General features: G+C 38.9%; 3 protein-coding genes across 3 annotated transcripts; 1 reads left to right on the top strand and 2 right to left on the bottom strand.

The window, feature by feature from the left end:
• Positions 1 to 28807: 28807 nt before the first annotated feature.
• nalf1a (NALCN channel auxiliary factor 1a) lies at positions 28808 to 104781 on the bottom strand. The gene is made up of 3 exons (XM_052547107.1): positions 103610 to 104781; positions 35268 to 35439; positions 28808 to 33370 (listed from the first exon to the last, which is right to left on the bottom strand). Exons 1-3 carry the CDS (start codon positions 104294 to 104296, stop codon positions 33090 to 33092), a joined length of 1140 nt encoding a protein of 379 aa, XP_052403067.1. The 5' UTR covers positions 104297 to 104781; the 3' UTR covers positions 28808 to 33089.
• A 6070-nt stretch (positions 104782 to 110851) lies between these two features.
• On the bottom strand, positions 110852 to 115860 carry lig4 (ligase IV, DNA, ATP-dependent). The gene is made up of 2 exons (XM_052547077.1): positions 115629 to 115860; positions 110852 to 114583 (listed from the first exon to the last, which is right to left on the bottom strand). The coding sequence occupies exon 2, from the start codon at positions 114569 to 114571 to the stop codon at positions 111839 to 111841; it is 2733 nt and encodes a 910-aa protein (XP_052403037.1). The 5' UTR covers positions 114572 to 114583; positions 115629 to 115860; the 3' UTR covers positions 110852 to 111838.
• A 9478-nt stretch (positions 115861 to 125338) lies between these two features.
• LOC127949077 (uncharacterized) lies at positions 125339 to 137604 on the top strand. Its single transcript, XM_052546013.1, is given in 3 exon segments — positions 125339 to 125384; positions 126775 to 126890; positions 136899 to 137604. Coding segments are annotated over 3 exon segments (735 nt in total). The 3' UTR covers positions 137472 to 137604.
• Positions 137605 to 144179: the final 6575 nt, after the last annotated feature.

The raw sequence follows: 144179 nt of genomic DNA, 5'->3' as shown, positions 1-144179 counted from the left end.
CACAGAAGCCGATGCTGCAAGTAGAAAAATGAACTCCCAGAAAACAAACGCGACCTTCCAGAGACGAGTCAGGTTCCCGTTGAGCTTACAGAGTCAGGACTAGTCACCGTTGACCCTCCAGAGTCAGGGCTAGTCACCATTGACCCTCCAGAGTCGAGTCAAGTCACCGTTGACCCTCCAGAGTCGAGTCATGTTCCTGTTGACCCTCCAGAGTCGAGTCAGGTTCCTGTTGACCCTCCACAGTCGAGTCAGGTTCACTTTGACCCTCCACAGTCGAGTCAGGTTCCCGTTGACCTTCCAGAGTCAAGTCAGGTTCCCGTTGACCTTCCCGTTGACCTTCCAGAGTTGAGTCAGGTTCCCGTTGACCTTCCGGAGTCGAGTCAGGTTGACCTTCCAGAGTCAGGGCTAGTCACCGTTGACCCTCCAGAGTCAGGGCTAGTCACCGTTGACCCTCCAGAGTCGAGTCAAGTCACCGTTGACCCTCCAGAGTCGAGTCAGGTTCCCGTTGACCCTCCACAGTCGAGTCAGGTTCCCGTTGACCCTCCACAGTCGAGTCAGGTTCCCGTTGACCTTCCAGAGTCGAGTCAGGTTCCCGTTGACCTTCCAGAGTCGAGTCAGGTTCCCGTTGACCTTCCAGGGTCAAGTCAGGTTCCCGTTGACCTTCCAGAGTCAGGTCTAGTCACCGTTGACCTTCCAGAGTCAGGGCTTGTCACCGTTGACCTTTGTGGGCAAAGTCAAGTCACCGGTGATCTTCATGAACAAATGCAAGTCACCATTGATCTTCATGAGCAGATTCAGGTCACCAATGATCTTCATGAATCCAGTTTAAACACCATGGGATTACCAGAGTCTCTCCACATCTCTGCTGAACTACCAGAGCCTCTCCACGTCTCTGCTGAACTACCAGAGTCTCTCCACGTCTCTACTGAACTACCAGAGCCTCTCCACGTCTCTGCTGAACTACCAGAGCCTCTCCACGTCTCTGCTGAACTACCAGAGTCTCTCCACGTCTCTGCTGAACTACCAGAGCCTTACCACGTCTCTGCTGAACTACCAGAGTCTCTCCACGTCTCTGCTGAACTACCAGAGCCTTACCACGTCTCTGCTGAACTACCAGAGCCTCTCCACATCTCTGCTGAACTACCAGAGCCTTACCACGTCTCTGCTGAACTACCAGAGTCTCTCCACGTCTCTGCTGAACTACCAGAGCCTCTTCACGTCTCGGCTGAACTACCAGAGCCTATCCTCATCTCTACGTTTGACACTGAATTTGGATCTCTCGTCTCCTGCGTTTCTCTGGGTTCCGATCGTAACAGTATGTGGCCTGTGTCTGGCTTTTTGAGATGGTCTGAAGAAGTAAGATTCAGACAAAATGTAAATCGGTGCCAAGGCAGAGAACCAACTAGTATATTATATGAAGTTGGTTTTAGTTTATTCAGCATTAGTTTTATTCCAGAAACTGAAGAATAATTTCCTTGGAAGAAATTTTATTTTGAAACAATCTAAATTGCTATATTTGTAGAAATGTGACTTAATACTTAGGCATCTCCTCCACTGACTTATCTTAAATCAACATGGCTCCTTGTCTCCTCAATGTTATGCATTTTAGCTTAACCTTGGAGTCCACACCCTGGAGAAAAGCAAAAGCAGATATTTTACGCTTCAATAATATTTCATAACATTAGTCTTTTACTGTACCTTTGATCCATTAAATGTGGCTTTAGTAAGCATACCAATTTTCTTTCAAAAACATCAAAACAGTAATAATAACAGTAATAATAACAAAATAAATTTAACCGCAATCTCTTACAATTACTGATAAGAATATGTAGTTAAATTACAGTTGCTTTTGAAAATGTTAATATTCATGTGATGAAAACACTTATACATATTATTTTTTCACTTAGTAATCAAAACTCTTTATTTAGAAATAAATTATTTTTTACTCCCTTGAATTTTTGTTTACATTGTATTTATATTGTACAAAGTGCGTTATAAATAAAGTTGACTTGGCTTATTTGCATATACAGTGTGTATTGTATATGTATATATGTATAGATACACACCCCGAATCTGTGTTTTATGCATATCTATCTATCTGTCTGTCTGTGTGTCAAGTCAGAAAGTCATCTTCATTTCTAAAGTGCTATATATAATATAGATTGTTTTATAGTGTCAATAGTGTCATTCACTCAAGTCAGTTGAGTATTGATTCAGTTCAGTTGCATAACTGTGTAAAATTCTGAAGTCATAAATACCGTATATACAGTGTTTATGTGCACATGCATGTGCAAGTATGTGCAAGTGCTATGACAAACTCCTGTGATCCACTGCACTCTGAACAAGCAATAGACACACGAGAGCAGTGTTTTATAGTTTTCACACCTGTATGTAGTTAATATTTTATGTTTGTGTGTAGAGTTACTATGGAAAAAAAGAAAGAAATGGAGCCATATTTTCAAAACTGTATATATAAGCATAAAAAAACAACTGTAAATGTTAGAAAATGAATAACAGTTGAAAACTTGTATTAGAAATTTAGAAAAGTAATCAAATGTAATTATTACATTACCTTAATAAAGTAATTGAAATAATGACACTGATACATTTTAAATAGAGTAACTTGTAATCTTTAACCCTATTACATTTTCAAAGTAACCTTCCCAACACAGTGTATACTGTATAGGCTATCAGCAAAAGAATGCAAAGTACAGTTGTGCACATCGAAAACCTAAATTGGGCTCAGGTGCAGGACTAAAAAAGCAATAAACCAAAAAAGGATAGATGTCTGCTCACTGAAATTACAGCTCCAGAAAATGTATTATTAAACTGTGCAAAGTTTCGATCAGTCAGGTCTGTCTACAGGTGCCTTTTTTATATTCAGTATATAACCACCCCGAAGACAACAGCAGTCACCGTGGATTCATTCTGTTTTACAGTTTAGTTTTCTTCTCTTGCATCACAGCAGTTAAGTGATAAAGAGGATTAGGACACTGAAAAATGCCATTCATACTGTATATATTTCTATTTCATCAAACATGAAATGACCCCATGGGTGCCGAACTGCTTGGTTCTTTAATGGGATCATTGCAGATTTAAATCTTTTGAGAAAACATTTTCTTATACAGGAGAGGGGCTCTGTTTTCATTAACAGATATTTGGAAGATGGTGTGTAAAGCATGTCAAAGCAACCTAAAAATCCCTAAGGCTACTGTTAGTTTTTCAGGTGTATGACCATAACTGTAGAAGATTAATGATGCGATGCAGTGCTAACATTTGTTCTGCATGTTTAAGTTTATCAAGAGTGAGAGTCATTTACCATGCTTTACACACCTGTCTAAACAAATGTTTGCTCAACAGGTTTTATGTAATGTAGGAAATTTGACAGTTTGATGTGTTTTGTTTTCTTAAAATTTAACGTTTATCATTGAATGTATACTCCCTACTGGTTTTCACCATGTTCAGGGGATTCAACTGACTTGTGAATTTCTGCACAAGAAAGTTGGAAGTCGTTATTCACCACATCATGGTTTAAATGTCTAATTTGTTAAACTGATGGTGTTGCAACCTACCCTGTGGCATTTTACATTGTGTCCAAATTGTGTCAGAACCTTCAACCCGTATGCTTTAATGTATCAAGGAATAACAGTCTTAGCATTAAAAAAATTAGCACATCGCCTTGCTCAGCTAAAATTATACATTAAAAACTTTGAGAATTAACACTTACTAAATTATTTCCTAAAGCTGGGGTTAACTCTTATGCTAAAATAATTGATTCATTTTGTTATAATAATTTTACTTCAAATTTTTCAATATATTAACTGGAGCAGTATCTCAGTCAGTTCCATTTTAATAATTAATTTTTCTGCTTGATTTTGCAGTGATAAACTATGTATTTTTGTGGCAGCTTTACTCAAACCTGTTGCAAGCTTCAACTGGTGTGCTGTAAAGGTAACTGGTCAGCACAAATGTAAACAAGGGAATAAGCCTAATGAAAAAAAAAATTGTCCATGTTTAGTTACATTTTTGTGACTTTTTTCTTATTGGTGGTCCCCCATATTAAACTCAGCTTTTCCTCCCCACACACAGTAATGATATGTAAAAAATCATGCATACAAATTCGATCAATGGATTTTAAATGATCAAACCTTCTTGTGTTCTGAAATTGCCCACTTCTCTGACTTTTACTCACAAATGTTCCTATTATACTAAAGGCATGTGCTGACATCTAGTGGAGAAAAAAATGACAATATGTTTTTCTGTTTTCCATAGAGCACAGTTTTTAGATACTTAAAGGTGACATTTCACATGCTTTATTTTAAAGAAATATTCCAGTCTAATATGTCACCTGCCAGCTCTTACTCACATCACAAAAATTCCTATCATAAAAGTAGTTCATTTGACTATATGTATTCAAAGCAGAACCCTAGCTGTCATGTATAGACTGAAATGTATAATGAATTAAAACTCTTTTGAAGTATTGTCTGAAACTGGATTATGTTTGTTGTTGTTGTTTTTAAGACAAAGCAGTATTTTACAATAATGTATAATTTTACCACAGTGAAACAGCCCTCACTCCTCAAGCTGTGGATGTTTTAGTATCTCCATTTCACTTCATTTTAGTACTGCAGGGGTGCAGAAAGTTCCTGGAGTGCCACAGCCCTGCAGAGTTTAGCTTCAAACCTAATTAAACTAACTTGATTCAGCTAACCAAGTCCTCTATGATTTTGGGCTCTACGATTTTGGGCTGTCACAAATGAAAGATGTCAGAAATTTAGGATGACCATTCATGGAGTGTTTGCAGCTACAACCTACATCTACTGACTAGTCAATAAAAATGCAACATGAAATTACGTATTGATCAACAAAACCAGGTGCTCCTGGTGTGTGTTCACTTTGGATGGGATGAATGCAGAGCACTAATTCCAAGTATGGGTCACCATAATTGGCTACATGTCATGTCACTTTACCTTTCACTTAAAGGGGGGGTGAAATGCTCGTTTCACTCAATATCCTGTTAATCTTGAGTACCTATAGAGTAGTACTGCATCCTTCATAACTCCAAAAAGTCTTTAGTTTTATTATATTCATAAGAGAAAGATAGTCTGTACCGATTTTTCCCGGAAAAAACACGAGCGTCTGGAGGCGTGACGTGTGGGCGGAGCTAAAGAATCACGAGCGCGAGTAGGCTTTTGCGTTGAGAGCATGTGGAAGCTGTGACATTATCGTGAGGGAAAAACCATCATCCAAAACAAACCATGGCTAACAGTCAGATTCAGCCGTTTATTTATGATCCAGAATCAGATCCTGAGGCTGAAACTGAACGAGAGCAGCAGCAGCAACGACTCGCTCCGAGCGGGACTCGGACCCGGGTCTCCGCATGGGAGGCGGACGCACTAATAAGGAGGCAGAGATATTTTCAGCAGTTTTACTCACCGCATGCAGTTCCAACACACGATCGTGACCCTTTTTCATTGGCCTGCATTATCCTTAAGAAATGAACGATGTGCAAATCCGGCGTCAAACTGGGCCTTGTTTGTAAAACAAGCATCTTCGAAATGCAGGGAACAAACAAAAACACTTGCACAACTCCATTGATGCTCTGCAAAAATAAACTCCATCCACTGCCCCCTTAATGCTGTTTCTCTTTTGGTAATCTGTGCAGGGTTGTCTTGCCCTGGCAACCAAAAACACACTCCTTTTGGTGACATTTCGTGACGCTCTCGCTCTGATCAGTGAGTCTGTGCTCAGCCTCTCAGTGCTGTGCTCTACGGGAGCTTGCGCTTTTCTGGCAGACGTGCCCTAGGACCCATATAAGGAAATTCCGCTCCATCTAACGTCACACAGAGCCATACTCGAAAAAAACTTTCCGAAACTTGTGACAAACCGGAAGGAGTATTTTTGGAACAAAAATACTCCTTCAAACGTACAACTTAATTTTTGAAACTTTGTCCATGTTTAGCATGGGAATCCAACTCTTTAACAGTGTAAGAAACTCAGTATGCATGAAATAGCATTTCACCCCCCCCCCCCCCTTTAAATAAGATGAAGGCGAAAAGAAGGAATAATGGTATGTGGAAACCACAATTGCCAAAGCACAAGTTATTTTGTTCTATTTGTTTATAGCCTATTTTATTCTTAAACATAAAAGTGCATGCTCAATGTGTTTATTCTTGTATACTTACTTTCATCATAGCCTACGATTCAATAAGTTTCATCATCTACATACATGTTTGTTTAAAAGTTTATTAAATCAATGCGTCACAAAAGTAATAAAAGGTATGATGTTCCAGGAAAACCATATGGACAAAGGCCTTGAGTTGTCGCTACGGAGCCCCACACATGACATGCAAGAAAAATAATTAAATTGTAAGCACAATTTATTAATTCGTTCCCTCACTGTACTAAAAGGTGCACATGATTTACTATTGCGTTCCCTCGATTTACTAAATCGTGCGCACGATTTAGTAAATCGAGGGAATGAATTAGTAAATTGTGCACACAATTTTTTAATCAAGTGAACAAAATAGTAAATCGAAGGAATGCAATAGTAATTGTGTGCACATTTTAGTACATTGAGGGAATGAATTAGTAAATCGTACACGATATTTAACCTACAATTCTTTCCTGCATGTCATGTGCGGGGCTCCTTAGTCGCTGTACCTGAATATAAGAAATATATTTTTTGACTGATTAAAAATGAAAAATAAATAAATAAATACATGATTGCAACAATATATGGTTTATCTGTGTTATTTAAGTCATCTCAGGTATTTTCAAGTAAATTACATTTACAATGCAATGATAATTAACATAGTATACACCACAGTATAGAATGCTATAGCATAATATATTGATCTCATTCTGAGATAGTAAGAAGCCAAATAAAATTTATAAAGGCTTTTCATTACTAGTTTATTAAGATGTTTGGCCAGAGATACTTTTTCAAATGCATAAGTGTTCCAAACTCACAGGCCTTTCAGAATTGGAGCAGCATGTCTGAGGTAAACTTTGGCCTGGAGTTGAGGTAATCAAATTGGGCTGTGACTGGACAATGAACCATCTACGCTTACAACCTTGCTCTTCTACCAACTCCTGGCTACTTGGATCTCTTCCTCTCATTGACCTCCTCAATACGGTTCTCACAGAAAACTATTGTCGCGTTTCCACCGCAGGAACTTTACCCAGGAACTAGGGACTTTGGCCTGGTACTCGGTGTGTTTCCACCGCAGAAACCAGGAACTAAATAAAGTCCCAGGTAAAAAAAAAATGCCCCTAAGAAAGTCCCTGCTGGCGAGGTAGTACTTTTTCAAAGTCCGGAACTATCGGGCCGGACTTGGGTGCTAAACATCCTGATTGGTTGACTTCAACCCCCATTTATTCAGATCATTTTCAAAATATTACTGTATTGTGTCATGTGTAATTTTAAAAGTATTTCAGGTGAGAATGTAGTTGTTTAAAACTCAAATCTGTGGTTTATTTATAAAGACTGTGCCTATTTCAAAATGTTTTTCACTGATCTCGGAGACGTGAGCTCCACGCGATCAGCGGGAGCTCAGTCCTCATGTATCCGCCAAGAGCAGCCTCACCTCGGCTAGACCTTCTGATGTGTGCCGCTGGCTCTGATGTCTCTTTAGTGGTTAAACATAACATATAATTCGTTTTGGGTAAATCTAACAGGTTATATTTGGTCTGTATGTTAAAATGAAAACATAAAAGGCAAATTTATATAATATTTTGTTTCATTGTAATGGCAATTTGTACATATCCCTGAACTACATTAAGTACATTTCTGCAGCTGTTATTTTGTTTAAATGAAAACGAAAGGAGGCAATGGTATTTGATATGATAATTAGTTTTATTGTTAATATACAGAGAGGAAAATTGCAGTAGCCAAGGCTAGCTGACTGATGTTATCAAGCACGCTGCTGTTTGCAGAATTACCGGATTTGCATCGTAGTGGACATCACACTCCCGAGTCAAATTCACAAAGTCTGAACTACAGAGGATGCACATCCAAAATCAGAATACATTCTATTGAGAAAAGCGCGCAGAACCACGTCACCAGTCTATTTGCCTAATCTTCCCGGTACTTTAGACCACGGTGGAAACGCAGAAAGCAACAGGTCTGGGGGGAAAAAAAAGTTCCTGGAGAAAAAATTCCTGGTACAAATGTTCCGGGTAATTTCGGTGGAACCACGGCATATGAGTTCTAAGTGGATAATCTGATTGGAGGCTTTTGAGATCAGAACCATGTCTGGCCTTAACAATAATATGGCAACAGTTTCTGGAAATTTCAGTTCCTCTCCTAGGTCAATTTGTAGCTCCCAGTCCCATGCAATTGATAGCAGGCCAGAGGAAGTGTCCCTGGCAACCGGTGTTACCTTCTCCCTTGTTTTGACAAAAGTTATGGTCTTTTTCATTGGGTGTAGGTGATTGTGTAACGGGAAGAGAACATTGACTGCTGGACAACCTGTGAGGGTGGGTTAACATCTACCAGGTGTGCATGTGTATCTGCAAGTCTCTTTTACAGGTATATTCATTGTTACTGATGAGCCAGCAGTACAACATGATTAGTAGATCCACTGAATAAAAAGATAGCCATGCATTCCTTTGGGTGTGGGACCATGATAGACGCAGTAGAGAGTCAAGCTTGAATGCCTTGGTGCTGATTGATTAGAGGTACGACTCCACGCAGTGACAGCCATCGTGATTGACTCCGGGCAGCGAGAGGACTGCGTACGAGATCAATCAACGCACTCTATGCATTCATATTAAAGTGGGAAGTGGGAATTCTTATCATTCATAAACAAGTGGGCATTGACATGTATCTATTCAGAACTGATTGCCCTACCCTTGTCTAGCAGGTCGGATCTAGGGTTCCAGTTTCCCCCACTGGCCATTGGGTGCATCCTGAAGATTGATTTGAAGGCGGGACTTGTGTGTCAGTACAGATTGCCTCTATCTAACCTTTAGCGCCTTCTGTGTGCATTACAAGCACAGAGTGGGCGGGGTCGTGAGTGGCTTGACTGACAGTGTTCTATGAAACTCCAGTAAATGCATATAATTGTGATGTTTTGCTTGTTTATACTTCTATTGGCTTAGTGAGACAATGGCTGCTTACCTAGGTTAATTTTGTCAACTGTCTCATCCTCCATAATGGAGTAAATTGTTTTTAAGGCTATGACTGATCAAACTAATGTAGTTATATAATAATTTCTTAATGTGTGGGGTTTATTTTGAAGTGATTACACCTGTACATTGTTAAACCGGCTATTTGCCCTTGCTGTGTAAATCGTACTCGGTTACTAACGTAACCTCGGTTCCCTGAAATACGGGAAGGAGTACTGCGTCGAAGACGCATATGGGAAAAACCCCTTTTTTCTCCTGAACTGAAGCCTTATTCAATCACGCAGTGAAACTGCACAGCCATTGGATCGTGCAGTGTTATTAAAACAAACCAATGGCTTGGCAGTGGTGCTGCATGAACCTATGGCAGCGAAGCCCGCCAAAGCCCGCCAAAATGGGTGGGGAATCTGGCTATATATTAGCCGCTTCGCCACAGGAATTCAGGTTACTTCGACTGAAGCGACGACTGAGTTGTGCAGCCTTTTTAGCATGGCAAGGAACGCAGTACTCGTTCCCGTATTTCAGGGAACGTCTCGGTTACGTACGTAACCCTCGGAACGGAGACGTTATGTCGACCGACAAATGGGGTCTCACTTGGGAGGCCAATCATCTCTGATTTTAAGAGAAAACGCCAATGAAATTGGCAAGTGGATTAACACACCTGAGCCACTCCCTGTGCCAACGGGTATAAATAGGGCGACAGGTGCATCCACTCATTAGGTTTTACGCTGAGGAGCCGAGAACGTGTCCCGGCAACAGCGAATGGTTCAAGGTTGTGGCATGGGGACATAACGTCTCCGTTCCCTCCATCAGGGAACGAGGGTTACGTACGTAACCGAGACGTTCCCTATCTGTCGGTCACTACGAGTTATGTCGACCGACAAATGGGGTCCTATGGAAAACGCCATAGCCTGAACCTCGTCACAACCCTGAGGCGCTGCAATTGTTGACAAGCCTTGGCGTGCCACAAAAGCTACGCTTAAGGTCGTAACCTTCCCAAAGCCCCAGCGCAAATTCACTGACCTTGGTACCGAAGGGGCCAAAGGGTGAGTACATCGCTGCTGGAGAAGGCCATGCTGCTTTTCCGCCCACATAAAGTAAATGGAAGGGATTCCAACCTTCAGTGAAAGATTGCTTCAAATCTTCCCTATTTGTTCTTTCAGCTGGCAAGACAATGGGGAAGCGAGCCTTTAGGAAAAGGTAGCTACGGAGACCACATCCTACCCGTAGGGAGGTGACATGTGGATATACCGATATGGACTGACCCAGGGGGCAGTACTACATATGGAAGGGGTCTCTGAGGCAGGTCCTACCTTGGAGTAGGGATGGAACGGCTGCCAGAAGAGACTGACAGAACGATCTGTCAAGGGAAGACACGGGTTTGCCTAGAGGGAAACCTTACCGTGGAACCCAGCCATATGGACACCTAGCCCAGTACAGGGGCTGACCGGGCTCCGGGCATGCTAACGCCAGTACTGGGCCTGGCGACAGACTGCTCCGCCAAGTCTGACGCCGAGGGTGCTGGAGGATGCTCGACCAGGGTACGCCAACCGGGGAACTTTACTGGGAGAAGAAGGCGCTCACATCCCCGTGTTAGGGGGAATGGCGCAGCAAGCGAGACACCCAGCCAGCCCTTCCCGCCAATTACCTGTTACCTAACACACGGGAAGAAACTGGCTCTACACGGAGGTTGTAAAACCTCGCAAAGGTGTTAGGTGTCGCCCAGCCCGCAGCTCGACAGATGTCTGCCAGAGAGGCGCCGTGTGCCAACGCATAGGAGGAGGCCACACTCCGTGTGGAGTGGGCCCTCACCCCCAGGGGGCACGGCTCGCCTTGGGAATGGTAAGCCAAGGCGATGGCGTCCACTATCCAGTGGGCCAACCTCTGCTTAGAGAGAGCCTTCTCCTTCTGCTGACCTCCAAAGCAGACCAGGAGCTGCTCAGAGCTTCTGAAGCTCTGGGTGCGGTCCACGTATATGCGAAGCGCTCTTACGGGACACAGCAACGACAAGGCTGGATCTGCCTCCTCCAGGGGCAGCGCTTGCAGGTTCACCACCTGGTCTCGGAAGGGAGTGGTGGGAACCTTGGGCACGTATCCAGGCCGGGGTCTCAGGACAACGTGAGAGTAGGCCGGCCCGAACACAAGGCACTCTTCACTTACCGAAAATGCTTGGAGGTCCCCGACCCTCTTGATGGAAGTGAGCGCGATCAGGAGCGCTGTCTTGACAGACAGGAACTTCAGCTCAACCGAATCCAGCAGCTCAAAGGGACCCCTCTGAAGTCCCGCCAGGGCAATAGAGAGGTCCCAGGAGGGAATCAGGGGTGTCCTAGGAGGATGTAACCTTCTGGCACCCCTCAGGAACCTAACGATCAGGTCATGCCTCCCCAGGGACCGGCCGTCCACTGCATCGTGATGGGCTGCAATGGCAGCCACATACACCTTCAGGGTGGAGGGTGACGGCCCACGCTCCAGCCTACCTTGCAGGAAAGAAAGCACGACTCTGACCGGGCATCTCCGGGGGTCTTCTCGGTGAGAAGAACACCAATTCGTGAACAGACTCCACTTCAGAGCATAGGCCTGCCTCATAGAAGGGGCTCTAGCCTGAGTGATAGCGTCTACCACCGCTGGGGGCAGATCACTTAGGTCTGCCGCATCCCGTCTAGAAGCCACACGTGGAGGTTCCAGAGATCTGGACGCGGGTGCCAAATGGTGCCAAGCCCCTGAGAGAGAAGGGATGCGCCAGGGAGGGGCTGTCACGAGGAGCATGAGTTCCGAAAACCAGGTCCGGGTGGGCCAGTAAGGCGCAACCAACAGGACCTGTTCCTCGTCCTCCCTGACCTTGCACAGAGTCTGTGCGAGCAGGCTCACTGGGGGAAACGCATACTTGCGTAAAGCCCGAGGCCAGCTGTGTGCCAGTGCATCTGTGCCCAGGGGGGCCTGGGACAGGGAATAGTACAGCTGGCAGTGAGAGGACTCGTGGGAAGCAAACAGGTCTACCTGGGCTTCCCCGAATCGACTCCAGATCAGCTGGACCGTCTGGGGATGGAGTCGCCATTCCCCGGGGAAAGTGAGCTGTCGTGAGAGCGCGTCGGCTGCACGATTGAGCTCCCCCGGGATGTGGACACCGCACAGCGACTTGAGCCACGTCTGACTCCAGAGGAGGAGATGGCGGGCGAGTTGAGACATGCGACGTGATCGTAGACCGCCCTGTCGGTTGATGTACGAAACAGCCGCAGTGTTGTCCGTGCAGACCAACACGTGATTGTCCAGCACTAGCGGACGAAACCGTCGCAAAGCTAGATGCACTGCCAGCAACTCCATGCAGTTGATGTGCCAAAGCAGTCAAGGTCCTGTCCAGGACCCTGAAGCTGCCTGCCCGTTGCATGTCGCGCCCCAGCCCGAGTTGGAGGCATCTGTTGTGACAACAACGTGCCGGGACACTTGTTCTAAGGGCCCGTAGAAAAGCAAGGTCCGACCAGGGACTGAATAGGCGGCGACACATCAGTGTGATGGTGACACGATGTGTACCGCGGCGCCATGCCCATCTCGGGACTCGGGAGTGTAACCAGTGCTGAAGTGGTCTCATATGAAGCAACCCGAGCGGCGTGACTGCGGCTGCGGATGCCATATGCCCCAGGAGCCTCTGAAAGTGTTTCAGTGGTACCACTGTCCTGCCTCTGAAGGAACTCAGGCAGTTCAGCACTGACTGGGCACGCTCGCTGGTGAGACGTGCCGTCATACTCACCGAGTCTAACTTCATACCGAGATAAGAGATTCTCTGCACAGGGGAGAGCTTGCTCTTCTCCCGGTTGACCTGAAGCCCCAACTGACTGAGGTGCCGAAGCACGAAGTCCCTGTGATCGCACAACTCTTCTCGGGACCGGGCCATAATGAGCCAGTCGTCGAGATAGTTGAGGATCCTGATGCCCACTTTCCAGAGTGGGGCAAGGGCGCCCTCCGCGACCTTCGTGAAGACACGGGGGGACAGGGAGAGCCCGAAGGGGAGGACCTTGTACTGGCATGCCTGACCCTCGAAAGCAAAGCGCAGGAACGGTCTGTGACGAGGGAGGATAGAGACATAAAAGTACGCGTCTTTCAGGTCGATCGCTGCAAACCAGTCCTGGGGCTGGACGCATTTGATAATGCGATTCTGCGTCAACATCCTGAACGGGAGCTTGTGTAGGGCCCGATTCAAGACTCGCAGATCCAGGATAGGTCGAAGGCCACCGCTTTTCTTGGGCACGATGAAGTAAGGGTTGTAACCCTGTCCTCATCTCGGCTGGAGGGACCGGCTCGATTGCATCCTTCGCCAGCAGGACAGCAATCTCCACGCACAAGACAGGGGCGTCCTGGACTGCTACCGAAGTCTCGAGCACGCCATTGAACTTGGGGGGTCGCCGGGCGAACTGAATCGCATAGCCGAGTCGGACCGTCCGGATGAGCCAGCGTGACGGGTTGGGCAGCGCAAGCCACGCTCCCAGATACCGTACAAGTGGCACCAAAGGGACAGTCGACATACCCGCAGTGGTGCAGCGATGGGGAGTCGTGCCGGAAGGCCCAGAAGGCACTGCGTCCTGGGTCATCGCAACCACACTCCCCGTGTTCCCGGAGGAACTGGCCAGAGACGCGTGGAGAGGCGTTGCGTCTCCGAACCGCGACCTCTTGGCCGCTGGCGAAAGGGGGCGTCGTGGGTGAGAGTGAGGAAGCTGTGCGTCGCTCATTGTCAGCCCACGAGCCTTGCAACTCGGAGGAATGAGAAATTGCTCTTTCAATGAAAATGTGGGTGCCACTGGCCGTTCGACCAGCGGCGGAACAGAACCAGAAGATTCTCCACCCGGCCCTCCCCCGGGGGAAGGAGTGGCGTTGTCTTCGCCATCTCCTGAAGAGCAGTTCTCCGCATCTCCGAGTTGCCCGTGTCAGGGCCGCTTAGTCGACTTCCTCGAGGACTTTGCAGCCGGGAGTGACACGGGGGGCGCCGCTCTCCTGCGCGGGGCTCGACGCGCCGGCCTCGAAGAACTCTCAGCATGGGGCGGAGCTGGTGTGGAGGACGCAGGGGGGCGCCCTCGGCGACGAGCAGGCTGAGGCACTGCCTGCGACGGAATGGTGGCAACCGGAGGATCACGTCGTGGCAAGATGCGCTGTATGGCCTCAGTCTGCTGTTGTTCTGTCAGGAATTACTGGGCACAGCCCCTGACAGCGTCGCCACACAGGACAGCCTGGGACATGGGAGCATCGAGAAAATGCACTTTGTCAATGTCTCTTATACAGACCAGGCTGAACCTGAAACGGCACTACTGGACCACCAGAGTGGACATCGCCTACCCGAGGGACTGCGTTGTGACTTCCGTCACCCTGAAGGGGGAGGTCAGTCGCCATGCGCAGCTCCTGCATCAACCTCGGGTTGGTCCTACCCTCGTGCATTTGTTAAAGCCTTGGCTTGTTGGGATTGCAGGATAGCCATGGCATGCAAAGCAGAGACAGCTTGGCCCGCAGCACTGTAAGCCTTGGTAGCGAGCGCGGCCGACAGCTTACAGGCCTTGGGTGAGAGGCGCGGACTATCCCTCCCAGTGGCGGCGTTTTGCAGACACAAGTGCACCGCAATCGCACTCTCCTGCTGGGGAATGTCAACACACCCCTAGCTGCCCCGCCATCGAGGGTAGTGAGGACGGAGGAACGGAATGAGCTGCTTCCGGCCGTAAAAGGGGCCATCCACGACTACATCACTTCCCCATGCACATCCGGGAAGAAAGGAACCACAGTAAAACGCGGTTGTGAGTCGTGCTCCACACCGAGAACCAATCAAACAGCCATGAGCACTCAGGGCTGGGCGGTGCATTCACCTCCATCCTGATGCTCACAGCTGCCCGGGCAAGCACGGCTGTCAACTCTGGGTCCAATTCGGCAGTGGCGACAACACCCGAGGGGGGCAGCCCCGCCGAATCTTCATCCACAGAGGTCAACAGCCCATCCCCGATGCTGCAATCGACATTTGATCACCGGCGGCAAACTGAATGACCCGTTGGGACTGCCATAAGACAGCCCAGCAAAATCACCCAGCAGCCGCACAGGACAAACACTGCGGAAGGGGTAAGAGGTCCGTGGGGCGTGGCCCGGCGGAGAAGCTCTCACTGTCACCTTCAAATCTCCCAGAGCACTAGCCGGCGGTCCTCTGCTCGAGACAGAGAAACCAGAACGGGTAGTGACAGAGGGGTCTGCTCCCTTCCCTTTAAGAAAGGGGAGACGCGATCACAGCGTTGCCATGGTCACACACGCAGTGCGTGCATGAACCATCCACGAACGCGCCTTCAGCGTGCTGAATGCCCAGACATGGAAGAGAGCGAACGTGGCCGTTGTCAGAGAACAGGAAACGACCGCATCCAGAAGGACACGGACGAAACGGCGTCTTGAAAAAGACGCGAATCGTCCGCGATTTTCTCTTTTAGGAAATCTGCTCTCTTAGTTGAAGCGCCCAGGGGAATCGCTGAAAGGGACACCGCTGTTTGCGCCGTACCGCCAACCAGAACAGCTTCCCGACACAGCAGATGAATGGCTTTGTGGAGTATAACAGCTTTCATACAACCACTCGGCTCCGAAGCAAAAATCTAATGAGTGGATGCACCTGTCGCCCTATTTATACCCGTTGGCACGGGTAGTGGCTCAGGTGTGTTAATCCACTTGCCAATTTCATTGGCGTTTTCTCTTAAAATCAGAGATGATTGGCCTCCCAAGTGAGACCCCATTTGTCGGTCGACATAACTCGTAGTGACCGACAGATAGGGAACTGAGGTTACGTTAGTAACCGAGTACGTTCCCTTTCAATACTTCACTCGTACTGCGTCGAAGATGAAGACACTGCTCTCGTCGAATGGGTTCTTACTCCAATTGGGCTTTGCAGGCCCAGAGAAGAGTAGGCTAGCTGGATTGCATCAACAATCCACCTTGAAAGTCTTTGCGTAGAGATCGGTAACCCTCTGGTGCGGTTTCCAAAGCACATGAAGAGCTGTTCTGATCGCCTTATTGGCGCAGAACGCTCTATGTAGACTTTTATAGCCCTCATTGGGCAAAGTAGATTCAGCCCTGGATTCTCCTCTGTGTTTTGTAACGCAGAGAGGGTGACCACTTGTGCTCTAAAGGGTGTGGAGAGCACCTTTGGCACATAGCCATGCCTCGGTTTCAGGACGACCCTCGAGTCGTTAGGCCCGAATTCTAGGCAATTAGGGCTTATCGAGAGTGCTTGCAAATCGCCCACACGCTTAACAGACGCTAGTGCCAACAGCAGAGCGGTCTCTAGCGACAGGGCTTTAAGGCCTATGGACTGTAGCGGTTCAACGGGGGCCCCCTTCAGGGCTCTCAGCACCGTGGGCAGGTCTCAAGAAGGGATGGTGGGAGGGCAAGGCGGATGAAGCCGTCTGGCACCTCTCATAAATCGTACGACTAAGTCGTTTCTGCCCACCGACTGGCATGCTATAAGGGCGTGTGACGACGCTATACTTGCTACATAGACCTTGAGCGTGGAGGGGGATCGTCCCTTCTCCAAGAGCTCTTGCAAAAATGACAGTATCACTGATACTGAGGTCACAAGAGGTCGGGTTTTCACCATGGTCTGAGCACCATGTGGAGAACACAGACCATTTGGAGGCATAGAGGCGTCATGTAGATGGAGCTCTAGCCTGTGAAATTGTGTCTAGCACACGCTCAGGGTGTCCCGCGGGCTCCCGTCGAGCGACCAAAGGTGCAGAGACCACTTCTCTGGGTGTGGATGCCAAATCGTCCCGTCCACCTGAGAAAGGAGGTGCCGTCTCAGGGGAACGGGCCATGGGGTCGCAGTCAGCATCTGCGACAGGTCGGCTATCCAGTGCTGATTTTCCCAGAATGGGGCTACAAGCAGAACCCTGCATCTCTGGTCCCTGACCCGACTGATTACTTGGGGAATCAGGGGAACCGGAGGAAAAGCATAAAGAAGATGGTTGGGCCAGTCCTGGGACAATTCGTCCTCTATCTTGGAAAAATATATTGGGCAATGAGAGTTGTCTTTTGAGGCAAAGAGGTCTATTTCCGCTCTGCCAAAGACCTCCCATATCTTCTGAACCATCTGCGGGTGGAGTCTCCACTCTTCTGAGGAGACTCCGCTTCTTGACAGCATATCCGCACCCTTGTTCAGCTTGCCCGGAAGATGCACTGCTCTCAAGGACCCCAAATTGCTTTGGGTCCATTCCAGCAGTCGCGACGTTAGTCTGAAGAGACGCGTCGATGACAGCCCACCTTGGTGATTTATGTAAGTAATGTTAATGATAAATCCCCTGCTATGTTTGTACTGGCTACTGTATACAGGCCACCAGGGCACCATACAGACTTTATTAAAGAGTTTGGTGATTTTACATCCGAGTTAGTTCTGGCTGCAGATAAAGTCTTAATAGTTGGTGATTTTAATATCCATGTCGATAATGAAAAAGATGCATTGGGATCAGCATTTATAGACATTCTGAGCTCTATTGGTGTTAGACAACATGTTTCAGGACCTACTCATTGTCGAAATCATACTCTAGATTTAATACTGTCACATGGAATTGATGTTGATAGTGTTGAAATTATTCAGCCAAGTGATGATATCTCAGATCATTATTTAGTTCTGTGTAAACTTCATATAGCCAAAATTGTAAATTCTACTTCTTGTTACAAGTATCGAAGAACCATCACTTCTACCACAAAAGACTGCTTTTAAGTTATCTTCCTGATGTATCCGAATTCCTTAGCATATCCAAAACCTCAGAACAACTTGATGATGTAACAGAAACTATGGACTCTCTCTTTTCTAGCACTTTAAATACAGTTGCTCCTTTACGCTTAAGGAAGGTTAAGGAAAACAGTTTGACACCATGGTATAATGAGCATACTCGCACCCTAAAGAGAGCAGCCCGAAAAATGGAGCGCAGCTGGAGGAAAACAAAACTAGAGGTATTTCGTATTGCTTGGCGGGAAAGTAGCATATCCTATAGAAAAGCATTAAAAATTGCTAGATCTGATTACTTTTCTTCTCTTTTAGAAGAAAACAAACATAACCCCAGGTATTTATTCAATACAGTGGCTAAATTAACGAAAAATAAAGCCTCAACAAGTGTTGACATTTCCCAACACCACAACAGTAATGACTTTATGAACTACTTTACTTCTAAAATCGATATTATTAGAGATAAAATTGCAACCATTCAGCCGTCAGCTACCGTATCACATCAGACAGTGCACTATAGACCCCCTGAGGAACAGTTCCACTCATTCTCTACTATAGGAGAGGAAGAATTGTATAAACTTGTTAAATCATCTAAACCAACAACATGTATGTTAGACCCTATACCATCTAAGCTCTTAAAATAGGTGCTTCCAGAAGTCATAGGTCCTCTTCTGACTATTATTAATTCATTCCTCATTGTCATTAGGATATGTCCCCAAAACCTTCAAACTGGCTGTTATTAAGCCTCTCATAAAAAAGCCACAACTTGACCCCAGAGAACTTGTTAATTATAGACCAATCTCGAATCTCCCTTTTCTGTCCAAGATACTAGAAAAGGTGGTATCCTCACAATTATATTCCTTCTTAGAGAATAATGGTATATGTGAGGATTTCCAGTCAGGATTTAGACCGTATCATAGTACTGAGACTGCTCTCCTTAGAGTTACAAATGATCTGCTCTTATCATCTGATCGTGGGTGTATCTCTCTATTAGTTTTATTGGATCTTAGTGCTGCGTTTGACACAATTGACCACAACATTCTTTTGCATAGACTTGAACACTTTGTTGGCATCAGTGGAAGTGCATTAGCATGGTTTAAATCGTACTTATATGACCGCCATCAGTTCGTAGCAGTGAATGAAGATGTATCATATCGATCACAAGTGCAGTATGGAGTACCTCAAGGCTCAGTACTAGGGCCGCTACTCTTCACGCTTTATATGTTACCCTTGGGAGATATCATCAGGAAACATGGTGTTAGCTTTCACTGTTATGTTGATGATACGCAGCTCTATATTTCCTCGCAGCCTGGTGAAACACACCAATTTGAAAAACTAATGGAATGCATAGTCGATATAAAAAATTGGATGACGAGTAATTTCTTACTGCTAAATTCAGAAAAAACAGAGGTGTTAATCATAGGGCCTAAAAACTCTGCTTGTAATAACCTAGAACACTGTCTAAGACTTGATGGTTGCTCTGTCAATTCTTCGTCATCAGTTAGGAACCTAGGTGTGCTATTTGATCGCAATCTTTCCTTAGAAAGCCACGTTTCTAGCATTTGTAAAACTGCATTTTTCCATCTCAAAAATATATCTAAATTACGGCCTATGCTCTCAATGTAAAATGCAGAAATGTTAATCCATGCATTTATGACTTCAAGGTTAGACTATTGTAATGCTTTATTGGGTGGTTGTTCTGCACGCTTGGTAAACAAACTACAGCTAGTCCAAAATGCAGCAGCAAGAGTTCTTACTAGAACCAGGAAGTATGACCATATTAGCCCGGTCCTGTCCACACTGCACTGGCTCCCTATCAAACATCGTATAGATTTTAAAATATTGCTTATTACTTATAAAGCCCTGAATGGTTTAGCACCTCAGTATTTGAATGAGCTCCTTGTACATTATACTCCTCTACGTCCGCTACGTTCTCAAAACTCAGGCAATTTGATAATACCTAGAATATCAAAATCAACTGCGGCCGGCAGATCCTTTTCCTATTTGGCGCCTAAACTCTGGAATAACCTACCTAACATTGTTCGGGAGGCAGACACACTCTTGCATTTTAAATCTAGATTAAAGACCCATCTCTTTAACCTGGCATACACATAACATACTAATATGCTTTTAATATCCAAATCCGTTAAAGGATTTTTAGGCTGCATTAATTAGGTAAACCGGAACCGGAAACACTTCACATAACACCGTACTTTCTACATCATTAGAAGAATGGCATCTACGCTAATATTTGTCTGTTTCTCTCTTGTTCCGAGGTCACCGTGGCCACGAGATCCAGTCTGTGTCCAGATCAGAGGGTCACTGCAGTCACCTGGATCCAGTACGTATCCAGACCAGATGGTGGATCAGCACCTAGAAAGGACCTCTACTGCCCTGAAAGACAGCGGAGACCAGGACAACTAGAGCCCCAGATACAGATCCCCTGTAAAGACCTTGTCTCAGAGGAGCACCAGGACAAGACCACAGGAATCAGATGATTCTTCTGCACAATCTGACTTTGCTGCAGCCTGGAATTGAACTACTGGTTTCGTCTGGTCAGAGGAGAACTGACCCCCAACTGAGCCTGGTTTCTCCCAAGGTTTTTTTCTCCATTCTGTCACCGATGGAGTTTCGGTTCCTTGCCGCTGTCGCCTCTGGCTTGCTTAGTTGGGGTCACTTCATCTACAGCGATATCATTGACTTGATTGCAAATAAAAACAGACACTATTTCAACTGAACAGAGATGACATAACTGAATTCAATGATGAACTGCCTTTAACTATCATTTTGCATTATTGAGACACTGTTTTCCAAATGAATGTTGTTCAGTGCTTTGACGCAATGTATTTTGTTTAAAGCACTATATAAATAAAGGTGATTGATTGATAAGAGACCACCGTCATGCTGTCTGATCTGACCAGCACGTGGTGGCTCTTTAGGTCTGACAGGAAGTTCTGGCAGGCTCGTTGAACTGCAATCATCTCGAGGCAGTTGATGTGAAGCCTGCTCTCCTCCTTTCGACCATTGGCCGAAAGCGGGTTTCCCTTCGCACAGCGCGCCCATATGCAGCAGCCCAAGCTCCAGCACCGGGGATGCCGCCGCCATATGACCCAGCAGCATCTGGAATGTCTTTAGGGGTCGAGAAGCACATACTTTGAAAGAGGCCGCAAGTCGCTGTAGAGCCGCAGCGCGCTCCTTCACCATTGTTGCCCTCATCGTCATTGAGTCTAAAACTGTTCCCAGAAACAATATCCATCAGCCGGGGAGACAGTTAGCTCTTGACAAAATTCACCCTGAGCCCCAGGCACTCCAGATGGCTGAGGAGCACAGTTCTGTAACCCAATGCCTCCCCCTCAGACTGAGCTAGAACTATCCAGTCGTCGAGGTAATTGAGAATGCGGATTCCCTTCTGCCTGAGAGGGGAAAGAGCTGCATCCATGCACTTTGTAAACGTGCGAGGCGCCAGAGACAGCCCAAGGGGAGGACCATGTATTGGTAAGCCACGCCCTCGAAGGCAAAGCAAATCTCAAGAACGGCCTGTGACGGGGGGCTATCTGGATGTGAAAGTAAGCGTCTTTCAGATCCAGCGAAAAGAACCAATCCCCTGAGTGTATTTGCGAGAGGATTTGTTTCAATGTGATCATTCTGATGTGCCGTCTCATGAGGGCACGGTTCAGATGTCTTAAATCGAGGATGAGGTGCAGCCCGCCATCCTTCTTGGGAACTAGGAAGTAACGGCTGTAAAACCCTGAGTCGCAGTGTGCTGGTGGAACGATTTCTATAGCTCCCTTCACCAGCAGATTTTCCACTTCGGCACAAAGAACGTGAGCGTTCTCGTTGTGCACCGAAGTGGTGACCGCCCCGCGAAAGCGTGGTGGCCGTCGTGCGAACTGAAGGGAATAGCCGTGTTTCATTATTCCCATGACCCAATCTGATACCCCGGGAATGGCTTGCCATTGTGAGGCCCGGATGGACAGAGGTTGTATTAACTCGAGTGATTGACCGCCGTGGGGGGACATAGCACTCGTGAGTGTTGTGTGAGGAAAACTGCTCTTTTTGTGAAGGAGTGTGTTTTTTATTTTTTGCACTATAACAGCGCTTTGCTGTCTGGGTGCTAACAAGGGCCCATTGTTTGCAGCAAGAACAACTTCGTTGACATCTGGAGATGGACGGTAGAACACACAGGGCAGTTTGGGGGGTGGTCTGGCTGTGGTGAGACTTAGCCCCCTCCTCTTTCTTTCCTGTCGATCAGGATGACGGCGGCGGCGCAGGATCCAGCACTATCTTGGGCCAGGGTCCCATGCGCTAAGGGAACTGATACCGTCTGGTGGTCGAGCGAGAACGGTGTCGAGGCTCGGGTTTCACCGGCTGGGCTGCGGTGGTAGCAGCAGGCACTTGCTTAGGAGGCTGACGAGTCGGCACCTGTCTGGGGCGACTGGCAGCAGCAGATGAAGCGCACTTCGGCAGGAAGTGTTGCATTGTCTGGGACGACTTCTGCGCCTCTGTGAAACGCTCGGCGAATCCCTCTATCACCGGACCAAAGAGGCCGCTGGGGGAGATCGGTGCGTCTAGGAACTGGGCTCTGTCAGCATCCTTGATCTCCGTGAGGTTAAGCCATAAGTGGCGCTCCAGGACGACCAGGTTAGCCATCGAGCGCCCAATGGCCTGGGCAGTGCTCTTGGTAGCACTCAACACCAAGTCTGTTGCACTTCTCAGCTCCCTGAGTGGGTCGACATCTGGGCCAGACTCGTCGGTGGCGGCGAGAAGTTTGGCCTGGAAGACTTGCAGCACTGCCATGGCCACGAGCACTGACGTCATACGGCAGGGTTTGGACAGATGGTTGGCCTTGGCTTTCCATCCAATAGCTGCTGGTGGGCAGAGATGCACGGCCACAGACTCGTCCAGCGGCGGCAATCGCTCGTATCCTCTTTCTTCAGCGCCGTCAATTGAGGTGAGGGCGGATGAAGACGAAGTACGCAAGCGCGATGAGTAGGGGGCGCGCCAAGATTTTGTGAGCTCATCATGGACCTCCGGGAAGAACGGGGCGGTTCGCTGACGAGGGGCTTGTTTAGCGCCCCGGCAGAAACCATTCATCCAGACGGCTATGGGCTGGTTCCTCTGGAGGAGACCAATCCAGACCCAGCTCATCCACTGCCCTGGAGAGAACGCGGATAAGCTCGGCGTCCATCCCGAGTTTCGAGCGGCTGGGTTCAGATAACATAGAGGGGGCGGGGTCCGGCGAGCCCGACAGCTCCTCAGCATCTGAAGCAGCTAGAGACATGCTGTCCTCTAGCAGTTCCTCCTCAGTCCCTCCAAACAAAACCAGATCACTCTGGTGCTGTGTGCTGTGTCAGCGTGGGGTTTCCCCAAGCACGCGACACACTCGCTGTCCCCGTCATCAGCGTGCAGAGGGGCTCTGCACGAGCTGCAATGACGAGACGGCATTTGCAACAACGCCGTAGAAAAAGGCTCTTTTAGAGAAATTTGCTCTTTCAATATATCTCACCGGATGGCGTCAGGGGAGCGATGTATCTGCAGTGGGGACCGGCAGTCGCGTGCCAGTGTGAGGCGTGTCAACGGCGAGCAGTTCAGCGGAGATCAGCGAAGCGATGTGACGTCGTCGCTGAAGGAGAAATAATCTGAATTCCTGTGGCGAAGCGGCCAATATATAGCCAGATTCCCGGCCCATTTCGGCGGACTTTGGCGGGCTTCGCTGCCATAGGTTCGTGCAGCACCGCTGCCAAGCCATTGGTTTGTTTTAATAACACTGCACGATCCAATGGCTGTGCATTTTCACTGCGTGATTGAATAAGGCTTCAGTTCAGGAGAAAAAAGGGGTTTTTCCCATATGCGTCTTCGACGCAGTACGAGTGAAGTATTGAAAGGGAACTCACGTGTGATTGTGTGCTTTTCGATATATGACTTTATTGGGGTGAATCGGGTAATAGCCTCTTCTCATTCGCTGTCCAGTCAGGGGGCACCAGATTTTTACACTCTTCCTTGCCCTTGAATTGAAGAAGTTAGTCACATTTAATGTTTTCACTTGATGCATACAATTACGTATAGTTTTTTTTTTTTAATTGTTGTATTAATAAATTGTGTATTTAAAAAAAAAATGTGTGTCTGTTTTTTGTGTATAACAAGGGTAAAAGTCCTGCGTGTTACTGAGCAATACCGTTTTTACATGTAGCAGATCTGACCCGAATCAGTCAAATTAAAGAGTCGATTAGGACTGTGGTTGAAACACGAGCCGAATTCCTCAGAAAGGCAACAGGAGGTCCTAAAACATTCTGTGCCACAATCCCAAGCAAGATAAACAACCAACCAACTCTTTCACAGAACAGCTTTCAACATTAACACCAATAGTAAACAATTATTGAAAATTTCAATTTGGAGAGGAGATTGTCAAATTTGGGACAAGTAATTGAGATGAAACGCCAGACATCACATGTAAACCCATGAGAGTTATATACAATATCCTTAAACACTTCCCCCACCTAGCAGAACCAGACTGAAATTCCTAAAGGGTGCCTTTTAACCTCTGGTCTCCACAAAACATCCCTACAGTATGTCAGATAATGGCACAGAAACTTTCTTTTCTACATATATATGGACCAAAATGAACTCAAAAAGACTTAAATGAATATCAGTCCATCGCTTCACTCCATATTCATTTATATGTAACCCACACATTTGACTATAATGTTTATAATCACTTATTGTGTATGTCTTTTAATAACTATGGGATAGCTTAAGGATTCATAATCATGTTTGGTATGTTTGTGATTGAATCTGCTTGCTTGAAACAGTCCTGACCATCAGTTATTTGTCAAATGTATCATATTGATGTTATAGGAATCATGTCCAAAATTATATCCTTCAAGAGCGGGAAAATTCGGACCACATGCTTGATAAGATAACATATGATTTATGACAACCCCGAGCCAAGACAATATCTGATTGGTCAAGACAACATTTGAGGTGTGGCCAACAGGACAGTTTAAATACTTAGCACACCATAAAATATTGCTTTTAGTATGCTTTTAGCTTGCGTTTAGCTTTTGATATCAGTCATGTCTGCTTTAGCTTTTAGTTTTTAGCTATGCTCTTAGCTTTTAGCTTTGCTACTAGCCATGCTTTTAGTCATTACTTTTAGCCTTCTTTGAGCACGGTTCCAGTGTCATTCGGCCTGCATGCCTGCTGCTATTTAGCCACGATGAGAAGAAACACCACCTAGTCTCGTCAAATTTCTTTTCTTTTCCATTTGAGAGTTTCTTGTTCTGAGTTAAGTTTTGTAACGCCGGTCTCCGAGTCTGACCTCGACTGCCCATTCAACTTTAACCAGCACACAACTCTGCATCGTCAGCCAACGCCCAAACACTGGCTTTCCAAGACGTCACTTCAGCGACTACTGAACTTCCGGCCAATCAGCGACATCAGGAAACCCCCTTTCAACGACAACAAAGGGGACTCCCTTTACACAGGAGACGCAAATAACTTTACCTCCAGACTGTGACCTTTACTGGTGTATCTAATATAATTTTAACCTCATTAAGGAACTCAGTGCAAGGGCTAATTAAGTGATTGATGGTTGTTCGTGTCTATGCAATTTTACGTAGTGCTGTAAACTTGGGATTCCACAGTTCCATTCTCTTAAACTCATTCTTCCCTAACTTTCGATCTTCCTGCAACTTGTGTGAATTATATAAATTGCTTTTATATGTCTTAGATTTATCTAATAAAGCCTTATTCATATTGAAAAGAGAAGTATCTGGTGTTTTTGTGCTTACAAGTTGATGTCTTAAACTGCTGATCTTGTTACTGTGCTAATTGATAGTGTTTTCACTATACTTTGGATATTAATGTCCAGCGCAGATTTGATGTTAAACGGCTTGTTCAGTAAATTGCAGGGTGTCTTAGTGATCAGCCCTGAAACAGTGATTCTGTTCAAATTCCCTTTAAAATCTTAAATGATTCCCTTTGAGCTAAATTGACCTGTTTCCCTTACATACACTTGCAGTGGGTGATCCCACTAGAGATGGTGTCTGCGATGGACTTCAGAACTTTCTCATGATGCCAACGATAGCTCCCCTCACAGGGCTCTTTGACATTTGGATAGGATCTGTTACAGAGTCCCTCTCATCAGGCACAGAGGGAAAGCTGGTGACTCTGTCTTCCCTCAGCAGAAAAAGTTGGAAAAGCATTATAGTATGTGTAGACAGTGTGGATTAAGCATTTTATTTAGTGGAGTTTAGATTTCCAGAGCTAGCCCAAGTGACTTTGCACTGTACTACTTGTTCCCATCTTGTCCAGGCTGCCAGTTGCCACATCTGAACCATCTTGCTGGCCTGCACGTCCTCCAGGGATGCTTGTAACTAATCCTGGAGTTGCAACCCTTCTCCTCCAGAATAAATCTCTCAGATGATAGTCTAAAGATGATGGCAATCATTGTCTGGAGGTTACTGTTCAGCTTCACTATTGGCAGTTGCTTCCAAAATAGCATCGGTATATTCAATCAAATTGGAGCCATATACACCTTGTATGTTTGGGGCCACTTGACCCATCAATGTTCTAATGTTCTGTAAAGGTCTGGGACACAGAGCCATTGATCACTGACAAGCTACACAATATCGCGTTCATAATCGCAGATGAATCGTCAGTGATCTATGGCTCTGTGTATTAAATGTTGCTCCATTTGAAAGAAGGTGATGAAGATTTACTGCTAATCACAGTACTGGCTTTACTGACAAGATGCGCATGGTAATGGCATGCGATTTATCATGCAGCACTAGTGGTAACCATGATAAATACATCCTAATTCATGCTATTAAATGTTGAACATGCCAAAATACACTAACACTATAGTAAAAACATGTGAAGAGTTTGGTTACAAAACGCTATAAATCCATTTGAGTAAAAATGTGATAAATTTGATAAATTGGATTAAAAATGGTGTTTTCTTTACCAAGAAAGTGGCAAGATGAAAAGCACTAGTTTCTGTTTCAAACTTTCACACTGAATTTTTAGGTTATAATAACATTAAAAATTCAAATCCAGATTTTGATTTTCAAAGATTTAATATAACATTTTATAACCCCCCCCCCCCAAAAAAAACAATAAATCCATTGAATCAATATGAAAGTTATTTTTCCCAACATAGTGTGACAGGGTGAAGAAGTACATGACACGAGGATCAAGGTGAGTTCCCTGAAGGGTGGATTTTTATTGACAACTGTGAAGGGGGAATAGCCAACCTGAGGGGTTTCCGGTGCTCAGTGCTCGGCCTTCTTCTCGCCTTCTCTCTCTCTCGGTGCGCAGTGCTGTGTGTGTCCGTGAAGTCCATGTCTGGGGAGGGCTGGCGGTCACACGCTGCTGTCTTTTGGAGACATCTCATACCGTTGTGTTCGTCGGCGCAGCTTCTAAAGCCCGTACTTAAAGGGCTGCAGGTGTGACCGCTCAGCCCTTAATGAGCAGGTGCAGGTGTGTCTGCTCCATTTCCAGGGCAATGCTGATGAGAGCTTGGGATACGCATCACAATAGTAAGTTTATCCCCAAATGACAGACTCTGAACTTTCTCAGTATTAATCTAATATACAGGCACTGGACTAAAAATACATTCATCAGTCATCGCTTCCAATGAATTCAGCAGGTCATCTTGTTATTGCTATAAATTAATTACAGTAATAAAATAAAATTTCATCATGAACAAGAACATGAACAACATCACATTAGACCACAGGAATTCTAAAATGACTACCAAACTTCCAAAAGTGCATTCATCTTTGCCATTTTACATTCATTTAGTTGACTAGTGCTATGTACTGTTTTAACAAATCATAAATGGCATAAATAAAATAAAAACCCTGACAAGCTATGCAATAATTGAGTTCATCTTCAAATGTGTCTAATCTAATGAGTGCAATATAGCATAGCATTGACAGTAATCCACGGCTCTGTGTATTAAATGCATTCATCATCTGAAAGCACATGGAGATTTACCGGTACTATTAATCACAGAACTGGCTTTACTGAAGAGATGTGCATGACAATTGCATGCCATTTATCGTGCAGCCCTTGTTTGTTGATCACAAAGTACAAAGTAGATGAGGAAAACTAGGATGCCGGGTGTATTCAAAGCGTCGCCATTAACTATCTAGAGTGTATGGTGCTCTGTGATTGTTTGTTACTGTTTAGAGTACGTGGAATGGTGGTCTGTGATTGGTTGAGCAGATACTGTATATCGCATTCTGCAAAGAAGGGTGAATGGCCGTTTATCACGGTTTGGAAAAAAAAGGAAGAAAACATGACCCAATAACTGACGAATATCACATTTTGCATAAAATAAAAAATTGACTTTTCAGTACCGACCAGATAAAATACGGATTTTGGCGGAAACTCCATTTTATTTTATTTTTTAAATGGCATTTATCACAATTTTGAACCAAACTCTTCATGTAAACCATGGTAGTAACATTCTCACAGATACTAGCAACAGCTAAAACATGTTAGCTATGTTATCAACATGTTTCTAGACAATTCATACCAATTCCACATCTGTATTCAATCTGAAAGTCAAAAAAGCATATACAGGCAACACAAAATTAATGTAAATGACAATGTTGGCCTACTTTGAGGTATTATGAAGCAACATGATCGGACTGTGCAAGAAATATTATTAACTGGAATCCACTGCCTTACGGAAACAGTCCTGAGTATGTTAACAAGAGTATGTGTGGCTAATTTTCAGCAAATTTCTGGAACTGCCAATTTTCATTTTTGGGTGAACTATGCCTTTAAGGCAGTGAGCTAGAATCCTAGATAAGTTGATTATACAAAACGAATTTAGTGATGTTACACCAAAGCATTTGCATACTTTCTCTTTTTAGTTGCAGATCATCTTAAAAAAAACACACAGACAGCAGTTTTATAATAGTTTATATCTCTATTTATTTTCCCTTAGAACAGAACTTTAATAAATTTAGCTGTATTTTCATCTTAACTTCAAAAAAGGTCATGACCAGTGAGACTGATTTATAAATATTAATCAAAGTCTTTGTGTAAAAAAAATAAAAGAAAATTGTTGAACTAAAGCATCTATTGTATGACAATATGACACGGTAATAATAACTGTTATTTCTATATACTGTATGTCTGTCCATTTATATGCTTGTAAAGCGCAGGTTCCAGTTGCAACCTTTCCAGAGGAGGAGAGCATTCACTGTGAAAATCATACTTTTTGACAAGTAGTCAACAGTGATTAAAATCTTGATAAACATGACAAACAAAAGTGTCTGAACAACAGAAACAACAAAAGCACAGGAAAAACCTCAAAGAGGACAGGCTATATTCAAATAAATCTTACAATTTATATAATAATTACCAGATTTCGACAAAGATGGGATGAGGATCAATTATGTGACTTATGACACTATGGAATTAAATCCATGGGAACAAGAGAGATATCTGGGAAATACTGACAGATTCTGGAAGATAAACGGGATCTTATACAGTGAGGCCAGATTCATTGTTAGATTATATATGAGCAGTCTTTGACTTTACAATGGAAATACAGTATAGTAACAGAGAATTAATTTAGGATAACTAAAAAAGGAAATCTCTGATCCTAAAGTCAGCATGAAACAGGTTGGTAATTAACTAATGCCCTAAAGCATCAGATGGACTACAATATGTTCTATGCAGCTCTTCCAAGTTGGACATTCATACATTTTCATAGTCTCTTCACAATCTGTGTTCATTCATAGTCTGATATCTTCAATTAAATATCCTATGTAAAGACAAAACACAATAAATACAGCAACATTGAGACTGAAAATGGCTCAATTTGTTAGTATTTTATTGTAACTTATTTGATATCAATCCAATCTCTGTTTTATATGATTTTTTTGAATAGCCAAACTCATATCTTCTATCGTAGTAGACCCCGTTTCAGTCATAACTCTGTTGCTGTGTGTTGCCTTTCCATAACAGTGTAAAGAATACGAGTTAGTGTTGCCTTCACCTAGTGTAATAGATATTTGTGTTGCGTTAATATTATACTGGGAAAGTCTAGATGTGTCACAATCTCTAGCTGTAGTGCCTGCGAGTTCTGCTAGAGGGCACCCCATCCTGTACCTTTGACCATACGCCCTGGACTCCATATCCCATAATTCTTTGCCCGGACTTATCATCAATTGCAATAATCTGTCTCTCCTCACCTCACTATTCTCACACCATAGGAATAGCACACACACAAGCTCATATCCCTGGTGATTGAATGTTTGAATGTTTTCCAAATTGGTCTAGGACAGAGTCCAATGCAGGCTTTATTCAATAAGGCATAGTCATACAGGCAGGTTCCAGTAGCAGCAAACAGTTATACCCAAGGCAGAGGAAAAAGAGTAATCCAGATAACGGGCAATGGTGAAGGCAAACAGCAAACAATCAGAATCAAAGAAACAGTCCAGGGTCAAAAACACTAAGGCAAGATAAAACTAGAAACGTGTAAAACAGGGAACACACAGGAAACTCGGAAAACATTCGATCACCAGCGATGTGAGCTCTTGTGTGTTTTTCTTATGGTGTGAGACTGACGAGGTGACGAATCCGGGTGAAGGATTATGAAAAATGGAGTCTGGGTTGTATAGTAAAAGGTACAGGATGGGCTGCCCTCTAGCAGATCTCACAAGCACTCCAGCTACAGATCGTGACAAGATGAGCCTTTAAAATCGATGGTGCTCATGTTTTCATCACTCAGCTGAATAGTGTGATTAAATAAAGAAATAAAAATAAAGAATATAAGGAAAGAAAAATGTTATGCAAGACTTTGGCATGCTGTTCTTTGTTCGTTAAATATATATCTATTACAAGAAATGAAGGCACAATGTTTCCAATGTTTTCCATTACAATTTAACAAAGTCATCTGAGAAAATGGACATCCTTTAAGTTAGCACTGTACAGAATTTGATGGTGAAAAATTAAGAAATGAAGACAGTGAAAACACTAATGGACAAAATGATGTGGAATAAACAGACACATGTTCTCAAAAACAACTTAAAATCACTGACAGAAGTTTTAGCATAAAACCAAGAACATTTAATCACTTGCACAGTTAAATTTACTCTAAAGCAGAGACCTACAGAATGTATGTTTTTGGACAATGGCTCAAAAACAAAGAACCAGGAGACCTGTACATAAAATAGTGCTTGTGTGTTGCTTTGCATTAATTAACAAGACATCTCTGTGTTACTTTAGAGAATCTGCAATTTTTAGTTTCCTGTTTTGTGAAGTGTAAATATTTTAAATGAATTAGTGTAATTATTTTTATTACAGTCGATGAAAAGTATATAGATTATCTATAAAAAGTATTCCAAAAGGGGCATTTACTGGTAGTTTCCCCTAAGAAGTATACACCTGGGCCATTGTCAGCAGTCACTCTGTGCATCTCTGCTCTTAAGTAATTTGAATTTAACTTTACAAGAATTCATTAAGCATTAGTGAATTTACTCTATAAACACAACAAGAAAATAATGACCAAAGGAAAGTGTTGAATGCACAGGTGTATACAAGGATAGTCAGAAAATAAGGTCCTGACAAAGGCAAAACAACACATAATCCCGATTAGCCATTACACTCAGACACTGAAGACAACAACCACACTGAAGGAGAAATGTAGAATAAGCCCTTAACTCCTTCTCCACACACTACTATTTGCTAAGCCCTTTACACAATAGATAGTTATTTCTGACAGGGAAATGATGGTAAAATTACAGTGTAATTGTGTATGATTATGATGGAGCAGCACATTCTGTTCAGCTATTTCAATTCCATTCACTCATGACCTGTTGTAGTTAACCTTAGTTAAACCAGCTTCACATACAAGTGTTTTAAATGTATGCATTCAAATTTTCATGCAATGAGTAAAGATATAAACATTGTTGATGCTAAGAATTACATGAGGACCCCATTCTGAAAAACGGATGCTTTCACGGAACATCTAAGATGCAATTAATGCAGAAAGGCTGAAGGGTTTAGCACATTATTAAAAGAATAAAGTGCATAATAAACTAGTGTCATTTATGAAAATACTTATCATCCTCCCCCTTTACAGTTGTGTGCCAAATCCCTGTTCATTAGATTATTTTGACCTGTTGTAGACTATATTTGTATTTAAATGAGTACCAACACAAATGGGGTCTTTAAACTCTGGAGTCTACACACTATACACTCTCAGAAAAGTAAAAAAAAAAGGTACAAAAGCTGTCACTATTACCGTAACCCTTCAAAAGGTACACCTTTGTACCTTATTTACCCCTAATAGGTTAATAGAAGTATCTTAAAGATACATATAAGTACTTCACTTTATGAAAGGGTACAGTGACAGCTTGTACAACATGTGATAATGTACTTTTGTTGTTGTTGTTTTCTGAGGGTGTATAAATCATAGTAAGTCGTGTACATGAAATGGAGATGAAGATCTTGGAATAAACAGAACTATCTCATAGTGGTTAATTCAAACTGCAGCAAACTCATACAGCTCATACAGCCAGGGGAATAATCATCATTCTCTAATATAATGCAAGGTGGTTGTATCTGTTTCTTAGAAGGTGGAGTAGAAAAACTGAATTCACTAACTGATGCCAACTGCTGCTTCGATTTTGAGGCTTTGAGTGCATCTAATTTAAAAACATCCTATTCAAAATTTATGAAGAGAGACTTGAATATGTAGCCTGTATCCTGTCTGAATGCTGTTAATGACTTTGTGGCGTGACACTCGTTCTCAAAATACTGGCACGCAACATATAAAGAGAGAATTTGACAGGACCATGGAACCTCAAGTCACTTTCCAGGTTGCTCTGAAACCACTGAACAGAAGTCGAAACCATCTTGAAGTGAAAATAACAGCTGAAACTAAAAGGGAAAAGTTAGATAATCTCCTAGTGCAAAGTGAAATGACATTTTGCTTGTGTGTGTCAATGTGTGTTCCAGAAGAGAGTGAGAAGTCTCCATGGGGGCATGTTCTGACTCCTCATATTATGCTTATCTTTTGTCCTGTGTCCTGTTCACTGTTTTCCCCAAACCCCACAAGGTGCTGATGACAAGTGTGGTTAAGTGTTCTCTGGTTGAGACTGTTAGCCTCACTTATAGCTGGTCAGTACACACAACTGACAAGCTCAAAGCTAGATGTGTTGGAGCATGCGGATATGCTAGAGTTGTCCAGCCCAGCATCATCCAATCACTCTTCTCTGGTGGCGTTGTCGTCCAGTGGAAATATGGCGGTCAGACAGGTCGAGTTCTGATTGGCCGTCATGGCAGCCACAGTGTGGAGAAGAACTAGGACCAGCAAGCAAAGTTTCAGCCGGCCCTGCCCGAGCCGCGGAGCCCCCGAGGAGGTCACGGATGTGTGCTGGCAGGAAGGGTGAGTTCTTTTTAAAGTGCCACGGGAGCGGTTGTTGGATTTCTGGTCCCACCGCACATCACAGCACTCTGACTCTTGGTTGATGTCTGGCTTGAACCCTGGGGTATATGCAAAAACACACATCAGTGTTTATAAAAAACAGTCTGTAAAGATTTTCTCGAAGTTATGAACCATTGTTCAAAGTTATCTGGTCTTTAATAACATGCCCAAAATGTTGGGACAAAATGATTATTTATACATCACTTTTGGATTTTTTTTTTTTCTGAAATATTTTTATTTGGATGTTAGTCTTACATTTTATTAAATGGTTTCAAGAAGTTCAAAGAACATACAAAAGTAATGTTCCCTCATTCAACATTCTCTTATTGTTTTTGCTAATCTTCTTAAAAACAAGGAAAAAAAGGATGTTTTAGAATATTAAATAAATTGGACATACATATTTTCGTTAGCTGGTGTTGCCCTAAACTTATAACTTTAAACACAAAGATATTTGTATAAACTGAATATTCACTAAATCTTATGATTAAAATTATTTGCATTAAAAAGTCTGTCCATTAAAATGCTTATTAAAGGCATTGTGTTTGGTTTGTGCAAGTTTTTTTTTTTTTTTTTTTTTTCATGTGAAGTGTTTGTATATGCTCTGAAAAGCATTTGGTTGTTTCATCATGAATTAAAGAAAAGTATAAGCCTGCAGTGTTAAATACAAAGATGCTTCTGTGTGCTTATTAATTGCGTTTCATGGCACTGACATTCCTGTGGCATCATATGCAAATTAAAGCTGAATATAAGCAGAAATAAATAGTCAGCTCATAAGTAATTAGAGTTGATGAAATAAGTTCCAAATAAGTAATTTTAAGGCCAAGATGCTCACACTTGAGAAAAAGCTAGTGAGTGAAGTACATCAACTATTTGCATGCTTTTGTCTTTGGTTCAACCTCAAAATTCAACTTCAAAAATTATTTCACTGCTAATATTGTTGGCACCTCTATGATGAATAGCTTTTCCTCATTTAAAAACAATCTGCTAAGTGATGTAAATAATGTTGATTATTATTAATATTATTATTATCTTTAAACTATTAATTGATTACAATATTATTATTGATTAGTGATGAGTATAAGAGAGAGGTGATGTACATGAAGTGCTCACCAGATTTTTATGCAGCATACAGAAATGTGACACATGTAATATTGCCCTATTGCATGAGAATTTAGTGATATTGCCTATAAATGTTGTTATTAGTGATGTTGCTTATAAGGCCATATATAATTTTTATAGAGGCTATGCATTCTCTAGTTGAATATATGTATTTATAACATCAAAAATCATAGGTAAAATTGTTTGATAATAATATACTGTATATGATGATTGTTTATACATAGCAACCATATGTCAACAATATCAACATGTATTGACGGGTTTTAGGATGGTTATATTTAGGACGGTTTCAGCAATTGTCCAACAGATGTCACTAAAAAGCTGTATGATAATCCAAATAGCATGTTTCATTTCAGTATTTTCAGTGTATTCACGTTAAAGAAGTGCTAAAAAATTATAATGATAAATGAACAAGCTCTGCACTATGAAAAAATAACATGATTTTTTTATTTTATTATAAAAATCAAACTTTGTTTCCTGCTGATTTTGCTGCTTTTGATCTCTATGATGTGCTTAATGTGTTACTTTTTTGAGGTTCTGATACAATTAATTATAACTGGTCTCCTACTGCAGTACATGTGATCTGATAAAAAGCTATCTACAGTATGAGCATACTGTACTTTATTTTAATATTAAAGACTTTAGATTGTTTTAATGGTTACATTTTGACTGTTCATTGCTTTACTACTAACATTAGAATTTTGCTTGACACAAAACATGAAATTACCAGCACTTAAATGACGATTAACATATATTACAGTGCAAAATGTACAAAAGATCTTACAAACTACAATTCAGTTCTGGCAATACGAAGTTCGCAAATATTTTTGTACCAACCTGCACATATAAAACTGGGAGTTCCACCATGTATAAGGTCATCATTGTCAGGCAATATGAACGGACACCTCTGCTGAACCTCAAGACAGTATTGTTCACAGGGAATCTTATGACTGCAGCCTGAATGAGGACTCTGGAAATACTGAGCGCAGAGCCAGGGCTTGTAGACAGTCTGCAGAGAAAGCAAGAAAGAAACAGACAAATAAATAAATGCAAAGCTATCATGTTCCTTGAAAAGACTTAAAATAGATGCAAAATAGAGTTTTACGAGACTGCCATGGTTCTTTTTGAAGCTTAAAACCTCAGTCCCCATTGAAAAGAGCAATAAACTCTTGAGTGACTGACTTCACTGTCACTACAGTGCCATAACAAGTGTCATTTTTTTTTTGTTTCATATACCATTCAGTGACATGTTATAGCAAAGGAGTTTAAACCAATATCACTATAATTCAATTGTGCAGTACACAAAAAGACCAGCAGATGGGAGATTTGCACAGCTTTCCACTTCGGACCCGTTTGCTAGATTCATTTAACTGTCTCACAATTGCTCAGTTGCCTGTGCCGCCTCAGTGACATACACAGAGGCCCAACCAGGTCACGCAGACCTCATAAAACACTGTTGCTTTATTATTGCACCTTTCATCGTCTAACCAAATACGCCTACTGCAACATCACTGTGACAAAATGATAGTATAGTATATCACACTATATATGAAGTGAATTAGCAGCAGAAGAGTGCAGTGGGCAGTGCAAGGGGTGGGCAGAGCACTCCATGGGCTATAAGAATAGACTTTGCTCATTTATTTTGCCCTACATAGCACACAGCACAGCCTGCTGTTGAGGAAAGAGAAGATGCCAGAGCATCCACGTGTTATGTGTGTGTGTGTGTGTGTGTGTGTGTGTGTGTGTGTGTGTGTGTGAACTGGCATATGTGGTTTATAAGGACAAAATGTCAGGTTACTCACCAGCATTATGAGGACACTTGGGTTTATGAGGACATATCAGTGTCCTCATAAAACAAAGGCAATATATGATTATTTTATGCATAAAAAAAGGCCTGTATGAAGATTTCAAAGAATTTTAGAATTGACCTCATAAACCATAATGTGGATGTGTATATATTACAACTATGACCTTATATACCATGTTGTGTATGTGTAAAGAGTCCTCTTAAACCAGATAATGATTTGAATAAAGTGTGTGTAGATACAGACATTGTAATAACATTTCAAGCTATTACAATTTGTAAAGTAAGATCATCTAATTTTTCTATTGGACAGTGTGAGATTAGGGGTGGGAATCTATGGGTATCTCATTAATACCATTTGATTGAGATTCAGAGGCCCACAATTCGATTCAATTATGATTACTGATGCATCAATGCATCACAATGTTGTCATACAATCTTGTACATCTATTAGGGGTGGGAATCTTCAGGCACTTCATGATCAGATCCTATTCCAATTATGGGAGTCACAATCCAATTCCAAAATGATTCTTCATCTACATTTTTTCTCCAATTAATTCTTCTGCTGTGCAAATACATATATACAACTTTACATCTTAAAAAAACTGCAGTTATATGCTTTTTGTTTATAGTTGAAATCTCTGTATGTCAGTACTGGCATCTTAAAAACAGGGGTGTGAATCTTCACTGGTTTCACAATTTACTTAAATTACAATTATCATTATCAAACTCAATATCACGAAGCGTCACATTCTCAGTTTTCAATATTACATGGCTACATTTTCATTTACATTTTTTATCAAATTTATTTGGTTCAAAATCAACTTTATTATTATTATTAATATTTTTAAACAATAACTTATTTAAAATAAGTGTTTTTTAAGTGTCCAAAGTCAAAAGGGTACAGACAATAGTTAAGGATTTTTCTTTTTTTCCTCAGCATTATTGCCGTTTGATTATTACTGATGAGATCATAGAAAGTGGCCGCTTTAATAGGTTGTATTAACGCACAGATCTATTTTGATATCAGATGTTTTGTCCTGCTCTGAAAACATAATTGACTGTGTGTACATCAATTTCATATAAAAGTATTTGAAAATGCAAGTGCATTTAACCGCAGCAGAAACTGAGGTTCAGGATAACAAACACAAAGCGCATGTGAAAGTCTGTCAGTACATGAGTCTTGTGCCTTTAATAGTACTGCATTCCAAATGGCATAAATGAAAGCATATCTAAAGTAAAACAGGGCGGATGGAAGCACAGACTGTCAAGCAATGTGCCCTGTTTTGAGATCCACACATACTTAAGCAAAAAGGTGCTTCTGGGCTGTAAAAATCAACTCAGATTTGGCCTCTTAATATGCTAACTCAAGGTAGGACTATTTTTTGAATGCCAGGGGGACCAAAGATGTTAAAATTAGTTTTACGTTAGCTGGTCATGCTTCAACTCAAATATGTGACCTTTTTTAATAATGGGTTTTAATCATTTTTACTAATTATTCATTTCAAATACAGTTTCTGAATAATATTTACATAATTATGTATACTCGTTGTATTATTTTATAATAATTTCTAGGTAACACTTTATAAGAACTGCATGCTTTTAATCATTAGTTAAGCATTAGGAAACAGTTAATTCATCATTTATAAAGCATTAATAGACATTTATAAATATTTTATACAGTAAATACAGATATAAATGCTTTATACCTGATTTAAAAGCATATCTATAATGTATTTAATAATTGTTTTTTCATACTTTATTAATGATCAATGTATCATTTCTAAATTAAGTATAGCATTATTTACACACCAGTTATTAAGGAGTTGTCAATGGTTCATAAGATCACTTAGAAATTGTAAATAAATGATTAATAAACTATTTAAACGTGCATTCATACATCTTTTTATTCAGACATATAGTAATAGTTACTTATAGTGTTAATAAATGGTTTATTAACATGTATTTCTACTGTAATTCAGGGTTAATTCATGTAGTTATAAAACATATGTAGTTGTTAGTTAACTATTTTTGTGAGCTCATCTAAAGTGAGGACTATTTTTGCCTTGTAAAGCTTTTACAAATGAGATTTAAAGGCTGTTAATATTTCTATGTTCTGTATCACTGTGTGGTGTTTGTTTCCGTTTTTTGTTTAGAAGATAACTGAGCCTTTAAATATCCTTAATAAATGCTTTAAAAGGCATAACTAGACTCACTTTAGATGAGCTCACATAAATAGTTAACTGACCACTACTAAATGCTTTATAACTACCTGAATTTACTACATTTCTTGTGATCTTATGAATCACTGGCAACTCCTAAATAACTGGTTTGTAAATAATGGTATACTTAATTGAGAAATGATAAATTGATCATGAATAAAGTATGAAAATACAATTATTAAACACATTATAGATATGCTTTTAAATCAAGAATAAAGCATTTATATCTGTATTTATAAACTGCTTATTACTGTCTATTAATGCTTTATAAATTATGAATTATCTGTTTACTAATGCTTAATTAATGATTAATAGTGTGCAGTTATTATAAAGTGTTACCAATTTCTATACCATATTTTAATGGATACCAATTTACTTTTGACGTGTTGCAAGCCATGTGGAAACATCAACCACAAAGATCAAACTGAAATTGACAGCTTATTAATACAATATTGAACCAATAAAATTTAAAGGACTCGGGGCTCAGTTCTTGGACCACTTCTCTGTCTACATGGCATCATTAGGTTCTGTCATTCAGAAACATGGCTTTTCATACCACTGCTATGCTGATGACACTCAACTCTACCTCTCATTCCATCCTGATGATCCTATGATAGCTGCTCACATCTCAGCTTGTCCCATCGTTTCATCACAATTTCACCATCAAGCCAGGCACATCAACCATAACTCCTTCAAAAACAGACAGAAACCTTGGAGTTATGATTGATGATCATGCGAAAGTTTGGGAACCCCTTGCAGAATCTGTGAAAATGTGAATAATTTTAACAAAATAAAAGAGATAATACTAAATGCATGTTATTTTTTATTTAGTACTGTCCTGAGTAAGATATTGTATATAAAGGATGTTTACATTTAGTCCACAATGCTAAAAAAATATTGCTGAAATTATTAAAATGACCACACTCAAAAGTTTGGGAACCCTTGGTTCTTAATACTGTGTGTGGTTACCTGATGATACATGACTGTCTTTCTGTTTTGTGATGGTTGTGCATGATTCCCTTGTTTGTTCTGAACAATTAAACTGAGAACTGTTCTTCGGAAAAATCTTTAAGTCCTGCAGATTCTTCAGTTTGCCAGCATCTTTGCATATTTGAACCCTTTCCAGCAGTGACTGTATGATTTTGAGATACATCTTTTCACACTGAGGACAATTGAGGCACTCAAACACAACTATTAAAAAAGGTACAAACATTCACTGATGCTCCAGAAGGAAACAAGATACAATAAGAGAGGGGTTGAAAACTGAACACGATGAAGATGTCCACATTTTTCTTATTTTGTTGAAATTTTTTTTTTTTCCATTTAGTTCTGCCCTTCATAAGCAACAGAAGATACTTGTATATTTCCTGGAACACAAATTAAGTACAATTTATCTTGATCTTTAAATTCCATCGTGTTTCCTTCTGGAACATCAGGGAATGTTTGTACCTTTTTTAATAGTTCAGTAATGTTTTTGTGTTGTGGACTAAATGTAAACATCTTTTATGTACAATATCTTACTCAGAACAGTACCGAATAAAAAATACGATTGTAACAGAGTACAAACTTCATAATCTCGGGAAGAAGGAGGCGGGAACCGGCGGACATTTAAATGAAGACTTTAATAATAAAATAAACAAAAAACAGCACGAAAGACCCTCGCAGACGGCTGCCACGCACAAACAAAATCATCGCTCTCTATATCATATATGTGTATAAACAATCATGGTGTACAGGGACGCAGGACTTGTGAATGTAGTTCTATAGCCGACAGATCATCGCTCTCTATATCGTACGCGTGTATAAACAATCATGGTGTACAGGGACGCTGTACTTGTGAATGTAGTTCTATAGCCAACAGTTCATTGCTCTCTATATCGTAAATGTGTATAAACAATCATGGTGTACAGGGATGCAAGACTTGTGAATGTAGTTTTATAGCAGACAGTTCATCGATCTCTATATCGTAAATGTTTATAAACAATCATGGTGTACAGGGACGCAAGACTTGTGAATGTAGTTCTATAGCCGACAGATCATCGCTCTCTATATCGTAAATGTGTATAAACAATCATGGTGTACAGGGACGCAAGACTTGTGAATGTAGTTCTATAGCCGACAGATCATCGCTCTCTATATCGTAAATGTGCATAAACAATCATGGTGTACAGGGACGCAAGACTTGTGAATCTAGTTCTATAGCTGACAGTTCATCGATCTCTATATCGTATATATGTGTATAAACAATCATGGTGTACAGGGACGCAAGACTTGTGAATGTAGTTCTAAAGCCGACAGTTCATCGCTCTCTATATCGTAAATGTGTATAAACAATCATGGTGTACAGGGACGCAGGACTTGTGAATGTAGTTCTATAGCCGACAGATCATCGCTCTCTATATCGTAAATGTGTATAAACAATCATGGTGTACAGGGACGCTGTACTTGTGAATGTAGTTCTATAGCCGACAGATCATCGCTCTCTATATCGTAAATGTGTATAAACAATCATGGTGTACAGGGACGCAAGACTTGTGAATGTAGTTCTATAGCCGACAGATCATCGCTCTCTATATCGTAAATGTGTATAAACAATCACGGTGTACAGGGACGCTGTACTTGTGAATGTAGTTCTATAGCCGACAGATCATCGCTCTCTATATCGTAAATGTGTATAAACAATCATGGTGTACAGGGACGCAAGACTTGTGAATGTAGTTCTATAGCCAACAGTTCATCGCTCTCTATATCGTAATTGTGTATAAACAATCATGGTGTACAGTGACGCAGGACTTGTCAATGTAGTTCTATAGCCAACAGTTCATTGCTCTCTATATCGTAAATGTGTATAAACAATCATGGTGTACAGGGACGCAAGACTTGTGAATGTAGTTCTATAGCCGACAGATCATCGCTCTCTATATCGTAAATGTGTATAAAAAATCATGGTGTACAGGGACGCAGGACTTGTGAATGTAGTTCTAAAGCCGACAGTTCATCGCTCTCTATATCGTAAATGTGTATAAACAATCATGGTGTACAGGGACACAAGACTTGTGAATGTAGTTCTATAGCAGACAGATCATCGCTCTCTATATCGTAAAAGTGTATAAACAATCATGGTGTACAGTGACGCTGGACTTGTGAATGTAGTTCTATAGCTGACAGTTCACCTCTCTCTATATCGAAATGTGTATAAACAATCATGGTGTACAGGGACGCTGTACTTGTGAATGTAGTTCTGTAGCCAACAGTTAATCGCTCTCTATATCTTAAATGTGTATAAACAATCATGGTGTACAGGGACGCTGTACTTGTGAATGTAGTTCTATAGCCGACAGATCATTGCTCTCTATATTGTAAATGTCTATAAAAAATCATGGTGTACAGGGACGCAGGACTTGTGAATGTTGATCTATAACCGACAGTTCAATGTTCTCTATATCGTAAATGTATATAAACAATCATGTGTTCAAACAATCATGGTGTACAGGGACACAGGACTTGTGAATGTAGTTCTAAAGCCGAGAGATCATTGCTCTCTATATCGTAAATGTGTATAAACAATCATGGTTTATAGGGGTGCAGGATTTGTGAATGTAGTTCTATAGCGGACAGATCAGCGATCTCTATATCATAAATGTGTTTAAACAATCATGGTGTACAGGGACGCAGGATTTGTGAATGTGGTTCTATAGCCGACAGTTCATCGCTGACTATATCATAAATGTGAATAAACAATCATGGTGTACAGGGACGCTGGACTTGTGAATGTAGTTCTATAGCCGACAGATAATCGCTCTCTATATTGTAAATGTGTATAAACAATCATGGTGTACAGGGACGCAGGACTTGTGAATATAGTTCTATAGCCGACAGATCATCGCTCTCTAAATCGTAAATGTGTATAAACAATCATGGTGTACAGGGACGCTGGACTTGTGAATATAGTTCTATAGCCGACAGATCATTGCTCTCTATATCGTAAATGTGTATAAACAATCATGGTGTACAGGGACGCTGTACTTGTGAATGTATTTCTATAGCCGACAGTTCTTCGCTCTTTATATCGTAAATGTGAATAAACAATCATGGTGTACAGGGACGCAGGACTTGTGAATGTAGTTCTATAGCCGACAGATCATCGCTCTCTAAATCGTAAATGTGTATAAACAATCATGGTGTACAGGGACGCAGGACTTGTGAATGTAGTTCTATAGCAGACAGATCATCGCTCTCTAAATCGTAAATGTGTATAAACAATCATGGTGTACAGGGACGCAGGACTTGTGAATATAGTTCTATAGCCGACAGATCATTGCTCTCTATATCGTAAATGTGTATAAACAATCATGGTGTACAGGGACGCTGTACTTGTGAATGTAGTTCTATAGCCGACAGTTCTTCGCTCTTTATATCGTAAATGTGCATAAACAATCATGGTGTACAGGGACGCAGGACTTGTGAATGTAGTTCTATAGCCGACAGATCATTGCTCTCTAAATCGTAAATGTGTATAAACAATCATGGTGTACAGGGACGCAGGACTTGTGAATATAGTTCTATAGCCGACAGATCATTGCTCTCTATATCGTAAATGTGTATAAACAATCATGGTGTACAGGGACGCTGTACTTGTGAATGTAGTTCTATAGCCGACAGTTCTTCGCTCTTTATATCGTAAATGTGCATAAACAATCATGGTGTACAGGGACGCAGGACTTGTGAATGTAGTTCTATAGCCGACAGATCATTGCTCTCTATATCGTAAATGTGTATAAACAATCATGGTGTACAGGGACGCAGGACTTGTGAATGTAGTTCTATAGTTGACAGTTTATCGCTCTCTATTTCATAAATGTGTGTAAACAATCATGGTGTACAGGGACGCTGTACTTGTGAATGTAGTTCTATAGCCGACAGATCATTGCTCTCTATATCGTAAATGTGTATAAACAATCATGGTGTACAGGGACGCTGTACTTGTGAATGTAGTTTTATAGCCGACAGTTCTTCGCTCTCTATATCATAAATGTGAATAAACAATCATGGTGTACAGGGACGCAGGACTTGTGAATGTAGTTCTATAGCCGACAGATCATTGCTCTCTATATCGTAAATGTGTATAAACAATCATGGTGTACAGGGACGCAGGACTTGTGAATATAGTTCTATAGCCGACAGATAATCGCTCTCTATATCGTAAATGTGTATAAACAATCATGGTGTACAGGGACGCAGGACTTGTGAATGTAGTTCTATAGCCGACAGATCATCGCTCTCTATATCGTAAATGTGTATAAACAATCATGGTGTACAGGGACGCAAGACTTGTGAATGTAGTTCTATAGCCGACAGTTCTTCGCTCTTTATATCGTAAATGTTTATAAACAATCATGGTGTACAGGGACGCTGGACTTGTCAATGTAGTTCTATAGCCACCTTTCATCGCTCTCTATATCGTAAATGTTTATAAACAATCATGGTTTATAGGGACGCAGGACTTGTGAATGTAGTTCTATAGCGGACAGATCATCGCTCTCTATATCGTAAATGAGTATAAACAATCATGGTGTACAGGGACGCTGTACTTGTGAATGTAGTTCTATAGCAGACAGATCATCGCTCTCTATATCGTAAATGTGTATAAACAATCATGGTGTACAGGGACGCTGTACTTGTGAATGTAGTTCTATAGCGGACAGATCATCGCTCTCTATATCGTACGCGTGTATAAACAATCATGGTGTACAGGGACGCTGTACTTGTGAATGTAGTTCTATAGCAGACAGATCATCGCTCTCTATATTGTAAATGTGTATAAACAATCATGGTGTACAGGGACGCTGTACTTGTCAATGTAGTTCTATAGCCGACAGATCATTGCTCTCTATATCGTAAATGTGTATAAACAATCATGGTGTACAGGGACGCAGGACTTGTGAATGTAGTTTTATAGCCGACAGTTCTTCGCTCTCTATATCATAAATGTGAATAAACAATCATGGTGTACAGGGACGCAGGACTTGTGAATGTAGTTCTATAGCCGACAGATCATTGCTCTCTATATCGTAAATGTGTATAAACAATCATGGTGTACAGGGACGCTGTACTTGTGAATGTAGTTCTATAGCCGACAGTTCTTCGCTCTTTATATCGTAAATGTGCATAAACAATCATGGTGTACAGGGACGCAGGACTTGTGAATGTAGTTCTATAGCCGACAGATCATTGCTCTCTATATCGTAAATGTGTATAAACAATCATGGTGTACAGGGACGCAGGACTTGTGAATGTAGTTCTATAGCCAACAGATCATCGCTCTCTATATCGTAAATGTGTATAAACAATCATGGTGTACAGGGACGCAGGACTTGTGAATGTAGTTCTATAGTTGACAGTTTATCGCTCTCTATTTCATAAATGTGTGTAAACAATCATGGTGTACAGGGACGCTGGACTTGTGAATGTAGTTCTATAGCCGACAGTTCTTCGCTCTCTATATCGTAAATGTGCATAAACAATCACGGTGTACAGGGACGCAGGACTTGTGAATGTAGTTCTATAGCCGACAGATCATTGCTCTCTATATCGTAAATGTGTATAAACAATCATGGTGTACAGGGACGCAGGACTTGTGAATGTAGTTCTATAGCCGACAGATCATTGCTCTCTATATCATAAATGTGTATAAAAAATCATGGTGTACAGGGACGCTGGACTTGTGAATGTAGTTCTATAGCTGGCAGTTCATCGATCTCTATATGGTAAATGTGCATAAACAATCATGGTGTACAGGGACGCTGTACTTGTGAATGTAGTTCTATAGCCGACAGTTCTTCGCTCTTTATATCGTAAATGTGTATAAACAATCATGGTGTACAGGGACGCAGGACTTGTGAATGTAGTTCTATAGCCGACAGATCATTGCTCTCTATATCATAAATGTGTATAAAAAATCATGGTGTACAGGGACGCTGGACTTGTGAATGTAGTTCTATAGCTGGCAGTTCATCGATCTCTATATCATAAATGTTTATAAACAATCATGGTTTATAGGGACGCAGGACTTGTGAATGTAGTTCTATAGCGGACAGATCATCGCTCTCTATATCGTACGCGTGTATAAACAATCATGGTGTACAGGGACGCTGTACTTGTGAATGTAGTTCTATAGCTGACAGTTCATCGCTCTCTATATCGTAAATGTGTGTAAACAATCATTGTGGTTTATGGGGACGCAGGACTTGTGAATGTAGTTCTATAGCCGACAGATCATCGCTCTCTATATCGTAAATGTGTATAAACAATCATGGTGTACAGGGACGCTATACTTGTGAATGTAGTTCTATAGCTGACAGATCATTGCTCTCTATATCGAAATGTGTATAAAAAATCATGGTGTACAGGGACGCAAGACTTGTGAATGTAATTCTATAGCAGACAGATCATCGCTCTCTATATTGTAAATGTGTATAAACAATCATGGTGTACAGGGACGCTGTACTTGTGAATGTAGTTTTATAGCCGACAGTTCATCGCTCTCTATATCGTAAATGTGTATAAACAATCATGGTGTACAGGGACGCTGTACTTGTGAATGTAGTTTTATAGCCGACAGTTCATCGCTCACTATATCGTACGCGTGTATAAACAATCATGGTGTACAGGGACGCTGTACTTGTGAATGTAGTTTTATAGCCGACAGTTCATCGCTCTCTATATCGTAAATGTGTATAAACAATCATGGTGTACAAGGACGCTGTACTTGTGAATGTAGTTTTATAGCCGACAGTTCATCGCTCACTATATCGTAAATGTGTATAAACAATCATGGTGTACAGGGACGCAGGACTTGTGAATGTAGTTCTATAGCCGACAGATAATCGCTCTCTATATCGTAAATGTGTATAAACAATCATGGTGTACAGGGACGCAGGACTTGTGAATGTAGTTTTATAGCCGACAGTTCATCGCTCTCTATATCGTAAATGTGTATAAACAATCATGGTGTACAGGGACGCAGGACTTGTGAATGTAGTTCTATAGCCGACAGATAATCGCTCTCTATATCGTAAATGTGTATAAACAATCATGGTGTACAGGGACGCAGGACTTGTGAATGTAGTTCTATAGCCGACAGTTCTTCGCTCTCTATATCGTAAATGTGCATAAACAATCATGGTGTACAGGGACGCAGGACTTGTGAATGTAGTTTTATAGCGGACAGATCATCGCTCTCTATATCATAAATGTATATAAACAATCATGGTGTACAGGGACGCTGGACTTGTGAATGTAGTTCTATAGCCGACAATTCATCACTCTCCATGTATGTAAATGTGTATAAACAATCATGGTGTACAGGGACGCAGGACTTGTGAATGTAGTTTTATAGCCGACAGTTCATCGCTCTCTAAATTGTAAATGTGTATAAACAATCATGGTGTACAGGGACGCTGGACTTGTGAATGTAGTTCTATAGTCGACAGTTCATCACTCACTATGTCGTATATGTACAATCACGGTTTTAAGGGGGCGCAGGACTTGTGAATGTAGTTCTATAGCCAAAAGTTCATCACTCTCCATATCATATATGTCGTATATATATGTTGTACATATTACATATATGTGCATATACAATTATTGAATAAACATTTAATTTGACTTCCCATGCACCTTGTAATAAGTGATTAACTATTGGCTACTTTACTGCAGTTATGTTATTAACCAGTTTCCATCTTTGGACCATTTAGCATATGCCCTGTGACACTGTTAATGGTTCACACTTCAACCCACCAATATTCAAACCAAAACTACGCTTTTGCAATTGAGGGGGCAACAAATTCCCCCTAACCCTTTTCCCCAACAAAGCCCTGCTCCTTAGGGAAGTACCAACACTTTATTTTTTCCACTTCAAGCAATGGTAGTAATTGTAGTAATACTACTACTACTTATAATAATAATAATTATGCTAAGTAATACCAATAAGTATTAATATTCAATAATTATGTCAGTTTGTTTGTCAGCTGAATCATGGCATGGGATGACTTAGGGCTGTGAATCATTCTAATTTACATTCTAATTTATTGAGAAGTACATGTATTTGCTTCTTTTTCATTGTGCATTTACTTATACTTGTACTTTCAATACTTAAGTACGTTGAAGATAAAAAAAATCCTTTTGAACTTAAGTACAATAAATATGACAAACTTTAAGACTTTTTACTCAAGTTTTATTGTTTGTTTGGCTGAGAGGAAATGGAGATCGACTAACCCTCCTATACAATAGTTATGTTAGCGCTTGAATTTATTTTTTGGTATTCATTTTATGTACATCGACAATATTGTGAAGAAATTTTGTTTTGATAAAATATTGTGTGATTCTTCCCATTGAGCAACCCTAATTCTTTAATGTAAGAATTAAGCAACTTAGTGACTTTGTTCCTTACCAAGATGCCAAAATTATACAAATGTTTGTGTTCTTTATGAGTATTAGCTCTCCAATACTCATAAAGAACACAAACAATTGTATAATTTTGGCATCTGGGTAAGGAACAAAGTAAGGAACAAATATATAAGCCATTTACTATATATTAATATATTAATATAATCACTTGAAAAATTACTTTATAATTAAAGAGGAGATAATGGACTTCGTCCATTTGTCACTGACTGGATTGTGATTTTGTAGTCGTTTATGAACGATCACACCGCGGTTATTATTGAGTCTCTTTCTCTGGAAACACAGCCATCAGTTGATAAGTCTATAAACACAGCTAAGCTAGTATTTCAGTAATCTCAAGTGACGGAAAAGTTAATTTATAATCTAGTAACATTATGGATGTTTAGCAAGAATAATATCATTAGCAGTCTTTTATGTTTTGTTTTAGAATGTACGTTAGTTTTCATCAAAGCTCACTAAATTGGTTAAGTACAGGTTAAGTACAGTTCGGAGAACGTTAACTAATTGCAGTTTGAGAACATTAAAAAAATGTTTTGTTAAGCATCATGTAACTTTCAATGTTCATATTCAAGATTTTTTTCATTTAGTGACGAATTCTCCAAATTCTTATTAACAGATAAATTCATGGAAACAAATGATGCAGTTAACCATATCGGGATCACTGCAAACAAAGGTATACGCTGAATTTGTACGATCATTTAGAATAAATGGTTTAAATTTAAGTAAAACAGTAATATCACAATGCAACTAATTTACATATTTTTATATTTTTATTTTACATATTTTATTTGTATCTCAGGCCAAACTATGTAAAAAAAGCCATAGGCAAAGCAGGAAGTGGAAGCAGTTTTCAGGCAATTTAAAACATATATAATCAAGGGGCATCTTACCTCTCTAAAGGAATGCCATTCTTGCAAAAAATAATCAAAATATCAGGGACTTTGTCCGAAACAAAGGAGTGTGTTTAAAGCAAATAATAAAAAAATAAAAAAAATGCATTGCAGGACTTCTGATCTATTCAGAAAAAACTTTGAAAGGAAAAAGAACTGACAATGAATATTGCTAATTAGAATAAATTGATTTGAATTTAAAGTTTTTAAAAATTTTATACAAAATGTCTGTGATATAGAGACACTATACCCAGTGTAGATGGAGGACCAAATCTGCAGAAATGATGAATAAATAAACAATAAACAAATAAATGTAATAGGAAATTAAAGGAATAAATGACTTGACAAAACAGAAGTCGTTTTCAATGATAATTTAATCCTGAATTAATTTTTGTATTATTTTATTTCCTTTATTATTATCTGAGGCTTCACATAGCTATATATTCCTTTTAGATAGTCATTGCATCGCTACAGTGAATCATTGGTTAAGAGGCCACACATAGAAGCATCAATTGTCAGATCTAACTAAGGAATAGTGATCAGAGTTTGCTATGAGATGTCAAGTCAGCTGGAGAGTTCCAAGTTCGCACACTCAAATTGTGATTTTATTACGATTTCTATTAATCACACAGCCCTATGTGTTTGGAAAGTGGTCATTAAAAAATAATTTGACATGAGAGTTAATGAGAGTTATAATAACTCTCCAATGATTTGCCTCATTCCATAGCAACTCCCAATTCCAGTTGCTTAGTCAGTAAAGATCCGCTGGAGCTTTGTAAGGACCACCTCTCTCATTTCCATGTTTCACACAGAAAAGTAAAAATAAATGAAATGAAATTATTTGCAAGTAAGCAATTAGCCAAAAATACTACTGTATATAAGATTTTAGATATTCCTTGAAATAAAGACAATAAATATGTTGTCTGATGTGTTTTTGGATTTGGATCTTGAATTGGATCTGTTGCATAGATTTAGAAAAATCACAACATGATGGCAGGAAAAATTAAAAAGATCTCATAAAGATGACATTTACAATTTTATTAGAATATCACTTTTAAATGTTAAAAACTATTTCAACATTAAATGTATTATTAATATTCATTCAGTATTAACTTGATCATTTATGTCCTCGTAGACCAGCAAGTGGTTAAATGTGTGTATTATAGACCTCATAACCCATGATGTCCCCTTAAACCATGATTGTATTTTGACCTTATAAACCTGTGAAATTTCTGTAGCAAGTCTTCTTGATGATGTACATTATATGCTAAATATAAAGTCAGATGTATCTTATTAATCAATAAATTAATCATTTTGCATAACTGAATTGATACCCTGATGTTGGGAAAGGCTTGTCCTTGTAAACCATGATAAATGCTAACTGTCCTCATAAGTACTATATGCCAGTCTGTGTGTGTGTGTGTGTGTGTGTGTGTGTGTGTGTTGAAAAAGAGAACAGGAGGCATAGAAAACCAGGTCGTCATTAGCACTGTCTGGCTGTCAGAGAATCCAGTACTGCAGTCTGATTTGTGAAGGCTGGTTTCTAAGAGGATTTTCTTTTCCCCTCTCTATCTCTTTTCTTAAAACGTCTTTAAAAACAAGACTGTCTGTAACAGAATAACAGGAAATGACACACCATTGGGGTCTTCCGACCCCCATTTCACCCATCACATACCAGATGGAAGTGAAAAACAAATGTTTGGTTTACTGTAAATTTAGAGCAGTCACATCATAAATTTGCACTTACTGTATGTTTTTAGGGAGAAAGCTTCCTGTGACATGGGCGTAACTCAGCATATGAGCCAAACATTAAAAATAATACATTAAAAAGGTTTAACATTTCAGGTAAAGAGTTTTTCATATCTTCTGAGGCCATATGATAGCTTTTTGTTTTTTTCATAACTGATGAACATGACAGTTACTGATCTAAACTGAATCAACACTGAAATGCATTGATTTGAATGACACTACTGAATTTCATAATAGATTAAATTGACAAAGTTATTGAACTGATCTGAATCCACGCTGATCTGAACTATGCTGAATGACACTAATGACTTCTGTAGAGCTGGGGGGGGGGTTGTTTTTTGGCACTAAAGCCTTCTTTGTTATTGTTATTGCAAGAGTGACATGCCCCCCCCAAAGCTGGAGGCCAACTTCTACATGTGATGTTTCTACTGGATATTAGACTAATTTTTTATTTATATATTTTATTTATAATACTTACCTCATCTCTTGACATTAGATAAAGAAAAAATATATTTTTCATCAGAATCCTATTTTCTTGATGTTTTGAACAAGGGAATGCGTGGTCGTATGGAGATCGGAGGAACTGCAGTCACTCACAGCCCCGTTTTTTTATTTTTGTCAGAAATTAAATATACCACTTTACCCTGACTAGAGACTACTGCATTAAAAAGAGCAACAATTCAATTATTTAAATTAAAAACCATCAACACAAAATTTCTGCAAATGTGAGATAAAAGTTCTAGGGCTATGAAAAATTAGTGAATCCTCCCACATCATCAGGTCAAAAGGTTAAAGCGTGCAATACCATCAGGCACTTAGATGGTAAAGAGCGCTATCCACCGTAATGCCTCAAGGGATTTCTTATGACCATATGGCCATGAGCCAAGGTTAAGAGTTATGCAGTCATTATCAGGAAAGGCATGGTCATGCAAGTGAATAGCATCATTGAAGAATTTGAATAGAAAACTGAATGCCATGAAAGAGAAAGTTGCTAATTTTTAATTTTTACATCAAGGAATTTCTGTAAAGCTTTAACAAGCATGATGGAAATTTGCAAATTTTACCCATATAAAATTGACCGAAAAATGGAACTATTTTGTATGAATTAGTGTCACACTACCTGTACAAAACTTGTAGTATATGACATTGACCTTATAGACCTGGCAAGTACTGTATTACTCATTGACTAACAGAAAGACATAAATTCGATATGCAAAGAAAAAAAAATGATGTGCAGTGCTATTTAGAACTGAGCATTAGCTGTCAAAACCATGGTTTCAATATTCAATATTCTATTTAAATTATACAGTTTTCAAGAATTGTCACAAAATTCTAGTACAGTGAAAAAACATCAAGAGGTAAAAAAGAGCATATGTCATTTACAAAGCATGAACACTGAAAATGCAATCAGATGTCAGTTGAAAGTTTTAAATTTTTCTTTTTAAGGATGAAGTAAAGTCAAGTCAAGTCAAGTCTGCTTTATTGTCAATTCTTCCACATGTACAGTACATACATATAGAGAATCGAAATTGCGTTACGTTCAGACCGCGGTGCATGCAGATACCATTAACATTAAAGCCCAAAAATCTAGATCAAATATAAAATTTAGATACAACTATACAATAAGGGAATGTAAAAAAAGACATACAATGAAATTAAAAATAAAGTTAAATAAAGCAGCGCAAAGCAAATGGCAGACAGAGTGCAAATCATTAAAGTGAACAACAGTGCAGATAAATGTTTCTAGTGCAAAAAAAGCTTATTAAGTCTGATTAAAGTGACAAAGGGCTCAAGAGCAGTTATTTTATTTAACTGACTGATGAGGTAGTGGAATGACGTCAGTTCCATGCTGAATGAGGTAGTGAGCAGACCAATGCTGCACAAAGTGACTGGTGCATGCCATCACATATTAGTGGGGGGGGGGGGGATGTGGGATCTGGGAGGGGGGTTCATAGTTCAGTGGTGCCTGGAGCAGAAGAGGGACGGGGGGCAAGTTCGGGAGGGAGTTCAGCTTCCTGAAAGCCTGATGAATGAAGCTGTCCTTCAGTCTGCTGGTCCTGGCCTGGAGACTCCGCAGTCTCCTCCCTGATGACAGAAGGCTGAAGAAGCTGTGTTATGGGTGTGTGGGATCACCTGCGATGCAGAGTGCTTTGCGAGTGAGACGTGTTCCGTAATGTGCTGGAGGGAGGGGAGAGAGACACCAATGATCTTCTCAGCTGCTCTCACTATGCGTTGCAGAGTCTTTCGGCAGGGCGCGTTGCAGGCGCCATACCACACAGTGATGCAGCTCGTCAGGATGCTCTCGATTGTGCCTCTGTAGAAGGTGTACATGATTGGGGCTGGGGCTCTGGCTCTCCTCAGTTTGCGGAGGAAGTACAGACACTGCTGGGTTTTCAGTCCAGTAGTGGTCCTCTGTGATGTGCACACCCAGGAACTTCTGCTCACTCTTTCCACAGTCGCACCGTTGATGGTCAGAGGAACTGCACCACCCAGCCAGGTGGCTCATCTCACTCCTGTAGTTTGTCTCATCTTTGTTGCTAATGAGACCCACCACAGTCGTGTCATCTGCAAACTTAATGAAGAGGTTGGAGTTGTGTGATGGTGTGCAGTCATGGGTCAGCGACAGAGGAGGGGGCTCAGCAGACATCCTTGGGGGGCCCCAGTGTTCAGTGTGATGGTGCTGGATGTGTTGCTGCCGACCCGAACTGCCTGAGGTCCTCCTGTCAGAAAGTCCAACAGCCAGTTGCATAGTGAAGTGTTGAGCCCCAGCTGGATCGGTTTGTAAATGAGATGTTGAGGGATGATTGTGTTGAATGCTGAACTGAAGTCTATGAACAGCATTCTGACATATGAGTGCTTTTTGTCCAGGGTGTCCCCAAAAGGAGGTTTTTGGAGATTAATTTAGATTAAATAAGTATAGATTTGTCCTCAAAAAACACACACATACTTGCATTTTCTAATTTACAGGGACTCTCCATAGGCTTAATGATTTTTATAGTGGACAAACTGTAGAATACTGTACTAAACCTACCCTTTACAGAAAACTACTGGCAATTTTTGAATTTCATAAAACATCATCTTATATTTTTTTTTATTCCTTTGTTTTGCGGGAACACAGGAAGTGTCCTCATAAACCATGTTAACGTTGTAGTACCCATGCCATTATACCCATTTATGTCCTCATAAACCATATATACCAGTACACACACACACACACACACACAGACCCCCCCCCCCCCAAAGAAAATAATACTTTACAAAAATGTTTCATTTATCTAAATCCCTTCATTTAGTAACGTGTGTGTGTGTGTTTTGCAAGCTTACATGTGGGTCTGTCTCTGCACACTCACATGTCCAATCAAACTTCATTAACCATGAGTTTCTCATTAATGATTCAAATCTAATTAAAGTGCTTCCGAGGATCATTATAATGCATCAATGTTAACTAATTACATGAAAAAAAGACTTGCCACATTATTACAGAACACAATTAGATTAAGAAACCTAGAGTTTGTGCAATACTGAGTGTGATTCTGAAACAATGAGTGTGATAGTCATAGACAGATAGTCATGTATGTGAAATCAGAAGCAGCTGGACTTAAAGGTCATGTTAAAGTAGTTTCTCCTATTCCAGTTATGTAAATGTAACATGTAATATTCAGAATAGGGCAACAAAAATAACAAAAGCCTCATACATATAGCCTCATAGGCAATGTGCCGACATGTAACGCTGCTGCGCTAGCTTTGAGCATCCTGAGTTCGAGTCCCGGCTCGCAAACCTTTCCCAATCCTGTTCCCTCTCTCTCTCTGCCACGTCGCTTCCTGTCAAGTTACTGTCCTATCAAAAATAAAGGCATATATATTTGAAATTTTAATATTTGAAATTGGTGACTGCATTATTTAATCACTTGCTTGCAGTGAAAGGCTTTGTTGTCAGTGCTGTGCTTTTTGCACAGTACACATCCCTGAAAGACTACATTAAAACTAAAGTAACTGTACTGCCTAAAAAACTTTGTCTTTGTGCTCCTTTGTCTTCTCATCTCCACCACAGTAGGTGGAAAGTTACAGAATTCCAGACCCAAACTGAAAGTAAACGGCGTCTTATTCCCTGTGTTTATTTCCCCCCTTTTTGAATAGTGTTTGAATCTGTGGAGGGGAATCTGTGGAAGAGAAGGTCGTTGATTCTGGTCTGAAGGTGTGCTCCAGTGTTGGCTCCAGCCCCTGAGTTCACTCCAGTGCCAGCTCCTCGTAAGCACTTCCCAGTACCCGAATCCAGCTCAGAGTGGGCTCCAGTTCCTGAGTATAGCCCACGGAGGGCTTCAGTTCCTAAGTATAGCCCACGGAGAGGTCCAGTTCCTGGAGAGGAGGCCAATGGAGGATCAGGGGACTAAAGGAGGCAATGGCAGATCAGGGTACTAAAGGAGACCATTGCGGATCAGGGGACTAAAGGAACTCAACCAAGTCCCAAGTCTAACTTCGCTTATGTGCCTACTATTACTGTGCAAACACCATGTCAGTCTGTTCCTTCTGAAGCCATGCAAATTGGACGAACTCACTTACCACCTGATGAACGGAGAAGAAGATTACTCAATCAACTCTGTTTCTACTGTGGTGAATCAGGACATCACTGTTCCAACTGTCCTGTTAAACCTGCTGCAAACCCCTATTCAAGTTATCGAGTGAGTCACATGTTCAATGCTTTACAAATCAGTTTATGCTTGTCACTTCCCATAATTTTGTCGGTTGCTAATCAAAACCATCATTTTTAAGCGTTAATAGATTCTGGAGCTGCTGCAAATGTGATCCATCAAGATTTAGTTAAGCAGTTGAACATTCCTACAATCAAATGTGAGCCACCTATTGCTGTTACTGCCGTTGATGATGGTCCTGTCGGTAAAGGTCATATCACTCATCAAACACTTCCCATAAAACTTAGAGTTGGCCTGTTTCACATGGAAGAAATCACTCCATATGTTATATCATCACCACGAAACCCAGTTATCCTAGGATATCCTTGGTTGTCTACGCACGAACCACAGTTTTCCTGGAGGGAGAAGGAGTTGGTCAGTTGGTCACCTCATTGTCACTCTCACTGTCTAGAGCTGCCCACCAAGCTTCCAGTCTGCATGACTCATCTAGCCAAGAATCCAACTTCACCACCCACTAATGTCCCTACTGAGTATGCTGACTTAGCTGAGGTATTTAGCAAAGACAAGGCCACCAAGTTGCCACCTCATCGCCCCTGGGACTGTGCCATTGACCTCCTTCCTAACACCTCTCCACCTAAGAGTCGTGTTTATCCGCTGTCTATTCCTGAAACCAAGGCCATGGAAGAATACATTGAAGAGGCCTTATCTTATGGGTTTATTAGGCCATCCACCTCTCCCGCAGCATCTGGGTTCTTTTTTGTTGACAAGAAAGATGGTGGTTTAAGACCTTGTATTGACTATCGAGCACTCAACGCTATCACTGTTAAGAATCGCCATCCTTTGCCTCTTATCCCTTCTTCTCTGGAGCAATTACATGAGGCCAGCTATTTTACAAAATTGGATCTCAGATCTGCTCATCAGAATCCGTGAGGGTGATGAATGGAAGACGGCTTTTCTCACCAGCAGGGGGCACTACGAGTATTTGGTTATGCCATTTGGGTTGGCCAATGCACCTTCAATCTTCCAGTCCTTCGTTAATGAAGTTTTCAAGGATCTCTTGAATCAGTATGTGAATGTCTACATAGACGATATCTTGATCTAATCTTGCTCCATGGAGGATCATATCTCTCATGTAAGAACTGTGTTGTCACGCCTACTCCAGAATGGTCTTTTTGTCAAGGCAGAAAAGTGTGAGTTTCATGTTACATCAATTAAGTTCCTGGGATACAATATTAGCCATTCAGGAGTTGAGATGGATGACATCAAAGTAAAAGCTGTCACGGACTGGCCCACACCCAGCACTGTTAAGGAGTTACAACGATTTCTAGGATTTGCAAACTTCTACCGTAGATTCATCCGTGATTTCAGTACCATAGCTGCACCTGTCACCTCACTACTTAAAGGAAAACCCAAGAAGTTAGTATGGACAAAGGCAGCTACTTCAGCAATCAATAAGCTCAAGTCCAGTTTCACCACAGCTCACATTCTTAAGCATCCAGATCCTAAACTTCCCTTCATCGTCGAGGTTGATGCCTCCGACTGTGGAATCGGTGATGTCCTCTCTCAGCGTCATGGAACACCCGGAAAGTTACACCCTTGTGCATTCTTCTCAAGAAAGTTAACACCAGCCGAAATAAATTACAATATTGGTAACAAGGAATTATTATCCATCAAGGCCGCTCTTGAAGAATGGAGACACTGGCTAGAAGGCGCCCTTCATCCCTTTCAGGTCATTACAGACCACAAAAACCTAGAGTATATCAAGAATGCCAAGCGTTTGAATCCTCGTCAGGCAAGATGGGCACTCTTTTTCACTCGATTCAATTTTGCAGTCACATACCGTCCAGGGAGCAAAAATAGTAAGGCAGATGCATTGTCACGTATCTATGACTCTGCCAATTCACAGATGAGACCAGAAACCATCTTACCACCATCCATCATCATCGCACCCATCCAGTGGGACATTATGGAAGAGATTCAACATGCCCAACACGAAGAGCCATCCCCTCCAGAGTGCCCAGCTGGGAAAATCTATGTTCCAACCAGTCTGCGTAACAGAACCATTCAATGGGTTCACACATCCCCTGCTTCTGGACACCCTGGAATTAATCGCACCACGGTTTTGGTCAGAAATTCTTTTTGGTGGCACACATTATCTGCAGATGTCAGTAACTATGTACGTGCTTGTCAGATCTGTGCTCAGACAACACCTCGACAATTGCCTGCAGGACTTCTAGAACCGCTACCAATTCCCCAATGGCCCTGGTCACACCTGTCTATTGACTTTGTCACTGATCTGCCTAACTCTCAAGGATTCACCACCATTATGGTCTCCATTGACCGCTTCTCTAAGTCTTGTCGTCTCATTCAATTGAAAGGAATACCCACTGCCATGGAAACTGCCCAAGTTTTGTTCAATCAAGTATTTAAGATTTACGGACTACCAGATGATATTGTGACTGATCGTGGGCCACAGTTCACATCCCGTGTTTGGAGAGCTTTTTGCAAACATTTAAACATCAACGTCAGTCTCACATCTGGCTATCATCCTCAAGCTAATGGTCAAGTAGAGCGTCTTAATCAGGAGATTGGTAGATACTTGAGATCATACTGTAGCCATGAACAGGAGAAATGGAGCATATTCCTCCCATGGGCAGAGTATGCCCAAAATTCCCTCACTCACTCTTCAACTGGGCTTACCCCCTTCCAAAGTGTTCTTGGATTCATCACTTATCAGAGACTTTCACCAAACTTACCCAGATCGTCCGGCACCCAGACCAAGGGGTCGTCCTAGAAGAACACCTAGAGGTGTTCCTAGGGGGAGGGAATCTGTAACGTTTGATCAGGCTCCAGTCAACCAGAGGGAGCCTTCACCTGAATATTGAACTCTGCCATTTCCTGTTCCTGCCACATCATTTCCTGTCTTGTCATTTCCTGTCACCCTGTATGTAAGTCATTTGTTTGTACTGCCATTTTGCGAAGTATTGCCAGTTCACTGCCTTACTAAGCGTTCTTTCATTATTCCATTGTTGATACTTGTTATGATCCTTGCTTTTGCTCTTTTGACTCACGTTTTTGGATTACTGTTTTGGATTTGTCTGCCAGTGGATTGTTTTGCCTGTGTTTTGACCCAAGCCTGTGACCTGACCACGAGTTGTGAATATTGTTTGGATTTTATGCTCAGATCCTATAATAAAGACCCGCTTATGGAATCCACTCAGCCTAAATCCTCCTTACAAAATAATTATAAAATAACCTATAAAGATGTACTAATTACAAGTTTAAAAATGCACTTTTAAATTTTAACTCATTGCATTATAATACTAATTAAAACTTAAAACCTTTTCTTTTAAATGTAATTTAAATGCAAAATATTGCCCAAAAAAACTTACATTCAGATTGAAGTTAGGTATACTTTATACTGTGTAATGTAACAGGTTTAAACAAAGTCATTATATTTTATTGTAATTCTGTTCAGAAATTAAATGCTTTACCTTTAACATAATTATCGAACAGCATGCCTGTGCATAATACAATTTAGATCTACATTATAAACTGTAAAATGAGTTGCTCCTCAACCTTAGCTAATTTTTACAGCTGAATGAGCCAGTAAGACTTAGTTGTTTTTAACTGTCAAAAGAACATAACACTGTTGTTCACCTTGTTCGTGCCTGTCCACTGAGACATTGCTCTGATTTAAAAAAAAAAAAAAAAAAGAAAAAAAAAAAAAAAAGAGAGAGAAAGAAAGAAAATAAAAAAACAGCCTTTTTCTAGAGCTAATTGTATTTATAGTTTTTTGTTGCTGGCATGACATGACTAACAACCCCTGACATGGCTCCAGTGGTGCAATAATGGGGTATGCAGTAATTGCAGTGCATAAGTGCGCCATGCATAGGGGTCGCCATTTTGCCTAAATCAATCTGTGGAAATCTTCTTTAGTAAAACGTTATAAATAATCAAAAGCTTAGTTGTTGAAAATAATGTAATGAAACCTTATTGTTAAACAGGTTTTAGCTTTTCTAATGCTCTTTATGACCACAACAAACGGGAAACTTTTCAGATGCACACTTCCACTATCCCTCAGTGTGCTAGTCAAACAAGTGCGGAAAAGGTGCAGATGCCAAATGAGCTTCAGTAGAACAACAGTAAACTGCGGTTTGATGAGACATTGTTATATGTCGGTAAAACAAAGTTTCCTGTCCTGTCCTGTTTTATCATACTATGAAACTACGGCCATACATCGTCATTTAATTCATGAAATTACCAAATGCTGATTAAAGCTGCAAAACTGTGAATGCATCTATGTAGCCTATTGTATGCATCACATTTAAGAACATCTCTCAAATGCATGTGCTGAAATATTCTGCCATTTGAGATCACAATAGGGTGTGATGATATGTATTTTTTTATTTGTAATTTAATTCTAAAAATATGCAAAACATTTTTGTTAATTTGTAAAGTATGAAAATGAAACCATATTTAAATGCGTAAAATAACTAATTTTACATTCTAGTATTTATGTGCTGTTGAATTCTGCCCTTTTTTCACATTATTACATGATGGGTATTCAAAAGATAACTTTTTTCTTTTCCTTTGTACAGAGCTCGATTTAGGTATTGCAAAACTGTTGTAATGAATTAATAAATTGACAATAAACATTGACTGTTTACTTTATCAGAGTTCACTGATTATTGTAATGATAATAATCATTTTTTACTTAGTATTACTCTATCTAATTAACAACTCAATCTCAATTACACTTAAATACAAATTAATTGTATCCAGTTGTGTTGTAGGCATCAAAACAGATCAGTACTTTATAGTTAAATACATTTTTATATAGAAATAATGAAGATTTCTGTGCCACCGCAGACTGGTTGTTGGCCCCTTGCTGACCACCCCTATGAAAATACCCTTGCACCATCTGCCACTGCCTAAGAGGGCAAAGTGATTCATATCAGTTAATTTCTGAGTTTTTCCTGTCATAAATTGTCATTTTGAATTCAAAAGAGGCCATCTATGTGTGTTAAGTAGATCCAATGAGTTGAAAACGCTTTCTACTTCCTACTTCTATAAAATAATGCTGAACTTTGACAATAAAGAGATTTTTAAATGTTATGATAGTGATTTTATAATGTCTAAATATAAATCCATTAGGAAAACACATGAAAAGAACAGATTCCAAAGTGGAAATGGTAAATAAGAAAATAAGGTTTAAACAATCCTGAAAGACAACAATCCTCTTTCATCCATCCAGACACCTTTTTATGCCTCTTCATTCAGGCAGACACCTTATTACAAACAGTACTCAACTGATAGGACATATATGTATGGTTGGATTTATGTTTGTGTATGTATTTGTATGTATGTTAGGGTGTTTTTGGCAATAAATAAATAAATGGTCCTCTGCTTCCATCTAGTGGTCATATTGGGAATCATATCATTTTAAGAGTATTTAATAGTATAAAGTGAAATATTAGTATACAATTTTGACTTAGCTTGGCAAATTGTCCAAGAACTGTCTCTAGTAAGTAAAAATGAAACAATGCAGATGTTCTTTTAAGTACATTTTACTTAAATGTTCTCATATTGTATAAAAATGTGCAAAAATATGAATATCTTTGAGGCAAATGAATACTTTATATATATATATATATATATATATATATATATATATATATATATATATATATATATATATATATATATATATATATATATATATTCAAATGACCCTACAAAAAGTGAGGATTAACCCAAAGGGGATGTAATATGACACACATTTCTTTCTTTCTTTGTTTATGTTTTAACTTTTTTCTCCTATGGTAGCCTATTGAAAATGGGTGATGGGAGTTCAAATCTTTGTCACTTTATTCACTCCTGATGAGTTTGTATCCTCCCATTCTTTAGTTAATGCTAGTTATTAACTAGTTAAGCTACTTTATGGGCTTTTGGTCATGGTCTTGCAGAACGTTTTCGGCTGGAATTAGTGTTAGGGGCTAATAGAATCCAGGGGGTTCCGACACTGATCTGGCATACCCCTTGGCAAATGTCCAATTATGGCCCTGCTTGTTTAGATCCACTAATCAGGATGATGTTTTTTCTGCCCCCTCGAAGCCAGATGAAGCAACATATAAATGACATTTGTTGTGTGTCCTTGACTCTCCAGATGTGAGCAGTGCTAGCAGCAGACATCTGCGCTGCTGACTCACGCTGCAGCCCCGGGTGCTGTCAAAAAACTGGCTGACAATAACACACACCTCTCGCTGAATATTTAGAGCTCTGAGGCTAAGCTTCTTGCTATGTTCTCAAAATAGTGACTTTCAGTGAATTTGTGTCCTTCTGCAACCTGCACTTGCATACTGTAGGCTCAAGGGTTCCCAAAATGTCACCAGCATCACTTTTCTCTGAAGGCCTAATAAACACTGGCACCCTCCCACAGTTTCCACAGTGACTGTTTGCAAATCAAACAAACAAGTTGTGAAATTTCCCTCCTCTCAACCTGTCATTCTTGGAGCTACATATATATTTTCAAGCCAAAAATGTGAAGATAAAGGTTAACGACTAGATTCAAAGAACTGTTAAATGGTTGCAGCTTCAAAGAGCATCTGCGTTGTTTAAGAGAGAATTCCTTCAATTAGGCCTTAATAAATACCAAAGATCAAAGCACTATATTTTTTCCTTGTTTCAACTTTGAAGCATCAGCAATGAAAAAAGAATGTATCTTTCTCTAAATGTTTTCAGAATGTTCAACAGTTTGATAATGTCTCAATTATGTGAATTGTAATTACATTTTGACACTTTGCATAAAGCTGACAATTATTGTCCAAGGACACAGCAGCAGTGTAGGTAGAGCTTTAAAATGGATTTGTGAATTTCAAAAGCACCCACTTTCATGATCGCAACTACTTCTTTTGATCTTTGATCATGGTTCTCTTTCAATTTAGGCTGTCCAGACTAGTGCTGCATCACACAAGTCAACACACCTCAAATAAGCAAAGTATAGTGTTTCAGTATTTATCAGAGATGTATTTTGTCGCAAGCACTGTAAATGTGTTCCCACAGATCCAAGCTGAGTTGCTTCTTGAGAAAAACAAAATGTTCAAGAGGTGGTATTCACATGGTGTTTTCCTCATGAATTTCAATTAGGCAGTGGTGTACAGGACAGCAGGCATTACCCAAATACTGCCTTAATGCTCTGTTTTATGTCTCTCAGTCTACCACATGGACAACCCTGCTGGCTCTAATTGGATTGGATACCAATGCTGCTTGAAATCTCTCCATTTCACTGTTTGACTTACACCCACAAAGCCCTCAAGGATGAAAATGAACAAAAGCCCAAAGCTAAGTGACTGAAACAGTTAAAGTCAAGCTTAAATCATCACAGGACCTTCCGGACCTTCACTCTTTTAAAATGTAATTGGGAAGACATCTACTGCAATGTAACAATATATTACAGATATACATGTTGCTTGCAAAAAGTAGTTTTTTTTGGAACCAGATGGTGTAGAATCTAACTGAACCATGATGACCAGCTAAACCTCAACAAAACAATATGGCTATGACAGCTGATGATTAAGATTTTTGAGGTTTAATGTACCACAGATTTTTTGTTTAGTCAAATAATACAGACACTATCACATGACCAATATATCAAGTATGAAATCGTAATTTTATGTTACCAAGAAGCAATATATAATATACATACGTTACATTCTCTGGGCATATTTATAACATATATAACATCCTCATAGTAAAACTAATATATGGACATATATTAATAAAATCTTTGTGACTTTTTTAATATATGGTATTGCATGTCGTAACCATATAATACCATACAACATATATACAAAAAGCTGTATGTTTATATATGTTTTGGAATGTCTATATTTTAAATTTACTTATATAATATCCACATGTATTGCATGTTTTATGATCTATGTATGTACATGAAATATATCCAAACATTATCACATACATAAACATACATATTGGTGCAATGTATATTAAATGTATATGTATATGTATATTAAATTGTTTTACTATCTAACAGGGTTCATATATGTTTTTACCTCTTAACCATATATTTAATATATGGAAATTTGATATGTATTTATGTACATATAACATTTGTGTATTGGGGGTCCACAAGGCATATGTTCTTTGTCATAAAAATAACACATTATATGACATATAATTACATGATACACAGTCAAACTAAAGTGGCTGTAATGAGATAATAACATGAAAGATATAGTAGAAGATTGATGCTTGTCAAATGAATCTGTAAAATTAGATAACATGCTGTCTTATAGTGGAGCTTAATGTCCCAATTTGTAGCTCCAGTCATTTTTCTGTAAACAACCGCTGCATTTCAATATTTAATTGCTGCCAATTATTTGCTTGCTTATTTATTAATCTGGAAGCTGCTTATGTGTTTCGGCTGTGGGCCGAGATTCACAACTGGAGTAGAGAAATATGAGCCATCTGCCAAAGAGCATCTCTTTCTATCTCTTTTTCCAGCACACACACACACACACACACACACACACACACACACACACACACACATATATATATATATATATATATATATATATATATATATATATATATATATATATATATATATATATATATATATATGTACAAAAACATTCATAAACCCAAAAATTAATGATGGATTACATTTTGGATTTGCCACTTTGATTCATCAAATATGTGTTAGAAAAAGCATTAAGCATTTGTGGGAGAAGAAAAAGGACATAAACAAAAATATTATTTACCTCCTTTTGAAGTTTTGTTTTAAAAGTACATTGCCATCTCTCGAGTGTAAGGTATTTAATGTATTCTATTTTATGTAATGCTTTTAACACATGCTACATTTATTTAATAAGTACAGTACAGTACTTGAGAAATCCTGAAATAGTTGTTTTATTAGAGGAGCTCAAGGTGTGTTACAAGGAAGTGTTTCACAACCAGTGAGCAGCTTTTTCTGATAATGAGCAGCCTGTTTCTGAGGGCATCACACACAACCTCATTATACGCCCACAATAAAGGATAAACAAATCTTTCTGTGGCTTTGTAACTGTCACTTAGGGTTTATTTGGAAATATGATCCAGAGTCAGATTCTTATGCACTGTATTCATCATAAATGAATGAACCTTTTTTTTTTTTACTGCAATGGATTTGGGCAGTCATTCATTAACACACAAAGAGAACAAACACACAAACATTTGACTAGCTTACATACAAAAAAAAAAAAGCTATTGCTGGCCGATCGGCCATGCATGACTCCAGCTCTGACAGAACTGCATCTTAATTTTACAGCCTGACGTGACGGCTGTGTGCATGTTGTGCCTCATCACTATGGTTTCAACCAATTGTGGATGCAGTGATGCATACACCTCACACTAATGACATCAGCAGCTCATTAAAAAAGAATTAGCCACATTCCACGAGCGGACAGGCACACATCCATGGAAAATAAAGTTTTCTATTGATCACAACATAAACTCATAGGAACTATGCACACTCACATACTCTAAAACATACGAGATGACACACAAGTGTTTCTTAATCTTGTGCTTTTTCTCTATTGTTTTATCTTCTGTCCTGTTGCTTATGAGTTCCTGTTCTTCACATTTGCATTTAGATTGAAAAGCAGAGCCCATGACTCCTCCACTCTCTCGTGAGCATGTTAGTGTGTGAGTGTTACACTCCTTGGGTCCCAGGCATGCTCACACGCGTTGTTTTCTTGAAACCAGTCTTCTAGGAATAAGGAGTTGTGTGTGCATCTTGAAACTTGCTGCCACCCTCCCACCTCCATCTCATTCTTTTTCGCCCATCCAGGGGGACCAGAAGTGTGCACGCTGTTTGCCAAGAGGGAAGAAAGAAGATGATTGTGCATAGACTTTTCTGCTTTTCCAGACAAGCTTCGACATGTGTATTAGTGTTATGTTTATTGACCAGCAGTATTGAATAATGATGAAAGAATGACAGAATTTCACCAAAAATGCTTGTATGAAAGTCACTGTGTACCTCCCTGCAATTAAGCAATGCCATTCTTGTTGCCCCCCCCCCCCCCACACACACACACATATATTAATTAATTAAATACTGCTAACATACATAAGACTGCATATCGATATTAATCATATTAACATATGTATTATCTATATGCTGTTATCCTTAAGCATTTATATATTTTTTTTATATTATTGACTTGCAGGTTATATCGTTTATCGTAATATTAACATATATAGGGCAATATATATTGCATTTCTTACATTTATATTACGTGTCATATATAAACTTTTTGTATGGGAAATGGTCACTAATGGGTTTCCTACTGAAATTCAAAGGCTTTTAATGTGTGACCATGTAGCCTGATGTAATTTAAGAGATGTAGTTCAGTGGGAGATTTATGAATAGGCTGACTCATGTTGCTAAACATGGCAGTAATGATAGCAAATCTAGAGTGGAACCTATCATAATCACTGAGGTTTAATTTTATTATGTTCTTCATAGCTGCTGACTACTTAATACTGAAGTGGTCTTAGAGAACGTGCTCACAAATCAAGGTCCGTATTCACAAAACATCTTAAGCCTAAAAGTAGCTCTTAACTTGCAGATTTAGGAGAAAATTTCAAAAATAGTGGGCATGTCAGTCCTAAATTTAGGACTCTGCTGCAATCATTTGCTCTTAAAATACTTCATAATTTCTGTTCATACAGATAAGAGTAATGCATCTTTTGTACATGTAAAGACTCTACGTTTATTTGTGGGCACTCAGAATAGCAACAAAATGTTGTGCTTTTGTAAAATAATGAAAGCAAACGAAGTGGCTTTCTGCCATCTCTGACTATGTGAACTTGAGCGTGTCACTTTGAATCTCCGTGTATGCTTGCCTTATCAAAGACATAAAAAATATATCTATAGAGAGTGAAACGTTTAAATGAGCCAATTCAAACAGAAAACAAATATTCTCACATTTTGTAATCTGTATGAAACACGCATACAGGTGCTGCGAAGAGGAGTCAGTGTTGCAGACTTCATCTCTTAAACCGAAAAAAGAAAGCACTGGTGTAACTATTCATTACGACATTACAATAAATGAAAACGTTAATGCAGTGTACATGCTGTTCTTCCCTAACAAATTCAAAATTATTATATTTGCTATTGCACTGTGGCAAGCCTTTTTTATGCGTGCGCTTGAGCGCTTATTAGGCTATGTAGGCAATTAAAAGCTAATTATTATAATTTATATGTTTTATTAATAAAAGTGTGACTAATAGTCGACTAATGCTTAAAATGAACAATTTCTAGTCAACCAGAAAAATGTGGCAATTAACATTTTTAATTTAAATATTTTATTTGAATATGGCAACATAATAATGCGTTCTACAATATTTCTATGAATAAATCTCTGACAGAGACTATTAGCCAATCACTGTGTGCACTGTATGCATAGTGCATAAGCATGCTGACATCATCCATAGCAATGAGGTCAACCCCGCCTTTACTCTTAGCTTAAGACTTCTGTCTGTTCCTTAGTAAATTTCGTCTCAGCAGCTTTGTGAATAGGTTTTAAGAAAAAACTCTTACCTAAAAACTTTTACTGTTATTTAGGAGAACTCTTAGTGGTAAGATAAAATGTATGTGACTACAGGCCCTGATCTTTTTGTCATGGAGTCTCAACATCAGTCATTATTACATCATTAAAAGTTGCTACTAGTTACAAAGGTTAAGAGAGTAACTACTGTATGTTACTGGTTTGTGAGGGTAAATAGCTTAAAATTAACTGAAAATAATGATTTTTTATTTTTATTTTTTACTTAAAAACGGAGGCGCATACAATCAATGAGGCCTACAACAAGTCAGTTCCAAAAATAAATACTAAAGCTGCTGTAATTGAAAGAAAACATGACATAATATGAAATAAATAATTATATGGAATTCAATGGCTACATGCAACTGGTTACCATCATTCTTTAAAATGACTTATTTTATGTTAAACTGAAGGTAGAAACTCATTCTGGTTTGGAACAACTTGAGGGTAAGTAAATTAAAGAACTACTTTATAACAGTCTATGAAAACAGTAAAAAAATGTCACCCAAAATGCAATTGCCTGTTCTTGTTTAAACAAACTACTATAAACTGCTATAACTACTACTTCTTTGTAAAGTTAATAAAAACATGCAAGGCCTTTTACAGCTTTATAAATAAAATGTTTTATTAAATATTTGAAGTTGATTCGCAAAGTCCATATCTATTTTGAGGCCCTTAAAAGTGAACTGTACAAACTAAGGGAAGTTGAGTGCAGTGTAGTCCCAGTCTAAATCTAAATCTTGACTCTAAGGTATTTTTGTTTGCTTGTAAGTTTGTTTGTCCAAAATATTACCAACTAATGACCAACATGTCATTTTGGGAAATCAAAAATTACCTGTATTACAGTGTATGATGTAGCTGTCCATCAGTGTAAACAATGTGCAAAGTAGTTAAACCAAAAAGTACACAATTTATAAAGTTATTGGCTTCTAAAGTAAGGAGTCAACTCTGAATCGCTGAAACGAGTCGTTATAGATTTCAAATCTTTTGCCCATCTCTATGTACGTCACTAGAACACTTTGCATAATAATATCCGCCTACCGTCTTGGGAGAAACAAAACTCTGACCTGCCCCACCCCCCCACACAGACGCTCTGGTTAGTTGGTGTGATAGCATCATGTCGAGGAGACAGTGTGTTTTTAATTGTAAAGACAAGTTTGTTTTATTTTCACTGCCAAAAAATGAAGTTCAGAAGAACGAATGGCTAATCTGTAAAGGGTCTACTTTTTTGGATACAGACATAACTTTGTGCACTTATAAAATAAAGATAAAAAACAAGGTGTGCTGTCTGCAGCCTTTGTCTGCGCTGACCTTTATTTACAAACACGTCATTAAAATTAAGTGTAACTCCGTGAATACTCAATGAAGAGACATGAGAGAGATATCTATAGAAAGCTTGACATGTCTACTTTAAAACTAAACAAGTGCCTAAAACAGATATTCTGTGATAAAGTAATCCATATGAAAACAACGTGATGTACGTATTTCAAATCTCCCTTCATTATATCTAATGTGACCACGCCCCCGCGCTGAACACGCTATTCAGATTCAAACTGAAGAGCGCGGCTTGAATACGCCCACACAGAAGAAAAAGCAGGGAGACTGTTCAAGTTTTTTATTTTACTGTTTGCTTCGCGATGAGAGGAATAAGAGATAATTCACCCCAAAAAGATGCTAACACATTGTTTACCGTGAAGTTGTGTGCGGAACAACCAATAAAACTGACTATGTCAGTTGACCAATCAGAACACAGTATGCTACCGAAAGGTGGGGTTTAAGAAAACTGAATCTTTTGAACAGCTTCGCGCGAACGGTTTGGGGATCTCTGAGAATTTTTAACCTTGGATGGATTTAAACCTGTTGTACAGGACTTATAAACAGTGATAGGAAGCTTAGAATTTTCATCTTATTGGCTCTTTAAAAATCCAGTGGTAGCAAATGAGATTACACAATAAAGCATTATCCCTCACAGCTCCTGCCAGTAAAATGACCAGATTTTTAAAATGAAAACTGGGGAAATTTTCCAAGTTCAGTCGGCAAAAGACCAGTGAAATGTCACTTAATCTTAAAATGAAAAAACAAGGACAATATTTTTTTCTTACAGTTATTCTCAGTTATTACACTACAGTTGCCATGATCTCTAGCTGGAATGCCTATGAGCTTCATTAGAGGGCACTCCATTCCAGACTCTTGCCACTTCACCCTGGACTCCATTTCCCATAATCCTTTGCCAGGACTCCTCATCAATTGCAATCACCGGCCTCTTATCACCTCATTAGTCTCACACTATAAAGGTTGCACACATCCACACACACTTTGCTGATTATTGTTTAGCCTGTACCCTGTTCCCTGTATCAGTGTTTCTTTGCTTTGCCTTGCCTCCTTGTTTTTGACCTTGGACTGTTTATCTGGTTTATGATTGTTTTGCTGCCTGCTCTTACCTTTGCCTGTTTATGGATTCCTCTTTGTCTTTGCCTGGGACATTATTGTTTATTGGAACTGGAATCTGCCTGTTTGACCACTCTCTATAATAAAGCCTGCATTTGGATCCTCAACTCTGTTGTCACGACGCCTCCATCATAACAACTATATAGTATAATTAACAAAGCATTATGATACCTTTGAACAAAATTCAACCATAAATCAAACTATTTAAAAAAGGTAAATACTACAAACCCAATTCCAAAAAAGTAAGGGACACTTGTACAAATAGGAATGGAGTAATAGGAGTAAAAAAAGGAATGGAATAATTTACAAATCTCATAAACTTATTTGAAGCTATCCTCATCTACAGTGCATAATATCATCCAAAGATTCAGAGAATCTGGAACAATCTCTGTGTGTAAGGGTCAAGGCCGGAAAACCATACTGGATGCCTGTGATCTTCGGGCCCTTAGAGGGCACTGCATCACATACAGGAATAATACTGTAATGGAAATCACAACATGGGCTCAGGAATACCTCCAGAAAACATTGTCGGTGAACACAATACACCGTGCCATTCGCGGTTGCCGGCTAAAACCCTATACGTCAAAAAATAAGCCATATCTAAACATGATCCAGAATCGTAGTTGTTTTCTCTGGGCCAAGGCTCATTTAAAATGGACTGTGGCAAAGTGGAAAACTGTTCTGTGGTCAGACAAATCAAAATTTTACGTTCCTTTTGTAAAACTGGGAGGCCATGTCATCCGGACTAAGAGGACAAGGACAACCCAAGATGTTATCAGCGCTCAGTTCAAAAGCCTGCATCTCTGATGGTATGGGGTTGCATGAGTGCGTGTGGCATGGGCAGCTTACACATCAGCAAAGGCATCATCAACGCTGAAAGGTATATCCAAGTTCTAGAACAACATACAGTATGCTCCCATCCAGACGTCATTTCTTTCAGGGAAGACCTTGCATTCTCCAACATGACAATGCCAGACCACATACTGCATCAATTACAACATCATGTCTGCGTAGAAGAAGGATCCGGGTACTGAAATGGCCAGCCTGCAGTCCAGATCTTTCACCCATAGAAAACATTTGGCGCATCATAAAGAGGAAGATGCGACAAAGAAGACCTAATACAGTTGAACAACTAGAAGCCTGTATTAGACAAGAATGGGACAACATTCCTATTCCTAAACTTGAGCTACTTATCTCTTCAGTCCCCAGATGTTTGCAAACTGTTTTAAAAAGAAGAGGGGGTGCCACACAGTGCTAAACATGGCCTTGTCCCAACTTTTTTGACATGTGTTGATGCCATGAAATTTAAAATCAACTTATTGTTCCCAACTTATTGTTCATTTGAAATGTCGTATATTCTGTATTCTGAATAAAATATTGAAATTTGAAAATTCCACATCATTGCATTCTGTTTTTATTCACAATTTGTACAGTGTCCCAACTTTTTTCAACCCAAAAATTTTTTTACAAAGTGACTTGACAACTTGACTTGGCATGAACAGACTTAAAACTAAAACTTAAAATAAAGCAGACTAGACTCACAGACGGCCGGTTACATTAATACACAACAAGGAACAATAGCAATGATATGGCTACTTATAGCAAACAAAAACAAACCAATGGGAAACAAGACACATGACTAGAACTGTGAGCACCATGACAGGTCAGAACATGACACAATGAACCAAAGAACCAATCAGAACATAACACACAGACAAGGGAATCACATGACAGAACAAGGACCATGACTAAACACCAAAATAAAAGACATGAAAGCAATGAACAATAAACACAAACAAAACTCAAACCCAACATTACAGATACACTGTTAAATAACGTACAGACATCGCCCACGCAGCTGAGAGTGGAATTTAGATGAATATGTAAATACAATATATGCTGCACACTTTCCTCTCAAAAACAAAATAAACATACAAGAAAAATAACAGTTGTGTGAAAACAGCAGTTAAGAAAGCATCTGATCATAGTAATGTGGATATGTTTGCACCAGGCCTGCAATTTATTTCAAGCTCTAGTTCAAGTTCAGTACACTGGCATCATGTCAACAGATGAGGTAATAAAAATTACACTGTTATAATTTGATTTTTAAAAATATCTGAGACTACAAACTATGTAGATCTGGCTATTGCATGAAAAATGACACCACAGTGCATAATAGTTTTTTGTTATTAACTCGTACACTGTATAATAATTTGTTTCATGTGTCAGAAAGAAAGAGAGGCTCTCTGGAGTGTGCATAAATGTCACATCCTTTTGATTTCCCCAGCAAAATCTTCCCGAGTCCTTCATATAAAAATCAATACATGAAAATATTTCCATATATTGTAGCATATTTAACTGGCATTAATGTTAATTTATTGGTTTCCTTAGGTTAAAGCATAATACTGTGTGTGCACAGTCTGTCTTCACTGTTTAGCTATAGTGGTGTCAGTGTGAATTCTCTTCCACAGCACCTGCTAGCTTCAGCTTGGGCATCTCCAGTCTTGGTGATTTCAAGGACCCGTTAATTAAATCTCCGTCCTGCAGGAGTGTATCCTCAGTGATGGCAGGTTTATCCCCCAGTGTGGAACAGACAGGAAGGTATATAGAGAAATGCTAGAGGATGGAGAAACTGGGAGGCAGCCAAACAAGACAGACTCCTGCTGCTGGATCTATAAAGGTAATTTAGAAAGAACAATCATGTCTCCTTGAGCCACTCTAGGCTCACATACCCTTAGTGACAGATCTGAATGTTAACACACACATACTCTGAAGATTTCAGAGAACACTTAGAGAGGGACTATGCCAAAAGACAGAAGGATTTATTGTTGTGAGTGAGCTCTAAACACACTAATATACCATTAAAGTGAAAATGCTGTCACCACTTTTATATTGCAGAACTCAAAAGAAGATATTCTGTAGAATCTTCACGGTGATTAGTTACACACAACTAATCAAAGATGCTCTAAAAATGGTGACAATGACTGTATGATTTTGATATCCATCTTTTAACATTTAAGACAACTTTGGGACTCATATGCAACTATTACAGGATGTTCAAATGCTCAGTGATGCTCCAGAAGGAAAAAACATGCATGCAAAAAACATATATACAAAACACACACACACACACACACACACACACACACACACACACACACACACACACACACACATATATATATATATATATATATATACAGTATTGTTCAAAATAATAGCAGTACAATGTGACTAACCAGAATAATCAAGGTTTTTCGTATATTTTTTTATTGTTACGTGGCAAACAAGTTACCAGTAGGTTCAGTAGATTGTCAGAAAACAAACAAGACCCAGCATTCATGATATGCACGCTCTTAAGGCTGTGCAATTGGGCAATTAGTTGAAAGGGGTGTGTTCAAAAAAATAGCAGTGTCTTCCTTTGACTGTACAAACTCAAAACTATTTTGTACAAACATTTTTTTTTTCTGGGATTTAGCAATCCTGTGAATCACTAAACTAATATTTAGTTGTATGACCACAGTTTTTTAAAACTGCTTGACATCTGTGTGGCATGGAGTCAACCAACTTGTGGCACCTCTCAGCTGTTATTCCACTCCATGATTCTTTAACAACATTCCACAATTCATTCACATTTCTTGGTTTTGCTTCAGAAACAGCATTTTTGATATCACCCCACAAGTTCTCAATTGGATTAAGGTCTGGAGATTGGGCTGGCCACTCCATAACATTAATTTTGTTGGTTTGGAACCAAGACTTTGCCCGTTTACTAGTGTGTTTTGGGTCATTGTCTTGTTGAAACAACCATTTCAAGGGCATGTCCTCTTCAGCATAGGGCAACATGACCTCTTCAAGTATTTTAACATATGCAAACTGATCCATGATCCCTGGTATGCGATAAATAGGCCCAACACCATAGTAGGAGAAACATGCCCATATCATGATGCTTGCACCTCCATGCTTCACTGTCTTCACTGTGTACTGTGGCTTGAATTCAGAGTTTGGGGGTCGTCTCACAAACTGCCTGTGGCCCTTGGACCCAAAAAGAACAATTTTACTCTCATCAGTCCACAAAATGTTCCTCCATTTCTCTTTAGGCCAGTTGATGTGTTCTTTGGCAAATTGTAACCTCTTCTGCACATGCCTTTTTTTTAACAGAGGGACTTTGCGGGGCATTCTTGAAAATAGATTAGCTTCACACAGACGTCTTCTAACTGTCACAGTACTTACAGGTAACTCCAGACTGTCTTTGATCATCCTGGAGGTGATCATTGGCTGAGCCTTTGCCATTCTGGTTATTCTTCTATCCATTTTGATGGTTGTCTTCCGTTTTCTTCCACGTCTCTCTGGTTTTGCTCTCCATTTTAAGGCATTGGAGATCATTTTAGCTGAACAGCCTATCATTTTTTGCACCTCTTTATAGGTTTTCCCCTCTCTAATCAACTTTTTAATCAAAGTACACTGTTCTTCTGAACAATGTCTTGAACGACCCATTTTCCTCAGCTTTCAAATGCATGTTCAACAAGTGTTGGCTTCATCCTTAAATAGGGGCCACCTGATTCACACCTGTTTCTTCACAAAATTGATGACCTCAGTGATTGAATGCCACACTGCTATTTTTTTGAACACACCCCTTTCAACTAATTCAACTAATTGCCCAATTGCACAGCCTTAAGAGCATGCATATCATGAATGCTGGGTCTCATTTGTTTTCTGAGAATCTACTGAACCTACTGGTAACTTGTTTGCCACGTAACAATAAAAAAAATATACGAAAAACCTTGATTATTCTGGTTAGTCACATTGTACTGCTATTATTTTGAACAATACTGTATATATATATATATATATATATATATATATATATATATATATATATATATATACAGTACAGACCAAAAGTTTGGACACACCTTCTCATTCAAAGAGTTTTCTTTATTTTCATGACTATGAAAATTGTAGATTCACACTGAAGGCATCAAAACTATGAATTAACACATGTGGAATTATATACATAACAAAAAAGTGTGAAACAACTGAAAATATGTCATTTTGTAGGTTCTTCAAAGTAGCCACCTTTTGCTTTGATTACTGCTTTGCAAACTCTTGCCATTCTCTTGATGAGCTTCAAGAGGTAATCACCTGAAATGGTCTTCCAACGTTCTTGAAGGAGTTCCCCGAGAGATGCTTAGCACTTTTTGGCCCTTTTGCCTTCTGTCTGCAATGCCTTCAGTGTGACTCTACAATTTTCATAGTCATGAAAATAAAGAAAACTCTTTGAATGAGAAGGTGTGTCCAAACTTTTGGCCTGCTAGATGTTTTAATGTCTGCTAGAATGTAAAAAAATAAAGTTCAGTGTTTAATCATTCTTTAATAGTTGTTTTGTACTTGTGTACAATGTTTTAAAATAATAATTTATTCCATGTAGTGTCAATTTCATTAATTGAATATTGGAGGCATCCAAGTTATTTGACATATGTGATGTTTTTTTTTGTTTTTTTTTTTTTTTAGTTACACAATAGCTACTTTCCCTGGTAATTGGTTACTTTTATAATGATGTAACTCAGTTTCTAACTAAGTTACTATTTGTGAGAAGTAAGTAGTAACTATAAATATTACTTTTTTAAAGAAACTTGTCCAACACTGGTCACTACTTTTGCACTATAATGCTGCTTCTGCCACCTTATGACAGTAAATTTACACTTTGAATTAGTTAGTCTGTCATCAATGACAGTAGCACATTGGAAAAGGATGAAAAATTCCCTTAACTGTGTTTGCACTAATAAATGCTGCTGCCTGCCAGCTGCAATCACTAATAAAACATTGTTCCATATTTTTTTCTATATCATCATAAATAACATTGTCACAAATATTCTTGAAATATCGTGATGTAATTTTGAGGCTATATATGGCCACCCCTAAATGTAACTATTATTTTCTCTTGTTGACTATATGTAATCATCATCTATATATTAGGGGTGTAACAGTACACATATACATTTTCAGAAATTACAATATCATTATATAATATTGGTCTGTTGCAGCCTATTCTGGCCTGTATGAGGCTCTTACAAGCTATGGAAATACACACAAAACTGTTTCACAACTTTGGGTTAAAGGAGTGGTCTACCAGCTTTTTTGAAGGCTTGGTTGTGTTCAAGGGGTGCAATGAACGTGTCTATGCTTTATTTATTTTTTTATTCATATCATTTTTCACATATTTTACCTTTACTTTACACCACTTTTCCATTCTTCTAAAAATGGTCTGTTGATTTCCTGGTCCCTCTTTCAGAAATTTGCAATGGGCTCAGATTGGTTAACCGGCCCTGTGTGTTGTGGTTCGCTAACCATCAAGTTCACGTTGTCCGGAAATGTCACACCTCTTACCATAACAGGTAGTTGCATATGCTTACTGGTGTACTGTAAACAGTGGCGTAAATATTGCCTTATCAATCTGAGCCTGAGTCAGACCCAGAAAATATTACTGAAGAAAACTGAGCAGAAAATATGCAAGTATGAGTTTGATGGATAAGTATGAATTAGCATTTTGCTAAATGGCTAGCAGAGCCAAGCACTGTTGCCCTTTGTTTACATCCTTGCTACAACATAATATGGCCCCATCCCCTCTGTTGCGGGCTCCCAGGGGTTAGGGCTTATGTAAATTACAGGGTTTGTGATGTCACTAACACAGAAAGTAGTTCATTGTATTCACTACCAGTCATTTGTTGTAGGCTGAACCCTGTAAATGACAATTTCTCCCTTTGCATTGTGTGTTGTAACTTTGCAGATGTTGTTTAAGCTCAAACAGCCACATTACAGATTAGGTAAAGTTAAAAAAGTTAAATCAAAATCTATGAGCCCTTTAAAGTGAATTAAAAAAATTCTACACTTTACCATTTTATGTATTGTATGTGTGTTCCATGGACACTACTACAAGTTGAGGAACATACTTTAACAACATGGAACACACATATGCACTCTAAGATGTGTTTTCAAAGTTAGACACAAGCCATTTGTCATAAACCACCCTGTTAAATCTCTACTATCATTGCTATAAACCTAAAATACTTTTAAAATCCAGCAACCTTTTCTTAGAAGCACACATTATAACCATTTGCTAACTTCTAACAAAACTTAAAAACATGTAACTGTCTACATGGTGATTCAGACTACAGAGTACCAAGTGGTCCAAATTCTACAGTTTATTTTTAAACTGTTTTGGATTCTTGTCATTATATATCAATATTTCCACAAAGGATGTCCTCATATACTGTCCAGAAAATGCAGTCACCACATAAACACCCCAGGGTCATCATCATCAGTTTAAATAATTACACTCTAATATAGTGTAAAATATATATATATATATATATATATATATATATATATATATATATATATATATATATATATATATATATATATATATATATATATATATTTAGTTTTTCTCTCTTTTTTAATATATAAAAAGAAATAAAAATGAAAATCTAGGGATGCACTCAGATTAATTCTCTTAACTATTATCATAATAATTGTATGAAATAACACTACTTTATCAATTTTAATTTCTTTATCACTAAATGCAGAATGCCTCATTCATTTGAAAAATTCAAGACAACAATTTCCTTGTTTAGCAAATTTTCATTTAGTGACTCAATGAACTAATTTATGTATTTATTTGTTTATTAGTTGTAGTCATGTAAGACACATTTTATGTAAAATGAACTGTTTTTGTCATTGCCTTTATTTTTATAAACTTATAAGAGCTGTGTTTGTGATGTTTGAGTTTGGGGACGCATGTTGTGCAGAATGGGCATTTGCAAAGATTATTTAAATGTTTTATTTTGGTAGTTCCATTAGGTGGCACTAACAGAAACTGTATAAACCAGCTTTAATTCATACTACAATGCATGCTGGGAACTTACAAATGCTTAAAATGTCAGTTATATGAAATTGTTGGCTCAGACAACTAGAATTATACTGGGACAAATTTTGGGGGAACTGGTCTGTTATGGGTTTTTGGGTAGGAAAATTAGCAGGAAAAAGTCAAACGATTTAGTAATTTTTTACATTTTAATGTTAAAAGTTCAGAATATATTACTAAGGTTAATGCACAGGTTATTAGCATTTACGTGCAGCTTCTATTTTGAGAGGGAGAGATGTTCTTTCTGTGAAGAGCTCCAGACCCAGCTGTGTGTGTGTGTGTGTGCGTGTGTGTGTGTGTGTGTGTGTGTGTGTGTGTGTGTGTTGGTGTGTTGGTGTGTGTGTGTGTGTGTGTGTGTGTGTGCATATTTATGTATGTATGTGTGTGTGTGTGTGTGAGAGCACTGGAGAGAGAGAGAGAGGAGATGATGTGTTAGATCTGGATTGAGTTATGGGATGGGGTGGCAGGAAACAGGCCGTCGTGTTAGATTAGATAAGTCTCTTTTTACACATACAGAGCTTTGTCTCTGGCTATTATAGCTAGAGAATTATTAGAGCTATAAACAAGGAACTTCTGGAGTCCAGGACCAGATAATGACCTCGTTACGAAGAGCTACAGTAGGTCTGGTCGGAGAGATACTGTACATTAACTGAAAAGATACAGTAACATATACTACAGAAAGATATCACAATGTGTTTTAACAGGAATCATATATTGTGGGAAACACTGAATCAGTTCAACATATCTGCCACTGCCATTAAAAAATGAAGGGGAAGTCGGGGCCTAGTGGTTAGAGAGTTTGACTCCTAACCCTAGGGTTGTGGGTCTGAATCTTGGTCCGGCAATACCATGACTTAGGTGTTCTTGAGCAAGGCACCAAACCCCCCAACTGCTCCCTTGGTGCCACACATAAATGGCTGCACTGTGTGTTAAATGCAGAGCATACATTCTTAGTATGGGTCACCATAACCAGTTATATGTCACATCACTTTCACTTTCATCTCATGCAAAGTTAATACAGACTGTACATAACACCACAAGCCTAATGTGATAACAATAGCACTGTGTAGGCTTTTAGAGACACGTGTTCGTCCAATCACTAGGATTACTAATGCCATAGCCTGTCAGAGTGACTTCAAATATGTACTTCTAAAGAAACTCTTGGCCCTAGAGTAATCTGATTTTCTAAGGATTTATTTATTTATTTATTTATTTTTATGTGCACTAAATTATTGAATTATTGAATTATTGAATTATTGGGGAAGTCGTGGCCTAATGGTTAGAGGGTTGGACTCCCAATCGAAGGGTTGTGGGTTCTAGTCTTGGGCCGGACGGAATTGTGGGTGGGGGGAGTGCATGAACAGCTCTCTCTCCACCTTCAATACCATGACTTAGGTGCCCTTGAGCAAGGCATCGAACCCCCAACTGCTCCCCGGGTGCCGCAGCATAAATGGCTGCCCACTGCTCTGGGTGTGTGCTCACAGTGTGTGTGTGTGTGTGTGTGTGTGTGTGTGTGTGTGTGTGTGTGTGTGTGTGTGTGTGTGTGTGTGTGTGTGTGTGTGTGTGTGTGTGTGTGTGTGTTCACTGCTCTGTGTGTGTGCATTTCGGATGGGTTAAATGCAGAGCACAAATTCTGAGTATGGGTCACCATACTTGGCTGAATGTCACTTCACTTCACTCACTTCACTAATTGATTCTATAAGGACTAATCAGACTACTCCAACTATATAGCATTTATTATTTAATACTTTTAAATGTATTAAATAATAATAATAATATCAAGAACATCACTTTACACCACAAAAAGTGCCTGGAATTAAAGTTTTTAAGAGATATTTACACATGATTCAGCCCAATTAATAGTGTTTTTGGTTTAAATTGATGTATTCAGGTTGATTTGGCACTCCAAGTGGGAAATGCAACAGCTTGTTTTGTGTGCAAAACTCTAGTAGTCAATGGCTTTTCACCGATCTTAAACAATCATGTGAGTGGTCATAGAGGAGCCCAGTCTGATGAGATCATTTTTATTTTTTATTCATACATTTTTTGATGTTTTGATGTTTTTGCCTTTATTTGGCATGACAATTTAATGGAATATAATTAGAGAAAGCGAAGTGTGTGTGTGTGTGTGTGTGTGTGTGTGTGTGTGTGTGTGTGTGTGTGTGTGCGTGTGTGTGCGTGTGCGTGTGTGTGTGTGTGTGTGTGTGTGTGTGTGTGTGTGTGTGTGTGTGTGTGTGTGTGTGTGTGTGCATGTGTGTGTGTGTGTGTCAGGGTATAGGATAGGGAAAGGTCTGTGAGTCAGGATTCGGGATTAACAGGGCTAAGAAACATTCAGTTTATATTTTAAGTGGGATAATTTAAAGATACTGAAAAACAATAATTTAAAGATAGTAAAAACACATCTTGCAATTGTTGAAATTAATTTAATTTAAATTAATTAATTTAATTTATATTTGTTTTACATTTACAAAATTTGAAATAATTGAATGAATTCTGTTTTATGAATTCTATTAGTAATTATATATAAAAACTTTTGAACTTGATAAAAAAATAATCTAAAATAAACAGATCTATATTTTATATGGCAATTTGTGTAATCCTGTGTAGTATTTAATTTCATGTTCTATTACTAATAACAGAAATATAAATGTTATAATTCTATTTTCTACTTTCTGTGTTTAGTAGTTTTATCTAAAGACAGTAAACTAATGAAAACAGAAGATGGGAGCTTTGACAATATGCTCTATAGGTCGACCAATAATACCAACTTAAAAATTGACAATAAAATGCACATTACTTTTTTACTTTCATAGTCACACAGCATCCGTTCCCGAAGCAGTTTAAGTTGTTTTGAAATGTTTGATTGTTTAGACCTTTGGAAGGAAGGAAATTTAGAAACTGGACTTCTTGGAATCTTAATTAAATAACCTGAAGCTAAAACAAAAACTACTACCAAATCCTCCTCAACTTCAATGTTTATCGCCATGTGAGCCATGTAGACATACCTGAATAAACAATAAGAAAATGAGATCACAGAGAGGGGGTCGGTCCCAAACATCCCCAATACCTTCTCACATATGCCACCTCATTTTCTGATTCAGTGGTCTCTAAAGTCAACTCTAATTATGCCTTTTAGAGGGCAACAACCCCAGATAAATCAAAGAATGCACAAAGACAGAGTCACACACAAAAACACATTCACTAATTACAATGAAGAGGAGAGCAGGGGTGCTGCAAATCATTTCTTCACCCCCTGAGTCACCGCTACCCCTAATAAAGTGACGCAACACACACACGCACAGAGAGAGCACTGTAGCATGTCTGCGCCAATTCAGACAAAATACTACTTGAGAAATGTGTGACAAACTTTCCTGCAAACACTGATTCACCTCTAACAGGATGTGACATTCTACAGAGTGGTTTCTTCTCAGCACCTGAGCACAGGCTAAAGGTTATTTCATCAAGTTGTTTTTCATTATGTAATATTTAATATAATGTTTCAGTAAAAGCATTGCATTTAGACATAGAATTCACTTAATTGTTGATGTGTGGTCTTGCATGCATTGTTGCATGATGATAATGATTCCTAGACAGAAGAACAAAACAGCTGGCTTCGAGAAGTTCCCAGAGGATTCATTTTAGGAATCTGTGGGAGTGTATAGAAGTTGTGAAAAATTAAAAATGGAAAAATAGTTTTCCTTTCAATTCATGAGTGGAGCTGAATTGGACACCCAAGGAGGATGAATCCAAAATTGAACTGACAAGCAGATGAATTTACTGAACCATAATGTGAAGATTTGGACACAATGGACAAGTGAATATACAATTAAACATGATAATTTTATGATAACTTTAATATTTATATACTGAGAATTGGAAATCTTGAATGTATGAACGACATTATGGTTTCATTAAAGTATGAGGCCATTTTGGCAAAGATTATGATGCCTTCGCTTTAGAGGCTAAAGCTGGATGATCAGAGGACTTTCCTACTGGACAGTCATCCCACAGTATGCATTCATTTCTACTTAAGCTTGGTGCAAGGACTGGTCATAGAATGTTCTTGAGTGGCCTGTTCAATCTTAAGATTTATATCTCATTAAAATTATTTGGTGGAATTTGAAGAAAGCAGTGACAATGTGAAAATCTAAAATGATCATGTCTAATGGTTTGAGAATCTGAATTGTAACCCAGAGATTGTGGTTATGTGTGTGGTCACTACTCACTGCTGTGTGTGTGCAGAGCACTAAACACTAGTATGGTTTACCACTTGGAAACACGTCACATCACTAAAAGATATAATTTTGTACATGAATGTTGCTAATTTCGTTAACTTTAAACTCAGATGTGTATTAATAATCTTTCTTAATGGTTTACTTATGATATCCACATTAACTGCAAATAGTAATTAAATTAATAGTTAATAAATAATTAATTAATTAATTAATAATTCAGCTCAAAATGTATTAATGTAGGGTAGCATTCCATTAAGGAACTTTACATTTATATTGAATATTGAAATAATACTGAATAATATAATTTACAAATCAGACATTTATTCTGTATTTCTTAATCTTTTAAGCAGTTTCTTAAATGTACCAATTGTTATGCACTTAAAAAAAATCTGCTTCAAGTTCTATATTTTTGCCCCATTTCTGAACCTTTCATTGCTAGTTAAAAATAGAATGACATAAATTTATTACATTTTTTTATTCATCTTAATTTGACTAAAATTAAAATTGCATTCTGTAATCTGTTTGCTAGATTCAATTAAAATTCTGGAACTGAATTGGAAATGTAAAAAAAAAGAATTCATAAAACAAAGAACAAAATAAACTGAAAATAAATATAAAAGATAAAAAAAAGTATTATGAGGCTAAGAAAACTTATTATAATAAAATATTAAATGACAACAAAATAGATATTAAGGGCATATGAAATGTAATAAATAATATTGAATAATATTATTAAATATAATTATATAATATCAATGAATATAGAATATCCGCAGTATTTTATAGACATTGAGAGGATTGTAAGTATGATGTGGTTAATGGTTTTAATAACTTCTTCATAAGTATGGGACCGAGACTGGCTGAGGAAATAAAAGTCCACAGACAGAAGTAGGAGAGGTGAAGGCTGTGGATTTTTTAGACAGTAATAAAATTCAATGTATTTGAAACCAACTTACAAAAAGGAGATTATTGAAATTGTTAGTAATTGGAAGAATAAAAAGTTCACAGACTGGAATTGTCACAGTGGGGTGCGAGAGAGAGAAGCACGCAAACAAGAAAGTTGATGATACACTTTATATCTTTAATAAATAATCCACATGGGGTAATCCATAGACAGAAGGCAGAAACACACATACACATTGACGAGACCAGACAACCAAAAACTGAGCTAAATGCAACTTATAAGGGAAACGTTAATGAGGGTAATTACAAGACACACCTGAACATAATGACACAATAAACATGGGACACAGAGCACATGGAGGGACAACACAACATAATGAGTCCAGGGGCATGACAGGAACAACATTGATATGGCTTTAATCAAGGAAATTGTTGATGCAATTGTTAAACTGTTAACATATATTTGATATTTGTCTTTAAAAACAGGTGTATTTTGAAAAGTACAATGAAATATGCTAAAGTCATTCCATTAAATAAAGCTGGAGAGAGAAATAAGTTAACTTATTATAAGTCCTTGTCCTTACTCTCACAGTTTTCTAAAATATTGGGAAAAAATTATCAAATCTGGGGTAAATTTGATGCAGCTTTTGGAGGTAGTCTCAGTAGCAATTAATAAATTAAAAATGTTGTTTGACAAATAAATTATCTATAAATTTAGATAAAACCGATAAACCTAGGGTAAACCTATCTCTTTTCGAATGGATTGAGTATGATGTCTTTATCTTTTATTCATTCGTTTATTCAAAACACATTCTCAATTCAGATTTTGAATGCACTGTCTTCCTGCATGTGCGCATATACAATCTGTATGTGAATGTACTATGGTACTGAATAGCACATGCTGTTCTAGAATCAGCCAATGAGCAGGTGTGACACTCCTGCACAGATACATACAGTCAGACAGACAGACAGAGGGGATATCTCCATCTGAACAAACACATCAGCGACTCTTTTTCATTGCCACTTCAAAGGGGGCTCATTGCAATAGACTGACAACCCTGAGATCTAAGCCTATTTCCACAGATCCACTTCTTCAAAAGCAGCTTCTTCTCAATTCTGTTTTACACGTTTATTTGACAGACTTTTTCTTCCCTCCCATCTTTTTTTCAGCCTGTCTCGCAAATGCAGAGAAAAAATAAAAACACAGTCCGTAAAGAAAACTAGTATAAAAGGTGGAAAAAAGCTAAAGAAGAGAATCATTTCAGATTTAGTGGCAGATAGAGGAGAAAGAATGCATAAGATATGCATAATTAAAATAAATAAAGAATTGAGGAGTATATCTACAGTCTGGGTTTCTCTGCTGCAGTGGTTTCTTAAGCAAAGGGCTGTGTAATAAATGTGGCATTTAATAATTCATTGGATCAAAGCTGCAGCATAACAAATGGTTGAAGTGAACTGCTGGGCTCCTGTGTTTAGGAACATTGCTTAATAAGAGATGGCAAAAGCATATGTTGAAGACTTTGTGTGTCTATGACCCGTGAATACTCTGAGGGAAGTGACATGAGATTAATTTAACCGACAGATCAAGGCTCTATTGTGCCAACACATCAGATTTCTCTTGTAAAAGGTTGGGCCTGAAATGCATCTCCCTCTTTATTTAATGCCCTTGTGTTTTGGTTGTGAGGATTCAAAAAAGAACTCAGCCACTATTAAACGATGGTGAGTCATGATAGTGAGATATCAGCTGTATTCAATTATGGATAGTTTAACACACATGCGCACAGCACAAAGACAGATAGGAGCCTGCCTCATGCGCTTTACATTATATCCCAGTGTAAGCCACTTGTCTACTGAATTCTACATTTTATCAAGCACATTATTTATTTAAGTCATATCACATAAGCAAGCTGTTCAAATCTCGAATCAAAAGCCGTGATAATATTCAGACGGTCATGATTTTAAATGTGAAATTCCTTTTAAACTGTATAATAGTTTACTAATAAGCTTATGATTCGGAAACAATATTTTAACTATTTTTGTAACCAAAACAAAAATACAAATAAATTCAAAGTAGGATCAACCCTCACGCACAATTTGACTTCGCTGCAGCCTGGAATTGAAATGCTGGTTTTGTCTGGCCAGAGAAGAACTGGTTTCTCCCAAGATTTTTTCTCCATTATGTCATCGGTGGAGTTTTGGTTCCTTGCCGCTGTCGCCTCTGGCTTGCTTTGTTGGGGATACTTAATCTCCAGCGATATGTTCGACTTGATTGCACAGATATTTAAATATTTAAACTGAACTGAATTGTGCTGGATGATGACATCACTGAATTCAATGACGAACTGCCTTTAACTGAAAATTAAGTGTTTGCTATTGTCATTTTGCATTACTGACACACTATTTTCCTATTAAAGTGCTTTAAAACAATCAGTATTGTTAAAAGCGCTATATAAATAAAGGTGACTTGACTTAACATACCTCAGTACAACACAGAGCAGTGCCATTTCTGGATTAATGAGACTGAATCTAAAACTGCATTAACCTATTACTATTTCTGCCCTATAAACATACATTATGAAAGAAATAGTAAGAATAGCATTATAAATGAGCAATTATGGATCTGTTCTGAACATCCAGAAGTGTCGTTAAAATATTAAGATATAAACTCAAGTAAATATTTTACGTCCAAGGGGTTCAGCAAGGCTTAGGAACATCTGGCCTAGACAATCAAATAAGAAATTAACTGTTGTACAAAATGTAATATGTAAATGCATGGACTGGAATCTTTCTGGAAAACAGTAGCCAAACACTTGGATTGTTGTTTTGCTAATTTTGACTGTCTGTACTTTACATACTGAAATGTAATATATGATATATTTAGCCCTATGTCAAGAGGTATATTCCTATATATCTTACCTATAAAGGCCCGTTCACACCAAGGACGATAACTATAAAGATAACGACAAAGATATACAGTAGTTCTAAATCGTTCTCAGTATTGGGGGGGGGGGGTGAAATGCTATTTCATGCATACTGAGTTTTTTACACTGTTAAAGAGTTGGATTCCCATGCTAAACATGAACAAATTTTCAAAAATTAAGTTGTACGTTTGAAACTTAGCTATCGGCGCGTAAGCACATCAAGTAAACAACATGCGATGTTGTCATCAAACTGCACTTTCCACATGTACACCTTTTTAAAAAAAAAGACGACATAAAGTGGAACTTAGTCATTTTCCAAAACCGCTAAGCAAATATATACAGTTTCAATACATACTACATAGAGACGTCCTGCTGTAGTCATTGCTCTTGTTCAATTTCAGCCTCTGGATCTGATTCTGGATCATAAATATACGCTGAATCTAAATGTAAGCCATGGTTTGTTTTGGATGATGGTTTTTTCCTCACGGTAATGTCACAGCTTCCAGCTCTCAACGCAAAAGCCTACTTGCGCTCGTGATTCTTTAGCTCCGCCCACACGTCACGCCTCCAGCCGGTCGTGTTTTTCTGGGAAAAAAAACGGTACAGACTATCTTTCTCTTATAAATATAATAAAACTAAAGACTTTTTGGAGATATGAAGGATGCAGTACTACTCTATAGGTACTCAAGATTAACAGGATATTGAGTGAAAACGAGCATTTCACCCCCCCCCCCCCCCCCCCCCCCTTTAAAGAATAGCAGAGTTCACACCACAGCTAAAGGCACAGAGAAACGATCTTAATATATGAAATTGTACCAGTTTAATATGTTTTTATGTCAAATGACCATATGTTTCATATATAGATATTTAATATATCTACATATATTGCATTTGTGTATGGGCTTTACTACAAAAATGTTACTGCACACTTAAGAGAGCTCAACCAATAATGAATTAACAATGTTTATAGAAATGGGGGTTCCCCACATCAGAGGGGGAAACACACACACTCACCTTAGGTGGCCAAAAAAAGCTGTAAGAATGTTGGCGAGTGCTGCTTAGATTGAGTGGAAAGACAAATGTTCTGTGCACGAGGACTTTAATTTCACAAGTCAGTTGTTGACATATCATATTGTTATTAATACCAGCCGAGCATGGGGATGCACTGGCTTTTATACACTATTCAAACCTCTGTACTTCACTATATGTAAATATGCCAGAGAGGATTGTAGGGGATTATGAAAAAAAGGGGTCCTGAAACCCCTCACTGTCAAAATCACATAATAACACTTGAGTATCAAAACATGGATACTCTTATGATACATTAGAGTGCTTTATACAAATACATGGACTGCAGTTACTGAGGTGTAGCACTGGCTTCCAGCTACAGCTTGTCTGGCCATGCAAAAAATGTTTCTATTAAGATACGAAGGAATAATCAGCTTCATGCATATTAAGTAGGCAATATAACATTCACCCAGTAGCGCTTGCTGAAAGGCATGTTAGCGGGTGCTATCCATTGTCTATTAATGCTTATGAGTGATCAAGCCTGGACAAAATTGTCTCCTTTACTTTAAAATACATATATATTTATAATTAAATAATATATATATATAATTAGGACTATAAACCATATCATATTGAGATTGCAATATAATTTATGTCAATAATGATGACAAGCTCTTGACATTTTTTCTCGACGTGAATTAATCTATAACAGCCTGAAATCACACAGCAGGAATAAACACAGCAAAATCCAGTCAGTGCATGTCACTAACAGGTCTGCATGTTCTGCATGTCTCAGTGTGAATGAGTTCACTGTGTTATGGAGGACATGAACACTTAATCTCCAGAGCTGTTCTGAGAGTCACTAAATATGAAATATATATTTTTTTATCCATGTTTTAATTTATACAGTTTTTTTTTCCAGCATTATTGTCATAAATTGATTGTTATATAAGTTGTATACATTTATTTCATTAGACAGATTTTTGATGATAAATCTATATTAAATCATAAAACAAGAAATCCAGAATTTAGGAGAATTTTTTATTTATGGGGGCTCTAATTAAAAGGTAGCTACTAATTGACTGTTTATTCATTTTGAGGAATAATGAATCTGTTTATGTGCAGGTGAGATGAGTAAATTCATGTTCACATTTAGTCTAGAACAACAGTAAAATCATGTTCACAGAAAAAGTAACACAGTTATTTCCTTCTAAAGTAAAAAGTAATGCATTACTAGTTAGTTGAAGAAGAAAAAAGTTATCTGATTGTATAACTTACTTTGCATAAATTACAGTATTTGTAATGTGTTACCCCCAACAATGGTCTTCAAAGATAGTTTTTCATAAACCTAAAATCTGAATTTATAAGAAAAGGAACAGCTTTGAAAGACAGATTATTTATAAAAATAAAAAAAAACTTCAACAAGCATGTAAAAAGATTACATGGGACAAGGAGGCACAACAAACATTCCTCTGAGAAGTCTTCTGATAAAATATCATAGATTAAAGCTTAGCAGCATCACGTGCACATGGTACAGTTCAGGATATACTGTACTGAACTGTGTCTCCTTTCTCACATACTCTACTCACCATTAGAGGAAGAGAGAAAAAACGAATGGTAATGTTTACATATTTTGGAAGTAGAGGAGCCTGCCAGCATCACAGGCATCGCCATTCCAATGCCAGGTGCTTGTGTTTCCATCATTGTCCAAAAAACTTTGTTAAAATTGTGTTACCGGGGCATTGGGTTATACTTCGTTTAGAGCAAACATAGCACTTTGCTTTCAAAGAGCCCAACATCAGGATCAAACAAGTTTTTTTTTTTTCTTCTTCTTCTTTCAAATGGCTTCTAGCGAGTTCAAGTGTCTTCATTCAGGCTACTCTCTATCTCTGAAGTGTTCAAGAGATTTCTGATCAGCTTCTGACATTTCAGAAATGAGTTTTGCAACTGGATTCTTTTTCTCTCCTCCCTCTCTGGTCCCTCTTCTCAATTGCCCTCTCAGTTTTGAGGACAGCATTATAGTTGCCCAGGTTTTGCAATGTTTTTCTAATCCTAAATTAATGCATTCATTGTGTTGAAAGAAAGACTTTATGATGTCATCATCAAATTCCACAGGTTCATTTCCTTGAAAGTATGACTAATATGGGCTATTCTATATCTGATATTTATTGTGTATTTAGGCAACCTCACTGGTGGGTTTGAGATAAACATAGGGTTTTATTTAACATGCTTGTTTAGATTTTATAGCATAATTGAATATCCCATGCAAATAAGTTAAAATTGATGAAGTTATTTTTTTCTAACAATATATTCTTACATAAAACAACATCAAATTATATATATATATATATATATATATATAGATAATTTTGACTTTCACTTGTTTACTATAGGGCTTTTCACACTGTGCTTAACTCTATCATCATTGCAGCTTTTAACCCACCTGTAACTTAGAAGCAGGGTTAGCACCAATTTTCCCCTCTAGTTTGAAATACTGCTCCAGAACAGGGTTAGAACTGCTTTTGCCTGTATTAAAATATCAAACTCGTACAGTGTGAAATGGTGCAGCCGTATTAGAATGTTACGGCTAGATGCTTAGTAACCATCAAACAATTGTGTGCCTCACATTCACATGCTTTGGACAGTTGTACAAACACTGTGCATTGTATAAACCATTTCAGCATTTGAGGGGAAAACTGTCAAATGGTGAGAAAATAGTTAGTAAATCAGTGAAGAACAGACCATCTTATTCTTACCTTTATAATTCAAAATGTCCATTCTGGACAACTGGTACAGTCAGCAGTATATTAGGATGTGCAATGCTAGAATCTTTATGTAAACACGTTGCATGCTTCATTCATCCAAACAATTACACTGACACCACAAATATGCAAATAAGAACGTTAAATTGGGGTTTTAGAAATGAACATTGTGAAACAACAGCTTATGAATACCCAGCATTTATTGCTATCCCAGGGTAAGTTATGAGCATTGTGAAATGTGAAGCAAGATAACCCTGGATTCCTTTTTCCCAGGGTTAAAAATTAACCAGGGTATCGATTTAAGTGTAAAAAAGCTATATTTATTAATTTCATTGATTTATTTTGGAGACTAAAAGGCTGTCAGGACCCAGTAAGAATAAAGACTACCATTCTAAATAAAAAAATAGATAGGCCTATCAGATAAATTACTCCAGAGCATACCAGAAACAGACGAAAAGCCAACAACATAAGGCACACACCTGTGCTAAGTATGGGCGACATGCAAACCTTACTGAAAAAATTTATAAATAAATTACGTAACAATTGCAGGTTACCACTTTTTGAATTTTGAGTAAAATGCAAGACACTGAAACTAAGTAAAAACACTGCACCAATCACAATGATGCAGGGGTGTCATGCATTCATGATTTTTGAGGGGGCACATTTGGGGGGGTATAAGTCATGGTTGTCATGTGACACAGCAGCTACGATAGTACTGTATAATAACTGATATAGGCTTATGGTTTATTTATTTTTCCCTTTAATTCAAAACAATTACAAACATGCTTAATATATCAGGAAATATCTCGATTCTCAAATATGTGTAAATATTTTGCACCTTTATAGATTGTTATTTGATCAATATATGGTGATGGGCAAAGAAGTGTAATCTATTAACTACACATAAAAACCAGACTTTTTACTTAAGTGCCATATCATGCCATAAAATATTTTGTATACGACTGAATTTGCATTTAATGTAAATTTTAATAACAATATTGTAAGTTACTTATTTTAACACTTTCATTTTACAAAGAGTAAAGAACATATACATTATCAAAGAACATTTCCATTCAGTCTAGCCAGAGTTATTCAGGCATTGTCAAAAAATCCCATTAAAATCACTGAATCTCTTTACATTATGAAACGAATATCTTACTTACATTCGTATGCACATCTGCACTTTTTGTTGTTTCTGATGAGATAATTCGCAAAATAATTCAGCGAGCAAGTAAACAAAACACCGCGTTTCAGTGATGACACGTCTCTGATTGGCCATTGCACTCATAAGCACAACAGATTTGTTTCTGATTGGACACCCAAACTACACCAAAAAATAACAGAGACTTACAGTATATCTAGTGCAGTCATGGGAATTGCTAAGATATTTTACTAAATCGTAAAAATACCAGGTTCGCTTTCTTGTCTTTGTTTACCATTCGCACAGTCCCTGACTGAACACAGACCTCACTTGTTCCAGTGAGGCTGTTTTTGCTCTCTGGAGTACTGACAATAGATATCTGATTTAACATGGTGTAGAGGCCCATTTAGTTTGTCCAGGAGGCTTCATTAAGGCATTGACGCAAATGTCCAGGAAATTAAGCAATAGGGCAATAAGTGTGTGCGTGTGTACGGATGTGTGGCTGCAGTAATTGTAGTCCAGTGCCAGAAAGTAACTTGACAATGAGAGCTGAAATGTGCAATTATTTTTCTCAGCCTGTTGCTTCCTCTGTTAATAACAAATTTGGCAGCATCATGACACTAGAAATATCCCCCATTTTGTGAGATACTGGTAAGATAATGCAAATTACAGACCAATGCAGCCCCCAAGAGACTGAGTAGACTGAGAGAGGCTGTGTGCAATGTGCAAACATCAATTCTTGTACCACATTTAATCTTCATCACATCATCATTCACCTGATTCAGTTTCACCCAAACCACAAACATTACTTCAAATCAATTAAAAAGCAGCTTCTTGCAGCTTCTCTGTGGAAGGAGCCAAACAGAAAACATTGTGCTTTGTATCTCTGTGCCTTAAAGGAAAACTTCACTCCACGACTACACCCCCCCAAGAAAAGGTCATCATTTGCTTACAAACCTACCATCAATATGAAGCTAGATATGTGCGATGTTAACATTCAAAATCATCAGTTTTCAAATCTCCCAGCATATTAATATTGTTTTGAAGTCATAACATTATATTAAAGTGAAAGTGAAGTGACATTCAGCCAAGTATGGTGACCCATACTCAGAATTTGTGCTCTGCATTTAACCCATCTGAAATGCACACACACAGAGCAGTGAACACACACACACTGTGAGCACACACCCGGAGCAGTGGGCAGCCATTTATGCTGCGGCGCCCGGAGAGCAGTTGGGGGTTCGATGCCTTGCTCAAGGGCACCTAAGTCGTGGTATTGAAGGTGGAGAGAGAGCTGTACATGCACTCCCCCCACCCATAATTCCGTCCGGCCCGAGACTAGAACCTACAACCCTTCGATTGGGAGTCCAACCCTCTAACCATTAGGCCACGACTTCCCCATTCTTCAAGTAATTGTGCAAATATTACACTTTATTGATCGAAACTCTGTAAATCTGTGTGAAAAGGAATAAAAGGTGTCAGAGTTTTACTGCCTCTAGTGTTTATTTTGGAAGCTGCAGTGATATGTACTTATTGGTACATACTTCGCGTCTTGCTAAAAGGTGCACCTACATTTATATGCCATGAGACCAAGTAAGGAAAAAACTAATCATTTTATTTCGGGTAAACTATCCTTTTAAGATGAGTTAGACTTCATGCGGTGCTGTACAGACCAATCTGACTTGAAGCAGTACATGCCTCTTAGAAATTTTGTCTGACTTGATATGCCCCCAACACTATGTCACTGTGATGAAGCAACATGACCAGAATCACGTTTCAAGTTGGAATTCTTCCAGTTTGAAACTGCAGAAGTATAAATAAGATATGATAGATATTCAGGGGGGATGATTAAGACTGACAACATCATATGAAATCAAATTATATGAATTCTTTAAAATATATATATATATTTTTTTAAGCCTGAAGTGGGGTAATTAAGTACATATTAATGCCTTATTCTACTTGACCTTATTCTACATCCCTAATCTTACCCAATACCTAAACCTAACAACTACCTTACTAACTATTAATAAGCAGCTAATTAAGAATTTATTGAGAGAAATGTTGTAAATAGTTAACAAGTGTTACCTATTCTAAAATGTTAAATAACTTTTTTTTGGTCCTTAAAAAATAACTTTTTTAAGGACCAATTCTTACTATTAACTAGTTGTTTATTGGCATGAATATTACTAGCAAATTGGCTGTTTATCAGTACTTATAAAGCACATATTAATGCCCACACCTAAACTTAACTTCCTTACTATTAATAAGCAGCAACTGGTAATTAGCCAATTATTAAAAGTTTCAGTTAATATTAAATATGTGTTCCCTAAAGTGTTACCAACATTTTTATTATTAATGCTTCTTTTTATGCATTTTTTAAGCATTTTACAGTATTAAAATAGTGTGCCAATAATTCAAAATGACAATATTAAAAACTCAAGTTTCAGTTAAAGGCACATCACCATTTAATTCAGTGATGTCATCATTCAGCTCAGTTCAGTTGAAATAGTATCTGTTCAATCGTAAAAAAAAAAAAAAAGATCTTGTTAACCAGACATATACACAAAAAGACCTTTTCTTTTTAAATTATCCAAATCAATAACACTCTGTGGACATCGATGCAACTGATAACCTCTTTTCAATCAATATCTACTGGCATACAAGGAAAGAGGTAGGAGAAGATTTGGGGAAGGAGAAAACTAAATACAAAGGAAAAAGAGAAAGAGAAAAAAAAGAGTGTAATGCCTTATCAGTATTATGTATTAGTATTTCCATTAACGTTTTGTTGTGGAATGTTTTATGTACATATCCTGGGGAAAATGTTTGCTTAACTCACTTTCTTAAGATCAATTTAATTTAGAAGATCTTTAATCTAATGAGTGTTCAGAACAGCTACATAGAGAGCTTGTGCAATGCATAAACAACTAAACCACTAAATCAGTGAACTTTAGGTCATTATACAAATGGAACAAATGAATGCATGTTGGAATATACTTTCTAAAATGAAAAGCTGAGATAGTGAAGTCCTCCAGAAGTTTTAAAAATCTTTCTGAATGATAAACTAATAACTTTGGTCAAAACAAAGCTCACTTCACTTGAAAATTGTGCTGTTAGAGCATGCTGCTATTTTCTCTCATAGTTTTTTTCTTTCATGGTAGAAAAAAAAAAAACAAGAGGTAATTTAGAACTTGCTGTGTCTCAAGAATGGTTGATGATTCGACTTGTAAGATCATAAGGCAGAGTCCACATTTAACTTGACCACAACAGAGAGTAGCATTGATGCCCTCAGGCTAGCTGGTGGCTGTACTTATTGAATGCTCTGGGAAGCAGCCAGTCATGGATTAGCTGATCGACCATGCCAGGGTTCAGCAATCAATAATACACAGTAGGAAGAAAAGGGCTAAGCACCAGAATATGCCCATATGCCAGTGTTTCCCATTGACCCAGAGGGGGGTACGCAGCACTGTTTTGCTGTGGCATACGCTCCACTGAGGGGGTGCCAGGCACTGATGGTAGGCTGCCAGCATATTATAAGCTCCACTCACATGGACCTGCAGAGCTGGACTGTTATAGAGGGGAAGGCTTCTATAGCAGCTGTCAATGGCTGTTACTGTTGATTTACTACTGTAGGTTTTTCATGAGTAATAAATCTCTGGGACCCATTAAATACACACACACACACACACGACAAATGATAACTCCTACCTAAAGCTAGATGCTCAGGCAACTATAAGTTTCATTTCTGCCAGCCTCACTAAAGCAGCTTAATCAAACAGTTACAGTATACAGTATGCTTAGAGATGTAGCTAATAGTTTACAGGGATGATTAAATACTGTACAAAGCAGCTGTTCCTGTTCTGCTCTCATGCTATAGAGAACATAGACAAACTGAGATCTGTTAAATATAACAGCAGACTTATTAAATTATATCTGTGACTTTTGTATGACAGATTTCATTCCTTTAGGAAGAAAAATGCATGCTTTTTCAAAATTACTGTACTTATGTCTACAAAAGACGGCCTGGTACATCCTAACACAGGTGTACATATGCTGCTTCTTTACTCCCACTCTGTCTGAATGTATATATGATTGGTATGTTTGAAGCAGTGGATAGGCTAATCACAACTGAAACCTTATTTATAAGATTATACTTATGTGCTTATGAGAAGTGTAAATAACCCATAACTACTGCCCTCAACACCCCCAGCAATATCCTGTAAACCTATTTAAGAGTCTGGGTATCCTTCTGCTGTGCTGAGAGCAGAGCAACTTTGAGCAAGAGTAATCAATCACTAAACACAATATGGACCTTTTCACGGACATCTATGTTGTATATTTCTCATTGATCTCCACAATAAGAGCCAGTATAGGCTCTAAATCTGTAGTATAATTAAATGAAAGAACAGAAGAATAGCAGAAAATAATATATATTAAGATTAACTTTATTATGTGATCCTGGTAGATATTCTTATAAAAAGCTAAAAAATGCTGGTGATCATTATGAGAAACGTTGATCAATGGGAGTTTATACCAAGAGGTCTGTAATATCTGATGGGTACTCAGTTCAAGATATCAGCTTAGCCATAAAAGCAAAATGTAATCACACTGGAGGTTTAGGAAAATAACATCCCAACAAGCTGACAGTCTCATTGTTTGATGACACGACTGGTACGCCTTAACTTGTGACTATACTATTAAACTGTGACAGCAAGGTAGCAGACAGGGAAAAATAAGACCATTTCAGGCTCTCAAGAGTCATCCAAATGCTAGATAATGGCATAAAAGTTTATAAAGATATTTCCTTATCAGAAAACACTTTTTAAATAAACATTTTTAATTACATTTTAAATGACAACTAACAGTGTACAGTTACAAATATATAGAGATATTTTTGTTCATATGAGGAGGTTTACCGGTTTAAAGTGATGTGATCACAAAAACCTGCTTCTTTTAATTTTTAAGGTATTGTTTCCTTTAGATTATAATGATACATATTATTAATCAATAATCCCAGGCCATGCTCTCCTGTCCCACACATGACAACCCCTGCAGTAGACTGACTGATTTATATTGTCTCATTTCTAATCACCTAGATACTGACGCTTTGACTCTGATACCGGCAACATCTCAGAAGCAGTGTTGGGGGTAACACGTTACAAGTAACGCGAGTTATGTAATCAGATGACTTTTTTCAAGTAAATAGTAAAGTAACACTTTAATTTTAAATTTACAAGAAAATATCTGAGTTAATTTTTCAAAAAAGTAACGGCAGTTACTTTGTTTTGCCATTTATTGACTGACAAGTCTCCTGTCCCCATAATGTGAATGTGCATTAATTCATCCCATTGAAAAAAAAAAACAGCTTTAGTATTCATCAAAATGAATTAAAAGTGAAATGCAAACTCAGAATATGACGCAAACTGCAATAATGAAATATGTTAAATAACACACATATTCCATTCTTCCACCAAACAAACTCAGAAAAAGTTGTGGTTCTAACAAAGTGGTTGCAGAGCAACACACATAAGTAAACAAAGGTGTATGTGTGTAGTGTAATTTAAAACAGCTTTGAAAGCTTTTAACCAATCAGAATAAAGGACCGGAACTTTCCTTTTTTATATTACCACTTTTGTCACACTGTTTTTAATGTACACTGAGCTGGTAACATGGTAATATTTAAATGAACTGGCTTAAGTCATAAATATTATTTAATATTGCTGAATCAACTTAAATACATTATATGTAGAACTAGAGTATAGAGGGATAGTTCATACACTCACTCTCATGTTGTTCCAAACCTGTATGAATACCTTTCTACTTTTGAAAAAAAATGAAGATATTCTGAAAAAAAATGTTGGGATCCAAAAAGTTTTTAGTCTCCACTGACCCACATTCTTCAAAAAAGTTTTCAACAGAATAAAGGAAGTCTAGAGAAAGAACAACTTGAAGGTGAGTAAATGATGATGAGTAAATGACAGAATGTTCATATCATGATGCATGAATTCTAATATTGTACAGTAAATGAATGAGGATGCATCCAGTTTTCAAATATGCTAAAAATAAATCTATGATTGCAGGAAGTGACATGGAAGGGGTAGAATGAGCTATTCATAAAGCACTGTTGACTTGAAAAACACTCTACATATAGTAATTATATGAATTGTACTGAAAAAGTAGCCTAAAAAAATACAACAAATAAAGTAAAAATGTAATGAAAATGCTTCACCAAAAATATAAGCTCGACATTTAAAACCTCTTGCTATCTTGTCTGTTAGGGTTCAATTGTAAGTACATTAATGAGTTTTCTTTTTCCTTTCATGTTAACTGTAGCTTCTCTCATGTGAAGCAGAGAACTTCAGTCCCTGACATTTCACTTCCTAAAACTCCATTGTATTATCCTTAACTCTTAGAAATTTCAAACACTGGAAACATAAAGTTGACTATTGATTAACTTGCTTATTAAATAGTTTAGCACAAAGTCAACAGATTCCCAGACTGCGTGACATCATCTTTATTACGGGTGTCAGTCAGTGAGGAGATCAATGGAGGGAGGAGAGAGAATTATGTTCTCTTCGCCCAGTAGGCGCCATACATGCTGTTTCGTTCAAAGCATGTCTGCACCAAATAAAACACTTTCTAGGGAGCCAAAAGAGTGAAATACAGTTGGCTGTCACAACTCTAACACTAGTGAGGAAGGAAAAGATTCCTTTTATCCTTTGTCTATTACACCTTTTTCTTAGCCTCTAGACAGAACACGTGGTCTGGAAACCTATATTGAGCTCTCCATTAAATTGCAGTCACTGTAATAGTTAAGTAGACTTAAATATATCTCACACCGTTTGTTTTAGCCCCAGATGAATGATCATGCGGTGAGGTTCTATGAGTCACCTCTTTAAACACTGTGTAGTGGATGGAAAGTGTGAAATCGATCATTATCCAAGAAATGGAAGCTCTGTTGGAGTTTGTCAAGTCGCCAAAGATTTGCAATACTGCTGGTGCAGCTTGTGGTAAAGTCACCGATACTACATAACAGCATATCAATGTCATTTATTCAGGAAATGTACAGCACGCTTGTTTCTCATAGCTTTCACAACATTATAAGCTATGTTTCTCATTCACTAAGCATGCAAATGCACAACTTCGTTTATAAATGTGTATAAATGTTTTCATGAAAAAAAACTACCAAAAAAAAAAAAAAAACATTACTCACCAGAAATTGATTTTAAACTACAAATGAAAGAATGAATGAATGAATGAATGAATGAATTGGTTTTGAGAACAACATACTTGACACTGCTTGATTTTGTCTTTCAGTCATGAGTGTCTTTAAAGAGCATCATATGTTTCCTGAGAATGGGTGTACACATGTGTCATGAATTAGGCAGAAATTTTTGTAAGAGTTTCTGCTGTGCGTACAGTATGAACACAAAATTATCCAAGCAATTTTTAGTGAATAAAACCTACTTTGTTTTCATGTGATCTTTCTTTACTATGTTCCTGAACTTCACACTGGGGGACCCTAAATTACTTCAAAAGAGCATGAGGCTTTACAGGACAATGTACTGTAGCTCTATTGCACTATGACAGCAATTTTACATTTCAGTGGAATTGCATTAAAATTGTTCTAGTTGATTTCCATTTTATTGAAAATTTACTTAAATTTACTAAATTTATTTTTTGTTGAAAAACATGTTTTTTATTAAAATTTTGACATATTGAAGAGTACTTACATATCATTTTATGTCCCAATAATGTCTTAGAATAAAATATAAATGCTAATTTTTATGATCAAACATAATAAAGTGCAGTACAATGACAGATGAAAAGTAAACAAATCAACATTTCTCAAAAGCCTGATATATTTAATACTCACATTTGAATATTAATGTGTGTGTGTGTGTGTGTGTGTGTGTGTGTGTGTGTGTGTGTGTGTGTGTGTGTGTGTGTGTGTGCGTGTGTGTGTGTGTGTGTGTGTGTGTGTATAATAATCATGTAGTCCTAAATTATTTCAGTCCAGTAAGAGTTCATCTTATAAAAGTTATTATTATGTTCAGGCAGTGTTGTTTTGGAAACCACTGACTTTATGGACAAAGTAGCTGAAACATTCTTCACAAGGGTGAGTACAGTAAATTTGTCTATATATTTTAATTTCTTCTGAAGCAGGAACCACAGCCTGGGATGGACAGCTGGAGGTCTGGGTTTTCTAAGGTTCTTTACAGTCCTTCCTTAGGAATTAAAGAAGGTGAATCTGTATGAAGTCTCTTATTTCTGACTGACGTCAGACTCACGTTGACACTAATTAAGCTGCTGTACGATATCCTTGGCAACCTATCCTCAAAGGCATTCTGACCCATACAGAGATGTTCTAACCTTCAAACCCGAGATGTAAGTATGCGCTATAGTCAGTGTTTTCCTTGATTTCAAGAAATTACTTTAACAACAGAACATGGATTAATAGATTGAATATCTAAATGTCTGTTAAAGAATCCTACGAATTAATAATAATAATAATAATAAAATGTCTCCACTGGTGGACATATATAAAAGCATCTGTGTGTTGGTCTGGCACATTATTTCAGACCACCCTTTGCAGTGGGGGTGATGTAATGGAGATCTGGGACACTGACCTTGGTTTTAGTTGTGTCCCTCGCTGGAAGCCTGCTGCAGCAGCCCACGGCAGGCTTTTATGAATAAGCAAACACACTCAGAATTCTAATGCTGCCATGGAGACCTGACCCTAGCTTCAACCTCTTGGCTCCACCCATCACTGTAATCCCATCCAATCCATTGCTTCATCTCAACGAACAGGAGCAGGGGGTCTGAGCTCCAGCCTATGAGTTGATCTGAATGACATCTCTGTAAATGCAGTACACTAGCTATGATTTGCAAAGAGCTCACATGTTGTGTGCTTTTTACAATAAAAAAAAAAAACCTTCCTTGATGGGGTACGTCATAATCACTTTTAATAACTATTTTTGCATAATTAAAACAATTAACCATGAGAAAAAGGATAACCAATCATCTGCAAACACCATTGTGAGGTGTATCTCTGGAATGGAGGATGACTATCCAACCTGATAAACTAAATGCCACCCATTAGGATGATTAAAAAAGAGCCAGATTATGCAAAGCTGGAAATTAATGGGCAGTTGCCGAATCCTGTGTCTGACTATTTGTGTGGTTAGCTCAAAGATTGAAAACATATAATCATAATCACAATCTCTCTCTCTCTCTCTCTCTCTCTCTCTTCCTTTTTTCTTTCTTTATCAAATGTTCAAGGAGATATAGTAACATTTCTATTTCTATTTATGACTCACTTCTCTAATCAATTCTGTTCCTTCATAATAAGGTCCTAAAAACAAAAATCAAACTATTTTAAACTACTTTAAATTATTTCCAAACCACTTTTGCTTAATAATGTACAAAATTCTTAATGGGGGAATGAGGGGTTGAACATAGTTATTTTAAGATTAAAGGTTTTTAACTTCATTGTAAAAGATCAATGAAATGTCTAAAAAAGTCTAAAAGCCCTTGATCTTTAAATTAAATAAATACATTTAATTTCAATTTATCTTAAAATTATTTTGTAATAATAATAAAATGTATCATAAAAGTAACAGATTTGTAGTGGATTCTGCATCTGTATTTAGCATTAATGTATCAGTTGTTTTATTTTTTTTTAAATACTGTATGGTGTTTTGTAAAATACTCTGATTTAAACAGTATGAAATCCTGATTATTAGTGATTAGTGATTATCACATTATGTGAGCAGAAAGTTGTTAGCAGAGAACAACACTTTTAAGTTTACTGAAGGGTTCAATTTACCAGAATCAATAGCACAAAAACAACACCACAGTGATTCTGGTTTGGACATAAAGTTGTCTAAACTATAACAATAAACAATTGTCATGTATTTTCCAAGAAGGGAGCACCATGCTCATCGTCTCATTTATACAAAAATATTTGGTACAAATAATCAACCTCTAACTGGTAAATGACAAAGAAATATCTAAACTTACATTCAGACAAATGTGATTATCCACAGAGAAAGTTTAATAGTCACCAATTCTGTCCTCTGTAACTCTGGTTTTATATCAGTTAAGGTGTTTCATGCCAGGATGTGGATAAAGAAAATAACCTTCTGATAGTCATCTTTTACTGGCTAACACTAATAAAAAGCCCTAACCAAACCAGATGAGAACAATAAGAGTGAGAAGAAATGATGACAGAATTCACATTTGGGGGAGAACTATTGCTTTAATTTAGGAATACTTTATAGAGTATACAAAATGGAAAACTGTGGAAATCTATATGAGGAGATAATTCAATTGTATTGCAATGCAGGGACAAAATAAAAGGAAATGTGCGCAGGAGACAGAATGGTGATGCCCCAAAAATTAGACAACTTTAAAAGAGATGAACAAATAATTGTGATAATCCTTGAGGGGAACATACCCTGCCAAGTGTACTAACACTATCTATGGTCTTAGACGAATGTTGGACTTGTCCTTATCTATTCTCAGTAAATAGAGTTTCATCCCAATAGCTATCAGTTCCCTACCACAAGCCTTTCTCTATTGCCCAAGCCAATCAGTGGAAATAACAAAGATCTACGCCAAACATTCAGAACTTATATTAGGAGGTTTTCATCCACATTTCAAATTGAAATGTAATGAGGCAAGCATATTTTCAACTCGCTACAGCAAAAAACAGCAGGTTTCACTGCGTGAATCAAATTATTTTGAACCACAGTGAGTGGAAAAGTCTGGGCAAGTAACAAAATGGACTTCTCAAAGTTATTCTGCATGATTGATTAAGTACTTGATATAAGAGAACACACTATTGTGTAAAAAAGAACATCAAAGGCATTCCACCTTTGAAGAAAAGAACTGTCTACTTTTGGTCTCTGAGACACTAAATGTGGTCCATGTTATCATTGATGTGATTGCTTTTTGTCACAGAAGAGCCTAGCTGTAACACCAGTGCAACAGTGCAGACAGAGCTCAATACAGTAGCTAAGAATAGCACACTATTGAATAAAACCTTCTTAGTTTATTCCTCTAATTGCTACCCCCTCCCTTTGTTCACTTGTTTGTTACATGTTTATAATGTCTGTTTTATTTATAGCAATTGAACTGAACCTTTAGCACATTTACACACAATGCAACCCATACACACAGACAAAAGTAACTGTGTCTTCCACACTCCGATGCAGTTCAAGGAAGGTGCTGAATTAAATCAACCTGAAGGCTGATCCAGCTGTCAGAGATGGCGTGTCACAGTGATTACCCATCCTCTCAGTCTCTTTCTGTCTTTCTTTCTGTCTCTATCTCTCCCTGCTTAATCACAGCTGGGACTGGCTATCCCTTGCAGCTGCTTGCCAGAGGCTCTGACTGACTCCTGCCACCTCCCTCTGCATTACGGTATTCATTCACACTCACTGGTAGTTTATCAGGCTACGGTAACATGGTTAGACAGTTACGTTAATGCTTGAAAATCTCTGAGAAACAGAACACTCCAAATATTCTACCACATGCATTATTTCCATTTGAAAGCCATAAAGAAATTAAATATAAATGCACTGTAATGACACAATATTTTCAGCTGTATTGCACCAGCAATGATGAGCACTTATATTTTCCTGCACAGAACACTGCTGCAAAACAGTATCATCCACAATAACACAAAAGACTAATTTGTGGTTACTGACTGACCAAAATTTCTATCCTCAAACAATACTTTGCTAGCACTTAATAGAAACAATTGTCCTGTGAAGGCTGTTGCAGAGAGATTATTCATATGGGAGGTTTCTGAATAGCAATTCTGTGTCTTTTCATTTTGTTAAGATATGGTGAAGGCAAAGAAAACACCAGTCACAGGTGGCAGTGTGAATTGTCCTGAAAAAAATGTAACTCATCAACAGGTTCAAATAAGCACACAGCCTCACTGTCAGCCTCTATGAAATTGTGTTAATACTAACTACATAATTACTATTATTTTGGACTAACAAAACAGCTTTTATACATGAAATGCAACTTTAGAACTGCAAGGGTATCACAGATGTAAAGCTCCAATTGTCATAACTGACTTTTGCGATGATGCTGTAGAAAAATACAAACTGCTTTTGTAATAACTGTGACCCTGGACCACAAAACCAGTAATACCACAGGTATATTTGTAGCAATAGCCAACATTGTATGGCTCAAAATGACAGATTTTTCTTTTATGCCAAATATCATTAGGACATTAAGTAAAGATCATGTTCTATGAAGATATTTTGCAAATTCCCATCTGTAAATATATAATTGCATATGTTTGCACCCTCAGATTGCAAATTCTAAAATAGTTGCATCTCAACAAAATATTGTCCTATCCTAATAAACCATACATATATGGAAGGATTATGCATTCAGCTTTCAGATTATGTATAAATGTCAATTTTAAACATGTCCCCTGCATCAAAAGGCCTGCACTTACATTGTAGAACTAAGCGTGTTTCAGCACCACGGACAGCGAGCACTGACTCCGTGAGCAGCGATCGAGTCCTGTGCCAAATGAACCAGTGAATAAGCAAAACAAGCCACCCACTTATTCACCAGCTTATCTGTGCCTCCTTCATTTAAACGACAACTTGCAAGCTCTCGGTAAATGTTTGTCCATTAATTACGCAAAGCAACACACACGCGTAAAGAACACGGCAAGATCGTTTCCTTATCAGCACACAGTAACTATACACAGTGTGCCATTTTTTTAGTCTGCCAGGAGCAATCCATTTAAGATGACAGCAAGAGACATTAAAATTAACCTTAATGTCAAGTTTATGGCGCTTAAGAGGGCACCCTGTTGCAGCGCGCGCAGAGTGCTGTGCAAACAAGACCAATGAGCGAGGGAAAATACTCTTGTGAGAGATTAGCTGAGAAAGCACCGCTGCCCTGTTAGAGTTATTGAAATGTACTCAGTGTGGTGGACTTGAATGAACACCTGGCGGAGCAGCTCTTCTGTTCAGAGAGACGCACCTGCGCGCTACAGAGTGACGCACGCACGTTGAAAGATTGGCTCTGTGCGGCGTTTTGTGCATTGACACAGTAACCTTGAATCAGCAGCAACATTTAATTTCCTCCGTAAGATTAGACCAGAACAATGGATTTTGCATTGATCGCGCTAGGAATAATTTAAGACAGCAGGAAAGGAAAAGTTTAAAGCAATGTCTGATTTTTCACCCTCCAACTGTCTCGGAAATTAAATGACTGCAAAGTTGGCACTACCAACAGATGTGAAATGCGGGGGGGGGGGGGGGGGGGGACGAATAAAATATGAAATGCACTTTTCCCCCACTTAAACATCACCGCGTCACTGTCACTAGTTACCATGACGACTGAGAATGAAGAGCCAACTCTATTTAGTGAAAACGAGAGATCCAGATCATAAAGCCCTACCTTGCATTCTTCCATGCACGTCCTTACTGAGTACACATCCTTCTCGTATTTGTCTGCCATCATCTCAAAATCCTCATATTTCTCCTGCGCGTGCAGGTCATAGCGCTGGTACGCCTGAACGCACAGACTGCACCTGTTCAGGTCGCCGTCCACGATCATGTCAAGGCTGCAGTTCAAATTGTCTGGACTTAACGATCCGTAAAGCAAATCCATAAGAGAGTACGAATTACAAAAGGAAAGGTACAAATCGCTTATGTTCATCCACCGCGTCCCCTCCGTTTGCGAAAGGCCCCTGCACAAGTGGTCAGCGTCGACAAAAGTGAAGCAGTTTTCAGACAAACCATCCGGATGGCAAGTTTCTAGTTGCCACAAAGGTTTAGTAGAATTGACTACAAAAATAGCATCTTCATTTCTTTTGAGGCTGCTGTGTGCTGAAGGGAGGTCGGGTCTGTGGTTTGCGCTCATGTCCACTGAAGCTAACTTGTCTCGGGTCCTTGTCAGTTTGGCCTCGGCGCAGAACCAAAGATGATCAGAAAGCAGAACGGTTAGAAATAAGAGGGACGCTAGGGACAATCGCCATCGCTGGGCCCTCTCGGAGTCGGTGAATGGCTTCTCGTTCTCGCGGGGAGCACACCAATTTTTTAAGCCGTCATCTCGCTGCCGACACTTCCAAGCACCGCTGGTCATATTTTGGGAAAGCGCAGCTCTGGCTGACTCCACCGTGGGGGCTTTTCTGCCACAATAGTCATTGACGGGAGGTCTGCTTTGAGTTTTGCCCACTAAACGATGGCTGACGAGCGGTCGTGGCTCACCTCCGCGATTAACGATCAGTTGCTGTGTTCAGGGGGATTACTGCTTTCATTGTCGAGTCCGCTCTCCCCGTGCTTTTCCGGAGAAAACCCCAGCTATCTGTAGCAACATGTCTCTCCCTGCTCGTCTGTCATGGGTTCCGCTCTCCTCTTTTGCGCAGAGCCGCTACAACGCGGAAAAGCCCGTGTCTTGCCGCTCGCTCTGGTGAAAAGCGCAAGGACTCCTCGTTTCGAAACGCCGAATCTCGCCTCCTCGGTCCGACAAGGTGCGATCTTTTCTCACAAAACTATCCACAGTCATTTTGGCCAAACGTTAAGTTGCCGCCATGTTCGTTTTGAAAGAGTTCTTGAAAGAGAGCAGGGTCATTTGCGTCAGCTCATGCGATGTGATCGATCCATCACAGCGACCCGGCCGATTAGCAAACTGTTCGTATAGGCTGAGCTGATGCACCGTAGCGAGAGATAACATGGTCGCTGTTCAAGAAAATAAGCCCCCATAATCATCGCGTTAGAATACGTTTACATCAACAGGTTGAGCTGGTAGCCTTCACTATTGTGAAACTATTTATTATGGCTTGAAACAAACATTAGAGGTCAGATAGCTTATATTTAATACACTCTGTTAAGTGAGAATATCAAGATGTCATAAAGCTTACACTGTAAAAATGACATTGACATTACTATAGCAGTTCAATCATATTTTGACTTGAATAAAACCAGATAGACTACATTTTAGGTTAACTGACAACTCACTGCAAAAAGTGGTAACCTGAAATTATATATATATATATATAGATAGATAGATAGATAGATAGATAGATAGATAGATAGATAGATAGATAGATAGATAGATAGATAGATAGATAGATAGATAGATAGATGCTGGTCATATAATTAGAATATCATCAAAAATTTTATTTAGTTTATTTTGAATTCAATTCAAAAAGTTAAACTTCTATATTATATTTAATAATTACATACAGACTGATATATTTCAAATGTTTATTTCTTTTCATTTTGATGTTTATAACTGACAACTAAGGAAAATCCCAAATTCAGTATCTCATAAAATGTGAATATTGTGAAAAGACTCGATATTGAAGACACCTGATGCCACACTCTAATCAGTTAATTAACTCAAAACGCCTGCAAAGCCTTTAAATGGTCTCTCAGTCTAGTTCTCTAAGCTACACAATCCTGGGGAAGACTGCTGAATTGACAGTTGTCCAAAAGACGACCATTGACACCTTGCACAAGGTGGGCAAGACACAAAAGGTATTTGCAAAAGAGGCTGGCTGTTCACAGAGCTCTGTGTCCAAGCACATTAATAGAGAGGAAATAGGCATAACCGCACCCTGAAGAGGATTGCGAAACAAAACCCATTTAAAAATGTGGGAGAGATTCACTAAGAGTGGACTGCAGCTGGAGTCAGTGCTTCAAGAACCACTACTCACAAACATATGCAAGACATGGGTTTTTGCTGCCGCATTCCTTGTGTCAAGACACTCGAACAACAGACAGCGTCAGAAGCGTCTTGCTTCAAAAAGGACTGGACTGCTGCTGAGTAGTCCAAAGTTATGTTCTCTGATGAAAGTCAATTTAGCATTTCCTTTGGATATTAGGGTCCCAGAGTCTGGAGGAAGAGAGGAGAGGCACACAATCCACATTTCTTGAGCTCCAGTGTAAAGTTTCCACAGTCAGTGATGGTTTGCGGTGCCATGTCATCTGCTGGTGTTGGTCCACTGTGTTATCAGAGGTCCAAGGTAAACACAGCCGTATACCAGGAAGTTTTAGAGCACTTCATGCTTCCTGCTGCTGACCAACTTTATGGAGATGCAGATTTCATTTTCCAACAGGACTTGGCACCTGCATACAGTGCCAAAGTTTCCAGGACCTGGTTTAAGCCTGTTCTTAATTGGCCAGCAAACTTGCCTGACCTTAACCCCATAGAAAATATATGGGGTATTGGGAAGAGGAAGATTCGATATGCCAGACCCAAGAATGCAGAAGAGTTGAAGGCCACTATCAGAGCAACCTGGGCTCTCATAACACCTGAGCAGTGCCACAGACTGACCACAGACTAATTCAGGCAAAAGGAGCCCCAACTAAGTATTGAATGCTGTACAGGCTCAAACTTTTCATTTTTATACTTTTTAGTTGGCCAAGATTTCTAAAAATCCTCTCTTTGTATTGGTCTTAATTTATATTCTAATTTTCTGAGATACTGAATTTGGGGTTTTCCTTAGTTGTCAGATATAATCATTAGAAATTTAAAGAAATAAACATTTGAAATATATCAGTCAGTGTGTAATGAATTAATATAATATACACGTTTCACTTTTTGAATGGAATTAATGAAATAAATCAACTTTTTGATGTTATTCTAATTATATGACCATGCAGCACCTGTATATATACATGTAAGAGAGATACTTCTTCATGGTTTAACCCATATAAAATGGTTTTGGTATAAATTGGCATATTTAAGTTGATTCACTGATATTTATCACTGATATTTTTTTTTATGTAAATAAAACCTGTTAATTTAAATGTAATTAGTATAGGCTCTTGTAATGCAAAACATAATAGCATAGTGTTTATTACAACTAAAATAATTAAAATACAAATTGTCCAATACCATTTGATCAATAATTTTTTCTTAAAGGGTTAGTTCACCCAAAAATTAAATTTTGTAAGTTTGTCAAACACCATTTTTCTTTTTTAGTTGGAAGTAAGTCTTTGTTTTTATGGTCTCTCAGTGGACAGCCATATGGTAGTGTGTGAACCTGTCACATTAGCATAAACTGACAAACACTCACAGAGCAAGTAATGACCTAAAGCTTGACACATTAGAGCTGTCTAATCAACAGCATATGTGTTCATACTTGCAAAATGCCTTTTCCCTTCATCTCCTTTATTCTCTCCAATCAGTAGCATGAGGTTTGATGTTGTGATGAGAAAGCTGATAGAAAATGGGCCACAAATGTGAAATGCATAGTATTAATAAATACAAATATTGTGAACAATTTATTACATGCATTAAAAAGATGTAAACAGGGTGAAGCTTATATGAAGAAGGGAGGGGAAAATGTGCCTAATTTGCATTGACAATACAAATCTAAAAACAGCAAGTGGCTGTACTTTCTATGTGCCATATACAACATTTTCAACAGTGGTTTGAATGTTTTCCAGAATAATTTGATAACGGGTCCATTAAGAACCTTTAACATCCATGAAAACTTTCCAATTCACAGAAGGTTCTTTATAGTGGAAAAAAAAATGTCTATCACACTAAGAAAAATATGACAATAATCTTTGTTTTTAAGAGTGTGAGGAGAAAAGTAAACAGGATGCACAGAGAAAACCCTCCACCTTCTCAAATGCTTCTTGTCAACACAGTGGTTTTGTTTATTTAGCTCCACTATTATTTGTTATTTCTGGTCATTAACCATTATTAGTCAAGCTACAATTAAGACCTGCATTCGACTTTGAAGTAGCAATTAAGGGCATTTTCCTTTGCCTCATTCCAGCAGTATTTGCTACAGGCCATATTGCCACAAGTCGGCAAATGCTTAAAACATGCATTACCATGTGTCAAGTTTTGCCTTATTTATAGCACGTATTGCAACATGCTACCAATAGCAAGGATGCTGAATTTAAATCACCTTTTTAATTTTTCAACACCTTTCAATTAGGAATTATCCTTAAAGTCAGTTGTGTATTTGGCAAATTTATGCATAATTGGTAAGCATAGAAAGCAATGATGCCATCTTTAAACACAATGGAAGATGTTATCTGGGCACAATATCCATATACAGGGTCAGAGTCATTTATTCTATCAACTGCAGCAAACCACAGATTCAAAATCAATTACTAGTTTTTCTGTGTTAAAGAAACCAAACTGACTAATGCTGAAGCAATACTACTTTGGAGGATTTATCTCCATTCTCTATTCACAGTTACCATTAAATTTGATCAAATGTCATTCCTGGAAACACATCTGAGCTTTTTTCAGTAATCAAAATCGTGAAAAGAATTGTGAGAAGTTGCATTTTTCCACCATGATGTACTCTGAGGTTTTATTTACTGTAATTAAACTGCAGTCAGATACAGTAAACAAACCAGAAATGAGAGACTTAAGCTTTTAGATGAGATCTAAAAAAGTGGAACAGGTTGTATATATAAGGTTAGGGGAACAAAAAAAAAAAAAAAAAACATGTGCCTAATGTGTTTGACCTGGCACAATTTACTAAAATATCATGCATTAAATTATAATCAGACACAATAAAAAGACAGTAAATAAGGACTAAAGGAATGTCTCTCCAAAAGGAGCTTTTAGATGGCATCTATTTCATTCTATGTCTGTACGTGTATCTGTTTACATTTCTTGGGCATATATGTTTAGGATAAAGCGGCAGGAAAAAGAACACCACTGTGCCTTTGAGCGAAACAGAACATACTGAACAAGGATTTCATCTGAAGCCATTTAGATCAAAACATGCCCTTACAGAGGTGCAAGGTAAATCCTCTCTCCTCTCCACAGCCCTTTTCAAAATGTTTCATCACTTCAAAGCGAACATTCAGAAGCAGGTGAAAGACAACATATATAATCCCTCAGTGTGTGGATTTATCATCCATTCTACTGAGACAGGAAACAGAGAAAAATACTCTGATTGAATGCCTTATCTGAATATGAGTACTATCACACTCATTTAAAGGATGTTAGGCAGGGGATCTGAGACCTGCAAACTCCATTCATACCACAGCGGGGGGCCTCTATGTGTGCTGAGATCATGGCATTAAAACGACAATAGTATTCAAACTGAGCAAACACACAAAGCAAGGCTATAATTCACCAGGCTCTCAAATTATACAGTATGACTCATGTATAAGAATGTAATGTTATGCTGAATTTCCACCAGTCCTTTCACAAAATATTATACGTTTCCTGTTCCGCTTCCTTATTCCTAATGAAGTCATCAGTATTACACAACAATTACAACAACAATTTATCATCATCATCATCATCATAATCATAATCATCATTGTGTCTTTCAAAAATTATGTTATCTCAATAATAACCTATAATTATAGTGTGTTCTCTGAAAAAGACCAGTGACTACAGACATCAGGAAAAAAATGAAATGTATCAAGACAACACTTGGCAGGAAGCTGAGGTGAATTAAGCCAGTTTACGTTATGCAGTGGCCAAGCACATCAGATAATTATTTTCCTGAATTATCTGATGTGATACATTTTAATGGTGGATAATTCTAATTTGGCTAGGGTTGGGGGAAAAAACACTCCATACATGATAAGCAGCATTGACTCAGGCCAATAACACCGTGCACCTTATATAACTAAAGATAAATTGCTTTTGACAGGATCTTCCTTAAACATCCTGGACCAGTGGCTCTAAACTAACGTCACCGGAGGGAAGGCACACTCATTTGCAAGGCAAATGCACAATTTTGGAGTCAAGTTTTCTAGCTCTCTGTGGAGTGGGGTTGGGGGGATATGTTTTTTTCAAATACATGCAGCCATTTCCCACTGATTTATTTCAAGGAAGCCCCAGGGTAATGGATCCTCTCTTCTCTACCTTGTATAAACATCCAATTACTGCTGCTAACTGACTAAGACTTAACAGCTCAACGAAAGACTGACCGTCAGTAAGAAAACATAATATGCCTATCTCTGGAAGAATAGGATATGGACATCATAACATGAAAACACAAATCAATGCTAATCAATCTTACCAAAACCCTGACTTTCAATAAAATAATACTGCAAAGCTACACACTATTAGTGACTAACTTCAAAAAGCAGTCAAAGCTACTGCAGGCTGACATAAACCCATGATTTTTCTCTGACCTTTTTTCATATAGGTAGCTTTAAACAGTGGGTGCACCAGCTTGCAGGCACTCTGGGACACATCTTCAGTCAGGCTGAGATTTATATTACCTTCCAATGTCCTTGCATCTATTGTCCAAAACCTGTAACAAGTTTTAGTTTTTCTTCTTTGCTTCACTCTCCCTAGATCTGCATGGCAGGGTGATTCCACACTCAAAGCTCAGAGTGTTTGTATGAATGTGAAAGACCAAAAACAATGAGGCAATCAATGAAGAATTTGCTCAAAACCTTTTCTTCCCAGGGTTTTCTTTTCAGACTTTGTCTTTATTCGAAATCCCACACACTGTCAGTGTGATTATTTATAATACAGTCTGTACCTTTTTAATTGATGAAGTAACGTCTATTCTCATCTCTTAGACTGTATATTCCAGTTCTTCTTAAGCCGTACAATAGCTTTGTGTGAAGAAGGAACTAATACTTCCAAGTCATTATTTTCTAAAAGTTGTGTTATCCGGAGACTCAGAGTTTGAGAAAACCAGTAAACTACTCACAAAGTCATTGCACTGAAAAGAGAAACTAGACATTATACTCTGGCAATAGTCTGATGACACTTTAATGGTCTGGTTCACTTAAAAGATGTTTTCTATGGCTATACAGACCAAGGATTTCCAGAAAGAAAGACCAAATACACATTTCTGTCATGGCTCTGCAGCATACATTTCCAAACCAAAGTACCTTCCCACACTAAATGTGGATTTTGATAGTACAGTCCAAGCACATTATGCTCTCGTTTTCAATGAGGGATGGCTTTGTCACTCACACATCTTCACAAACTCACACCAATTACCTAGTGTAATATCCATATTACTCAAATGCATATCTATCCTTACAATAACTAGACACACAGTTGAATGTGTTTGTGTGTGAAGCCTCAATCCTTCTATTAGCGCCCTGGAAATTAGATCTCTGGAAGCATTACAGTAACTCCCATTCCAAACAATTAGAAAGCTACAGCTCTCACACAATAAATTCAGTGTGCTTGACAAGCTGTTCAAATGGAACTTCAAGCTTGTCAGAAGCTCAATTTGTCTGACTGTAATGAGTCACATTAATGTACAAGAAAAACACTTTTGACAGCTTCAATTAAAATCCTTAATGCTTCTTTAAGAATAAAATTTAATTACACGTTATTTTGCATACTATTTGCATATTAAGTAACTAATAGTACAGTAACAGCAATGTAATTATTAGGGTGGCATATAAAAGCTAAGATTTTTAACCATAAGGGTTAATAAGGTACATCATCTAATTTTTACATTTTTATTTAGAACAAAAAAAAAAACAGAAAAATATGAGACATTTGACAAACTTTAAAAGGTAATGATGTACTTTCCACAGTAAATTAAACTTATAATTCAAACTGTAATCCTTGCCAGTCCCATCATTTTATATATATATTTAAATGGTTACCTTTAATGCAACTAAATGTTATCCAGTGTAGTTTATTACAGCTAGAATTAAAACACCACAATCTTCCAGTGTTATAGTTTGTGTAGCATAGCCTTCATGATTATATTAAGTAGCCAGTCTCGTCCTCTACATGGCCTGCTTTGATAGAATCGGTCACCCAAGACTCTCGAACAATTTTGAACTTCTTAGCATAAAGTCGCCTCAACGTCTTCAAATCCAGAGTTCTTCTTTCACTTTCTACTACGACATGCGTGATTCCTTCCTTCAGTTTCTCCACAACTGTACCACCATGGAATCGGAATTCTAAGGCACGCGTGTCCAAACTTGTACCCAGTATGATGGTTTTTGGATCTCCGAAGTCAGCACACCGGTCAAAGTATGCAGTGTAGGGCCTAAAAATGCTAGTGGGCATGTCATCCCAGCCGTTCTCTGCTTCTATCTGTGCCACAGACAAACATTCAGATTCTGTGGGGCCAATCCGTTCAAAGACTTCCCTCAGCTGTTGTTCATCAGTGTCAACATAATAACTGTCTCCGTACCGATCATACTCTTTAGCGAAGTGTTCCCTGGTGGAAGGTGACATGTGGATCATGTGGCGTGGTTGCCATGGTATAACCTGCTTATTTTCCAGACACTCCAGCAGCCAAGTAGCCCACACCACATCATGTTGGTCTGAGGAGATGAGGTTCTTTACTCTCATGTTTTGCACAGCTGCAATCACACAGTATGTGTCTTTCCCAGGGTTCTGCACAACGATGCCTCCACAGCGCGCCACAACTTTCTCAAGCTCTGCCTTGGAATGTTCATCATTGCCATTTATCACACAAAACTCCACATCTTCAAACATATCCATCTCTTTGGTGACCGTGGATAAATCCTGAGATTTAAAGTGGTCAATGACTCCGATTGTTTTTTTGGGCTTGGCTACGAACTTGTGCTTCTTCTTTTCAGGCTGGTCCTCTTGGATATGTAGATGTCTGGACGCCAGCTTTCCAGAAGCTCTGGAGCGGAACTGGCTCAGTTCAGCCAAGGTCATGCACTGATACCACTCTTTGTCTTCTCTGATTCTTTCTATTCTGGGGAAACGTAATGTGCAGTTGGTCTTATACATTTCACTGGAGACGATCTCTGCAGCTCTGACTTGTATGATCACTGAGTTGCGTGGTTCTATGTAAACCTCCGGTTTCTCTGTTCCACACAAGATGGCAGCCGGAGGATTATTTCTGTTGTAAACTTTCCAATGTTTGGCCAACTTCAGACCAAGATCGTACAGTTCTTTCATAGTGTAGCCTGATCCAATGCGGCAGAGGGTGTGGAACACCGTGGGCTTCTCCCCTGGACTCGGCACATCTGCTACCGCACACAGAAAATGAGAGAGCATCCCGCTTCTCCTGCCTTTACCCCAGTAGCCTCCCACTATCAGCAGATCAAGCTCATCCATCAGACCATCCACATATTCAGGCTTAATTTTCACCCATCCTTCGCCCCGTTTATCTGGTTTGTAGATGGACATGGGATCCTTAACCATAATCCCCTCTTCCAGATTGTCAATGGCCTCATTGAGAGAATTCACCACTTCTTGCATGGTTTTGCCTTCAGCTTTTGCCACCAACTGGATACGACCTTTGACTGGCGTAAAGATATTCTCAAGAATTTCGTAGCGCTTCTTGAGAGGTTCATTTGCAAACTTCTGATTGTTTACTAATAAGACATCAAATACACAAAAGCAGGTTTGCAAATCAGAGTCATCCATCAACCTTTTAATATCAAACTTACTGCCCTTCTGCATGAAGGTCTCCGTTGTAGGGTTATAAGCCATCATCTCTCCATCCAATATGCAGTTTACCACATGAGGTTTGAAGACGTTGTGAATGTATGGTGTGAGGGAGCCCTCTAGTGGAGAGGCCCCAAACTGTTGCGTGTACTCATAAGAGTTCCTGGTGTAGTATTTGTAAACATCTCCAGCTTTGTGCAGCTGAATGCGTTCACCATCGAGCTTTGTCTCAATATAGAATGTCCGGTTGCTCATTTGTTTCTCTATCTGTCTGATGTTGGCAACGGCAGCCAGCATTGGTTTAAAAGCAGAAAACAGATCGATGGAGACCTCACTGAGGGACACAGATGGATCATGAAGTTGTCGGCAGACTTTATTCAGATCTGTGGTGACATTGTAGAGTTCTGCTGCATCTGGATGGAAGACCTGAAGCACTGTCTCCTTGCTAATGCCAAGTTTCATGTCCTTGAGGATCATTCTAATGAGCCACTTCTGTTCCAAAGCTGAACTCTGGGTTATCAGATGCAAAAGGCTTTTCTTCACTTGATCCTTCTGTTTGCTGGCATTGTTGATAGCTACGGAATCCAAAAAGTCATTGACTTCTTTAATGCTTAAATTCCCCTGACTTGTACACCTTTTTTTCAGGACGAAGTAGGCCATAAGGGCAAAGTCACCTGCTTCTCCCTGACTTGTGGTTGGAGCTCTATAATTTAGGAGTTTGTTTGCTTCAGGCCCATTTTTAGGTAGGCCTAAAACTTCAATATATAGTTTGGCAAGCATGTTTTCTTTTATACCATAAGCCATTCGCTCTCGCTCAAATTGAGGCACAATAAGACGTATGGCTGCGTAAAATGAATCTGTGGTATTGGAATTGTCCTTGTGAAGCGCTGCATGGAACTTCCTCCAAGAATCGATAAAATCCTTCAGAATTTTGCTTTTGTCTGGTCGGAGTTTGGTCTTTTGGATGTTCTCCAGAACTGTGCAGAGGTCGATGAATGGAACTTGTGCAGCAACAGCCGTCTGTGGTGGGGCATCACTTTTCGAGGCACCTTCCATCATTGCAGAGGACACCTGAGGGAAAACCATAGCAGAGTTAATCTAAAGAGTTTCATGTGCTTTTTACTACAGCTAATAAATAATTCATTATATATAGAAATGCAATGTATGACATATATATGTTACCTACATGGATATATATAATTTTCACATATGCACTGACATTCTCCTTAATTTGATTATGCACATATGCTAATAATACCTATATGATGATTTTCACATGGTTTTAGCAACCATATGTCAACAATATATAGTTATATACACAACAATCAAAAGAATATATACACCAAGATAAATCTGTATGTTTATATTAAATACATACATATATATATATATACATATACATACATATATATATATATATATATATATATATATATATATATATATATATATATATATATATATATATATATATATATATATGATAAATGCCTGATAAATGTCCAAAAATGTATTACACACACACAAGCACATATATTGTATGAGCTAGATATATATATATGCTAATATATGAAACTGTCCCAATGTCTAATCAGTAATATACTCACTAAAAACAAAAAGTAGCCCATTATATACACATACTGAGCTTTTTTCTTTCTTTCTTTCTTTCTTTCTTTCTTTCCACACAAAGTATAACTAATCCTTTTCTTTCTTGAATGGAACACTATTTTTGTATAGGTTTAACATATTTTTTGCTTTACAGAAATGCAACATGTGCATGGGCTTAAAGCACATAAAGAGCCTTTCACTGTATATGACTGGTTAATTTTCCTTAAGGATTCGTCCTATATTCTAATCTAAATATATAATCAGACCATTACACTCATACTGTTTTAGTTTTTTTACACAAGGTATAACTAATAATTTACTTACGGAATACTTTCAAAAAGAAAATAACATCATATATTAAAGCAACGACATATTTGAATAAATAAGCAAAATAAACTCAAAGTGGTTTAATTATAGACGAATGATAGCATTTTAACATTTGGTAAACATCCAAAGTGTCATTTTGGCAAATAAAAAATATTTACATAATAGACAACATAACATCTACCTTTGAACGAAGACTTGCAATACTTCTGAAACGGAAGTCAGTTCAAGTCAACTTCCGTGTTTTTTACGGGATTTTTATCAATATATTTTATAAACAATTTCCCGATTCATCCGCATATAATGTGATTTCTTCAGCTTATCGTTCACGCTATGTTATTTTATGCATGCAACGAATCTTGTAAATCCCAACTGTCTCCAGCGACTGTCAGGAAGTTTTGAATGTAACACAAGGTAGTTACTTCTTCTCCTGGTTTAATGGACACTAACTCACAGAGAACTTTACCGCCATCTAGAGTACAGTAACTAATAGAGCTAGCTCCAGGGCCGTGTATGTTGGGGTTGTAATATACACGAATTAGAATGTCTAATCGAATTATTGTACCCGATCAGATTTAATATAAATAACACAAAATTTGCTGTCGTTGGCACACTTTGTAGACAAAAAAGAAAAAAAAAGACAGACAGACAGAGAAGGAGCAAAGGGAGGGCAGTTCAACATTGCAAACATGAATACAAAGCTCCAGCAAGTCAGCAGGTAATTAATAATAGGCCTATAGATTATTTAGCAGTTTTTCACACTTTAACTTTTGTATTTGTTTACACAAAATAAGTATATTTTCCATAATAATCACTCTTGATACTAGTAATCAGATGTGTGTTGGTAAAAAAAAGAGGTGGGTAAACTATTAATTCTGGGTGACCACATCGTGGTCACGGTAAGGTGGGCCACTGCCTACCGGTGTATGTGTATCCTGATGACATAGCTATTAGGCTATCATTTGATATTACTACCAAGGGTATCACTGGTTGTTACCTCATATAGGTCACACAATCACTATTCAATTAATACATTAATCTAAGTTCTTGTTAAAGAGACTCAAGAAGGAATAATAAAGTTGATATCTATAAAGTTAACTAAATAACAAAACAGAGAGAACAATTTTTTTTTAAAGAGGAATAGAGAGGGAGGCTTATATCCAGGGGTTCCAATGCAATGCACTTGTACGTAATGATTAGGGATTTGGGATTATTTTAATAGTCAATTAATCTGTTGAATATTTTCTCAATTAATCGGTTAGTTGTTTGGTCTATATTATGTCAGAAAAATGTGGATCAGTGTTTCCCCAAAAGCCCAGGAATGGTCCTCAAATGTCTCGTTGACTGTCACAGAGGAGGGAAGACACTAGAACATATTCACATTTAACAAGCTGGAATCAAATTTTTTTTTTTACTTTTGTCTTTCATGTATTTTATCAATGACACAGACTGCAATGACACAGACAACTTCATTGCAGAAGGACATCCTGTTGAACACATGGTTCACGTGAGATGATTGACAGCTTTACAAACTTTTGAATCTTGATGCAGTCTGTTGCCTGTCGTTCATTTTGAATGAATCTTTAATATGACTCAGGACTACCGAGTTGTCTCAGAGAGTGATTAATTCATTTTGTGTTGACCGCACGTGCGCATTACACAACATATGGGTTCTGGTTCTGAATCGACAGGTGAGGTCCGAGTCTTTTATTCTGGGAGAGCCCACTCTTATCAAAACATCTACAATACAGTCTGAAATTATTACAGAGTATGCTGTCTTCTCTTTTAATATTTGTAAAAACATTATTATTTGTATTAACAAGCATCCAGCCCCACCCACATGGAAAGAATCTATATGTGGATATATGTGCATATATGAAAACTATATGCAGTGTATATGCACATGTATGCTGCTTATTTGCACATACTGTATATGATAATATATATGCTATAATATATAGGCAAAATTGAGGTGCATATATGTGCATATACAGGAAATATAGGTCTCCTGTATTGCTTCTTCATATCCACATATAAGCCCTATATATGTCTTCTAGCTAATGGCAGGATCTGGTCATTTTGTAGCTCATATCTCATTTTTAACTGTCATACATGATGCCTAGCTCATATTTTCTATTATCAAGGCAAAAACTAAGAATTAACGAAAAAAAATTATGCTAGAACTTATGTATGTGCGAACACGTGAAATTGGTATCACATGTAATTGGCATGTTATGGAATTTAACTATGGCAATATATTAACATGATATTTTAACTATGATATCTACACATTTTCCAGAAACATTTACAAGGTCAATTCTTTCTGGTATGAAGATAGTGGAAAAGAAGGAAATGTATAACAAAATGATTTTTAATTTTTATTTTGTCAAACTTTTTTTTCAATTTCAAGTAACTTCCAGATTCACATCACAGCTCATGCACATCCACACATTCACCGTTACATCCACCAAATGCAATGCAGATGCAATGTTTTCTGTATTGTCTTAATGCAGTTTCTAGATGAATATGGCTGAAAGGTCATTACAGTCTAAATGTAGCAAAAAGAAAAAGTATGTAGAGCATACATTCAAGTAATCATCATCATCATCCTCATCCCATCTATCGGAGCATTTCACTGTGGTTAATGAATTTGAAGACAATGCCAACATGTTTGTTCACAGTTTTAATGAATAGACACTTTTCTTTTATCTGAGATGCTTGTAGAGCAACTAAAGGCCCCAGACTTTTCTTTACAGGGATGAAATAACAAGGATTCTTAAATTGACCGCAGATGTCCTGTTTCACTTTTTGGTAGTACTTCCCCACTGCATAACATGTCTCCCCCTGCCCCAGATCACAGACAATGAATGTCTTCACAGAGAAAATACTTTCCTCTCGATCAGAAAGAATGACAGTATACGAGTTTCTCTGAAAAGTATGCCAGTAGTTTTGTGAATGATCTATTTCACCATTAACCCCTACTCTGCAAAAATACTTCACAGTGACTCTATTTCCTAGGTTGCTGATGCTGTTCAAGGCCAGAAAATCATCATTTCTGATCATCAGGTCATTTTTTGTCTTATTTTTGTTTTTGATTGATCTTGAGTAAATAAATAATGTACATTTTTACATTTTGGACTTTTATTTATGTTGCCTAGCAGCTATGGATTTTAATTTTACTATTATAGGAGGTGCATATATACATGCATATATACCTATATAGGTATATGTATGCACATATATATGTGTACACATATAATATAGGAAAATGGCCAATTTTATATATGTCACATATATTAAAAACCTATATCAAAACCTATATTGAAACATATATGTTTATATAGGTTTTTTCCATGTGGGCAGTGCCCCTTTTTTGGTTTGGGCCACTGCCCCACAGAATTTCTGTGCACGGCCTTGTTTAGATCTATCAAGGCCCAATCAATTGCTGCTGCTTTTTTTGCCATATGATTGGGGACCAACTGTTGGTCATGTGCTGGTCCTAAATTGGTCCTGAGTGGGAGCTAGTTGCTTAGGGCCAGTTTAAACCAGCTCAAACCAGCAGCATGCTTCAAAACATACCTAACCAGCATATGCAGTTTTTGGGGACAGTGAGGGTTAAACAGGATGGAGCATTCCTGCTATTCGTAGCTCCATTCCAGTTGGCCAAAGTTTGGTCTGTTTGAGGCTTTCCTTGGGAGATACTGACCATGAGAGATATTTTATCTCAGGCACAGGGGACAAGCAGGCCACAGTTATATTACATGGATCATAGGACTCGATTCTGATTTCTGATTTGCAGAATTGCAATTTGAAAGCAATGGCATAGAATTAAACAAAACAAAAAATATTTTAAATTCTATTTAATTAATTTAGAAGTCAAAGAAAATAGTTTATATGCCTTACAGACATAGGTACTAAATTGTTTTTTACTGAGAAGAAAAATCTAAATGAGAGAAATTGCTCATGGTCATGACTATACGGGCACAATGTTTATGCACTTAGTAGTTTTTTCCTCTGGGAATTTGTTTTGGGTTGGAAGCCTGTGCCCTCAAAATAATCCAATCACTAATGCAAACATGAACCGTTGACCTGAAGCACTGAAATAGAAAAGCTGAGTTAGGCAGAATGTGAATTTGTCAACAGGCCAGCAGTGTGGAATTTTTTGTTTGGAATTTATATATTCACCACTAGAGGGAAGTGCTTTCCATATGAGCTGGAACTGCACTGCTGGAACTGTGTCATAGCCCTGGCTTGTTTACCTCAGTCCTGCAGTAGAGAAACCATTGAAGGAGAGTGCCCATCTTATTCCTATCTTTCAGAACAACTACATCAGTGCTACCAATGGCTTGACACTTCATATCTCAGCAAACAGAATTACATGAAAATGAGGCACTAAGAAACAGATCATTACATAATACTCCATGTGTGTGATTGTGCAGTTATGTAGATGTGTGCACAAGAGTTAGAAGGAACTGTGATTAAGTTAACTGAACTAGAGAGGGTGTGCTGAGCTGGGAAACAAGTAAACAAGTGACGTCAGCATTTGTGGTGAGGAGTCAATTTTCAAGTTGAACCGAACAACGTGTGTGTGTGTGTGTGTGTGTGTGTGTGTGTGTTGTGCAGAGGGTTTAGAGGAGGGTTAGCACATGGAAAATTTTCTGTTGTCAGGGAAACTTTAGGTCAGCTGATATCACAAAAACACTAATGGTCCTCTCGCTCTCTCACTTTTATCCAAACACATGCATACGTACATATTCCCAGCTGCGAGGCTATTGCTGTTTTAATCCTCATTGGATTACTAACTGCACTGCACACCAAATGACTTCTGCATCACTGAACCACCACCTACAATGCTTCACAGAAGTCACAGAGACCAACCAGGGGGGTCCATGGCATCACCATGACCATGCAAAAAAAAAAAAAAAAAAAAAAATAGGCTGTCCAGAAATTACTATACTGATGTCTCTAACCTGCAATAAGGGAGAAAAGTTTACTTGACGTAATAATTTTAATGTTTTTAATATTTGTTTTCTTCTGTCTCTCTGCCTCCCACTAAAATCCCACAATGATGTTGTTGTTGAATTTTCTACTGTTTGTACACAGGGTAGGATCAAGCAACTTAACTTCATCTCTTTTTCTAACTAGGACAAAACAAAATAAAACTCTGGAAATACCCATATTAGAAATGTAATATATGATATATATTGCCAGATATCAAGAGTATCTTGATGTTGTCATATATGTTTACAAAAGGTGAAGGTATAAGTTTATAACATAAAATTCCCTTATTAAATATTGTAAATTTTTACTGTATTTTAATAATATACTGTATATTAGGATTTTTATCATAATGTGGCCTATATATGGCCATTGACTTAATTTCATAAAATTTTTTTTTGCAAAACACAAGACACAATTCTCTATGTAAATCACAAAAATATAACAGGAATTTATATTATGGCAAAGGTGTTTGCAAATGTTTGCTTTTGAAATGTTTTTGTGATATTTTGAATGCAGTGATGCTTCATTTTGCAAGAGATGTAAGGCGTTTTGTGTGTAAAAGTAAAAAAAAAAAAAAGAAAAAGTGAGAGACAAAGTTTTGAAAATGTAAGCAGTTGAAGCTACTGGATTTCATTTAATAGACAAAAACTGTTATTCAAAAGATGTTCCATGGAAATAATAATGTCATACAGTTTTGGAATGGCATGAGGATAAGTAAACGATGACAGAATTTTATTTTGGGGTGTATCCCTTTAAACATTGGGTATTGCTATGTTACAGAGTGATTATACAGTGGCCTAAGTTGCTTGACCTTTACCCCCAAATTTAGAATGACCCACACCTGCTCTCAAAAACACTTCAGGCTAGTTTGGTTTGAGTGTGTGTGTGTGTGTGTGTGTGTGTGTGTGTGTGTGTGTGTGTGTGTGTGTGTGTGTGTGTGTGTGTGTGAGAGAGAGAGAGAGAGAGAGAGAGAGAGAGAGAGAGAGTGTGTGTGTGTGTGTGTGTGACTGTGTTTGTTTGTCTCAGGTTTTTTTAGGGAAAAAAACAAACCTATGAGATCAAACAGTATAAACAAACATTGTTCTGTTCTCTGTAACACACTGTCTAAGAGTGGCAAATAAGTTTCTGAGGAAGGTATGCATCTTTTTTACCTCCTTAAAGCGTGTTACTGTATTTAGGAGAAAAACTTTCAAGTTCCTTGGTTGTAATACGTTTAATAGTATTTTACTATATTTTGGTAATATAACATAAACAAGTGACAAAATAAACAACAATCAATATCAAATGGATTTTAAAAAAAATCAGCCTTAACCCCAACTTGGAGCAAAAAATAAAAAATAAAACATTTTGTTGATCTATTAAACCATTAGATGGCAGACATACATATTGTTGAACCGTCCTTTCTACCATGATCTAAATGCTGCTATGTAATGTTTTGAAGTTGGAATTAAATAAGGGCATGTATCTATTTCAGTACAGAACATATCAGAAAATGTTTCTCTTCTCCCAGTTCACCTCTCTCCCACATCAGCACTTCCTGTGCCCTCTGCTATCCCAGTGCAACATGATTGATTAGACAGATGCAAAACACACAAACCAGTCAGACCTTATCTGGTTGGCATTAAAGTGTAACAGCAAGGGCTTTACTGGTGATTACCGTTGATTACAGTAAGGAAAGTTAATACCGGTCAGATGCACATGATTTCTTCATCACCTGTCTGTCTGTTCAGAGAGACCCATTCTAAGCTCAGCTTAAGCAATGAATGTACCTCATAGAAATAAACTACAGTTTCTAAATGTTTCTGTATAAATAAACAGAAAATGTTATCAGATTTAGTCATTTTTGTCATCTTTAAAGTATGTTTTATATGACTGTTTTTAATAATCTAGTCCATTATTTTATTATGATATTAAATATCCAACATCTGGAAATTACATGAGAATCTGAGAAACATTTACTGAACCTGTGGAAGAATTTGAACCCCACTGAGCAGCTTTGGGTGAATTGGAGCACAGCCTGCAAGCCAGGCTCCCTCACTCTATATCAGTCCCTGACCTCACTGATGCTGTTGTGTCTGAATGCGAGCAAATCCCTGCAGCCATGTTCCAATATCCACTGGAAAGCCTTGCCAGAAGAGTGAAAGCTGTTGTAGCAGAAAAAGAAAAACCAATGCCCTTTTAATAACAACACTATAAAAAAAAAAATTTGCTTTTACACACACACACACACACACACACAAACACACAAAGGGAAAAATAAATATGACTGCTGTAGTTGCCAGAAAGAAAAGAATAGTACATTTAAGAAATTTTGCAGAACAACCTAAACTGTAGTTTAAACTAATTTACAAAAAGGTAGCTAATGCAACTACAGTTCATTGTCAGTTGAATTACAGTACCATGACCATGCTGCAACTATAATCTATTTTGCATATTTAAAATACACTAACCTCCATAATAACACAGATAGTAAAAGATAAAGCCACATGTAGAATCAAAGTTTATCACAAGACATTCCACAAGCTGAGTGCACTTTGTCATACAAACAAAATCAAGGTAATGTTAAAATAATGAAGTAAAGCACAATTAACCACCATACTGTAATATGAAACACACTGTTAAACCCAAATGTTTAACAAAAACCAATATGAAATTATTATTTTTATATTTTATATTTTCGATTATTTAAACAAAATTCAACCAAATATAAAGTATTACACAGGGAATTCTGAGAATACCAATTTGTTTTTTCACTTTAAATTATTAGATGACATAACTTTAACCAATAAATATTATATTTCATTATGTTATATTATTATATTATATAATATTTTTACAGTGCATGGTTTTGAAAATAATGTTCAACAAGCTGTCCTTGTTGTCTCTAGAGATATCATAAAACAATTTAGTTTTTCTTAACTCATGAACTGCAGACTATAGACTTTCACATTTTAATTTATGAAAATATGTTTATTTCAGATGATGGCAGAAGGGTGAAATATTGTTCCCTCTGGCAACATACTGTCCATCTTGTTAATTTTTCCATTGCTGCTCATAAGAACCTTTTCTTATGAGTCAGGTGTGCACATGAGTGGGAGGAATGAAAAAATAGCACTACACTGACTAGGAGATAAATCACACTGCATCTCAGACAGTCTATGCTCTCCACCCCTCACTCTATAACTGAAATCAGGTCGGTGCACAGATTTGAACAAATGCTTCTGCACAAACCTCTAAAGCTCCAGGCTGCAGCAAAAGCCACAGTAGTGGCTGTAATGTCTGCATCTACTGACTGCAACCTACCAGCCATTGCTCACATGTTTCTCAGTGATAGAGAACACTAGATAGAAAGCAATCTATTACACAACATTGCAATAAACATAGAAGGTGATCCACTGCTGAGTAATTATTATAAACAATAGTGGTCTGACTTGTTTGAGCTTGCAGTGTTCACAAAAATACCAAACACATAATATTCAAATTACAGATAATATGGAATGGAAAAAGACAGTCTGCCAGCATAGAAATAGAAGGAAATAGAATAAATAGTTTAAGTCAGAATAGAAATACAGTACAAATATCTGAAAATACTTTGTGTATTTACAGTGTTATGAGCAGGGGCGGACCTAGACCAAGTAACTTGAGGACAGATAGGTGCCACTTGTGCTTTTAGGGGGCACAATTCAACTTACTTTAAGTATTATCGTCAGGGAAGTACAGGATTCAATTGCTGATAACACAAGTTTATTACACCTGGGCAAACAGGGAAAACAAAATGAAGGATTACACCAAGAGCAAATCAGCAGGAACCAAGCCTAGCATTACCCATGATGCAGCATCAAAGTCACACCACTCAGAGCATCATTGGGGACGCAGCGTCGAAGGCCCACTGAACTCCCCGAATGAGGATGTTTAACGTTGTGACGACCGCAACCAAGTGAGACACAGGGAGAGAGAGATCCAATTGCAGGTATGTTTATAAGGGTAATCCAAATCGTAATCCAAACAAGCCGGGTCAAAACCAGAAAACAATCCAAAAGAAAACAAACAGGGAAGGAACAGGAAGGGAACAGGAACAGGAACTCGGAATGTGAGGAATCTCGGAAGATGAGAAGACTGGGTAAGAAGATCTTAACAGGTCCTGGTAACCATTTTGGGCAGTGGCGCTGGACCAGCGGCCATCCTGGGCAGTGGCACTGGGCTTGCGGCCATCTTGGGCTGTGGCCCTGAGCTGGCGGCCATCTTGCCTCGTGGTGCTGGGCTGGCGGCTATCTTGTGCAATGGCACTGGACTTGCAGCCATCATGGGCAGTGGCGCTGGGCTGACGACCACCTTGTGCTGTGACGCTGGGCTGGCAGCCATCTTGTGCAGTGGCGCTGGGCTGGCAGCCATCCCACCAGAAGAGACAGGAGTGGCTGGTGCATCCCACGGAAGCCGATGCTGCAAGTAGCACACGAATTCCCAGAACCCAAATGTGTCCAACTGAGCCATTTCTTTCTGAGGAACCTGGTCATCCTGCCCGGTATTAAAATAGTCCTTTAGGGCCTTATCATTATATCCCAAACCATCTGCTAGTGTCCAGAACATTTGTGCCATGGCACCCACCTCACTGCCCTCTTGGCGGAGGGTGGTTAATTTCAAATATTTAGCCCTTTGTTCCACCATACTGGCTAGGTAGAAAACATCAAAAGACATACCGCTGGATCTTAGTGGATGGAGTCCTTCTGTGATGATCGCGACCCAGTGAGACATAGGGAGAGAGTGATCCAATTGCAGATATGTTTATTAAGGTAATCCAAATCGTAATCCAAACAAGCCGGGTCAAAACCAGAAAACAATCCAAAAGAAACAAACAGTGAAGGAACAAGAAGGGAACAGGAACAGGAACTCGGAATGCGAGGAATCTCGAAAGACGAGAAGACTGGGTACATCAGGAAAGGTAAGGAAACGTAAGGAAAGGACTACATACAGACAACAGGAAAGGACTGGTAAATATAGGGAGGCTAATGACAAATAAGTGAAGGCACCTGATGCAATTAGTAGGAGTGCAATTGCTGTGATGAAGGGACAAGGCTAGTGGGAATTGTAGTGCCTACGGTGAGGTGTCTAAGGGGAAGTGAGCCCACTAGTGGACACCCAGGGAAAAAGAGACCAGACAGCATGACAAGCGTGCAGAGAGGAGCTGGACTAAATATCGGGGTCCCAACAGAAATTAGATGCCAGGGCCGGAAGCAGAACCAGTAAAGTCTGGCAGGAATGAGAGGGAACAGTTCTAGATAGAAGAAGAAAAAATAAACACACACACACACACACACACACACACACACACCAACCCTTGGAGCCTAAAACAACATAACACAGCAGGACAAGGCAAACAAGACAAGATAGTCACCAGCAAAGCATTGCACGGTGTACAACGGGTCTGACAGAAGACGGAGCATGAGAAGAACTAAAATAGGGGAGAGCTAATGAGGAAAGAGTGGCTACAGGTGTGACAGAACACATAATTAAGGATAACGGGTGGGAGGAGGGAAGACACCACACTGACAGCAGAACATCGGAGCTGCCAAAAAAAAATCCATGTGCTCAGAGACAAGTTACACAGACACCAAGACAAAAACAATGCAACTCAGACCTAAGTCATGACATTACCGCAAACATACTAGGGGAGCTGGAGTCCGGTGACGATCAGCCATCGTTTTGGTCTGGGCCAAGGCCTCCTCAGCCCACCTCCAGGTGCGCCGACACCAATGGATAAAGGCCAAGGCAGATGGGACCGCAGCTTTGGGTTCCTGTGCAGGGAAAAGAGGTGTTTGATAACCAACAGAACATTGAAAAGGAGACATACCTGTAGACGCCACCGTGAGGGAATTGTGGGCATATTCAACCCATGACAACTGCTGACTCCAGGAGCTTGGACTCTGTAATGCTAGACAGTGGAGAGCATGATCAAGATCCTGGTTGGCTCGCTCGGCCTGCCCGTTAGTTAAACCAGGAGATTAGACTTCTTATTCTGAGCACAAACAGAGCAAGCCAACACAAACTGCCTGACATATTGGACCCTGGATAGCCACCAAAATCGCTGACGGATGGCAGCCAGTGATCTCCAAACCCCCGGGTGACAGGCTACTCTGGACTCATGACCCCACCGAAGGATCTCAGGATGCAGCGTAGCCAGCACAAACAACCAACCCCCTGGACATTCTTGTAGCCTGGCCGATATGAGAGGGAGAAGTTAAACCGCCAAAAAAAAGATTGTCCAGCAGGCCTGGCGAGCATTCAACCTCTTGGCAGAATGGATATACTCTTAATTCTTGTGATCCATCCAGACCAAGAAGTGTCATGCTGCTCCCTCCAACCAGTGGTGCCACTCCCACAAAGCCAGCCTGACTGCCAGCAGCTCCCTGTTACCTATGTCATAATTTCGCTCGGCAGGGCTCAGATGGTGAGAAAAGGCACAAGGATGCACCTTCCCATCCCTGGGGGATTGCTGGGACAGGACCGCAACTCCCCCGACATTAGAGGCATCCACCTCAACAATGAATTGCCATTCCAGATCTGGGAGACAAAAAACAGGAGTAGAGATGAAATGGGACTTGAGAACATCAAAGGCCTCCTAAACCTGTACATCCCATCTGAACGGTACCTTAGGTGATGTGAGTGCGGTTAAGGTTGCAGCAACCAGGATAAAGTTCCTGATGAATCGCCTATAGAAGTTGACAAACCGCAAGAACCACTACAATGCCTTCCGTGAGTCAGGGGTTGGCCACTCGGCCATGGCCCTTAACTTAGCGGGATCGGCCTTGATCCCCTCCATCGAGATAATGCCTCAACAATGAAGCAGAATTGGCATGGAACATGCACAGCTCCACCTTGATGTACAGCTGATTCTCCAGCAGCAGTTGTGGCACTTGACAGACATGTTGAGTGTGGACCTGCAATGAGGGAGAAAAGATAAGAATAATCATCAAGGTGCATAAAGACAAATCTGTTCACCATTTCTCTCAACACATCATTCACTAGGGCCTGGAAAACAGCTGGGGCATTAGTGAGCCCAAAGGGTAGGACCCGGTATTCAAAATGTCCCATCGGGGTGTTGAATGCTGTCTTCCACTGATACCCCTCACATATACGGATCAAATAGTAGGCATTATGGAGGACTAACTTGGTAAAGACCTCGGCTCCCTGTAGCAACTCAAAGGCTGATGACATCAAAGGCAGAGGATACCTGCTTCTTAAAGTGATGTCATTATATAAATACAAACGACCCTTGGGCGGAGAAGTGGCTCGGAGGAGATTGATGGCACAGTCATACTGCCGATGAGGATGCAAGGATGTGGCCCGGGACTTACTGAAGACCTGACAAAGATCACAGTACCCCTCCAGGAGCCCAGAAAGATCACCCAAGAGATTAAGATAAGGCCAGTCACTCGCTGTCATACAGTTTCAGAGATTGTTAGGTCTGATAGCAGCTGCATCCAATGTGATATATTTTGCCCTGCTGTACATGAGACCCTTGCAGTGGTGGCTCAGGACCAAAGGGTTTTCCCCCGAGGGGCAAATTGGGGGCTCCTTGTCGTCGGAAAATGCTGAACAGGCTTATTCCCCTCAACTTTGAAAGATTATGTGGCTGCTATTGCTGCTTACTGTGACCCTCTGGGCGAGCAGTCTTTGGGGAGGAACCAGCTAGAAACACATTTCCTAAAGGGTACCCAGAGGCTGAGGCTTCCGGTACGCACTAGAATGCCTGTTTGGGATGTGGCTGTGGTTCTGGAGGCCTTTTCTAAAGCTCCCTTTGAAACTCTGGAAGAGCTTTCATTGACGTTTCTAACTATTAAGACTGCATTTCTACTGGCTATCACTTTCTTAAAGAGAGTATGTGATATTCAGGCACTGTCACCTGATGATCTTGTTGCCCATCTTGTCTTGAGTTTGCTCCTGGCATGGCCAGAGCCTTTCTATAACCCAGATCGGGGTATGTCCCTAAGGTAGCCTCTATTGTTCCAAGGCCAATTATTCTTCATGCATTCTGCCCTACTCCCTTTCGGGATTCTGACCAGGAAAAGCTTAATTGTGTGAGCACTGGGCACATTCATCCAAAAAGCTGCCCTGTAGAGGACGTCGGCGGACCAGTTATTTGTTTGTTACATTCCTTATAAGTCGGTAGGTGGATAGTGGATACTATCAATACATCTTACAAGTCCTCTGATCTCCCCTCTCCATTTTAGGTCAGGGCTCATTCCACAAGTGGTATGGTGGCTTCCAAGTCCTTTTCATCCGGTGTTTCAATGCATGACAGTTTTGATGCTGTGGGATATTCCACCCTTCTGACCTTTTTTATTAGGTTCTATAGCCTTGACCTTCATGCCACTCCTGGCTCCTTAATTATCTCAACCTAGCTGTGCCAATCCACACTGGTCAGGGATTGGTCAGTCTGGAGATGTGGGCATACTCTTCCCAAAGCATTTTGCGATGCAGCTCAAGTTCCTGAAGAGGAACATCACTGGGTTACATATTTAACCATAATTCCCGAACGAACAAGATGCTGTGAGCACTTCCTTCTCAGTTCAGGAGCTGCCACTGTCTCCACCACATGTGCTTTTATACTTCCTAGTCCCTACATCATTCCTGTCGGTGACTTCACCATGAATTTTTTCAGACTGATTAGTATTAGTCTGTTTCTCTTTTATTCCGAGGTCACTGTAGCCACCAGATCCAGTCTGTATCCAGATCAGAGAGTTACTGCAATCACCGGGATCCAGTACGTATCCAGACCAGATGGTGGACCAGCACCTAGTATGAGCCCCAGATACAGATCCCCTGTAAAGACCTTGTCTCAGACAACCACTAGGACAACAGGAAACAGATGATTTTTCTGCACAATCTGACTTTGCTGCAGCCTGGAATTGAACTGCTGATTTCATCTGGTCAGAGAAGAAACTGGCCCCCTGACTGAGCCTGGTTTCTCCCAAGGTTATTTCTCCATTCTATCACCGATGAAGTTTTGGTTCCTTGCCGCTGTCGCCTCTGGCTTGTTTAGTTGGGGACACTTCATTTACAGCAATATCGTTGACTTGATTGCAAATGATTGCACAGATACTATTTAAACTGAACTGAGATGATGACATCACTGAATTCAATGATGAACTGCGTCTAACTGTCATTTTGCTTTAATGACACACTGTTTTCCTAATTAATGTTGTTCAGTTGCTTTGATGCAATCTTTTTATGTTTAAAGCACTGTATAAATAAAGGTGACTGGACTTGACTTGACTTGATTACAGACATGTTTCAGTGCATGGTCACACAGAGGTGCTCCCAAAGCATTTTGTGACACAGCATCTCGTTCCCTCAGGGAACTATGGTTACATACATTTTATGGATAGAAGGTTTATGGATAGAGGTTGTGTAAGTGGTTAGAAAATACAGTTAGTACAGAAAGTGGTCCCTATAAAACATTGGAAACCAGTCTGTGTTAGTCCATGTCTGTGTGTGTGTGTGTGTGTGTGTGTGTGTGTGTGTATGATTTAACACTACAGATCAGTTATTTTCAAACTGAAAATACCCAACAAACAGCTTATGATAATGCTTTTATAACACATTGTCCTGGTTTTCTTTTCAATTGGGCCAATTCACAATAAGAGGCTTTTTAACACTGAAAACATGCAGAAAAACAGCTGAATTTCAACATGTGGTTGGGTTGAATTGAGGTAACATAGTAATTGCAGGATAAGATGTACAAACAGCCCTTTGTGAGCGGCCAAGAAAACAAGGCTTGTTTACAGATAGCAGAGACAGAGACAGGTGGGCTAATGAGTGACCCAATGTAGACTGTGCTGAATAAGATAAGTTGAAATTGTTTATTTTAAATGTCTGTTAATTTAACAAATGACATAAATACTCTAGATCATCTTAGATTGACAATATGTGCATTTATGATGTGAAATTGAAATTGAGTGTTATTAAAACAGGGTAAAATAAGATACCCCTATAGTTGAACTACAGCATGCATCCGTTGTGGATAGGTTTGTGATGAAACTAATAAAAACTTGATGGCACAACCATTCTAAACTTAAATATATACTGAAAGAATATTTAATATACATTTAATTTAAATTTTCTTTGTGATAATGCATGACTGTATTTCACTTTTCTATATGAAAAGCAACAAAACTTTCTGCTGGAAAACCATGTTTATTGTCCCAAATTATAATCATTAGGAGCCACAAAAAAACATTTTTACACTGACGATTTAGAAGTTGTTCCTTATACTTGCTGTGATCAGTTATATACTGAACACATCCATGAAGATGTCAGGTAAATAAAAACATTTCCAGAATAACACAGACGAATGTGGCAATTACTGATTGTTACATTTAATTATCTCCTGATATTAAAGGGAAACTTCATCTAATATTCTAAATGTCCAGTTTGCTGAAGTACTGTTAATCAGCACAGTTTCATCCATTTACAGGTTTCCTCAGCTTTCTAAATATATTCCAATGAGGTGGGTGAAAAAAAGAGTCATGTCAATTATAAAATGCAAGAGCCCTGATTATATGAGCTATTTTTCCCTTGACTTACTGTATGAGTCCTTTAGTGGATGTATTTTAGACATGATTCATTCTCCCATTTTAAGGTTCTTTATTCATGATCCTAAAGAATGAAGCGTTACAAACCAGGATTGATATTTAGTAATACAAACTAGTGGCTGATATTTCTCTAAAGATAACTCCTTTATTTTCAGTATCTTCATGCCTTTAGGGTATAATATATTCAGTACTTCAACTCTTTCAAGTTCATGTACATGTCAAGCAGGCACAAGTTTTACAGTTCATATTGCCTTCAAATTACCGTGTGTAGTACAATACAGCAAACAGGTAAATAATTTTAAATTGATTATAATTTAATTGAAAATCATTTAAATAGACCTCCTCCTTTATTGGACCAAATTCTAAACAAAAATGCTAAAATATAATTTGTCGCTAGATTGTGTCACACAGTTACAACACAGTTACAAGCTGGCTACTATGTTTGATAGTAAACTATCCTTAATAGTGACATTCCCAATATTTCTAGGACAGCCTTCTTTCACCTTAGAAACAATTCTAAGCTGAAACACATGCTTTCTGTTTTTGAATACTTAAAAACGAATGAATGTGTTAGTTTGAAGTATTTTAAATTGAAGATCCCACTCTTATACTAAGCAAAAACACCACTCCTCAACACAATGGTAATCCAGTGTAACCAAAACTGTTTTAAAGCCCAACATCCAAAATCATTACTTTTCTTAGCCTAATGTGATGCTGCTCATAGCAGAAGATCGAACTCTCATGTGCACACTACCCACTTAAAAATGGTTCTTTGACTTGGAGAAATTACACCCTTTCTAAGGTTTAATTTTATATGGCACCTTATGTGAGCGAGAACATCTTGATGTTGAACCACCAGTTTTTTGGACCTGGGTACTGTAGTTCAACCAGACGTATAATTGAGTAAATGAGTAATTCAGTAGTTTATGGATACCTTGGAGTTTCGCAGGGGCCAGGCCTGCATCTGTGCATTTTGCGAAGGTGTGAACTGACAAGGCTTGGGTGAAAGAAAGCACCTAATGTTGGTATAGCTTGCATGCATCTATTCCACCTTTGGCACCTTTCTTCCATGATCAGCCCACTCTAGGTAATATTTTCTTTTATTTTCATCCACACTTCACATGCACTGAACAAACAAACATTTTCCTGAAGACAAAGAACCTGATGGCATGCTTTTAAGCATCTATTTATAATCTAGATGATGCATACAGCATGGCCACACAGTATCAACAGCAAAGAGAATTCATGCCAGAAAATGGTAATGTGTGTTTGGTAAAATGCATTCCCATAGTGTCAACGTCACAGACAGTGTCAAAGTTCCTATTTAAAGGGGTGGTTTATTGGGGTTTTCCTAGGATTGATTGTTTTTATGGGGTGCAGTCTAACATGCTTTAATGCTTCATTTATTAAAAAAACGCATTCGTTTTCAAATAATTAACTTAATCCACACGGACCTGTCCCTTCTCTGACAAACGCCTTGATTTATTTCCTGTTATTATGAAGTGCCTCCCTCAGAGCACATGTGAACATCCCACCCCTCAAGCTCATGTGCTCCAGTTGTATTGTAAGTAATAACATCCTCTTCATTTCTTAGCAATTTGAGCCCGACTTCTCATTACTTTGTGAAAATAAGTTTATAAATGGAACAGTTTGTTGGAGGGCGCAGGATGCAGAGCAGGGCGACACAAGGAACAGGATTGAGAACCACTGCTTTAGAACATTGGTTTTAAAAATTGTTAATCCATTAGAATTGTTAGAAGACATAATTGTTATTCATATATGCACAGATTTTTACGAGCACCCCTAGTTTTCTCTTTCTCTTCTCTAAAGTAGCACAACATGGCCTTTCCAACTTTGTTACTTGTCCCCAGGGGCAGGGTTTATCTGGGTTTGTGACATAACGGACACGGGAAGAAGCACGTTGTAGTCCCTTACCAGCCATTTTTGTAGGCATTAAACTTCCAGAATTTTAAAAGACGATATCTTTGTTTGCACTGAACTTTCAGCACTGCAACTTTGCAGATATTGTTTATGCTCAAACAGCAACATTACAAACTAACTAACCTTAAAAAAAAAAAAAAAAAATTACAATCAACCACACATTTAACATTTTTTTGAGTACTTAATTAGTTTACAGTTGACCTACATAATTCAGTTATTAAACATAATTACATTGATTAAAAGGAAAGAAATCAAGATTATAAGAGAAACAAAATTTTGTTGTGTGGAACACAAATAATCTGATCAAGTAAAGCTGGCTTCCCATTTGTTCAATCTATCCATACATAATCAATATATTTTATAAAAATAAGCCAAAATGTTACTTGATAATGATTAATATAAGATCATATTATATGTTACCATAAACAAGAGCTAAATAAACTATAATAAAAAGCCCATGTATGTACTAATGAAAAATATCCACAAAAATGTGTAAAACATTCAATAATTTCTGCAGTCAGAAAAGCTTGCCAGTTCTTGAATAAAAAAATATAAATTCTTGAATAAAAAAGTTTTGATAATTGAATAAATCTCATTCTGTGCAAAACATTCAATAATTTCTGCAGTCAGTAAAGCTTCCAAGTATGTGTTCTGCACATCAGTATTCAACATTATGGTGTCAAGAGAAAATACTAAATATATGTTCTTTTCATTTCTTCTATGTATTTAATACATTGTTGTTTCACTGTTTTTACTACAGAGGATTCCTTGGGAGCAAGTGTTGTAATTCTTAATTTCTCCAAATCTGTTCCCATGAAGAAACAAACTCATCTACATCATAGCCTAAGGGTGTGCACATTTCAACTATTCCTTTAAGGCATTGTAGACAGAACAGCTTTAAATCTCCTTCAAAAACCATGTGTATTGTGAAAAGAGCTACAAATATATTTGATGACTTAATTTTTCACTCTTTTACCTTTTATCCCCTCAGGTTCAGGCTTTAAGCAGACAGGAAATCAAAGAGATGATGGTCATTTTAAGGGATTTGATTTTCATTTCCTTTATATCATGATTTTGTCTGTTTTTACTTTCTGACCACAGCAGGAACTTGAATGACTCCTTAATTATTTTGTTTTTCTGTTACAGTTACTCAAAAATATTTTTTAAGTCATAATGCAAGCCACAATACTTTCAGGTAATGACTATATAACTGTCTTCTAACCAAAACAACACAATTAAAACTCTTGAATAAAAAAGTATTAATAGTTGAAAGTTAAATGAAATAATGAAAAAATGTCATTCTGTGTACAGGTTGATTTGAATTAAGCATAGTCAGTATAGCATTTGGGAATTAATTTGCACGAATGTTATTATCTTCAGCAAGACAATGAAAGTGGAAAGAAGGCACAACAAAAACAAAATGGGCCGACATCTTGATTGTTTTGGGTTTAACATTAATAAACATACATCATCCTTTTCAAAAATTCTGGGCTGTATTCCAGAAAGCAGGTTTCTTGAACCTCCTTTCTTTTTTTTAAGTGACGTGACATTCAGCCAAGTATGGTGACCCATACTCAGAATTCGTGCTCTGCATGTAACTTATCCGAAGTGCACACACACGCAGAGCAGTGAACACACACACACTGTGAACACACACCCAGAGCAGTGGGCAGCCATTTATGCTGCGGTGCCCAGGGAGCAGTTGGGGGTTCAATGCCATTCTCAAGGGCACCTAAGTCATGGTATTGAAGGTGGACATGCACTCCCCCCACCTACAATTCCTGCCGGCCCGAGACTCGAACTCACAACTCTTCGATTGTGAGTCTGAATCTCTAACCATTAGGCCACGACTTCCCTTTTTTCTTTTTTTTTTTTCTTTTTTTTTTCTTTCTGGAATACACTCCTGTGTTCACTGTCCATATTAAGGGGAATGCCTCGCTTTCAAGTTTATACACATGGGGAGTGTTTTCAAAACTATTTTATTGATAAAGTTTGTGATTGTGCATAAGAGAATCCAACAATTAATGTCACGGATCCCCAAATATAATTCCTTATAGTTTTGTCTGTTAACTTAACTGAGTTAGGCTATCAGGAGCACCCCATTATTACCATAAGTCAGAATACTGTATGCTAAAGGACATAATTTACTGTAAAGTTAAAATTAATAAATTTAGCAGACTGATATTCACATGGATTTATAGTTTAGGTATTGAGAGCATTCCAGAATCCCAGAAGCAATCGCACGAAGTTGATGGACGAGTTCGACTTGAAGCACCGCTGCACGCATAGAAGGATCACATTAAAGTACCGCGAGAGAGGTAATAAGAGAGCACACATATCCAATGCATTCGAATCGCTCTCGCGGTACTTTGATGTCATACAGGTGATCATTCTGTGCGTGCAGCGGTGCTTCAAGTGGAACGCGCCTAATATAACTGCTCTCCATCTCTCATAACTGCATATAAAATATTCATAAAAGCCGTGACTGTTTCCTACACGTACAGGTTATTTTTCAGCAAAAGGAAACCGCGACGTTTGGTTACCCTCTGTGTGTGTTGTATATGGTTTATAAATATCTTAAATAGGTATTAAAATGTAAACATGGTTTGAGAGGACAATTACTGTGCCCTCGTAAACCAAATGGCTTTAAAAAATACTATACGGTGTTTAATAGAAATTTTAAACATGCATTTTCCGTGATGGATAGAGGTAGTGTATGGGGATATACATTACAGAATACCGTTACGTTTATGGAGAGTCCCTGTAAACTACATATGCGTGTGTGAGAGAGAGCAAGAGAGAACTAAAAAGGCATTGGAATACGTTGCTAGAAACATCATACAGCGCTCGCTGTTCCTGACAGACTTCAGCGAATTTATCCTCCTGGTCAATAGTCCACATTCGCCGTGGCGCTGTCGTCTTCGTCTTTCTTCTTCTGTGGTTTTCTTAGTTCATGATTGGTCAGCTTCAGATAAATCAACAAATCGGCTGTTCAACCGCACAAATGGCACGAATTCAAACCGATAGCTCACAAACTTTTTAGACATATTTAAAAATGATCTCGAGGTCGGTAAGTGCTCGTAAGCCACTCTGCTCGGCTAGTAATTCATCGCAAATGATACGAGCCGCGACCATACGAGAATATGCGATTTCCACACGATTGAAAAAAAACGCATGCGAACTCGTACGACAGCAAAAATCGCACCGTGTACACCCGCATTAAGTATGCTCAAATGGCTCGCATCCCTCCCTCCCCATTATAAGCATGAGCATATTACTGTACACCTCCTAGTTGCCGTCTCTTTGTTTCAGATTACTAAGGCTTTCAAGTCCTGGTTGGCATGGACCTCACTGCTAACAGACACTCATCCTCATATTACCAAGCTTCAGGATAGACATCAGATTTCCCCCAAATTAGGATCAGATGCTTATGTCTAACAAATTCAGAGGCAGAGATTCCATTTGTCACATGTTTGTTCCCACCTAGTTCCTGTTTGCCTTTATTTATGTTTACTCCTCCATTGTGTGATTTACTACAACCACGTCCCGTGACAGAATCCTACACCAAAGAACAAGAAGATGAACTGGACTGAGGATTTTCTTCTAGATAACCAGCAGAAGGGAAGCCCTATGTGGAGTTTCTGAGCCTGATACATGAGCTGGAGCGACTCCATGATTAATGCATGCTTTCAGATGGGACTAAAAGATGATAGTTTGTTTAAATTCTTGACAATGGCTCCAGACCCGTAGCGGATTTTATAAATTACGTGCTAGAGATAAATGGCTTGTGGATGCTCCTGCTCACAACAAGCCAGCTCCCTCCACATACCACTTCCAATAAGTCCACTCCCTCCTTTCTTCCCGCACTCCAGTGTGCTTTTCGGTGCTCATGGAGTTCTCAGCTCCTATCATAATTTCAGAGTCCTTTCGAAAATTCTCATTTGTCTCCTGAGTCGCTTTTGCCTCCGCTGGTCCCGACCACCCCTCTTTCGTCTTCTTCATCTCTTTTACCTCCACTGGTCCCGTCCAGTCCTCCTCCATCTCCCGAATCACCTTCATCTGCACTGGTCTAGTCCAGCCCTCCTTCATCTCCTGAGTCTCCTTTGTCTCCGCTGGTCCCGTCCAGCCCTCCTTCGTCTCCTTCATCTCCGCTGGTCCTGCCTAGCCCTCCTTCATCTCCAGAGTCTCCTTCATCACTGATTGTCCCATCCAGCCCTCCTTCGTCTCCTTCATCTCCGCTGGTCCCGTCTAGCCCTCCTTCTTCTCCTGAGTCTCCTTCATCTCTGCTGGTCCCGTCCAGCCCTCCTTCGTCTCCTTCATTTCCACTGGTCCAGTCCAGCCCTCCTTCAACTCCTGAGTCTCCTTTGTCTCCACTGGTCCCATCCAGCTCTCCTTCGTCTCCTGAGTCTCCTTCATCTCTGCTGGTCCCGTCCAGCCCTTATTTCGTCTCCTTCATCTCCGCTGGTTCCGTCCAGCCCTCCTTCATCTCCTGAGTCTCCTTTGTCTCCACTGTTCCGATCCGGCCCTCCTTTGTCTCCTTCCTCTCTGCTGGTCCCGTCCAGCCCTCCTTCGTCTCCTTCATCTCCACTGGTCCAGTCCAGCCCCCCTTCATCTCCTTAGTCTCCTTTGTCTCCACTGATCCCATCCAGCCCTCCTTCGTCTCCTTCATCTCTGCTGGTCCCGTCTAGCCCTCCTTCGTCTCCTTCATCTCCACTGGTCCCGTCCAGCCCTCCTTCATATCCTGAGTCTCATTTGTCTCCACTGTTCCCGTCCAGCCCTCTTTCGTCTCCTTCATCTCCACTGGTCCAGTCCAGCCCTCCTTCATCTCCTGAGACTCCTTTTTCTCCACTGCCCCCCACTCCACATCACCCCTCCACTGCCCCCCGCAGACCCGTAGCCCTCCTTCATCTCCTTCATCTCCACTGGTCCAGTCCAGCCCCCCTTCATCTCCTTAGTCTCCTTTGTCTCCACTGATCCCATCCAGCCCTCCTTCGTCTCCTTCATCTCTGCTGGTCCCATCCAGCCCTCCTTCGTCTCCTTCATCTCCACTTGTCCCGTCCAGCCCTCCTTCATCTCCTGAGTCTCCTTTGTCTCCACTGTTCCCATCCAGCCCTCCATATGCCCATGGTGGTAATGGCAGAGCCAGTGAAGGTTACGGAGAATCCACCATTGCCTCCTGAGTCCCCTACTACCTGAACTACCAGCTCCGCCATGGCAACTTGAACTGCCAAAATACACTATATATATATATATATATATATATATATATATATATATATATATATATATATATTAGTTTTTCAAGGTGTGCCATCTGCATTTCTGCTGTACTTGTCCTACAAAATTTCTTATCTTGGTTCCAAAAATGTGCTTCTTTAATTTGACTTGACAATGTACAACTGCTGTGTCATAGCACTCACAATGGACATCATTTTACTTTTAGCTGAAATTTGCGAAAACAGTGGGTTTTCCAATGATCAAATTTTTGATATAGGATCTACAATGTCTCTTCTCACCTTTATTTATATTTGGACAGGCCAATGTCTATGTCTTTTTGAGGACAGATAAGCTTCGGCAGGAAGCTACTCATGATAGCTATGTTTCCTCACATAATCAGTTACCCCATTTCTATCCAGCCATCTGTTAAAGTTAAAGAAAGTCCTAAGATTTCTATTTTAAGAGGAAGATCACAACACAGACACTAGTCAAATCTAATTCATTAATTAAGAGCTACCGTCTACTTACAATGCATGATCTAAAGTAGGTAATCTGTATCCTGAAACTGAGGTCAGGAAACTCAACTCAACTTGTAAGCTCAAATGCGCTATCAATCCAAAACTGAAAAATATACATCATACCAGGATGCCAGTTTGATCTCGCTCACATGCTCACATGCATGAGCAAAAATATTTTAATGAAGTTTGTGTATTGTAAACATCCTAAATGAGCTGTCATTTTTATTACACTTCATTAAGTGAACTTGATGTGCTCGCATTGACAACCAGCACAAGATCCAGTCATGTTCTGTAAATGATGCTGCACTATATGCAATGACTGGTACAGACAGTTCAGAGTTCAGAGTTTATTAATTGCAGGCAGACCTTAATTCAGTGTTTTATTAATGGTAATGTTAAACATGTTCTCAAGTCTCCTGTGTCTATGCTTGTGACTGGGAGGTGGGCCTGAAGCATTGTGAAAAACACCAGTCGATAGAGAACCTTCACTCATGTGTATCTTAAAGGTCTAAACAGTGTCATGATAATATAACAGGCATCTTCTGGTGTGTTTTATCTTTCTTGTGGCCACACACATACATTGTATTCATAAAAGCACATATAGGTATTTACAGCATTATGATGGTTTGTTAGATCTGTTGCCAAGCAACATCACTAAAAATCATCAAGTAAGAGAGAGAGCAAGAGAGAGAAAACATACATGGATGAATGAAAGTGAAGGATAAGTATAGAGATGTGTGGGTGGATAAGGTTTTGTTGGCCTTGTGTGAACATTTGGGATAGTAAAACCTGAAACCACCAACATTGTGGGAATTAATGACGAACATGTTTTAATAATAAAACATATGTAATAAAAAGGTTGGGTTTAAGAGTATGGGATAAAAGTACCATTATCTCATTCTAAAAACAATAGAAGTCAATGGAAAGTCCCCAGCATCACAGAAAAACAAGCGTGTGTGCGCGTTGTGCTCGCATGGTACACTGTGTTCCCCTGTCTTGTTCCGGTTTTCTCCAGGCTCAGAATAGACAGATAGACAAGAGGGGAGGGCAAGAGAGGAAGGGGAGAGAAGTGAGGGAGAGAGAAGAGTGTAAATTCTGGATGACAGAATGCAGCTCAGAGCAGAACAACAGTGAGAATCTCCTGTATCTTTCAGGAAAATGTCCACCATTTCCTGACCTCTGTAATGCGGTGTTCGTTAAGATCAGATCTCATCATACACGCACAAAACCCACAAGGATGCTGTTAATATGCTGTTGCTTGTTTGAAATAAAGATGACAGTAATTTGTAGTGTCACTAGTAATGAACAAGTATGATGGATTAATGCGCCTCACTCAAGAGACCAGCATCAACATTAATTAACACATGTCTGGAAAACCTCAGTTTGAAGTCTGTCATTCTGTTGCCTGATGTAAATTCTACATTTCCAAGACTGTGAGCCTAAGCAGGGGAAAGCTGGCATCATGTGAAGTCATTTTGATTCCAGATTCTGGAACTAAATGTTATTTGTCTTTGTGGTGAAACATACGTATAGGAAGAAACTAAGATGGCAAAAACTGTGATATAAATTCTGTGTTGTGTAGATTTAGGCTTGTGTGTTGTTGTTCTTAGAGACCTAAGTCCAGATATATGTATCTCCTCATTATTGTCTTGCTGTACTGCCATAGCCAAAGCAGGGGACATGCTGACTCTCTCAAGCAAGCAGATCAGTGTAACATTTTGTTAACTATCACATCTCACATCTAAACAAACAGTATGTACAGTAAATGTAATATTTTAATAAATATTTTTGTTGTTGTTTTGTAAATCTACAAACCAAATTTGACTAAAACATTGGACATTTGACTTACCCTCTCAAACTGTTCTCGAAAACCCCTAAATTAGTTTACTAGGTTGATTTCAGATGATGATTTCATTATGGCTAAACTTGCATTCCTTGAGTAAAAGGGCCCCCATTATTTAAATGTTTTTCATAAAGACAAAGTGGAGACAAGGAGAGCCTCCAGGGTGGATCAGGAACCCATGGTGGAGCTGGCAGTTTGTGTTGCCATGGTGGATCTCTTCAGACGCCAGATGACTGCCTCCTTCCAGCCGAGGTTGGTGGTGTCTGGGAGCTCCGCTGGATGATGGTAAGTTAAAACCAATCAGGAACAGTATCACAAGGGTTTCCCCCTCAAGGGAGCTGCTGAGGGCGAGCGGCAGAGTGGAAGGAGTGAGGAGACGCAGAAGAATTCTTCAAGATATAGCATTTAATCACAAATAGGCATACACAGGAACTTAAAAATTAAAATTAACAGCAGACAGAGAATGCAGGAAACACTATTTAAACACATGACACAATACAAGAAGACAAGAAACATGACCAAATAAGGAAAACAGGAACAAACGTGACTGTAATGATAAAAGGGTGATCTTCTCTGCGGTGCCCGGCGGTGGCACTGGACGGCCCTCGGCGGACGGCACGACACTCCTCCGCCACCCGGTGGACGGCGACGGCTCCTCCGGTTTTGGGCAGCCGGCAGGAGTCCCCCGTTCCCTGCCCCTCCGGATTCCTTCGCGGAGGCAGCAGGCTCCGGCCACCTGGCGAATGGCGCCGACTCCTCCGCTCCCTCACGGACGGCAGCCGCCCCTCCATATCGTGGGCGGCCGGCAGCGAGCTCGCCCGTCCCCGGCAACTCACTCCAGCCCACCGCCTCGAGCGTCCATGGCGGCACATACTTCGCCAGCTCGAGGGCACCGCGGATTCACCACAGCGGCGAGGGATCTTCAGCAGCGCGTCCCTCTTTCTCCCGGGTTTCGGCACCACTGTAATGATAAAATCTCCATATTCATTCGGAAGAAGGAGCAGGGAACCGGCGCACAATCAAAATGAAACTTTAATATTCAAAATAAATACAAAACAGCGCACCAGCCCCTCGCAGACGACTGGTGCGCACAAATAAAAACCAAAACATAAAATAATGGCCCATGCCTGGTCCTCTCTCGTCCTTCACTATAGTTGCTCCAGTTTTATAGCCTTCCATCTCCTGCGTGGGACTCGATACCAGCGGTGGGGCGCAGGTGCAGCTCATCTCCAATCACTACACCTGGCCTCACTCCTCGTTCCCACGCCTCTCGGCCCCGCCCCACTCGCCACAGTGACACAAAAAGTTAAATATAATTCTGGGCTTGATTAGACTTGACTCATGCCTCAGTCACAATTGGTCTTAGTATAATTAAGAAAGCACCTAGAAAGCTGAAATGACCAACTTCTCTCGACTTCAAGAACCATGTTGCAGCACAAGTGAATGATGACATCACATGTCAGCCATGATTTATGTAATGCACCCCCCCCCCCCCAGGGCATCACAAATTATCTCACAGTTGTTTGTGTTACCTTTCTTTCTTTGAGAGGAAAGCAGTGCCACAAGCACTCTGTGAGCTATGTTGTCAGTGAGCTAAAGACCTTAAAAACATGGACACTTGCAGAATAAATGTGTGGCAGTTCTGTTAGAAAAGTATATTTTATTGATAATTAAACACTGTCCCATGATAAGTTTGTCACAAAAAGCATTTAGACATACAGTAATGTTTTTTTTTCTTATGTTCTGAAAGCTTTTTTTAACTGACATGAAGAAGTAAAGACCTTTGAAACCGATAAAGATTGCTTAGTAGTAATGCTTACCTCAAAATGGTTGCCCTTTACTCTGTAGATAATATAGAGTTGATGTAGATAGCATAATTGACTTGAGTATAATATTTCATAAATATGGTTAAATATTTGTGGAAATATTGACAAAATGTCTATAAATATAATGTAATTTTTATTTGCAGATGTATAGGGAGAAAAAGGCCTTAAATGCACCGTGAACTGTAGATTCTTTCACAAATCAGAATTTGTCATGGAAAAACATATTACATTGCAAATACACACTCAACATATATTCTCATTGCTGACTTTACACCCAAAATCTACTTAAGACAACCCTAATATAATGGAGTCCTTACTTAGTCTAAAGCTGTAAGATTAAGAAACTTACACCATGGGTCAATTAGTTCAGACAGGTTTCAAAGAAGTTTTAGTTTCCACATTGATATGGTATTATCAGAGGACATATTCATGCATCAACCCATGCACACATACACATATTTATATAACATTTGGCCAAACAAACAGTAAGATAAGGAGATATGCATTTATAGACGTGAGACAAAGCCACAAATAGTTGTACTGCATTTTTCTCAATTGCATCAACATGTTCAGGTTTATTCACCCGAGTTTGAGTGTAATCTTCTGTTTCTACTATTTTCTTAATTTCTTTGCCTCAGTGTGGGTATTTTTCAACCACTCAACACAAAATGAATAATGTAGCAGAGTCATTCTAAGTACTAACAAAACCACAAAGAATGAAGGAATGAAAGAAGGAAGGAAGGAAGGAAAAAAGGAAAGAAGGAAGGACTTGTCAATACAGAAATCTTACAGGGATGTCAAACAGTGGTTTGCATTTGTATTAATAAATGAAGGAAATTATAATAATTAAAATAATTTTACATAGGCTATTAAAAGGACAACAAAAAAAACACCAGAAATTATACAATAAGAAGCAAGAGATGAGGTGCAGTCAAAACAATTAAAAATTAAATAATAAAAAATGTATGCAAGTATGCAAGCAAAAGCTTCCCTAAAAATTAGTTATAAGATTTAAAAATTCCTAGGGATTTCAAGTGTCTTATCTTAATAGGTAAAGAGTTCCATAGTTTAGCAGCTATTGAAGAGAAAAGAAAATGCACTTTTGATCTTAAATGGGTTGGCGGAACAGTAAAAAATAAAATAAAATACCAACCAATCTCTATACAAGTTGTTTGATGAAGTCAATATAACATGGTTGTGAATACAAGCACAGAACTGACTAGAGCCTATATAGTTTTTTAAAACAAACCAAACAAGCAAAGAGACAATGAAATATGAATAGATACCTTGTTATAATGGAGTATTATGTTGATATTGCCTTTAAAATTATATTAATTTGATACAAAACCCTTCTTTGCGAATCGTATAGTACTTGCACACACAAAGTAGTAACAGCTGTTTTCAGACTTAAGGTACATACTGTATTTTGATGGTCAGTATAACCATAGTATTGTTCTGTTTCGGGAGATCAAGATATCCATCCTCTAAAACCCAGAAAGTTATACGTTACAGTCCTCTGTTTGAACATAAAAGCATCCAAAATAAGTAGCTTCTCTGCCACATTGTATACTGGAATGATTCCAGCACCTAAAAGCCATGCTATACAAAGAACTGAGATGGTCCTGGGAGTAATGGGAACACTTACCCATGTGTGAATAAGTCTGAACCATGTCTGGTCATTCTGGCTTGACCTCTATCTTTTAAAAGGCATTTCACCTAGAACTGCTTGCTGAGCAGTTTTACTCAGTATTTTAGCACCTGTAAAATACATACAAGTCCAATAAATTTTCAATTATA

Source organism: Carassius gibelio, chromosome B1 (genome assembly GCF_023724105.1).
Source record: "Carassius gibelio isolate Cgi1373 ecotype wild population from Czech Republic chromosome B1, carGib1.2-hapl.c, whole genome shotgun sequence".
Classification (NCBI taxonomy): domain Eukaryota; kingdom Metazoa; phylum Chordata; class Actinopteri; order Cypriniformes; family Cyprinidae; genus Carassius; species Carassius gibelio.
Note: the sequence above shows the minus strand (reverse complement) of the source record. Positions and strands in the feature narration are given on the sequence as shown.

What these genes read in the sequence shown, in the direction of transcription:
- nalf1a (XM_052547107.1), bottom strand. Translation starts at nt 104,296, where the DNA reads ATGACCAGCGGTGCTTGGAAGTGTCGGCAGCGAGATGACGGCTTAAAA. An exon ending in CGTGCATGGAAGAATGCAAG is followed by an intron (nt 35,440 to 103,609) that starts GTAGGGCTTTAT and finishes CTTTCTCTGCAG; the next exon opens with ACTGTCTACAAGCCCTGGCT. An exon ending in TCCCAGTTTTATATGTGCAG is followed by an intron (nt 33,371 to 35,267) that starts GTTGGTACAAAA and finishes CATATACCCCAG; the next exon opens with GGTTCAAGCCAGACATCAAC.
- lig4 (XM_052547077.1), bottom strand. Translation starts at nt 114,571, where the DNA reads ATGATGGAAGGTGCCTCGAAAAGTGATGCCCCACCACAGACGGCTGTT.